At 42.8% G+C, this 144179-nt stretch overlaps 2 protein-coding genes across 2 annotated transcripts in view; one reads left to right on the top strand and one right to left on the bottom strand.

The window, feature by feature from the left end:
• Positions 1 to 27863: 27863 nt before the first annotated feature.
• Positions 27864 to 108842, top strand: LOC311104239 (transient receptor potential cation channel subfamily M member 4-like; the record flags this gene model as incomplete). Its single annotated transcript, XM_084145994.1, has 27 exons — positions 27864 to 27929; positions 51382 to 51443; positions 51601 to 51778; positions 53035 to 53215; positions 63455 to 63624; positions 64104 to 64281; positions 66318 to 66382; positions 66488 to 66727; positions 67492 to 67594; positions 67693 to 67811; positions 68124 to 68441; positions 68642 to 68743; positions 73029 to 73157; positions 78249 to 78378; positions 78842 to 78987; positions 79211 to 79323; positions 82742 to 82843; positions 82924 to 83203; positions 84686 to 84801; positions 98499 to 98631; positions 102827 to 103001; positions 104690 to 104858; positions 105548 to 105729; positions 105928 to 106060; positions 106331 to 106403; positions 106774 to 106867; positions 107052 to 108842. 27 exons carry the CDS (start codon positions 27864 to 27866, stop codon positions 107090 to 107092), a joined length of 3798 nt encoding a protein of 1265 aa, XP_084002120.1. The 3' UTR covers positions 107093 to 108842.
• A 13894-nt stretch (positions 108843 to 122736) lies between these two features.
• The window catches only part of LOC311104212 (acid-sensing ion channel 2-like), a gene marked incomplete at its 5' end in the record, with an annotated part of 392644 nt that continues 371201 nt past the window's right edge, over positions 122737 to 144179 (bottom strand). Inside the window, 5 exons of the mRNA XM_084145947.1 lie at positions 122737 to 125665; positions 126370 to 126438; positions 127421 to 127500; positions 128332 to 128423; positions 129015 to 129168. Of these exons, the coding sequence (XP_084002073.1) occupies positions 125564 to 125665; positions 126370 to 126438; positions 127421 to 127500; positions 128332 to 128423; positions 129015 to 129168 (497 nt within the window). The 3' untranslated portion in view covers positions 122737 to 125563. The remainder of the gene's footprint in view (positions 125666 to 126369; positions 126439 to 127420; positions 127501 to 128331; positions 128424 to 129014; positions 129169 to 144179) is intronic.

Below are 144179 nucleotides of genomic sequence, written 5' to 3'. Positions count from 1 at the left end.
CAATAGTAACACAACTTGTAACTTTGTTTATTTCAACTTAATAAAATAGAGAACAATTTCAACTCTATTGTATTTTTGGTGATTATTCAATCAGGTGCAATGCTGGCAATGTTAACAAGGTAATTCATGCTTCAGCGTTTACCGTGTATGTGATCTTTGTGTATGTCAAGAAAATTGCCTTTAAAAGGAGCATTGTCGACAACACACCTTTTATTGAATCCTGGCCTTGTTAAACTTAAGAACAATAATAAAGTTGTCCTCCGAAGAGGGGGAGGTGGTGGCAGGGCATAAAACAATAATAGTAATACAACATGTAATCATAAAGGTGTTTTTTAACTTGATCAAAAGAAGAACAAACGTTGTCCTCTGAATGAAAAGAGGTGATTGGCTAAAAGAGGGCTATTTGATTCACCAAGTTCTGCATGATGGACTCTGTCTCTGCCCTGTGGTTTTTTCAAGAAAGCTCAACCAGGTAGGAAATATAATGCAGTACACCTTTTATGTATTCCATGTGTACACACTGCACAGTAATAACAACAAGACAAATAATTACTACTATTGCTTGTTATTAATATAATTTGCATGTAAACAATTTGTTGCTTTTTCTTTGGGTAGCGGGTAGTTTGTGAGTGTTACGAACAAGCTACTTCAGGGAGCGATTTCCTGTCCTAAGCGAGTCCTAGGTTTAACTGGCCAGGCTGTCAGTAAGTAAGGACCCCTTCCATTACGCGGTCCACTCACTAACCTGTGACATCTTGGAGGTTATGGTTACCACACCATTGGAAAGTTTGAGCCTGTGATTTTTACCATTGTTGCAGTTAAGAGAGAGCGTGAGTATGATTTGAATGTTGTTGCCTCTACCAAGTCTCTAGAGGAGTTTTACAGATCTGTTGTGGATTGCAGCAAGAGCTGGGATGAGACTCATGACATCATGAGCATTACAACAAACTGGTTGAAAAGAAGAATGCACTGGTAGAAATGGACAACAATATGTAAGTAGAACCATTTTATTTCTATCAACAACAACAACAAAAAACGTCTTGGAGTCTTGTCGGACGGGTAAAGCTGTCAGCTCCGCAGCCATTTACTTCCCTCCGCGGCGCATCCCGGTTCAGTACCCACATTGGCACTGCGTGTTTCCGCTCCACATTTTTTATGCTCCTATCCTGTCATGAAATGTATTTAAAAAATACCAAAGGAGTTCGGAATTCTGTTGTTCTTTAACCCAGCTCCCTTTCCTCCTTTCCTTTCGTAGCCACTATTCTCCTATCCTTTTTGAGCTTTCTTTCCTAGTTCCATTTCCCTTTCTCCTTTCCTAGCTTCCTTTCCTTTTTTAGTGACAGGCCAGTTTTAGTGATGGGCCATGCAGCGGGATGCATCTCAGCTAGTTAACGTTACCCAGAAATACCCAAGGATAGATCCTGTCTTGTTCTGGTCCTAGAATCAAAGGGGCAGAACCCCTTTTGTTGTTTTTAGCTAGGTTTCTTGTTTTTCTTCTCCCTTTTGGTCAATCTCTCAACAACGATTGGTAAAGCATTGTATATTTTGGCAGGTTGGTAGCCAATCTGAATTCTTTATATATATTCAAGAGTTGGTCCTACTAACCCCTAGCAGGTTGGTAGGACCAAATTTGGCACATATTGGCCCTGAGGTCAGTTTATGAAAAGTTAATAAAAAAAACATGCAAACATACAAGAATTGGTTTAATGGAAGAATACAGCAGAGATCCTCCAAGCTCGAGTGGAAGACCTGCAGGCAGATTCTGGAGCAGCAACTGGGCGAGATGACTGCCGAAAAAGAAGGTTGGTGACATTATTCCAAATGAGGATGTCTGTTTAATTGCATATATTAAATTATGGTTTATGGAATCTCCAAAAATAATCGTTTGGAATAACACAATGTCGGATCTTAATTTGATAACCATTTTGTTGCGGAAAATGTCCTGTGCATCAGGAAATTCAAATGAGTCTTGTGATTTAGATACGTTCACTGAAAACCTGCAGTTCTCTTTCTCTCTATGTGGGGGCAGTCGAGTCATTCGGACCAGTGGGGCCATATTTTCCGTATTCTGTAGGCTACCTGTTAGTCTATCCATTATCACATAATGAAAGGTGTGAAAAACGATAATAGGATACTGTTTGTGTTTCCCTGGCTGAGTTCATGAGCTGAGTTGACATCTTAAGGTTTTCTAACAAACCTAAGGTTATGAATGAACTGTCAAAATTAACTTAAATTGTGACCTTGGGTGGTCTAGCGGTTAGGGCTGTTGTCTTCAGCGCACACATATAGGTGGGTTCGGCTCCAGCTCATGCCCTTCTGGCACAAATAATTAAATCCTACCGATTGACTAGATTTTTTGTACACATTTCAAATCTGGACAGTCCAGGTATATTTGACCCCTGATCTTGGTAAGAAATGACCATACCAGACCCTTTTATTTTAAAGCTGCAATCAGCAGTTGAAACAATAACAAAGCGGTAGCCCCACGTCTGATTCAGTAAAAAGCTGAGGGATGGGGCTGGAGAAATATAACCTCTCTCAAATTCATAGACAGAGCTATGGATGCAAGGACTGATCATCCATGATACAAAAATTATAGTTTTAACCATGCTTTAAGGATATATAGTGTTTGATTTCATTTTCTTTGTTTACAAACATTGGTGTAAAACAAGCTTATATTTTGGGTTCTGATGGGGTACAACAGTTGAACTAAGCTCAAGACATTTATAAGTTATATTCTTCAAGAATCAATGGGTACATATAATTAATTTATAAGTCCAAAAATGGATGTAGCAACTGCTGATTGCCATTTTAAAGACAGTATTTAATGGATAACATAAATAGGAAACAAATACAATAATCTCCTGAGTGGCGCAGTGGTCTCCTGAGTGGCGCAGTGGTCTAAGGCACTGCATCGCAGTGCTAACTGTGCCACTAGAGATCCTGGTTCGAATCCAGGCTCTGTCGCAGCCGGCCGCGACCGGGAGACTCATGGGCGGCGCACAATTGGCCCAGCGTCGTCCAGGGTAGGGGAGGGAATGGCCGGCAGGGATGTAGCTCAGTTGATAGAGCATGGCGTTTGCAACGCCAGGGTTGTGGGTTTGATTCCCACGGGGGGCCAGTATAAAAAAAAAAATATGTATTCACTAACTGTAAGTCGCTCTGGATAAGAGCGTCTGCTAAATGACCAAAATGTAAATGTAATAATAACAGTAGGCTACATCAACATTAGTTTCCATTCCTACCAAGTGTTGGGTAAATTGCCGCAGTTGATTTGCCATGGTAAAAGAGGAAATACTTTATTTCAATTGTACGGAATGCTTGTCAATTAGATAAATCACCCTTAGTCTGTACAAAAAGGACTAAGTTGTTCCGATAATAATAACAACCACAGGGAGAACATATCTTCAAAGACTTTGGTTGCAAGCAGGACTATGGTAATGTCGACATCATCTTTCAGGGAGCGGTAATGAGGTGACCAATAATAGTTGCAATTGAGATCAGCTGTGCGGGTGAATTAAGCGTGCATTGATGGTTTAACAAGACATCAGCTGGCGATAATGTTGTTGAATAATGTATGTACTCACTAAAAACTGTAAATCGCTCTGGATAAGAGCGTCTGCTAAATTACTAAAATGTAAATGTAAATATTGTTGTTCTTCTTCTTTGAGATTGGGTTGGCAGATCGAATCCAACTTTTAAGGTGCATACCCTGTCACCTACTGTCCTGGAGTGTGAAGCCAGTCACGACCTACCTACAGTCGTGGTCAAAAGTTTTGAGAATTGGTCTTCACAAAGTTCACTGCTTCAATGACATGAGATATTTTTGTCAGATGTTACTATGGTATACTGAAGTATAATTACAAGCATTCCATAAGTGTCAAAGGGTTTTATTGACATTAAGTTTATGCAAAGAGTCAATATTTGCATTGTTGACCCTTCTTTTTCAAGACCTCTTCAATCCGCCATGGCATGCTGTCAATTAATTTCTGGGCCACATCCTGACTGATGGCAGCCCATTCTTGCATAATCAATGCTTGGAGTTTGTCAGAATTTGTTGGTTTTTGTTTGTCCACCCGCCTCTTGAGGATCGACCACAAGTTCTCAATGCGATTAAGGTCTGGGGAGTTTCCTGGCCATGGACCCAAAATGTCGATGTTTTGTTCCCCGAGCCACTTAGTTATCACTTTTGCCTTATGGCAAGGTGCTCCATCATGCTGGAAAAGGCATTGGTCGTCACCAAACTGTTCTTGGATGGTTGGGAGAAGTTGCTCTCGGAGGATGTGTTGGTACCATTCTTTATTCATGGCTGTGTTCTTAGGCAAAATTGTGAGTGAGCCCACTCCCTTGGCTGAGAAGCAACCCCACACATGAATGGTCTCAGGATGCTTTACTGTTGGCATGACACAGGACTGATGGTAGCGCGCACCTTGTCTTCTCCGGACAAGGTGTTTTCCGGATGCCCCAAACAATCGGAAAGGGGATTCATCAGAGAAAAGGACTTTACCCCAGTCCTCAGCAGTCCAATCCCTGTACGTTTTGCAGAACATCAGTCTGTCCCTGATGTTTTTCCTGGAGAGAAGTGGCTTCTTTGCTGCCCTTCTTGACACCAGGCCATCCTCCAAAAGTCTTCGCCTCACTGTGCGTGCAGATGCACTCACACCTGCCTGCTGCCATTCCTGAGCAAGCTCTGCACTGGTGGTGCCCCGATCCCGCAGCTGAATCAACTTTAGGAGACGGTCCTGGCACTTGCTGGACTTTATTGGGCGCCCTGACGCCTTCTTCACAACAATCGAACCTCTCTCCTTGAAGTTCTAGATGATCCGATAAATGGTTGATTTAGGTACAATCTTACTAGCAGCAATATCTTTGCCTGTGAAGCCCTTTTTGTACAAAGCAATGATGGCGGCACGTGTTTCCTTGCAGGTAACCATGGTTAACAGAGGAAGAACAATGATTTCAAGCACCACCCTCCTTTTAAAGCTTCCAGTCTGTTATTCTAACTCAATCAGCATGACAGAGTGATCTCCAGCCTTGTCCTCGTCAACACTCTCACCTGTGTTAACTCGAGAATCACTGACATGATGGCAGCTTGTCCTTTTGTGGCTGGGCTGAAATGCAGTGGAAATGTTTTTTGGGGATTAAGTTCATTTTCATGGCAAAGAGGGACTTTGCAATTCATTGCAATTCATCTGATCACTCTTCATGACATTCTGGAGTATATGCAAATTGCCATCATCAAAACTGAGGCAGCAGACTTTGTGAAAATTAGTATTTGTGTCATTCTCAAAACTTTTGACCTCGACTGTACATTAAATTCTCTTCATTAGTCTTGTTCCTCTAAGAAAGTGAAATAGAGCCCTAGACACCACTTCCCTCCCCTTTCCTCATCTCACTACACCACCCAAACCCCATCCCCATCCAGCCTCTCTAACCTTTTCACACAATCTCTCCCTATCTACGTCATACAGTTCACAAAATATCAACACATGCTCCACTGTTTCCTCCACTAAACATTCATCACACAGACCTGTTTCATGTCTCCCTATCCTCCACAACGTGGCATTCAAACCTGTGTGCCCAAACCGTAGTCTACTCCACACAACTTCCTCTCTCCTACATCCCATACTCCCCACCTCTTCCTTAACTGACCGGTGCATGCAGTAAAATTGCCTCCCCTTACTACTAACATCCCACTCCCTTTGCCAAAGATCGAGCCCTTTTGCCCAGATCAAGGACTTGACTTCCCTATGGCCCAAAGGGACCTGAATATCTACCCCCTCTCTCCTCACAGCACTCTTAGCCACCACATCAGCCTTCTCATTACCCTCCACACCCACATGGGTGGGAACCCAGCAAGCTTATCATCCCTCTCATCCTCTCCAATCCCATTAACAGCACCATCATCTCCACAAACAAGTGTCCCCTATCCGACCTGCCCGTCTTCACACTACATTTACTACACACAACACTGCAGCCGTATCAGAACAGATCACCACTCTGAGTGGTTTCACCTCCTCCACCCATCTCAAACCTAGAATCATGGCCATCAACTCGGCCGCATACACTGACACAATCAGTTAACCGCTTACATACTCTAACATTGAAATCTGGGATATACACCCCTGCCCCCACCCTACCACTGACCGGATCCTTTGAACCATCAGTATACTGGAGATCCTTAAAAACAAATAAAATCGATTTATCTATATATCTCTCCACACACCGTCTCACGTCCTCACCCTATTCTCTCCCTCAATCATATCCACATCTACACATGGTTTCGGAAACAGCCACGGAGGAACGTTCCCCAATGCAATTGCCGGCCCTATCTCGCTCTCCCCCAGTCCATATTCTACCACTTTCTGCCCAATTATCCACCCGTATGCCCTCTGCTTACACACTCCTCGCTCCCAACATTCCCCAGTTGCCATAACCGCAGGATGTCCTTCTGAACTCCCTTTCAACCTCGCCCAGTACGCTAATGAAAGTTTGTCCCACCTTATCCTCAGTGGCAGTTCGCCACTATCCACCTGCAATGCCTCAACAGGCGTCGTCCTGAAGGCACCCACACACAATCTCAGGGCCCTTGACTGTGTCCTATCCAGGACCTGTAGTACCGTTCTGGCTGCCGATCCATATACAAAGCACCTATAATCCAAAGATGACCTGATCAATGCCTGATACATACACACAGTGTTTGTCTATCCGACCCCCAATCATATCCTGCCACTGCCCTCATGAGGTTCAGCACCTTCCTACATAATTTCAATATACTCAACATGTCTCTTCCACGTAAGCCTCTCATCAAACCACATACCTAAATACTTAAACTGAGACACCCTACCTACTGTATATCCTGACCGTATATTTGCAGCCTAACATTTTTAACCTTCCTCCTAGAAAACACCATAAAGCAGGACTTAGCCACAGACATCCTAAACCCCCATGTTAGAGACCAATCTTTCACAACTCCCACAACTTCTTCCTTCTTCCTCATCACATATTTCACATTTCCACCTCTCTTCCATACAGCCCCATCATCAGCATACAAGGCCACACCCACTCCCTGTCCCACCTTTTTAAATATATAATCTATCATCAGGGTGAACAACACCGGACTAACCACACTTCCCTGAGGAATACCATTGTCCACTTCAAACCACATTGACAATTCTGTCCCCACCCTCACCCATATGACCCGATCGAACAGGAAGTCCATGATCCAGTGCGCTCAACTTGATCTTATTATTCAACACTAACACGGCTTCCAACACACTGTTCGGTGCATGCTTAAACATCACGTAACACACCCTATCTTCTCCAGGAGCAGTCTGCCCGCATCCCTCCAACGCCCTTGTCATCTCATACATAGAAAACTCTGCATCCATAGCTTCTCCTGACTCCCCTTTTCTCTTTAAAACATCTCAATGCTCCTTTAACTACGTCTCCTCTTACTTTCATCACACAGGCGCTCACATCTATGAACCGCAGTAAATGCACCACCTAGGACATTTGCCTTTTCTTTACTTAATACAGCTGTGACATTTGTTTCTACCGATACTGGAATTCCAGCATTTTTACCCTTCCCCATCATTTTTTAAAACATTTTCCAAACTGCACCAATTTCGGTCCTTCTACCAATAGTGGAGCAGAATTCCCGCCATGCCTCCCTTCTTGCTATCTTAACTGTTCTTCTCGCCATCGCTCTCTTCCTTTGATACTCCATGAGATTCCTTTCTGTCAAGACATTCTTAAGTACCTGTAGAGCTATATCCCTTTCCTGTACCACCTTTGAGCACTCATCTGTCCACCATGGCACCACCCGCCTCAGCGCACTCATCCACAGACCCCTCCATTGATCACTTTTGTCTTGCCCGCTCACACAGGTACTTGAACATCTTCCAGTTAGCTTTCTCAAAGCACCACCTCATGTTATTGTCTCTACTCTACTCTACACCCCCCCCCCCCCCCCCCCCCCACACACACACACACACACACACACACATCCATATTGACCTTACATCAAACCGGAAAATGATCACTCCCTACAGTGGTTTCTCTCATCACTTCCCATTCCTCCCTGCCACCGCCGCAGATACCAATGTCAAGTCCAAGCATGACTCTGTACCCCTCACCACATTAATTCTCGCCCCCCTCTCATCATTAACACATACTAATCCCGTTATCCATAAATTATTCAACTATACTCCCATTGTTATCTTTATGTGTACTTCCCCAGATTTCATTATGGGCATTAAAATCACCACACCATATTACCTCCCTACCCCTACACGTCCTATCAATCCCTTCTAACTGTGCTAACATGAGAGGTTAGCAGGGGTTATAAAAATTAACTATTACAATGTTCCTCTATTCCTACATATTTCTATCCCCACACAATCCAATTCCTGTATCTCCAATACTCTGTACGCCATCCCCTCTTTAACGAACGTAGCACAACCCCCACCCGATCCCTCTGCTCTATCACTCCACTATCACACCGTACCGAACTGAATCTTGGAATCACAAACTCCAGTTGAGGTTTGAGCCATGTCTCTTGTACACACACTACATCTGGTACTACATCCATGTCATATCCAGTACCAGTCAAAAGTTTGGACACACCTACTGAGAGAATGCCAAGAGTGTGCAGAGCTGTCATCAAGGCAAAGGGTGGCTACTTTGAAGAATCTAAAATCTAAAATATATTTTGATTTGTTTAACACTTTTTTGGTTACTACATGATTCCATATGTGTTATTTCATAGTTTTGATGTCTTCACTATTATTCTACAATGTAGAAAATACTAAAAATAAAGAAAAACCCTAGAATGAGTAGGTGTGTCCAAACTTTTGACTGGTACTGTACAAACTTCTTAAACTCCTGCCCGTTAGCTATTAAGCTTCCAGCGTTCCATTGAAGGACCACAAAAACCATACTAAATAGGTTGTTCACCTCTTGGCTGATTCAACATCTCACGCATCATTGCTCCAGTTGCTTCTGTAATTCCCAGGAAATCTTTGGTGCACGTACCACCACTTCTATGCGTGCAGAATTTCATCACACTACACGTGAACGCCATTAAGCCAACCCTGTTCACCACCAACTATTATTTTATGACCGCACACTGATGGTCACATTTTGTAGAGACCCTAGTTTGTGCTACTCCCTCACCTCCCCCTTCCATCGGAGGCCGCTGCGCCAATTTCCTCACAGGTTCTGTACTTTGAACTCTCCGTGCTGCTTCAGCATACGTTACCTTGTTTGTAATCACTTGCCATATTCATGTGGTCCCCCACACTTCGCACAATGTCTCTGCCCCTTACAGACGCTAGCTACAAGTCCCATGCGCTGACACTTAAAGCACCGAAGTGGCACAAACTCCCTAGCATAAAAGCTGATGAATCCTAGATGTACTTGTCTCGGAAGACTCCCTTCAAACTCTAACAGCACTCTAGTGCTTTGTACTTCACCCTCCATTTTCTTACTGCTCATTCACCTCGCCTCAACCACTTTCTCCCCGGTCACCTCCCTCTTAAACTCCTCCATGGACACCTCCATCAGTACTCCCACAATCACCCCTCTCACTTTCGCCCTACTGCCAGGGACATGGCATTTCACCCTACATCCATTTAGCACCTCCATTTTCAATATCTTGTCCTTCTGAACTATATTAACCGCAAATATCAATACCTTTCCTTTCCCTATGCACCTTGCATCTTTTATATGTCCTATATCTGACTTGATGGCCTTTGACAACGTTATCAGATGTTACATTTTACTGGTTGGCTCAGAGAAAACCACTGTTACTTTATTCTTCTGTACCTCATCTCCCTGCCTGTTTGCTCTCCTAGATTCCCCACTTCCATCTCTGTCCCCATCTGTGGTAAATCCACCCTCATCCCCTTATCTGAACCTTTTCCTTTTTACCCCGTACAGTAACCGAATGTTATGATCGCAACCCCAGTTGTAACTAACCTGATTCAGTTTATCAACCAGCTAATAATTATAATCAGGTGCTCTCCAGGAACAGGTTTGGAGAGCCCTGATCTAGTGCCATCTACCCGTTAGCCTATCAATTGTCACATAACGAACATTATGCACAGAAAAGATGGTGGGTGATATTCAAGTAAAGGTCACAGAGATGAAGACATGTTTTTCTTGTTGCAGGACAAAAGTACCTTGTTACATTCGATAGTAGCAGTATAAAAAGTAATTGTATATTGAATATTTTGTCAAATTATGGTATTGTGATACTACTGAAGTTTCGGTATACCGTGCAACACTACTGTACACACACTTTCAGGGGCACATTTCCAGTAGTGTTGCACGGTACACTGAAACCTTTGTTAGGATTGTGATACCACAATTTGACAAAATGTTCAACATGATATTTTTGTAGCCCTACTTTATCAGGTTCAGCAAGGTTGCATCAGGTGTCAGTGACTGTACCCTGTGTTCTGTCTAAAATGTGTGTCCATGTGTTTGTGCATCTTTTGTGTTTTGTTTATTAAAATATTGATTTTAACATTATGCTTCTGATGCATTTCTTTATCACCAACAGGAAAGACAAGTTTAAGCATAGTGATTGTTTGTTTCCCTCTTGATTTATTTCCCCAGGTGCTCTAGTGTCAAAAGGTCAACAACAGCTGCACATTTGGATGTGTTGAGTGATTATAGCATATTAACTGAATTCAAGTCTTTCACTTTATTTAGATAGTCCTAATGCATATATTTGGATTGATTATTGCATATAACTTAATGAAGCAGTCTCACTTTATTTAGATAGTCTCAATGCATATCTACAGAGGGTTACCAGAATGTTAGTGAATGCACTGAACATGCTCAACAGTTGATACATATTTAGTATGTGAAGTAGATGGTCTACAGACTATCTACTTTATTTCACTTTATTTGGATAGTAAACCTTTTGAATTTCCATATGTACAAGGAAGTTAAGTGTTTGTTTCTTGGGCTTCAGGAATGTGGATGTGTCTCAGGCCTTGAAAAAGAAAAAGGTGGAACGTGGATACCAGTGAACAAATGCCGTGCTCAAGGCTACGATGGCGCCAGTGCAATGCGTGGAGCTTATTCAGGTGTTCAAAAGCGCATATCAGACCAAGAGCCTAATGCTTCTTAGGTAGTTCTTTATGAGTTTTAGTTTAGAAAACGATCCCTCCGCAGAAGCGTCAGTTACAGGGATGGTAAAAACAGCTTGACTGCTCTAGCAACATCAGGGAAACTGGGCAGAAAGTTGTGCTTCAAATACAGCAGTTCTGCAACATCTTTAATTGAGCCTCTCATTCTCCTTAATTCTCCTTAACTCAACACGTTACAGAAAAGGATTAACTGTATAGGAAGCTCTGGGGACAGGTTGTCTGGATACTGGACAGGCAATAAATTGGCAGTCCATTATCTCTGGTATATCTTGGCATGCATCATTCAAGACTAAGTTTAAATTGTGTGCAGTGCAATGGACATAGGCCTATAATGTACAATGTTTCAACAAAGTCAATACCGAGTATAGAAAACAGTCGGGACCGCAACCTGGACCTATAGGCCTTGGTGAAAACATTTGCACACAGAAAAAACGAGGCCTACAGGAGACCAGGGGAGTCTCTCAAGTTGGATTTTAATTTAACGCGCTGAGTTAAACAATAAATAGTGGCTGAATTTATCCTCAAGCCAACTACTTCTTTCCTCATTGTTAGGCTATTTGATGTGTAATCTTTTTAAATACGGTATAGGCCTATATCTATAGATATTACACTGCATAATGAAACAATCCCTTGTGTTTTGAGGGTGGATTGACTGTATTATTTGGCATTAATAGACTGGTTTTACGCACAACAACTTTTTATCCAAGCTGGGAGAGAGCGTGAGGACGGCTCATGTCATGCAGGTTCAGGTAGCCTATACAAGACAGTTGTATATTATTTAAAAAAACAATTGGTAGCTAATTAGTATGCTGTTCCATCTGAAATCTGCAACGTTTGAATTTCCAACTTTAATTACATTATTGCCACCAGCCAGCAGTCTAAAAATGACAGCATTGTGACCCTGTGTATAGCTTCGTGAAATGTTAGGCTTAACATGAAAAAATAGGCCTACCCAAAAAGATTTATCCATTAGCTAAAGCAAAGCAATACATGCCCTTGCACCACAGAAAGCCGGGTGCTGGGTCAGCGCCAGCAGCGATTTCATCTCATTAAAAACGATGGAGCAGCCAAAAACATTATTCCAGTCAAAGGGAAAACCAGAACAAATCTGAGCCAGATTGACAGAGCTCTGACCCAATGAGATGGGGGGGTTGCAGTTTTAAAGTACATTTTCTGCTATTCTACACATTTTGCCGTGAGGCTGAGATAAAATGTTGCAGTTTTAAATCTAATTTCCTGCAATTCTACACATTTTGCCATTGCTTATGATGTGTTCATATGCTATCTGGGAGCCCCGACCCCAACCCCCCAAAATTAAAATGATATAAATGTATTTATTATGGGGACAAATCTACCGGTTTTGAATATTGGGGGGGGGGGGCATGTCCCCTGTGACAATTTCGCCTATGCGTTGGTGACACACTGTGACACACTTTCCCAAAATAGGGGAGGGGTGTCATAAAATAGGGGAGGATAGTGTGTTTTTCCCTGGTTTACATTTGCTCTTTTGCAGGTTTTACTATATAATTTCTTCCATCCTCGCCACATTTACTCATCTGCTTGCATGCGCCTCCCCTATATTAAGGTGTTTTGGTACTTCCCTTACAGTGCATTCAGAAAGTATTCAGACCCCTTGACTTTTTCCACATTTTGTTACGTTACAGCCTTTTCTAAAATTCATTTTTTTCCTCATCAATCTACACACAATACCCCATAATGACAAAGTGAAAACAGGTTTTTAGAAATGTTTGCAAATGTATTAAAAATAATAAACAGATACCATATTTACATAAGTATTCAGACCCTTTGCTACGAGACTTGAAATTGAGCTCAGGTGCATCCTGTTTCCATTCATCATCCTTGAGATGTTTCTACAACTTGATTGGAGTCCACATGTGGTAAATTCAATTGATTGGACATGATTTGAAATATATATAAGGTCCCACAGTTGACAGTGCATGTCAGAGCATAAACCAAGCCATGAGGTCGAAGGAATTGTCCGTAGAGCTCAGAGACAGGATTGTGTCAAGGCACAGATCTGGGGAAGGGTACCAAAACATTTATGCAGCATTGAAGGTCCCCAAGAACACAGTGGCCTCCATCATTCTTAAATGGAAGAAGTTTGGAACCACCAAGACTCTTCCTAGAGCTGGCCGCCCAGCCAAACTGAGTAATAGGGGGAGAAGGGCCTTGGTCTGGGAGGTGACCTAGAACCCGATGGTCACTCTGACAGAGCTCCAGAGTTCCTCTGTGGAGATGGGAGAACCTTCCAGAAGGACAACCATCTCTGCAGCACTCCACCAATAAAGCATTTATGGTAGAGTGGCCAGACGGAAGCCACTCCTCAGTAAGGCACACGACAGCCCACTTGGAGTTTGCCAAAATGCACTTAAAGGACTCTCAGACCATGAGAAACAAGATTCTCTGGTCTGATGAAACCAAGATTGAACTCTTTGGCCTGAATGCCAAGCGTCACGTCTGGAGTTAACGTGGCACCATCCCTACGGTGAAGCATGGTGGTGGCAGCATCATGCTGTGGGGATGTTTTTCAGCGGCAGGGACTGGGGGACTAGTCAGGATCAAGGGAAAGATGAACGGAGCAAAGTACAGAAAGATCCTGCTCCAGAGTGCTCAGGATCTCAGACTGGGGCGAAGGTTCACCTTCCAACAGGACAACGACCCTAGGCACACAGCCAAGACAATGCAGGAGTGGCTTCGGGACAAGTCTCTGAATGTCCTTGAGTGGGCCAGCCAGAGCCCGAACTTGAACCCGATCGAACATCTCTGAAAATAGCTGAACAGCGACGCTCCCCATCCAACCTGACAGAGCTTGAGAGGATCTGCAGAGAAGAATGGGAGAAACTCCCCAAATACAGGGGTGCCAAGCTTGTAGCGTCATACCCAAGAAGACTCGAGGCTGTAATCGCAGCCAAAGGTGCTTCAACAAAGTACTGAGTAAAGTGTCTAAATACTTATGTATAAACAATTTCTAAAAGCCTGTTTTTGCTTTGTCATTATGGGATATTGTGTGTAGATTGATGAGGGAAAAAAACAATTTAATCCATTTTAGAATAAGGCTGTAACGTAACAAAATGTGGAAAAAGTGAAGGGGTCTGAATACTTTCCGAATGTGCTGTATATGCTATGCTTTTCCACGCGCCATCTTTTACTATATCACAGGTCAATATAGTCTACCAGTCTAACGGTCTACCTGCCCTCTATCCACCATTCATAGTGACAATAGTGGTAGGTGGATCATTTGTCCAGATCTGCAATAGACTAACTAGCAATCATACCACACATAAAAGCATTCAAAGCTGCATAAGAACAAATAGGAATAGCTGAGAGGCTAGGTGCATCATTGCGCATGAAAGAACAGTGAAGACATGAGACACTTAGCTCAAAAAGCTCCCCTATTCATCTTGTTTAGGGACAATACAACTATCCTACCTAGACTAGCCAACATGTATTTTAATTTTTTTATTTTATTGAATCTTTATTTTAACAGGGAATCAACACTGAGACCGAGGGCCTCATTTCCAGGTGTGCCCTGTGTACACAATGCACAGCGTGATACAATATACATATTTAAACTACACATCTATAAAAGTCAGATCCAATGATCAAATTAAGGGGTTAGAAATTAATGGATTAGAAACAAAGGTATCAATGTATGCCGATGATTCAAGTCCACAATCTTCAACCCTGAATGGTCTTATTGATGACCTGGATAATTTTCCCAGAGTATCTGGATTAAAACCCAACTATGATAAAAGTGTATTATATTATGGATTGGGTCCCGATTAAATAGGCAGATGGTGCAGTTGATATGCTTGGTGTAAATGTTCCTGAAAAGTTGAATGATCTTGCAACTATCAATTTTGATAGAAAAAATATAGGATCTTGAAACCATGGAACCTGTCCATCTATGGGGAAATTACACTGATTAATTCTCTAGTTTACAGTTTACCTATCTATTCATGGCTCTACCGACTCCAGGATAATGTTTTTTCAAGTTATGTGAGCAAAAGATATAACACATTATTTGGAATGGAAAACCATATAGTTAAACGGGTATATTTATATAATGAATATACGTTTGGAGGGCTAAAACTATTAAATATCAAGGCATTAAACCTCTCTCCTAAAGCTTATACCAAAACTATATCTAAATCCAAACTGGTTTTCCAGTAGGCTGTTAAGAAAGGCACATCCGATGTTTAAAAGGGGTCTCTTCGCTGTTTTACAGATTAAAACTATAAATTTCCGGTGAATTGACAATAGAACCCTGTTTAAAGTATCCTTATTTTTAAATGAAGCTATACAGAGTTGGCAACAATTCCAATTTTATCCTCCAGAAGAGGCAGAATCTATATTACAGCAAATAATGTGGCTAAACTCCAATGTACTGATAGAGGATAAACCAATTTTCTTGGAGAAAATGTATAAGAAATGTATCATGTTTATGAATGACATTGTAAACAACGACGGTATAATTATGTCATACAACCAATTATTCCCGGTGTATGGAGATGCATGTTCAATACCAAATTATAACCAACTCATTGCAGCTCTGCCACAAAAATGGAAAATGCAATTACTTAAAAGAGAAAGGAATTAATGAGTTTGTCTGTCACCAATTTAAAAATCATAAATGGCTTCAAATGACTAATATAAATCGTAAAATGTATCAGTTCCACTTACCATGGCATCAGGTTTATGAACTGTTATACAACGGATGGGTCTAATCCTGAATGCTGATTGGTTAAAACCGCATTCCAGCCGGCGTCTATTCCACAAGTTACCACCCGCTAAATCTATGACGTTAAAATGCCTATTTACTCTGTTCCATCTGACTGCGCATTCCACTGTCTCATCAGCCCAGCCATGTACTTCATAAACTATAAAAAGCATCTTGATATTATCTCACATTTCTTTTAGACTAACATTTCGTTTTCAACAGCGGAGATTTGTATAAACCTTGCTGTCTGTCTCTCCGACATTTGCAACATTGTTTCAATATTCAAATTTGATCTCCAGCTGTCCAATAGTAATGAACATGTTGGGAGTTGGAACGAGACAGACAGGCAGGGAGCGTTTCTCAGCCAGTCAAAATCATGAATCAGCTGGCATCATTTTTATGGATATATACACAGACATTTTAATTGGAAAAAAAAAATCAAAAGAAACTAAGCTAGTTTGCAGTCTTTCCAGCTTAAGTTTGAAGTGTTTGTGTTAGCTGTGTTGTTGGCTAGCTCCTCTGAACAATAGTGTTCTGACGATTGAGCACATTTTCTATGTCAGGCGAAATCGCGCCTCATTAGCTCATTGTTATGGATGTATCCAAATAAATGTAACTAGAAAACAGCTTAAACAAATGCAAATCGGCTACTTTGTTGTTCTCAGCTATTTTGACGTGACTGTAAGTTAGCGTAGTTGGCTAGCTAGCAAGCAAGGGATAAGAACGTTGCCAGCCAGTATGGCAATGGAACATTTAGAACGAACGACTGGGTCGCGTCCATAGATACAGAACAAAAAGACTGAACGACTGGGTCGCGTCTCAAGCAACCGAACCGATAGAACGAACGACCAGCTGGCTTGGGTAGCAATCCTAGATTTGTGTCGGGACTATATCTTGTGGAAGGATGAAATAGTATGAATAAATTCATCAAAATAACAAAAATATGAAAATATGTCAATCATTATTTGAATATGTTGGTAACCCGTTGTATAAAAGTGATTATGCCCTCGAAGCCGGTGTTTGGAGGATATATTGGCATGGTTTGCTGGCCCTCGACTTCGTCTCGGCCCTAACAACACCTGTGCCAATATATCCTCCAAACACCGGCTTCTCGAGCATTATCACTTAAATATACAAAACAACAATTGATGCATCAATTAATTCTTTTTAATTTAAGTTATTATATAAAATTCTCGCTACAAAAAGAATGCTCAGTAAATGGGGTATTCAACGGTCAGACCGGTGTAGACTCTGCCATGCGGAAACAGAGTCAATAGAGCATCTCTTTTGGTATTGTCCATCGGTGGCTTGTTTTTGGAGTCAGGTCCAGGAATGGTTGTTATGCCATAATATCAGGCTGGGGGATTTGAAGGACCACAGTCAGTCAATAGGAAATATAATTTTGCTCTTGGGTAAAATGTTTATTTTTGGGGCAATTTCGGCAGAAATGTTGCAGATGGGGTAGTTCAAGTCCCTAGTGAAACACCATGGGAGACTGGAGGGATGTATTGCGAGAGGAAATGGTAGAATGATGATTTATTGGGAAAGATGGGTTGATCTGTGGCTGTCTGAAGGGTGGAATTGATGAGTGTTGGAATAATGATATACACAAATGTACAGTGTAAATGTTTGAGGTCCTCCAATTAGGGGTGATGGTGGGGATGGGATTTTTGTATGTTTTGCTTTTAAAAAATAAAAAAGTTTGGTTTCATGCTGTGAGCGGTGTGTGTGCTAGTACTGGTAGTTATGGGTGCGCTCGCTTCCATGCCCGCCTGGGCGTTGGGAGAGACTTGGTTTTTTCCGCCCTTGGAAAATCCCTTTGGGCCGGGGGAGGGGCCTTGCCGGCGTCTCGGGGCGGGTGGGGATGAGCGTACCCTCTAACCAGAGCACCCACTGTGGGAGCGGCTATTTCTATTGTCTGTATAGTATTGTTTGTTTTAAATAAAAATAAAAATACAAAAATAAAATAAAATAAAGTTTCAGCAAAAAATGAATAGAAGCTCTTTTGCTCTGAGGGCAGCCACAATCTCTCACCTACAAAAGAAGGCGCAGTGGTTCGAATCCAGGCTCTGTCGTAGCCGGCCGCGACCGGGAGACCCATGGGGTCTCATTTGCAACGCCAGGGTTGTGGGTTCGATTTCCACGGGGGGCCAGTATGAAAAAATAAATAAATAAATAAATAATAATAATAATATAATAATAATAATGTATGCACTCACTAACTGTAAATCGCTCTGGATAAGAGCGTCTGCTAAAATGTAAAATGACCTCACCCGAGTAGAGGAGAGTGTTTGAGGGGCAACTAAATAGCACCCTAAAGGATCTTAACAACGAGGCTGCACAAACCTATAATAAGCTGTGAGAGCGCAAAAAGGATACGTTTCACCGGGACCAACGAGATTACTCTGAGGGTTTTATGTACTCTTGAATATCCAAGACAGCGGAACCTGCCCCTAGAGCACAATACATGTCATAATGAGGGCCGCCATCAACCTAGCCGGGGGAGATGAGATGTACGTGACAATTCCATGGACTCACTTCACTCTAACTCTAGTAACCACTGCTCCTACAACAAACAGAGACCAAACCACAGACGCCAATGGTACAACAAATCGGGTGAGAAGCCTTTTTTAGAGAACAGCACAATGCACAATTAACCAATGGACAGGGGGAGACAACAGAGAAAAACCAGGAGGGGAAACCTGCGGCAGAAATACACGCAGGTACAACACCAGACACAAACAACAAGTAAAATAGTCAACCTTTCCCAAAAGCATCTTGAACCAGCAGAAGTCTCCCTCCTAAATCGTGGTCTGTCTTTTCTTCCTACGTCACCTATTAATTATTTTAATATCTTTTTAGACCTTCAGAAATATCAGATTACGGGAGTTTGTTTTCCAGAAGTGATGCTCAAGCCACCCATTCCGAGGTGGTTAAATTTAAACCTAAGTGTACCTTCACCCCTCCCAAACATAGAAATCATTCTGTAGAAACATACTGTTGCCTTGTGGAAGATGAGGTAAAAGTTTGGTGTGAACAGAATAATAGAATGAAGAAACCTAACCTGAGCAAAGAGGAGCTATAGTCTCTGAAAATGCTACAGTCAGACCCTACTATTCCCATTCGACAGGCAGATAAAGGAGGGGCGATGGTGATTTTGAACACTGTTGACTATGTTTCTGAACGCAAAAGAAAATTCAGACTGAAACTTCTACATGTCACCTCCCTCTGATCCCACCTCCCCCTACAATGAACCGATCAAAGAGACATTGGTGGAAGCAGTGAAACACAACATCATAGATGAAAAATAATGAGCATTCTTGTATATCCAACATCCCAGATACCCCTTTTATACACAATGCCTAAGCTACACAAGAACATGGACAATCCTCCGGGGAGGGATTGGGAGCATAACTGAAAACATATCACTATGTCGACCATCACCTGAAACCCATTGTCTCAACTCTTGTCATCTCATCTCAAAGACACAGGTGACTTTCTAAAACTATTGACTGACATTGAGATACCAGAACAGTGTTTCTTTGTGTCTTTTGATGTTCAGTCCCTGTACACAGTCATTCCTCATGAATTAGGAATTGAACACTGTGTCCATTTCTTGACTTGATAACAGACTCCAACCCACCCTCTTCTTTCCTAGCTGAACTCATGAGGTTGGTGCTCACCAAAAACTAGTTCAAGTTCGACGATGCCTACTTCCTGCAGTGTAGCGGGACACCCATGGGCACAAGGATGGCACCGAACTACGCTAACCTACACCTCAAGTGTGTTGAAAAGCTCACATTCTAAGGTAGATGTCCAACCCTTTTTTCGAGAACCTGGTCGTTTGGAAACTACATTGTAAAGGTGACCTAAAGTCACTGATGTCCTTTCACCGATTTATGAATTCCCTTACAGGACACCTGAGCGTCACTATGGAACATGACGAGGGAGGACTAGACTTCTTGGACTTACGCAGCACCAAAACAAGTACCTTCCTCTCATCTGATCTATTCAGAAAGAGCACAGACAGAAACAATTTCCTCCATGCTCAAAGAAAAGTCTCCATATCAGTCAACTACATAGGGCAAGTGCATCTGCTCCAGTGAAAGTGCATTCAACAGAAGAAAGGATGAACTCCTAAAAAGATTCAGAGCAAAGGGCTACAATCAGACATGGTTAAATCAAACTGAACGAAAACTCATGGATGTTCCTTGAGCACAACTACTGAGCAAGCCCAGAAGCCCTAGAGCTATACCTTCCATCCAACTGGTCACTACCTACACCCCACAAAGTCCAGAACTACTAGGCATCATCAAAAGATATTGGCATATTCTACGCTCAGACTCAGTTCTAGGTGATACATTTCAGCAGCCTCCTGCGGCCGCTTACCGTCGAGCTAAAAACATTAAAGACATCAGCCAAAGCGCAAACAAGACCAGTCTCCTGCCTATTCCCCCCGGCAACTAGGAGCATGGCAATTGTACTCAATGCCAGTACATGAAACGTATGAAAACTTTCTCGCATCCCAGATCGGGTCGAGATATAAAAATCATCAATTGCAATTTTTGCAACGTGATCTACGTGATTCGCTGCCTGTGCTGCTTATTTTTTATAGGAGAGACCACAAGGGAGTTACTCACTAGAACAGGGTTCCCCAACTGGTGGCCCGCGGGCCGATTCTGGCGGTGGTTTTATTTGACCCCCCAACCTTTCTGAGAAGAGATTATATATATGTATTTTTTTTATTTTTGGGGGGGGGGGACATAAAAGACTGTAAAACACCAGGAAATCAGCTCCAAGTGATTTTAATTTAAGAAATCTGTTCCTAAGTATTCTCACACATAATATAGAGACACGTGATCATATACAAATGTAAACAAGGTATGTTTTAGTCAAACATTATATCTGTTTGGGCTTCTTGCGGGCAATTTGCAGTCTACAAATTATTTGTAATTATGTTCCGGCCATCTGCTCAAGAAAAAATCGTCCAGTGGCTGAATCTAGTTGATGAGCCGATGTTGACAATAACACCGAAGGTCCAGAGAGACGTTCTGGATCCATTCCTTAGATACTTTAGTCCCCAGAGGTCATAACCTAGTGGAGGGCCCCATCCCTTTGTTGGTCCAGTGAAAACCCCCCTTCCCCCCTCCCCATTTGTCCTTCTTGTTTACGCATGGAGGGAGCTTACTAGCTCACTAACTGTTGTCCAAACCAGTTGGTAGACCTCTTTTCCTAAGCTTTTGATGTTTTGTGTTGTTTGCTTAGCCTTGTTGTTAATTTTCCAATACCTAACATATTCAACATGTATTATATAGTAATGGGTGTATATCAATTACACCTCCTGTGGTTGAAAAAAGCTTGCCCAGTTTTCCAATATTTATTTACTGGTTTCACTTCTGTATTTCATCACTAGGTGGAGACATTGACCACAGTACCCCACACCCTGAGGACCAACCTGTATGTCACCATCTCTCATTAGCACCACCAGTTGAAGAAAGTTTTCTTCCTAATTGTCTGCCCCATGCCCTGTGTGAACTTGTCCATTCCCTTTGTGATTATTCTGAAGTAGGCCATTGAAGGCCGAAACGTCAATCTTTTACGTTTCGGCCTTTTACGTTACACCACATCAGTCACTGGCTTCATCAATAAGTGCATCGATGATGTCGTCCCCACAGTGACCGTACGTACATACCCCAACCAGAAGCCATGGATTACAGGAAACATCCGCACTGAGCTAAAGGGTAGAGCTGCCGCTTTCAAGGAGCGGGACTCTAACCCGGACGCTTATAAGAAATCCCGCTATGCCCTCCGACGAACCATCAAACAGGCAAAGAGTCAATACAGGACTAAGATTTAATCGTACTACACTGGCTCTGACGCTCGTCGGATGTGGCAGGGCTTGAAAACTATTACAGACTACAAAGGGAAACACAGCCGCGAGCTGCCCAGTGACACAAGACTTCCAGACGAGCTAAACCACTTCTATGCTCACTTCGAGGCAAGCAACACTGAAGCATGCATGAGAGCACCAGCTGTTCCGGATGACTATGTGATCACGCTCTCCGTAGCCGATGTGAGTAAGACTTTTAAGCAGGTCAACATTCACAAGGCTGCAGGGCCAGACGGATTACCAGGACGTGTACTCCGAGCATGTGCTGACCAACTGGCAAGTGTCTTCACTGACATTTTCAACATGTCCCTGACTGAGTCTGTAATACCAACATGTTTCAAGCAGACCACCATAGTCCCCGTGCCCAAGGACTCTAAGATAACCTGCCTAAATGACTACCGACCCGTAGCACTGACGTCTGTAGCCATGAAGTGCTTTGAAAGGCTGGTCATGGCTCACATCAACAGCATTATCCCAGAAACCCTAGACCCACTCCAATTTGCATACCGCCCCAACAGATCCACAGATGATGCAATCTCTATTGCACTCCACACTGCCCTTTCCCACCTGGACAAGAGGAACACCTACGTGAGAATGCTATTCATTGAATACAGCTCAGCATTCAACACCATAGTGCCCTCAAAGCTTATCACTAAGCTAAGGATGCTGGGACTAAACACCTCCCTCTGCAACTGGATCCTGGACTTCCTGACGGGCCGCCCACAGGTGGTAAGGGTAGGTAACGACACATCTGCCACACTGATCCTCAACACGGGGCCCCTCAGGGGTGCATGCTCAGTCCCCTCCTGTACTCCCTGTTCACCCATGACTGCATGGCCAGGCACGACTCCAACACCATCATTAAGTTTGCCGACGACACAACAGTGGTAGGCCTGATCACCGACAACGATGAGACAGCCTATAGGGAGGAGGTCAGAGACCTGGCCGTGTGGTGCCAGGATAACAACCTCTCCCTCAACGTGACCAAGACAAAGGAGATGATTGTGGACTACAGGAAAAAAAAGAGGACTGAGCACGCCCCCATTCTCATCGACGGGGCTGTAGTGGAACAGGTTGAGAGCTTCAAGTTCCTTGGTGTCCACATCACCAACGAACTATCATGGTCCAAACACACCAAGACAGTCGTGAAGAGAGAACGACAAAGCCTATTCCCCCTCAGGAGACTGAAAAGATTTGGCATGGGTCCTCAGATCCTCAAAAAATTCTACAGCTGCACCATCGAGAGCATCCTGACTGGTTGCATCACCGCCTGGTATGGCAACTGCTTGGCCTCCGACCGCAAGGCACTACAGAGGGTAGTGCGTATGGCCCAGTACATCACTGGGGCCAAGCTTCCTGCCATCCAGGACCTCTATACCAGGAAGGCCCTCAAAATTGTCAAAGACTCCAGCCACCCTAGTCATAGACTGTTCTCTCTGCTACCGCACGGCAAGCGGTACCGGAGTGCCAAGTCTAGGTCCAAAAGACTTCTCAACAGCTTCTACCCCCAAGCCATAAGACTCCTGAACAGCTAATCATGGCTACCCGGACTATTTGCACTGCCCCCCCACCCCATCCTTTTATGCTGCTGCTACTCTGTTAATTACTTATGCATAGTCACTTTAACTCTACCCACATGTACATATTACTTCAACTACCTCAACTAGCCGGTGCCCCCACACATTGACTCTGCACCGGTACCCCCCTGTATATATAGCCTCCCTACTGTTATTTTATTTTACTTCTGCTCTTTTTTTCTCAACACTTTTTTTGTTGTTGTTTTATTTTTACTTTTTTGTTAAAAGTAAATGCACTGTTGGTTAAGGGCTGTAAGTAAGCATTTCACTGTAATGTCTGCACCTGTTGTATTCGGCGCATGTGGCCAATAACATTTGATTTGATTTTGATTTGATTTGATTTAAACTTGCTTAATAAAACTAGGAATTTGTAATGGTGAGCGTTGCGCCTTTTCCATCACAATGATTTGTACACATTGTTAGGTTGCACCTGGACTCACGTTGGTTGAGCACCCTCTACTTCTTTCCAAATGGGTCTAGAGGCTGTCATAACCTGCTTGGGCAATGAGGGGGTGGAATGTTTTCTCAAAGATTTTATCACTTTCCAGAATTTACCTGGATTTCCACCACTCTCAGATACACAATTCAAAAAGTGTTGACTTTGCTTATCTAACCAGAGTAAGACATCTATTTCTCAAATGTCTGAAGGACTGCCAGTCACAGGAAGAATCAGTCAATCTAGCCTTAGATTGACTTTCATGAAATATTTCAGACAATTAATGCGTGAACCATGGGTTAAATCTGTCCTTTACCCTTAATATCTTATATGGGGGATGCTTATCTACAACAGAGTTAAACAGAGAGTTAAAATGTTTAAGGGCCTGATCCGAGTCAGAGATAGAGGACACACCCTCCCAAACATGCAACCCCAGGTCAAACAGGAAATGTTGTTCAATGAAAGTTCTAAAATGTGTCTTTGTAATAATGTGTGGACACGATTTAGGTAGCTTAGTATCTCTAATGCAGGCAATGGGACAATGGTCACTGGTTCTTTCTCAGAATGATATCCAAAAGAGTCGATTTTTCAGGGTGTTTTAAGTTGGGGGAAGTTGATTTAGTTATCAGTTGAGAGTTAAATTTAGCTCAGTACAAATATATGTCAGTCTATCTGATACTGGCATCAACCAATCCAGGTTAAAATCACCCAAAATTCAGAATTAGTATAGTTAGACAGCAAGTGAGAAAATTTGCTAAGAGCAATTGGGAGGGCCGAGGGAGGTCAATAAACTCCCACTAACATTAGTTGGGCATTATTGCCAAGGCCCACATTTAGGACAATACATTCAAATTGCTTGGGGACAGAGGTGGAAATACACACAGTAATATTCAAGTTGTTCTTTATGAATGTGGAGATACCCCCACCTCTGTCAGATCTTTAAACATTATATCTATTTAGAGATACATCAGAGTCTGGCACATACATTTTTAACCAAGTCTCAGTAATTATCCAAATGTCCAAGTTAGAAGCCAGAATTTCAATGAGATCCATTTTCGAAATCAAACTTCAGCTGTGGGACTTCAGATAGTCTCTAACACAAACATGCTATGATCAGTAGGTAACCCTCTATATGAAATATAGAAATTGTATAGATACAATATTGCCTAGAACTGTGCTATTTGGTATATGCCTTGAACGAGGACGTGGATTAATACAATACTCAATTAGGGTTACCTATTTCGGCCAGTTTCAGGTTACCTGTAATTGCATTATTATTTTCAAGTGAGTACAAAATTCTACTCTAGGCTGCAGTGAAAATGTCATTTGAATAACGGCGCAGAAGCCCTGTGATTTGAATGTTTCATTCCATTTGGATCAGTGTGGGTCTACTCTAGACAGTTTATAAGGTCTAGAAAGGCACAGTAGCAGGCCAGTCTGGATGTATTTCTACTTTTGATACTGAGATGCGCTGTCTGTTGCGGATCATCATTCTCCCTGGTAGGCCCAGTTATTCAGGAAAGTTTAACGACCGCTCTGCCTCCTCTCCAATCCAAGGTATATTCCTCGCGCACCTAGAACCTAACACTTTAATATAGCCAACATATTTATAATTTTACTTTTTAAATGTATTACATTTTGTGGTATGTGGCATAAACACAACCAGTCACAATGTTTTAATCTGATTAGGCTACTTCAAAACTTTCCTGTAGGCATGCACACATTGTCCAAAATATAATTCCAGCCTCCTCAAAATGGTTTGACATTAACCAGGTTTCCGTCCAACCTTTTTATGCAAGTAAAGTACATGTTGGATCAAAAATGTCACGACATCATGGGAAAGCATGCAGTTTATTAGGCTACAGATGAAATAATTTATGATTAACTTCACAGGGTGGTGTTGAAAGTGCATGGTGATGAGCTTGATGGTCCTTTCACTAAATATCGAGGGTCTTATTCTGGTGACATGATGATCGATGCTTGATAAATAAAAAGTAGTATTGCACTTTTGTCCATAATAATCTCATCATGTAGGCTATACCCACACTGTATCTGTGAGCTGCTGGCTAGAGCACAGGTGCCAATACCAGAGTAGCCACATTCGCTATACCTACTCAACACTTTTTGTGACAAAACCATCAGTATGGCTAGAGTTGAAAATGTGATGGAAACCTATTTAATTATTTATTTATTTTTATTCGGTACATGGGAATTTAACCGCAAAAGTTGTTTTTATGTGCACAACGTATTTACACACAGACTTTTATCCAAAACAAGTAAATTTGATGTAAACACAACTCCAATGGGAAAATGCGCATATTGTTTTTGTTCATTTTTTAGAATATTCGCATGAAGATCTTTCGCCAATTGGATGGAAGCTATATAGACATCCTAAAGACTCAGGCAAGTGCGCTTGTCCAGTGTCACTTTGATTATACCTGAAGATCATGCTTCACCAGCAACCCCAAATATCTAAACAATAAACTACAGACCAGCCTAAACAAGCTTGTAAGAATTGTACTTAAACTCCCACCTCATACTCATCTGGAGGTCGAGCATTTTTTTGTCTGTACCTCTGTAATGTGTCTGTATCTATGTAATTGTATATGTATCTAAATAAATAAACATTAAAATAAAAAAACTGGGACCACAATGGAAATAAGTCCCCGACTTTATTGTGCATTCCCCGTCACTTCTAACAATCATTGTACTTTGTGTATACTATATACGTATTTTTTTAAAACTGACAAATAATATTAATCAATCAATTCAAACTGTGCAGCCGCCATTTGATGAACGGAAAGAGACATCTGTTACAAAACACCAAAAAGTTTAATGACATTCAGAAATTGTCAAGGCAAGCCTTCGATACTGCGTAGTACAAGGTAGGGAAGGATGTATTTTCTGTTTGTCGAAATTGAAATCTATTTATTGTGGTGTTGAAAAAGCAAACCATGACATTGAAGTGGCCGAAGTCTGTATGCTTTGTTTATTGGTTGTGTGGTGCATTTGCACATAAAGCTGTTGGTGTAAAATGTGTTGCATATATTTTATATAATTATATGGCATCAAAATGTAAAACATCTGATTTCCCCCTAGCTGGTCATTGTCTACAATCGTAGTATAATGAAACAGGAAGGGAGAGTGAGCTCGTCCGTGGAGTTCGGCGAACCCTCTACCTTCTGGCCCGTAGCCCTGTGTGGCATCGACTGTGCCACAAAAGCATGCTGAAGTGGCAAAGTCGATATTGACGTGTATAAACACAGGGTCGCTACAGTTATTGTTATTTGTGGTCGTAAACATTATTTTGAGTTAATTCTATCAGGAGGGAGGGTGTGTAATTTATTTTACAGTACAAGGGGAGGGTCATGTGAAACGTATCAAAATATTTTGCGTTTGTTTCACAGAAGGTTGGTGGCACTGGCTCGTGTAAATGACTGGAGCGTAATTCGTGGAATGGTATCAGATACATCAAACACATGGTTTCCAGGTGTTTGATGCCATTCCATTTGCTCCATTCTGGCAATTATTATGAGCCGTTCTCCATCTGCAGCCTCCAGTGGTTTGTTTGTAGAGTGATTCAGTTGGTTTTAGAGTGGTGGCCTTCCTAAATATTAATTTACCCATTGGTCTCCTCCCATTCCCCTGCTCTATATCATACCACCCCTACACCGTGTCTGCAACATACCTGTCGTGGGCTTGGTTATATACACACAGCTACATTGAGCTCTGTAAACTTCTATTGGCAGCTCCAGCAGTTTTACATCGCTCTGTCTGCGGTGCATTTCCAGCAGTCAACTTTAAACTTAAAAATTGGTTTTTAACTGTTACTGTCTTGGCTTCGGACCTATTCGAGAATTGTTTTAGCCCCTTGCCAGAGAATAGGGTTTTGTCTAGAAGGGGTACAGCATTTGTCAAAATTGACTTTTCGTAGCAGGTTTAGGAGAAAGGTTAGGATTAGCTAAAATAAAAAATAAAATAAAAAAGACGTCAATTTGACAAAAACTGTACTCCACCAAGACATGACGGGAGAAGGAGGGAAGGGCGAGAGTGCGTAATGACGGATAAAGAGCATGAAGGAGGCGGAGGGAGAACGGGAAGAAGAAAATCCGACAAAGATCAGGTTTGGCTTACTATTATAAACACGTGTCACGCAATATCGTACATTAAATAGCCCTTGTCTTTTTAGTAGTATTTTATTAATTTCCCTTTTAGCTGCTCTCGAGGTAGCGGTACTCTTCCTGGGTCTTTCTGTAAGTCGCTCTGGATAAGAGCGTCTGCTAAATGACTAAAATGTAAATGTAAAATGTCCAAAAAGGGAACAACACAGCATATCAAATACAAAATATACATAAATATACACTATATATACAAAAGTATATGGACACCCCTTCAAATGAGTGGATTCGGCTATTTCAGCCACACCTGTTGCTGACAGGTGTATAAAATCGAGCACACAGCCATGCAATCTCCACAGACAAACATTGGCAAAATAATGAATGGCCTTATTGAAGAGCTCAGTGACGTGGCACCATCATCAAAAATAAAGAAAAACCCTTGAATGAGTAGGTGTGTCCAAACGTTTGACTGGTAGTGTAGTTAGAGTTAAAGTGACTATGCATAGATAATAAACAGAGAGTAGCAGCAGCGTGGGGGGGGGGGGGGGGGGGGGGGGGACAATGCAAATAGTCCGGGTAGCCATTTGATTAGCTGTTCAGGAGTCTTATTTTACATTTTAGTCATTTAGCAGACGCTCTTATCCAGAGCGACTTACAGTTAGTGAGTGCATACATTTTCCTACTGGCCCCCCATGGGAAACGAACCCACAACCCTGGCGTTGCAAGCGCCATGCTCTACCAACTGAGCTACAGGGGACTATGACTAATGGCTTGGGGGTAGAAGCTGTTAAGAAGCCTTTTGGACCTAGACTTGGTGCTCCGGTACCGCTTGCCATGCGGTAGCAGAGAGAACAGTCTTTGACTAGGGTGGCTGGAGTCTTTGACAATTTTTAGGATGCCACCTTTCCAACAAGTATGTTTAAAAATTCTGCCCTGCTAGAGCTGCCCAGCTTAACTGTAATTGCTGTTATTGTGAAGTGGAAATGTCTAGGAGCATCAACTGTTCAGCTACGAAGTGGTAGGCCACACAAGCTCACAGAACGGGACTGCCGAGTGCTGTAGCGCGTAAGAATTGTATGTCCTTGGTTGCAACACTCACTACCGCGTTCCAAACTGCCTCTAGAAGCAAAGTCAGCACAATAACTGTTTGTGGGGAGCTTCATGAAATGGGTTTCCATGGCCGAGCTGCCTCACACAAGCCTAAGATCAGCATGCGCAATGCCAAGTGTCTGCTGGAGTGGGGTAAAGCTTGCCACCATTGGACTCTGGAGCAGTGGAAACGCGTTCTCTGGAGTGATGAATCACACTTCACCATCTGGCAGTCCAACGGACAAATCTGGGTTTGGCGGATGCCAGGAGAACGCTACCTGCCCGACTGCGTAGTGCCAACTGTAAAGTTTGGTGGAGGAGGAATAATGGTCTGGGGCTGTTTTTCATGGTTCGGGCTAGGCCCCTTAGTTCCAGTGAAGGGAAATCTTAACGCTACAGCATACAATGACATTCTAGATGATTCTGTGCTTCTAACTTTGTGGCAACAGTCTGGGGAAGGCCCTTTCCTGTTTCAGCATGACAATGTGCCGTGCACAAAGCGAGGTCCATACAGAAATGGTTTGACGAGATCGATGTGAAAGAGCCCTGACCTTAACCCCATCGAGCCCTGACCTTAACCCCATCGAACACCTTTGGGATGAATCGGAACGCCGACTGCGAACCAGGCCTAATCGCCCAACATCAGTGCCTGACCTCACTAATGTTCTTGTGCCTGAATGAAAGCAAGTCCCCGCAGCAATGTTCCAACATCTAGTGGAAAGCCTTCCCAGAAGAGTGGAGGCTGTTATAGCAGCAAAGGGGGGGCCAACTCCATATTAATGCATGTGATTTTGGAATGAGATGTTCGATGAGCAGGTGTCCACATACTTTTGGTCATATAGTGTACATAATAATTTAGTCATTCAGCAGACGCTCCCATCCAGAGCTACCAACAGCTAGTGCATTCATCTTAAGATTGCCAGCCGGGACAACCACATATCACAGTTGTATCCCAACCACATATCACATAGGCTACATAATAGAATGCAAAATAAAATAGAAAATGCATAGATATGTCTGTCTCTTCAGTCCCCGTCATGCCGTAAGGTGTTCTTTTGTTTTTTTTTATCTTTGGGTATGGGCATGCCAAAATCGTGCCTGAAGGGTAGCCTACAGCATATGCACAGAGTGATTCTGTTTCTGTGTTAAATATTTCACTGAATGAAGTGAGTATAGCATTAACAAACTTTTATTATAGAATAAAGAACATGTTTATGGCAAAATAAAAATCTACTTTGATTGAGTTTTTTGAGGTAAAATTGCAGTAACTTAGCCTACTGCAAATGTCATTCCTGTCCATGTTGTGGTATTTCTTTATTTAAGCAATTGCTATTTTTTGTTGTTGCTGAAATTCAGTAGTCTAAAGTGCTTACAGCACCACTAAACTTGATATTGATCTTACAGTTCCACCTAACCTGTTGTACCACAATCTTCATATGTCCTACATTCATCTATGCCAGTAGCTTTACATTCATTTCCAAAAGTCTATTGCCTCAATGCTCTATAGTATAAAGCTATTGTGTTTGACAAGTATTTATTTATAAATCAGCACAACTGCAAATTGATTGTAAATGACATGGAGACAAGAATAGCTGAATTATCAATCCATGTGACAGTTACTTACAGACCATCAATGTAGGCTAGTCTTCTGCAGGACAAATGCCTATAGGCCTAGTTCTAGACATACTGTTTTGTTCTTTTAAACAAGATTCTGTATGACTTTATTGTATTTTTGTTGTCGATGTTTAACAGTTTAACAGTGGCAATGGAAGTAGAATGACTGTCTGCGTTGTTGTAAAAACATAACGCTGGTGACATGCGCGTCTCGAATCACCAGGGCAAGCTAGTCCATCTTTTTCACGCATGAACTCATACGACAAGAGAGGTTGGACATATGACTCATTTAAGCTCTACAGCAGCTGCCAACTGTCACACAAACAAAGTAGTTTATTTAAAAAACATGACTTTTAGGGCCCTCTGGTCTCTTGACATACAAAAGCTGAAAGGTTTTTCTAACCCTGTTTGAAAGGAGTGAAAAAACAAAACTCCATGAGTGACAATTGGCCCATAAATTCTATGTACTGCAGCCTCTCATAAACTAAACTTGAGAATTTAAATGACAATTTGTGTCAGTCACAATTAGTCAGTCACAAAAGATAAGTCATGATAGCCCACATGCTAGAATGGTAGTAGGCCTGCTATGCATTCAATTCATTGAAATAGAAACAAAGGAGAGAGAAGCAATTGAAGGCCGGACAAAACTCTGTTCAAGAGAGAGCAAATAGAGACACAGACCACGTTTCCATCCACAGTTTCTATGGGACAATTGTCATACCAAATAAAATAAAATCACTACAGCTGTGATGGAAACAGGAAGTGTCAGTACAATTATATATATATGTGACAGACAATGTTCGTTCCACATGGTGGGATCTTTTTGTGTCCGTAAAATTTATCCTCATGAAAAGGCGGTGGAAAATGCATTAATGTGCAAATATATCGAAGTAAACTTGGATTCACATGATTATACAGTGCCTTCGGAAAGTATTCAGACCCCTTGACTTTTTCCACATTTTGTTACATTACAGCTTTATTCTAAAATTAATTAAACACTTTTTTCCTCTCTTCAATCTACACACAATACCCCATAATGACAAAGCAAAAACAGGTTTTTAGAAATGTTTGCTAATTTATTAATAATAAAAACACGGAAATATGACATTTACATAAGTATTCAGACCCTTTACTCAGTACTTTGTTGAAGCACCTTTGGCAGCGATTACGGCATAGAGTCTTCTTGGGTATGACGAAGTTTGGCACACCTGTATTTGGGGAGTTTCTCCCATTCTTCTCTGCATATCCTCTTAAGCTCTGTCAGGTTGGATGGGGAGCGTCGCTGCACAGCTATTTACAGGTCTCTCCAGAGATGTTCGATCGGGTTAAAGTCCAGGCTCTGGCTGGGCCACTCAAGGACATTCAGAAACTTGTCCCGAAGCCACTCCTGCATTGTCTTGGCTGTGTGCTTATGGTTGTTGTCCTGTTGGAAGATTAACCTTCGCGCCAGTCTGAGGTCCTGAGCGTTCTGGAGCAGGTTTTCAAGGATCTCTCTATACTTTGCTCTGTTCATCTGTCCCTCGATCCTGACTAGTCTCCCAGTCCCTGCCGCTGAAAAACATCCCCACAGCATGATCCTGCCACCACCAATCTTCACCGTAGGGATGGTGCCAGGTTTCCTCCAGACGTGACGCTTGGCATTCAGGCCAAAGATTTCAATCTTGGTTTCATCAGACTAGAGAATCTTGTTTCTCATGGTCTGAGAGTCTTTAGGTGCCTTTTGGCAAACTCCAAGCGGGCTGTCATGTGCCTTTTTCTGAGGAGTCGCTTCCATCTGGCCACTCTACCATAAAGGCCTGATTGGTGGAGTGCTGCAGAGATGGTTGTCCTTCTGGAAGTTTCTCCCATCTCCACAGAGGAACTCTAGAGCTCGGTCAGAGTGACCATCGGGTTCTTGGTCACCTCCCTGACCAAGGCCGTTCTCCCCCAATTGCTCAGTTTGGCCGGGCGGCCAGCACTAGGAAGAGTCTTGGTGGTTCCAAACTTCTTCCATTTAAGAATGATGGAGGCCACTGTGTTCTTGGGGACCTTCAATGCTGCTGACATTTTTTGGTACCCTTCCCCTAGATCTGTGCCCCAACACAATCCTGTCTCAGAGCTCTACGGACAAGTCCTTCGACAACATGACTTGGTTTTTGCTCTGACATGCGCTGTCAACTGTGGGACCTTATCTAGATAGGTGTGTGCCTTTCCAAATCATGTCCAATCAATTGAATTTACAACAGGTGGACCAATCAAATTGTAGAAACATCTCAAGGATGATAAATGGGAACAGGATGCACCTGAGCTCAATTTCGAGTCTCATAGCAAAGGGTCTGAATACCTTTTTTATAAATTTGCAAAAATTGTATAACTTGTTTTCATTTTTGTCATTATGGGGTATTGTGTGTAGATTGCTGAGGATTTTTTTATAAATGTAATCCATTTTAGAATAAGGCTGTAACGTAACAAAATGTGGAAAAAGTCATGGTGTCTGAATACTTTCCGAAGGCACTGTATGTGTTGTCCTCCTACTACGACTTGGATGCAATTTATTAACCTACAGATGTAATAAGTTATGATGAACTTCACAGGGTGGCGAAAGTGCACGGTGATGAGCTTGGTGCTCTTCTCCAATAAATATCGAGGGTCTTATTTTGGTGACATGATGATCGATGCTTTGATTTGATTTATTAGGATCCCATTAGCCGATGCCAATGGCGACAACTAGTCTTACTGGGGTCCGATCTATAACGAAAAAGACATTACAGACAAAATACTTTACAATTTACATACATTTAAAAACATTAACGTGTGTGTGTGTGTGTGCATCTATCAGTTACACATACACACAACAAGTAGGTCATATGGGGGAGAGGTGTTGTGCAGTGAGGTGTTGCTTTATTTGTTTTTTGAAACCAGGTTTGCTGTTCACTTGCGCTATATAAGATGGAAGGGAGTTCCATGCACTCATGGCTCTGTATAATACTGTATGTTTCCTTGAATTTGTTCTGGACCTGAGGACTATGAATAGACCCCTGGAGGCATGTTGCTTGCCAGCCATTTGACAAATACAAATAATTTTGCTCTTGTCCATAATAATCTAATTTGCTATTTAACTCAACAGTTTTTTTATGACAAAACCATCAGTAGTCTACAATTGAAAATGCAATGGAAATACATTGAACACGCAGAATATAAATGCCTACAGCAGTAGAAATCCTATTTTTCGAGCTGAAAGACGATGGCCAGAGCTTACCCATGATTATGTTGCACAATGATTTAAGTCAAGAAGTCCTCTTCATCAGGGTTCACAGGATGATAGAAAGCACTCTATCAGTTGGTTAACAAAGCACTCTATCATCTAGGAACTCTCATGTGAAATCAGTGAAAGCATTACCATGTTTATCTCAATACCACAAGGATGACGCAAGTGACGTTTAGTCTAGTGCTGTAAGTTGGTTATCTTTGAATGCAACAGGTAATTATTCTTAGTAATTAATTAATGTAATGAATTTATATATCAATTCTGGGGTCAATTTGACTAATGGTTTATGTTAAGATTTGTGAAATATATTCAGCATTAGTGTATAGGTATACACTACCGGTCAAACGTTTTAGAACACCTACTCATTCAAGGGTTTTCTTTATTTTTACTATTTTCTACATTGTAGAATAATAGTGAAGACATCAAAACTATGAAATAACACATATGGAATCATGTAGTAACCAAAAAAGTGTTAAACAAATCAAAATATATTTTATATTTGAGATTCTTCAAATAGCCACCCTTTGCCTTGATGACAGCTTTGCACACTCTTGGCATTCTCTCAACCAGCTTCACCTGGAATTCTTATTCAACAGTCTTGAAGGATAGCCCTATTTAGTAAAATACCATATTATGGCAAGAACAGCTCAAATAAGCAAAGAGAAATGACAGTCCATCATTACTTGAAGACATTAAGGTCAGTCAATATGGAACATTTCAAGAATTTTGAAAGTTTCTTCAAATGCAGTCGCAAAACCCATCAAGCGCTATGATGAAACTGGCTCTCATGAGGACCGCCACAGGAATGGAAGACCCAGAGTTACCTCTGCTGCAGAGGATAAGTTACCAGCCTCAAAAATTGCAGCCCAAATAAATGCTTCACAGAGTTCATGTAACAGACACATCTCAACATCCACTGTTCAGAGGAGACTGTGTGAATCAGGCCTTCATGGTCGAATTGCTGCAAAGAAACCACTACTAAAGTAGAGACTTGCTTGGGCCAAGAAACACGAGCAATGGACATTAGACCGGTGGAAATGTGTCCTTTGGTCGTGAGTCCAAATTGGAGATTTTTGGTTCCAACCGCTGTGTATTTGTAAGACGCGGTGTGGGTGAACGGATGAAAGACGGCTGCACAGTACTGTCTATTATCGATCGCGGTTATAATATCGTTTAGGACCTTGAGCGTGGCTGAGGTGCACCCATGAACAGCTCGGAAACCGGATTGCATAGCGGAGAAGGTACGGTGTGATTCGAAATGGTCGGTGATCTGTTTGTTAACTTAGCTTTCAAAAACTTTCGAAAGGCAGGGCAGGATGGATATAGGTCTGTAAAAGTTTGGATCTAGAGTGTCACCCCCTTTGAAGAGGGAGATGACCGCGGCAGCTTTCCAATCTCTGGGGATCTCAGACGTTACGAAAGAGAGGTTGAACAGGCTAGTAATAGTGGTTGCGACAATTTCGGCGGCTATTTTTAGAAAGAAAGGGTCCAGATTGTCTAGCCCAGATGATTTGTAGGGGTCCAGATTTTGCAGCTCTTTCAGAACATCAGCTGTCTGAATTTGTGTGAAGGAGAAGCGGGGGGGCGCATGGGCAAGTTGCAGCGGAGGGTGCAGAGCTGGTGGCCGGGGTACTGGTAGCCAGGTGGAAAGCATGGCCAGCCGTAGCAAAATGCTTGTTGATTATTGTAGATTTATCGGTGGTGATAGTGTTTCCTAGCCTCAGTGCAGTGGGCAGCTGGGAGGAGGTGCTCTTATTCTCCATGGACTTTACAGTGTCCCAAAACTTTTTGAAGTTAGTGCTACAGGATGCAAATTTCTGTTTGAAAAAGCTAGCCTTTGCTTTCCTAACTGCTTGTGTATATTGGTTCCTAACTTCCCTGAAAAGTTGCATATCGCGGGGGAATTTCGATGCTAATGCAGTACGTCACAGTATGTTTTTGTGCTGGTCAAGGGCAGTCAAGTCTGAGGAGAGCCATGGGCTATACAGTGAGGGGGAAAAAGTATTTGATCCCCTACTGATTTTGTACGTTTGCCCACTGACAAAGAAATGATCAGTCTATAATTTTAATGGTAGGTTTCTTCGAACAGTGAGGGACAGAATAACAACAACAAAATCCAGAAAAACGCATGTCAAAAATTTTATAAATTGATTTGCATTTTAATGAGGGAAATAATTATTTGACCCCTCTGCAAAACATGACTTAGTACTTGGTGGCAAAACCCTTGTTGGCAATCACAGAGGTCAGACGTTTCTTGTAGTTGGCCACCAGGTTTGCACACATCTCAGGAGGGATTTTGTCCCACTCCTCTTTGCAGATCTTCTCCAAGTCATTAAGGTTTCGAGGTTGACGTTTGGCAACTCGAACCTTCAGCTCCCTGCACATATTTACTATGGGATTAAGGTCTGGAAACTGGCTAGGCCACTCCAGGACCTTAATGTGCTTCTTCTTGAGCCACTCCTTTGTTGCCTTGGCCGTGTGTTTTGGGTCATTGTCATGCTGGAATACCCATCCACGACCCATTTTCAATGCCCTGGCTGAGGGAAGGAGGTTCTCACCCAAGATTTGACGGTACATGGCCCCGTCCATCGTCCCTTTGATGCGGTGAAGTTGTCCTGTCCCCTTAGCAGAAAAACACCCCCAAACCATTATGTTTCCACCTCCATGTTTGACGGTGGGGATGGTGTTCTTGGGGTCATAGGCAGCATTCCTCCTCCTCCAAACACGGCGAGTTGAGTTGATGCCGAAGAGCTCGATTTTGGTCTCATCTGACCACAACACTTTCACCCAGTTCTCCTCTGAATCATTCAGATATTCATTGGCACACTTCAGACGGCCCTGTATATGTGCTTTCTTGAGCAGGGGGACCTTGCGGGCGCTGCAGGATTTCAATCCTTCACGGCGTAGTGTGTTACCAATTGTTGTCTTGGTGACTATGGTCCCAGCTGCCTTGAGATCATTGACAAGATCCTCCCGTGTAGTTCTGGGCTGATTCCTCACCGTTCTCATGATCATTGCAACTCCACGAGGTGAGATCTTGCATGGAGCCCCAGGCCGAGGGAGATTGACAGTTATTTTGTGTTTCTTCCATTTGCGAATAATTGCACCAACTGTTGTCACCTTCTCACCAAGCTGCTTGGCGATGGTCTTGTAGCCCATTCCAGCCTTGTGTAGGTCTACAATCTTGTCCCTGACAATCTTGGAGAGCTCTTTGGTCTTGGCCATGGTGGAGAGTTTGGAATCTGATTGATTGATTGCTTCTGTGGACAGGTGTCTTTTATACAGGTAACAAGCTGAGATTAGGAGCACTCGCTTTAAGAGTATGCTCCTAATCTCAGCTCGTTACCTGTATAAAAGACACCTGGGAGCCAGAAATCTTTCTGATTGAGAGGGGGTCAAATAATTATTTCCCTCATTAAAATACAAATCAATTTCTAACATTTTGGACATGCGTTTTTCTGGATTTTTTTGTTGTTATTCTGTCTCTCACTGTTCAAATAAACCTGCCATTAAAATTATAGCCTATCATTTCTTTGTCTGTGGGCAAATTTACTAAATCAGCAGGGGATCAAATACTTTTTTCCCTCACTGTATCTGTTCTTAGTTCTGAATTTTTTGAATGGGGCATGCTTATTTAAGATTGAGAGGAAAGCACTTTTAAAGAACAACCAGGCATCCTCTACTGACGGAATGAGATCGATATCCATCCAGGATACCTGGGCCAGGTCAATTAGGAAGGCCTGCTCGCTAAAGTGTTTTAGGGAGCGTTTGACAGTGATGAGGGGTGGTCGTTTGACCGCGGACCCATTACAGACGCAGGCAATAAGGCAGTGATCGCTGAGATCCTGGTTGAAGACAGCGGAGGTGTATTTAGAGGGTAAGTTAGTCAGGACGATATCTATGAGGGTGCCCATGTTTACGGATTTAGGGTTGTACCTGGTAGGTTCCTTGATAATTTGTGTGAGATTGAGGGCATCTAGTTTCGATTGTAGGATGGCCGGAGTGATACTGGGGGCTGCAGGGCCTGGGTTAGCCTCTACATCACCAGAGGAACAGAGGTATGGGCTAATAAGCATCTACTGGTATAGTGTGGCCATGATTTAGGACTTCTGACCCCTTTTAAACATTGTGTGTTTTGAGCTACAGACTTCTGGGTTGTACCATTGGATTTGTACCATTATGGGCTGAGCTAGAGCAGTTTTTGTGAGACAAGGGCGGACCTAGAAGGGGCCTTGGGCCGGGTCTTTCTTACAAAAATCAGAGTGGTTTGAGCTACAAACTATTAAAAGCTATCTATGAAAAGCTGAGACTCTCATGAAAATGTGTAACATGTTTTGCTCTATGACACTCACAAGCTACACAAGTAGAAGGTAAGGGTTTCTTCTACATAGAATATCATAGGAAATCTAGGGACATAGTGTGTATAATACTGCAATAAGCTCACGTAGTTGCTCTTACAAACTCCAAACTCCACACAGTTGTCACTGACTAGTTGGAAAGTCATTTCTCACTGAATAAACAATTGATGTACTTACAGCATTCACATAATCATTTTTATCAGGTTTTTGCTTTGACAGACATAATTTTTTTGTAGATGAGCTGGGAGTAGTAGTCTGACATGCCTCCCAGCGAAGCGCTATTAGTCAACTAAGAATAATGACATTTTTTTCCATTTAATATTCGGTATATGCCTTCCACTAAATGTCGAGTGATTCTTTAAAAATCCACGGACCATTCAATTCCACATTAAGATGACAGTGATTTATGAGGTGTGCTAACAGAAAACAGCTAAATAACACCCACATTTGTACCTAAGTAACTGCAGAGAAAGATAGATACACTTTCATCTACAAAATCAGCAGCCTGAGTGCTAATTTGCACATAGCGGCACCACACACGTGCTTTAGTTAATATGCCCTGTCCACTACAGTGGCTTTCGAAAGTATTCACCCGCCTTGGCATTTTTCCTATTTTGTTGCCTTACAACCTGGAATTAAAATAAAACATGTAGGGGTTTGTATAATTTGATTTACACAACATGCCTACCACTTTGAAGATGCAATTTTTTTAAAATTGTGAAACAAACAAGAAATAAGACAAAAAAAAGGAAAACTTGAGCGTGCATAACTATTCACCCCCCCCCCCCCCCCCCCCCAAGTCAATACTTTGTAGAGCCACCTTTTGCAGCAATTACAGCTGCAAGTCTCTTGGGGTATGGCTCTACAGTTGTGGGCAAAAGTTTTGAGAATGACACAAGTATTGGTCTTCACAAAGTTCGCTGCTTCAGTGTTATGAGATATTTTTGTCAGATGTTACTATGGTATACTGAAGTATAATTACAAGCATTCCATAAGTGTCAAAGGCTTTTATTGACAATTACATTAAGTTTATGCAAAGGGTCAATATTTGCAGTGTTGCCCCTACTTTTTCAAGACCTCTGCAATCCGCCCTGGCATGCTGTCAATTCACTTCTGGGCCACATCCTGACTGATGGTAGCCCATTCTTGCACAATCAATGCTTGGAGTTTGTCAGAATTTGTGGGGTTTTGTTTGTCCACCCGCCTCTTGACGATCGACCACAAGTTCTCAATGGGATTAAGGTCTGGGGAGTTTCCTGGCCATGGACCCAAAATGTCGATGTTTTGTTCCCCGAGCCACGTAGTTATCACTTTTGCCTTATGGCAAGGTGCTCCATTGTGCTGGAAAAGGCATTGGTCGTCACCAAACTATTCTTGAATGATTGGGAGAAGTTGCTCTCTGAGGATGTGTTGGTACCATTCTTTATTCATGGCTGTGTTCTTAGCCAAAATTGTGAGTGAGCCCACTCCCTTGGCTGAGAAGCAACCCCACACATGAATGGTCTCAGGATGCTTTACTGTTGGCATGACACAGGACTGATGGTAGCGCTCACCTTGTCTTCTCCGGACAAGGTGTTTTCCGGATGCCCCAAACAATCGGAAAGGGGATTCATCAGAGAAAATGATTTTACCCCAGTCCTCAGCAGTCCAATCCCTGTACCTTTTGCAGAATATCAGTCTGTCCCTGATGTTTTTCCTGGAGAGAAGTGGCTTCCTCGCTGCCCTTCTTGACACCAGGCCATCCTCCAAAAGTCTTCGCCTCACTGTGCATGCAGATGCACTCACACCTGCCTGCTGCCATTCCTGAGCAAGCTCTGCATTGGTGGTGCCCCGATCCCGCAGCTGAATCAACTTTAGGAGACGGTCCTGGCGCTTGCTGGACTTTCTTGGGCACCCTGACGCCTTCTTCACAACAATTTAACCTCTCTCCTTGAAGTTCTTGATGATCCGATAAATGGTTGATTTAGGTGCAATCTTACTAGCAGCAATATCCTAGCCTGTGAAGCCCTTTTTGTGCAAAGCAATGATGACGGCACATGTTTCCGTGCAGGTAACCATGGTTAACAGAGGAAGAACAATTTGATTTCAAGCACCACCCTCCTTTTAAAGCTTCTAGTCTGTTATTGTAACTCAATCAGCATAACAGAGTGATCTCCAGCCTTGTCCTCGTCAACACTCTCACCTGTGTTAACAAGAGAATCACTGACATGATGGCAGCTGGTCCTTTTGTGGCAGGGCTGAAATGCAGTGGAAATGTTTTGTGGCAGAGAGGGACTTTGCAATTAATTGCAATTCATCTGATCACTCTTCTTGACATTCTGGAGTATATGCAAATTGACATAATCAAAACTGAGGCAGCAGTATTTGTGTCATTCTCAAAACATTTGACCACGACTGTAAAAGCTTGGCACATCTAGCCACTGGGACTTTTGCCCATTCTTCAAGGCAAAACTGCTCCAGCTCCTTCAAGTTGGATGGGTTCCGCTGGTGTACAGCAATCTTTAAGTCTAACCACAGATTCTCAATTGGATTGAGGTCTGGGCTTTGACTAGGCCATTCCAAGACATTTAAATGTTTCCTCTTAAACCACTTGAGTGTTGCTTTAGCAGTATGCTTAGGGTCATTGTCCTGCTGCAATGTGAACCTCCGTCCCAGTCTCAAATTTCTGGAAGACTGAAACAGGTTTCCCTCAAGAATTTCCCTGTATTTAGCGCCATCCATCATTCCTTCAATTCTGACCAGTTTCCCCGTCCCTACCGATGAAAAACATCCCCACAGCAAGATGCTGCCACCACCATGCTTCACTGTGGGGATGGTGTTCTCGGGGTGATGAGAGGTGTTGGGTTTGTGCCAGACAGAGCGTTTTCCTTGATAGCCAAAAAGCTCAATTTTAGTCTCATCTGACCAGAGTACCTTCTTCCATGTGTTTGGGGAGTCTCCCACATGCCTTTTGGCAAACACCAAACGTGTTTGCTTATTTTTTTCTTTAAGCAATGGCTTTTTTCTGGGCACTCTTCCTATGGACAGATACTCCAATCTCTGCTGTGGAGCTTTGCAGCTCCTTCAGGGTTATCTTTGGTCTCTTTGTTGCCTCTCTGATTAATGTCCTCCTTGCCTGGTCCGTGAGTTTTGGTGGGCGGCCATCTCTAGGCAGGTTTGTTGTGGTGCCATATTCTTTCCATTTTTTAATAATGGATTTAATGGTGCTCCGTGGGATGTTCAAAGTTTCTGATATTTGTTTTAACCCAACCCTGATCTGTACTTCTCCACAACTTTGTCCCTGACCTGTTTGGAGAGCTCCTTGGTCTTCATGGTGCCACTTGCTTGGTGGTGCCGCTTGCTTAGTGGTGTTGCAGACTCTGGGGCCTTTCAGAATAGGTGTATATATACTGAGATCATGTGACACTTAGATTGCACACAGGTGGACTTTATTTAACTAATTATGTGACTTCTGAAGGTAATTGGTTGCACTAGATCTTATTTAGGGGCTTCATAGCAAAGGGGATGAATACATATGCACACACCAGTTTTCCGTTATACATTTTTTTGAATTTTTTGAAACAAGTTATTTTTTTCATTTCACTTGACCAATTTGGAATATTTTGTGTATGTCCATTACATGAAATCCAAATAAAAATCAATTTAAATTACAGGTTGTAATGCAACTAAATAGGAAAAACGCCAAGGGGGATGAATAGTTTTGCAAGGCACTGTAGCTAGCATCTGCAACAAAATACAGTGTTGCGAATTGGGCAGTCACAGAGCCATGCAAATTTGTCTTACCTGGTCCGTGAGAAGATTGTAGCTAGTTTATCCCTCTGACATGTTTAAAAAAATGTTTTTATACTTTTGTTGGATGTGGCTGTCCGGTTTATCAAGTCCCAGATCCCATCCAGCAGGCTCCCAATTACTTTTTATGATTTGTTTATTCAAATTCAAGTACAATTCGCAGTCTGTTGACTATCTGATTGAGCAGATCCAGAAGAACTGAGCGCACATTTCAGCACCCCAGGATGTCCATTTACTTTGCAGTCCCCCCTCATAGCAAATAGCTGGCAAAACAATCCAAGCACTGGGCACGGCCCAGTCCGCCCTGAGCTTTTGCTGGCAGAGTAGTAACTGAACAGCTTGTTTTGTGTACACAAATTTACCACACTTTTATGAGCATTTTTTTTCTCTCAAATCAAATCAATTTTTATTTGTCACATGCGCCGAATACAACAATTAACCTTATGTGAAATGCTTACTTACAAGCCCTTAACCAACAATGCAGTTCAAGAAAGAGTTAAGAAAATATTTTACTAAATATATATATATTTTTTAAACAACACAGTAAAAAAACAATAACGAGGCTATATACAGGGGGTACCAGTACCGCGTCAATGAGCAGGGGTACAGGTTAGTTGAGGTAATTTGTACATGTGGGTATATTTTTTATTTTATTTACATAATCCATGAACTATAACATACATATATATTTTTTGCCCCCCAAAAATATATTTTTTGAACAAGTCACAAGTGTATTTATATAGTATGTTATTTAATTCATTATTTATTCGAGAAACACTTTTCCATCATTTGTCGCTATAAAGAAAGTTAGGCAAAATAAAAATACATCCCTGTCAAACAGATAAACATTTAGTCAATCTTTTAGAACATTTCTTTTTAGCTTCCCTTTCCATTACACGTGTCACAATAGTATTTTTTTTGTGACATTGCTTTTGTTGAATAAACCTGGGTCATTGGAAATCTGCCTAGTGAGAGAGAAGGTATTGATCTTGTCTAGTGATACCTTTATCTTGTCCACTCATTTGCCATCTCCTGTCTCTCTCTAATGTGTTCTGTTGAATAGTGGTGCTTGAGTGGACAGTCAATATTTGTATAAAGAGAGACTGTGTGTGTGTGTGTGTGTGTTTTATTTTATTTAACCTTTTTTTGAGACCACACTCTCTTTCTCAGATGAGCCCTGCATGAACACATCAATAAACAACAATTACACTGTACTGTGCATATCTACAGCATATACACATCAATTACACATGGAAAAGCAAACACAAAACACGAATACCTAAATACAATCATATGAAACAAACACATTCTTCAGTAAAAAGACCCTCTAACATCTGTCTGAATTGCCCTAGAGGCACCAACTCCACCAACTTGAAGTATGTTTGGAGATCATTCCACATGAGAGGTGCAAAAAAACTAAAAGCAGATTTATCTAAATCGGTGGAGATTTAAGGGATCTCGAGGTTTAGCCATCCCTGAATCCAGGTCTGGTAACTTATAAGTCTCTACGAGACTTCAAGTAGGGCCAGCCTACTTTCTCTTACAAAATGCAATGATGTGTACTGAACCTATCGCCCTTAATAAAGCACAATGCACTTTGATAAGCTGCGTCCAATTGCTTCAATACAGTGGAAGCTGCCTTCATATAGACGATATCGCCATAGTCAATACCCGGAATGAATGTTGACTGAATGATTTGTTTTCTGCTATTTAATGAAGGACAGGACCTGTTCCTATAGAAGAAGCCTATTTTAATTAACTAATCAACATGCTTTTTGAAAGATACCTGTTCGTCAATCCAAATGCCCAGACATTTATAAGCGGGGACACAATCAATGAGGGCTCCATCCAAAAACAAATGCATGAATCATCAGAAATGTCTACGTGATTTGGAAAATAACATATACATGGTTTTACCTGCATTAGGAACTCATTTCAGTTCAACAAAGGCTTTATTAAGGGCAATAAAGGCAGATTGAAGCTCTGACAGAGCCTGGTCAGCTGTGGTTGCAATAGAATACACCACAGTGTCATCTGCATACAGGTGAAAGTTGTTTATTGTATTTTTTCAGATGAACAAATAGTGAAAAGAACCGGACCAAGGATCCTGTGGAACACCCTTTGTTATGTCTAGGCAACCTGATTTAACACCATCAGTAAATACACACTGTATTCTGTCCATTTAAATTATTTTCAAACCAGCTACCGGTCAAGGCCAATTGATGGAAGCCTCTGAATAAGTAATGGGTGATCCACAGTGTTGAAGTCGGCATTAGACAGGTCAATAAAAAGGGCCACACAGTGTTTCTTCTTAGCCAAACAATTAAGAACATAATTTAAAATCAAAGAGGCAGCAGAGATGGTGCTATGACCTGGTTTGAAACCTGACTGGTATACATTTAGAATATATTTACTAGTTAAAAAGGATCTAAGTTGATTATTTACAGAGGATTCTAGTATTTTTGCTGCTAGGCAAGATCATTTGGAAATGGGGTGATAATCCAGACCCTGGGGATGATACCAGAAATAATTGTAAGGTTAAAGATTCTGCAATCAGAGGAGCAGAAAGCTGCAGCAAGAAAGGATCAAGCAAATAAGCTGCTGTGGATATTTTTTACATCAATCTTGCGCAAGGCGTCTAGCACATCACAAGTACAAAGCTGATGAAATGAAAGCAAAGATTGACTAGAACTTGACGGAACTGATTAAAAGCATCACTTATGTCTCTGTAATGATGCCAGAGTGACACAACTTGCTTAAGCAGGGAAGGAGAGGAATTTCCACGCTTCAGTGCATTTACTGTTTTCCCAAATTCTGCCAGATCACCAGCAGAGTCTGAGATAGAATTTAGAAAGTAGCTAGATTTAGCTTTCTTGATTTGAGGAAGTGCAGCTCTTTCTCAATTGCATAAAAAGCTGCCAATCAGCTACAGAGTCCGTTTTTCTAGCCCAAGCCTGATTTCTCATCATAACAAGATCTGAAAGTTCGAGAGAGAGACTAGCAATCTTAATGCACTTCCAGTACAGTATAACTTTTACAGTATATGCACTGAGCATGCTATGACAGGTACTGGGGTGTGGGTCAATGGTATATGAGTTCTGAATTGAATGCCAATCCCCTTTCAGCAGCTATTGCTAGTCAGGTTATACCAGTTAGATTAGCCTACAGTTTGTTTACTTAACGCTTACAGTATCCCACAGTGTCAGAAAAAAAAGTTGCACATTGTACTTAAAGGGGTACAAATGCTTGTCACTGTAGTGGTGCCCTGTAAGGTATGCCCACTACCATTAGTTATAGGTAGGGGAGAGTGGGGTAAGTTGACCCAAATAGTTTGTTGAGCCACCCCTTGTTTCTGGGAAACGATCCTAAACCTATCATGAAAGTGCATCCTTGTAGCTGTATGGGCTAATATGGTCAAAATGTTTGCCTTGGGGTAAGTTGAGCCAATGTCCATTGGGTAAGTTGAGCCAATGGCCACCATAGACCATACAAATGATGATGACATTTTGTCCGTTTTATGCAATGTGTCATGCATCTAAACTATTGTTACATAGCAGACATCATCATGCCCAAATGCAAAATAAGCACATTTATCCCCCCTTGAGGTCCTTGAGAGAGCAGCCAAGGAAGTGAGAGAAGGGAAGAAGTCCAATCGAGCAGCAGCATGAGATGGAAAAAATAGACTGAATGATACATTGACAAAAAAGAAAATGATCATGTAGCTGTGCGAAAGAGAGCTATGATAGAGTAGCAGAGGCACACAAGGTCTTATCTGATGACATGGAGTCTGATCTTGCTAAACATGTCAAGAATCTCGCAGACCAGTTTTTTTGGCTTAGTAGCCTCAAATGCAGAGAACTTGCCTACGAATTGGCACATCAAAACAACATCCCTGTCCCAGACAACTGGTCAAGAAATTGACAATTTCCCTTGACGTAGATGCTGAATGTAAAAATGCTCAACTTACCTCACTCTCCCCTACATTGTACCCTTGCAGTGTGACCTCAAAAGCGCCCATAGTGCACCTTAGGGGACAAGATAGTACCTTTATTACTAGCCCCTACCAGGCTTTCACCTCCCCTTCGGTAATAAAGCCTGTGGAAGTTCTTGTCAGTAAGAGGCTAAAAGAAGGTGGAGTGTATCCAAGCTGTTTGCCACTCCCAACAAATAAAAATATATTTGACACATGCTTCATAAACAACATTGAAATGCTTAATTATGGGTCATTTTCCAACAATGCAGAGTTAAAGATAAAAAATTAAATAGAAATAGTGACACGAGGAATAAATCATGAGGAATAAATACACAGTGAATAAAGAATAACAATAATGAGTAAAAATAACTTGGCTTTATACAGGAAGTACCGAGTTGATGTGCTGTGGTACAAGGTAATTGAGGTATCTACAGTATGTACATATAAATCAAATCAAATCAAATTGTATTTGTCACATGCGCCAAATACAACAGGTAGACCTTACAGTGAAATGCTTACTTACAAGCCCTTAACCAACAATGAGTACAAAAATAAAAATCATTAAAGAGCAGCAGTAAAATAACAGTAGCGAGGCTATATACAGGGGGTACCGGTACAGAGTCAATGTGCGGGTTCACAGGTTAGTCGAGGTAATTGAGCTAATATGTACATGTAGGTAGAGTTAAAGTGACTATGCATAGATAATAAACAGAGAGTAGCAGCAGTGTAAAAGAGGGGGGGGGGGGGGGCAATGCAAATAGTCTGGGTAGCCAATTGATTAGCTGTTCAGGAGTCTTATGGCTTGGGGGTAGAAGCTGTTAAGAAGCCTTTTGGACCTAGACTTGGTGCTCCGGTACCGCTTGCCGTGCGGTAGCAGAGAGAACAGTCTATGACTAGGGTGGCTGGAGTCTTTGACCATTTTTAGGGCCTTCCTCTGAGACCGCCTGGGTATAGAGGTCCTGGATGGCAGGAAGCTTGGCCCCAGTGATGTACTGGGCTGTACGCACTACCCTCTGTAGTGCCTTGCGGTCGGAGGCCGAGCAGTTACCATACTAGGTGGTGATGCAACCAGTCAGGATGCTCTTGATGGTGCAGCTGTATAACTTTTTGAGGATCTGAGGACCCACGGACAAATATCTTTGCCCGTGCTGGCGCTGTGGACTGATATATTCGTCTGCTAATATAGGACCATTAAAGGCCCAGTGCACTACTTTAGTAATTTTTGTTGTTGTTGCAGCACCCTCAGAACCCCGACTTCCCGTGGCTATGAACAAAGGCGGCGAGTCGAAACCGAAAGCCAATCATTTTCACTGGTGCCCACTTGGGGTAGTGTCATTTCAACCAAATTATATAAAAAATTAATTAAAAACTATTTCAGAAATATCCAGTTTCAAAAATATAGTATGCTAACAATGCTAGCACCGTAAATTATCTTACTCTGGATAATTGCCGCTGGCAATCAGCGCTCCACTCATACCTACCTTTCCAATATGAACTTCCCCAGGCTCTCGAGAACAATGTGACCGAGGCCTGGAAGCAGAGGCTACTTTATTACATGTAGTCCACAGGTGTTAATTTGGAGCAACGGCAACACGGAGGGTGCCGGTCGAGGAGGAAGCCCGAGAAGCAGCCCCAATAACATTTTTTTTTGGGGGGGGGCACACTGGGTGGTTGGCGGAGCCTAGTTTCAGAGCAGAGCCAACTCCCCATACTCACGCTAGGAAGCGTATGACTGGGCAGGCTCCGTGTTATGCGGAGCTACGTACTGTGTCGCCAGTGCGCGTGCACAGCCCAGTGCGTCCTGTGCTAATGCCACACACGTACTGTGCGGAAGTAGGCATCCAGCCAGGATGGGTTGTGCCAGCTCTCCGCTCCAGACCTCCAGTCCGCCTCCACAGGCCGGCCCGGCCCATTCCTGTTCGGTGCATGTTCCCAGACCAGCCCGACCCGTGCCTGCTCCCCGCACCAAGCCAGTGGTGCGTGTTCCCAGTCCGGTACGGCCCGTGCCTGCTCCTCGCACCAAGCCAGTGGTGCGTGTTCCCAGTCCGGCCCGGCCCGTGCCTGCTCCCCGCACCAAGCCAGTGGTGCGTGTTGCCAGTCCGGCCCGGCCCGTTCCTGCTCCTCGCACCAAGCCAGTGGTGCGTGTTCCTAGTCCGGCCCGGCCCGTTCCTGCTCCTCGCACCAGACCAGTGGTGCGTGTGTCCAGTCCGGCACGGCCCGTGCCCGTTCCACCGGTGCCTGGTCCGGCACCGGTCAGCTGCTCCACTCCGGAGCTAGAGCAGTCCGCTTCACCGGTGCCAAGTCCAGCTCCGGTCAGCGGCTCCACTTCGGAGCCAGAGCAGTCCGCTCCACCGGTGCCCAGTCCAGCTCCGGTCAGCGGATCCACTCCGGAATCAGAGCAGTCCGCTCCACAGGTGCCTAGTCCAGCTCCGGTCAGCGGCGCCAGTCCGGAGCCAGAGCAGTCCGCTCCACCGGTGCCCAGTCCAGCTCCGGTAGGCGGCTCCAGTCCAGGCCCAGACGTCAGCCCCTCTCCAGGTTCGGGGTCTCCCACACCAGGGTCCAGACAGGGCTTGGTACTTCATGGGAGGAAGGAGAGGGGAAGCAGCATGCCGAGGTTCAGACCAGATCAGGGGCGCAACAGGGAGGCGCAGAGTATGTGGTCGTCACGCCCGGAGCCGGATCCGCCTCCGAGGCGGAATGCCCACCCGGCCCCTACCCTGTTATGTAAAGTTTGTGCGGTCGGAGTCCGCACCTTTGGGGGGGGAGGGGGTACTGTCATGCCCTGACTTATGGGACTCTGGTATGTTGAGTCAGGGTGTGGTGTTCTATGTTGTGTTTTCTATGTTGTCATTCTAGGATTGTACAGTGAGGGAAAAAAGTATTTGATCCTCTGCTGATTTTGTACGTTTTCCCACTGACAAAGAAATGATCAGTCTATAATTTTAATGGTAGGTTTATTTGAACAGTGAGAGACAGAATAACAACAAAAAAATCCTGAAAAAACGGATGTCAAAAATTTTATACATTGATTTGCATTTTAATGAGGGACTACCATTCCTTTTTTTCAACTGGTTCCGGGGGACCTTCAGATGAGTCTTGTGAGGCCGGTGGGTGTCCTAGAGCAAAACAACCGACATGTACAGTGTGGAGAACAAGTATTTGATACACTGCCGATTTTGCAGGTTTTCCTACTTACAAAGCATGTAGAGGTCTGTAATTTTTATCATAGGTACAATTCAACTGTGAGAGACGGAATCTAAAACAAAAATCCAGAAAACATAAGTATTTGATCACCTACCAACCAGTAAGAATTCCGGCTCTCACAGACCTGTTAGTTTTTCTTTAAGAAGCCCTCCTGTTCTCCACTCATTACCTGTATTAACTGCACCTGTTTGAACTCGTTACCTATATAAAAGACACCTGTCCACACACTCAATCAAACAGACTCCAACCTCTCCACAATGGCCAAGACCAGAGAGCTGTGTAAGGACATCAGGGATAAAATTGTAAACCTGCAAAAGGCTGGGATGGGCTACAGGACAATAGGCAAGCAGCTTGGTGAGAAGGCAACAACTGTTGGCGCAATTATTAGAAAATGGAAGAAGTTCAAGATGACGGTCAATCACCCTCGGTCTGGGGCTCCATGCAAGATCTCACCTCGTGGGGCATCAATGATCATGAGGAAGGTGAGGGATCAGCCCAGAACTACACGGCAGGACCTGGTCAATGACCTGAAGAGAGCTGGGACCACAGTCTCAAAGAAAACCATTAGTAACACACTACGCAGTCATAGATTAAAATCCTGCAGCGCACGCAAGGTCCCCCTGCTCAAGCCAGCGCATGTCCAGGCCCATCTGAAGTTTGCCAATGACCATCTGGATGATCCAGAGGAGGAATGGGAGAAGGTAATGTGGTCTGATGAGACAAAAATAGAGCTTTTTGGTCTAAACTCCACTCGCCGTGTTTGGAGGAAGAAGAAGGATGAGTACAACCCCAAGAACACCATCCCAACCGTGAAGCATGGAGGTGGAAACATCATTCTTTGGGGATGCTTTTCTGCAAAGGGGACAGGACGACTGCACCGTATTGAGGGGAGGATGGATGGGGCCATGTATCGCGAGATCTTGGCCAACAACCTCCTTCCCTCAGTAAGAGCATTGAATATGGGTCGTGGCTGGGTCTTCCAGCATGACAACGACCCGAAACACACAGCCAGGGCAACTAAGGAGTGGCTCCGTAAGAAGCATCTCAAGGTCCTGGAGTGGCCTAGCCAGTCTCCAGACCTGAACCCAATAGAAAATCTTTGGAGGGAGCTGAAAGTCCGTATTGCCCAGTGACAGCCCCGAAACCTGAAGGATCTGGAGAAGGTCTGTATGGAGGAGTGGGCCAAAATCCCTGCTGCAGTGTGTGCAAACCTGGTCAAGACCTACAGGAAACGTATGATCTCTGTAATTGCAAACAAAGGTTTCTGTACCAAATGTTAAGTTCTGCTTTTCTGATGTATCAAATACTTATGTCATGCAATAAAATGCAAATTAATTACTTAAAAATCATACAATGTGATTTTCTGGATTTTTGTTTTAGATTCCGTCTCTCACAGTTGAAGTGTACCTATGATAAAAATTACAGACCTCTACATGCTTTGTAAGTAGGAAAACCTGCAAAATCGGCAGTGTATCAAATACTTGTTCTCCCCACTGTATGTGTTCGTGAGAGTCTCACCTTTCCACATATTAATGTGTAGCTCAAACCGTTCAGACGCTACAGACTGAAGTTGGCAGATCGGCTGTACCGACTTCAGATAAGTCCCAAGACGCTTGTGGGTCGTAGAACAAAACGGACCATCGTGTTCGTGAGAGTCTCATCTTTCCATAGAGGGGTCACTACAGACCATTTTGTGAGATGACCGAGTTTCAGGATGTCTCATGGTCTGACAAACACCGCTCTAGCTCTGTCACTTTTCACTGCACATGCGGAAGTGCGACATAGCTTAAACTGACAGATTGTTATGGGGATTTTTGTATTATTCTAATTAGATTTCCGCGGGGGCGCGGACATCAACCTTATGGGGTTAAAGCCCTCAGACGGCCCCTAAATCCCTAGCAGCCCTTGCACAATATCATGTCCATGCAGTCCACACACACACACACACTCACACATACTTTCGTGCAATGTGTATGATGACTTGGCTATTTGCTAATTGCTACTATACATCCAGTTTCACATAAAATTCAACATCTGTAGCCGAGATGTATGAAGAAAAAAAAATTATGCACTCACTAACTGTAAGTCGCTCTGGATAAGAGCGTCTGCTAAATGACTAAAATGTAAATGTAAAATTAGATAGAGTCCCTGTTAGTTGCTCGTAATCAACTTTTCTCTCCTAGAGCTGGATCCCCAACATCATCAGGAAGAGAGTATGCACCACATTCGTAGAGGACTCTTTAAGGTACAGCCTCTCTCTGGGTCGCTGTGTTGACCCAATATCTGACACAATACAGTTACATTACAGTGACAATGCAAAATGTGTCTGGTCCATGCAAAGCAAATGTTGTTTGTGTGTGTGTATACATGTATGTGTGTCTTTCTCTCTCTCTCCCTGTCAGCAATGGTTTGTTGTGTCAGTGCGGGGGCATGCGGGAGACACACGGCTCCAATACTACAGGAGACTATTTCGGAGCCGCCATCGTCAGCCAGTGGGACAGCTCCCAGCACTCCTCGGAGTACCCCACCGACGCCTTCGGAGAGCTGGAATTCGCAGGGGCTGGCAGGAGACACAGCCATGTGAGTAACACACACACACACACGTAAGCGCATGCACATACCAACATATGCACACACGGGCATGCATACACTTACAAACACGCGCCCATACACACACTCATGCAAGGGCAAAATAACACAAACATTGGTGTCCTGGGTTTGGCCTCTGGCCCTTGTTGATGACCTCATAGAGGACGGTGTGTGTTTATTCAGCTGTGTCCAGCACTCAATCCCCCCCCCCCCCCCCCCCCCAGGGTATTACTAAGGTATAAATAACACTAGGACACACACACACACACACACACATCTCTGTCTGTATGGTGGCTGGCTGATTCGTGAATTAGGTAGCTGGCTTAGTGCCCGTCTACTCATAACCATCAAGTGACTCAGCTATGTTACCACATTACCCTATTGAGAGATTGAGTTCATGCTAATCTCATGATGTTATACAATGCTATATGTTATGAAGTGAATACGTCACGCAGCCATTCATTAACACTAAATGACAAAAATGTGAATGTACACTACCGGTCAAAAGTTTTAGAACACCTACTCATTCAAGGGTTTTTCTTTATTTTTTACTATTTTCTACATTGTAGAATAATAGTGAAGACTTCAAAACTATGAAATAACACATATGGAATCATGTAGTAACCAAAATAGCCACCCTTTGCCTTGATGACAGCTTTGCACACTCTTGGCATTCTCTCAACCAGCTTCATGAGGTAGTAACCTGGAATGCATTTCAATTAACAGGTGTGCCTTCTTAAAAGTTAATTTGTGGAATTTCTTTCCTTCTTAATGCGTTTGAGACAATCAGTTGTGTTGTGACAAGGTAGGGGGGGTATACTGAAGATAGTAGGTGTTCTAAAACTTTTGACCGGTAGTGTAGTTCATTTCAATCTTTTGCTCATCTACATCGGGTCTGGTTGAGCTGTACGTTGCTGGTGAAGTGTTGTTCATAAATACAGAGAGATTTAGCAGTGGTGAGATATGAGGCTGTCACAGCAGAACGTCTATCAGGCATTCTATGGAACCATGGCAGAAGAGTCAGTGTATTAGCAGTGCTGCCAGGCCTCACAACATTGGCTCAGTCAGACGGAATGTTCTCACCTGTACCGATATCTCTTCACTTTCGATTAGCTACACCATATAGGCAAAACAAGCAACTAGCAAGCAGCACTTTATGTAGCCTCTTGATCATCATAACTTTATTGTGTGGCGATACTCATTGTCCCTTCCCCACCCTCTTCTCCTCTTCTCTTCCTATTGGTCAGTTCCTGCGTCTGTCATGTGACACCCCACCTCAGATCGTGTACAGCCTGATGACAGCCCACTGGGGGGTGTCCTCCCCCAACCTGGTGGTTTCTGTTGTGGGGGGTGGGGGGTGTGAGAAGGTCAAGACCTGGGTCAGGGAGGTGCTGAGACAGGGGCTAGTCAAGGCGGCACACAGAACAGGTGAGACCAACACAAACAGACACACACTGGTGTCCTGGGATTGAGGCTGGTCAGAGCACAGCTGAGGACAACGCCCACTCTGTTTCATCTATTTGTTTAAAATATAATTCATTCATACACTCTTAGAAGTAAAGGAGCCTAGAATAACCTTTTGGGATTCTAAAAATTGGGAACCTTTCCAGTTCAAAAAGGTTTCTCGAGGAACCTGTGTAAAGGCTCAAACTGGAACCTTTTTGTGATGGGAGGGGTACAATTTTGATTTTTAAAAATAATATATTGTAGAGGTGACAGCCTATCAGAAGATTGGAGGCGTGGCTTATTGGGGCCGTGGCTTTCAGATAGTAATTTTTGGCCACGTTTGAGGAAATGTCATTCCTGTTCATCATGTTAAGTTTGTACACAAAAAATTTACATTTGCCTTGAATATTTATGCATATTTTATATTCTAATATAATATTATTGACATTGTTGATTACATGTATTAATAAAGTGGTAACTATTCCAACTTTGGGATTTGCATATGCTCTAAGGAACTCATACACCTCTGTAAGCCTCATTGTTCAACCTTAAAGATGCACTCTCAAACTTGTATATAATTTGTATAATTTCAGCTAGTAGTTTTGAAAGTGGTGCTCACGAGGCAAAAGTGGTCCCTGTTTTTTGTGTACTACGTCATCAAATTGTGTACTACGTCATCTATTTCATATGTTTTTTTTGTATGATATGTTGTGAATCCAATTCGTACTATATGTTACGAATTTGTTGTGCTTAAGATCATGGAGTGCATCTTTAACATTGTGATAACAATACAGCAGAATAGATAAACAGGAATGACATTGACTCCCGTGGCTGGCCTAAAAATGTCATTTTTAACATTGCAGTTAAAAATGTGATTTCCCAGTTTTAAAAAAATGATATTTCAACACTATGAGGTTGAAATAACACTCTGAAATTGTGAAAAATAATGCCCTTTTTGTGTAAGAGCTGTTGAAAAACAATGCCGGGAATTTCAGGTAGGTTGGTGTTTTTGGCCCACCGCATAACGTCACCCGGCGGTCTGATCATAATAGACCAATGACAATTCATCTTTGATTTGCATATATCCTCCAAGAACTTAAGCTAGCTACATTTTCACCATGTTCTCGGATTAGCTATCTCTTCGGTGCCATGGAGGAAGCTAACCCTGCCTCAGGGAACCGAAAAGGGCCCCAGGGCGCACCGTGCACATGCGGGGCATCGATAGCGGACGACAGATATTCGCTGCTCGACGTCTGCAAATGGGCAGCGGCCAGACTCAACATTGAGGGGGACTGAGTTGCAGAGAGGAACTTTTACAATGGGAGGTGTCTCCCCTCTCATGCTGTCCCAGGCAAGCAGCTCCGGTAACACTTTATTTGGATAGTCCATCTGTAGAGGCTCTACAGACTATCAGTAACATTTCAATTAACTCTCTACTAACCCTAACCCTTATCCTAACCTTAAACTTAACCCTTACCCTAACCTTAACCCCTTACCCTAACCCTTATTCTAAACCTAACCCTAACCGTAACCTTAGCAAGCAGTTGCTTATCAACAGTTTGTTGATAGTATGACCATCTGTAGGAAATCCGGACTATCCAAATAAAGTGTGACCGCAGCTCCTTCCGGCTGTCCCAGCCTACTTGCCGGAACCCAAGCACAACTGGGTCAATCCCCTTACCTCCAGGGTCCAAACCAGGCATTTTGCCAACATGGAGGTCAAGGACATGGAGGACCTGGGCCCTAGCAGTCCGCCGGTAATTGAGCTTTCACTGGCCAGCCACCTCAACCCCAGTGCCTTGTCATTACAGAGCTCAACCTCCGTGCCTCTAGAGGCGCCATGGCTATGGCCGCGCCATGAGCCCTGCAGTGGTAGGAAAGAGAGCCTTGAGGCTCAACCGGTCCAGTCTATCCGACAAGGAGAAAGAAGACTTCCTTGACACTCTAGTGGTGCCTAAGGTACTGTTTGGGCCTTCTGTTGCCACCATACAGCAGAAATGCAAACTCTGCAAGAATGAAAGTCAAGCCTTCAACTTCTGTCTGTTCCATAGACCCGGGAACCGTGGCAACCTGTGCTAGCCCTCCACCAACCAAGGCAGGGAATGGGGTAGCCCCCAGAGACACAGCAGTTGACACTGGGGCAAACAGCCATCCCCTACAGCCACGTCCAAGTCCCGCCCCTCGGGTTCTCTTGCCAGGAATAAGGGGCGTCAGACTTAGTTGTACACCCCCTGCGAAAGAGCGGGGCAGTCAACGAGGCACTCGGTTCCCTGCACTGTCCCTTCTTGGGTGGAGCACAGACTCTGTGCTCCACCTGAGGGAGTTCCCTCTAACCCCAGGTGCCCTCTGTGCCACAGCTCTCCCCTCTGCTCGTTCGTTTTCAGCCGAGGCAGGAAGTCAAATTGCCAGTTGCCACAAAGCACAGTCACCAGTTCCCAGTGTCGCTACACTGTTTCTTTCAATAAAACACCTGTCACAACCAGGCATCTTGCCAAGGGCACAGAGCAAACATACTATGCACCACTGGTGAGCGAGAGTCAGCCTCCCCGTGGGCTACTCGCCGAGAGAGTAGACAACTGGCGCGAATGCGCAGTCAAGCCTTGGATCCTATCCACAGTTACCAAGGGCTACAGACTGCAGTTCGCTATGAGACCTTCTACAGCATTCTGGAAAGCTATACTCGAACATTAAAAACGGTTTGGTACTTCTGTCAAATGTCTCATGTCATCTACTGATTGAGAGAGGATTAAGGATGTCTATCAGCGCAGCCGATGTCCCCTTATAGCGTGAGTGCACTGTGCCTGCTCCACTTAGTCATTGCTAGCTCTAGCCTGTCCCGAGGAACCACTGCACTCACTGGGAATCTGGGCTGCATCATGTTAGCTCCCCACTCATGCTGCACAGACGTTTACACACTTGAATAATGCAACACGGCATGTAGAAATGTTTCAACGGTTAATTACTGTTCGCAAAACAATGTCCATTACAGGCTAGAACACTTTACAATGCAAGAATATACCGGTAGCTTCCAACTTTGTAGGCTAACTTTCCTTGTTAACTTACATCTGAAGGTAACATTAATTCACTACTCTAGAACTTTGTTTGTGATAACAAAGTACCATAACGCAAAATATGCTGATTTCAAAGCTGATTGTCACCAAAAACCATACAGTCATTGATAAAATACCTATTCATTCACTTTCGGCTACTGCGTAGCAACCTAGCAGTGCCAAAAGCCCTGGTCTGCCCTAGAAAGCCTATGTAAATTATGATAAACAATAAAATAATAATTTGACGCCCGTTTTGGCATCTAAAATTAATTTATTATGATCAAGTTCGATCCCCACAGTTCATTATTTTAAAGTTCGCTACATATCGGGATATTTAATTAAATAGTGATCAGTTCTGACTACTACATTTTTCGTCACACAGGACCACGTGCTGACACAGCTACGAGGAGGCTCGCGCCGGGTTGGGTTGACTCTCTAAGGCAGGATGAAAACGACTACATCGATCATGATCCATTGCTAGTTACGGCCACTTTCACTATGATCCTTTGCAAGTTACGGCCACTTTCACCATGAGCCTTTGCTAGTTACGGCCACTTTCACCATGATCCTTAGTGTTTTTTTTAGTTTTTGTGCCATTCAGCCCCATTCAGCAAATATGGCGCGCTTCAAATTCAAATACTTTGGGTTTAATGCGCCATCGGGAGTTATCCATAGAAATGGATGACGTCAGCGCTATCACTATCTACTGGTTTGAATGTCAATGCCGTCGCCTCCCGTCTCTCACACTGTGTGGTGTGAAGATGTCATTAGGTCTTAAAGAGACAGCGCACACTTTTATAAAATAAGAGATTGCTTCTATGCAGATGTTGTTGATCAGTACAATAAAATAAATCCCAAATGGAAAGGAAATTGATTGTTTTTCATCTGTAACCCCATGAAATCAGCCAAAACAAGCTGAATAACTCAATACATGAACACACTCCTATTGAAAATGCATTCACCTGTATTGTGAATAGGCCTAGGCTTCATCTTGATTTACCCAGTATATCAATATAATTTACCATTCAATTAGCATTATGTTGTTATGTAGTTAGATTGATAAAAACAAAGTCAAATTGATTGTATGATGGTATAATTGATTAATTAATGTCACGATCGCCGGGAACAGAGGACCAATGCGCAGCGTTGAATGCAAACATATTTATTAACACTGAAGGAAACACGAACAAAAACGATATGTGACAGTCAACGGTCTAACACAAACCAACTAGAACAAGAACCCACAAACACAACGGGAAAAACAGACAGTTTAAATATGGCTCCCAATCAGAGACAACCAGCCACAGCTGACACTCGTTGCCTCTGATTGGGAGTCACTCAGGCCGACATAGAAATAAACAACCTAGAACTCCCAACATAGAAATAGAATACATAGATCTACACACCCTGGCTCAACATAACAGTGTCCCCAGAGCCAGGGCGTGACAGTACCCCCCCCTAAAGGCGCGGACTCCGACCGCGCCAACTAAATACCACAGGGGAGGGACCGGGTGGGCACTCCGCCTTGGCGGCGGATCCGGCTCCGGGCCTGATCCCCACTCCCTCTCCAACCCCCCAAAGTACCCCTGGTCCGGTCTGGCCCCGCTGGCCGGAGCTGGACTGCACACTGATGGAGCGGATTGCTCTAGCTCTGGCGTAACGCATCTGACCGGTGCCGGACCAGGCACCAGTGGAACAGGCACGGGCCGTGCCGGACTGACGACGCCCACCACTGGCTTGGTGTGGAGAACAGGCACGGGCCGTGCTGGACTGACGACGCACACCACTGGCTTGGTGTGAGGAGCAGGAGCGGGCCGAACCGGGCTGGCGACGCGCACCATTGGCTTGGTGCGGGAAGCAGGAGCGGACCGGACCGGGCTGACGATGCGCACCCCTGGCTTGGTGCGTGGAGCAGCAACGGGCCGGACCGGGCTGACGATACGCACCCCTGGCTTGGTGCGTGGAGCAGGAACGGGCTGGACCGGGCTGACGACTCGCACCCCTGGCTTGGTGCGAGTGGCAGGAACAGGCCGGACCGGGCTGGCGACGCGCACCATAGGCTTGGTGCGGGGAGCAGGAACAGGCCGGGCCGGGCTGGCAAATCGCACCATAGGCTTGGTGCGAGGAGCAGGAACAGGCCGGGCCGAGCTGGCGACGCGCACCGTAGGCTTGGTGCGAGGGGCAGGAGCAGGCCGGGCCGGGCTGGCGACGCGCACCGTAGGCTTGGTGCGAGGGGCAGGAGCAGGCCGGGCCGGGCTGGCGACGCGCACCGTAGGCTTGGTGCGAGGGGCAGGAACAGGCCGGGCTGGGCTGGCGACGCGCACCGTACACTTGGTGCGGGGAGCAGGAACAGACCGGACCGTACTGGGGACACACACCACTGGCCCTACACCGGGATCTGGAACGGGCCGGACCGGACTGGTAACACACCCCAGTACCTCTCGCCGTGCCTCTACACCTTCCATCCCCTCTTCGACCAGTGGCCCCCGTAACCTGGCGGCCTCCTCTGCCAACCCGCTGGACCGCTCTATCGCGGCCTCCTGCTGCCCCGACGTCGTGAGCCCCCCCCTAAAAAATTTCTGGGGTTCTCTCCTCCCCGTGGGCCAGGCCTCTATAATTCTCGCCCAACTCTCGCTCTTCTGCTTCCAACTCCCGCCATTCAGCTCCTCATTGGGCTTGACCCAGTCGAAGCTCTTCCTCCACTGTTCCCAAGTCCACCCTCTCTGCTCCTCACTAGGCTTGACCCAGTCGAGGTTGCCACGGAGATCTGCTAGCGATGGCTCCTGGACACACTGCTTGGTCCAGTTTTGGTGGGTTCTTCTGTCACGATCGTCGGGAACAGAGGACCAATGCGCAGCGTTGAATGCAAACATATTTATTAACACTGAAGGAAACACGAACAAAAACGATATGTGACAGTCAACGGTCTAACACAAACCAACTAGAACAAGAACCCACAAACACAACGGGAAAAACAGACAGTTTAAATATGGCTCCCAATCAGAGACAACCAGCCACAGCTGACACTCGTTGCCTCTGATTGGGAGTCACTCAGGCCAACATAGAAATAAACAACCTAGAACTCCCAACATAGAAATAGAATACATAGATCTACACACCCTGGCTCAACATAACAGTGTCCCCAGAGCCAGGGCGTGACAATTAATGCATACATGGCTGACTTTTGACATATTTAATATGTAATAATATTGACCTCAAAAGATCAGTCTGGATCAAGTGCCATTCTGTGACTTTGTTTGCCTAATTTGCCTTCCTTTTTTGCCGTGGTATAAAGGGAATCCCCTTTACGGATATTGGAAACTCCATTCCCGAGTAGTGGAGAAATGCGGACAAGCATCCATAGATCACTTCGCATCGCATGAAAAGGCACAATGCCCGTAGTTCTTTGCGATATCAGGTTATGCACCTCTAGGGCTGGACGCTCTCATATACTGCTCTACGCTTTACCCCGTATAGGCCTCATACTCCCCACTCCAGCCAGAGTGAGGGAAGGAGGCTTGTCGTGCGTCCTGGTAGCCCTTCGATGGCCAGGCAAGCTCTGGCTAGCGGAGATCATTTTCATGCTTTGCGACGAGCCCTGGAAACCCTTACCCAGAGACCATGGCCCTCTGGGCCTGGCCCATGAGAGGTTAAATCTGGACACGACAGGCCTGCCTCTCAGAGTAATTGAGACTAGCCAGAGTGCCAGAGCCCATTCTACAGGCTCAATGTATGAAAATTAGTGGTGTGTTTTTGAGAAGTGATGTGACCAAAAACAGATAATTCCTTACAAACCCACATAAAAAAATATTCCAGTTTAATATAGAATACTACAGTACTTACTATAGAATTCCGTAGTATACTGTAGAATACTGTACTACACACTGTAGTATCCCTCGATCATGTGTATTACTTAGTATAGAATGTTGTAGTATACTGTAGAATACTATAGTTAATACTACAGTATTATCCACACAAAAAACACTAGTAATGCTACAGAAAAGTCAGCAAAAACACTCACTTTTTTATACTACTAAATACTACTGTATTTAAATTGCATATACCCTGCCCATTCCCTTCCACCAACATCCCAATTTGTGCCACCTGTAAGTGAGAAACCTACAGAAGTTTCCTCTGGAAAAATAAAGTAATTAAATGCATGCCAAGTATAGACCACATATTGTGTTTCCTATGGTTATAGAAATGAGCAGAAGCTCTGAACTCTCCGTTCAGAAACCAGTCCTACCTACCTACCTACCTACCCACAGGTTATGGAACATTTGCTCTTTCATACTGAACAAAAATATAAATGCAACATGTAAAGTGTTGGTCCCATGTTTCATGAGCTGAAATAAAAGATCCCAGACACACAAAAAGCTTATTTCTCTAAAATGTTGTGCACAAATTTGTTTATCCCTGTTAGTGAGCATTTCTCATTTGCCAAGATAATCCATCCACCTGACAGGTGTGGCATATCAATAAGCTGATTAAACAGCATGATCATTACACAGGTGCACCTTGTGTTGGGAACAATAAACGACCACTCTAAAATGTGCAGTTGTGTCGAACACAATGCCACAGATGTCTCGAGTTTTGAGGGAGCGTGCAATTGGCATGCTGACTGCAGGAATGTCCACCAGAGCTGTTGACAGATAATTTAATGTTCATTTCTCTACGATAAGCCACCAGTAACGTCGTTTGAGAGAATTTGGCAGTATGTCCAACCGGCCTCCCAACCGCAGACCACGTGTAAACACGCCAGCCCAAGACCTCCACATCCGGCTTCTGCGGGATCGTCAGAGACCAGCCACCCGGACAGCTGATGAAACTGTGGGTTTGCACGACCAAATAATTTCTGCACAAACTGTCAGAAAATATCTCAGGGAAGCTCATCGCCATGCTGGTCGTCCTCACCAAGGTCTTGACCTGACTGCAGTTAGGCGTCGTAACCGACTTCAGTGGGCAAATACCCACCTTCGATGGCCACTGGCACGCTGGAGAAGTGTGCTCTTCACGGATGAATCCCGGTTTTAACTGTACTGGGCAGATGGCAGACAGCATATATAGCATTGTGTGGGCGAGTGGTTTGCTGCTGTCAACGTTGTGAACAGAGTGCCCCATGGTGGCGGTGAGGTTATGGTATGGGCAGGCATAAGCTACGGACAATGAACATGATTGCATTTTATCAAAGTCAATTGTAATGCACAGAGATACCGTGACGAGATCCTGAGGCCCATTGTCGTGCCATTCATCCGCCGCCATCCCCTCATGTTTCAGCAAGATAATGCACAGATAATTTCCTGGAAGCTGAAAATGTCCCAGTTCTTCCACGTTTGGGATGCTCTGGATAGACGTGTACGACAGCGTGTTCCAGTTCCCGCCAATATCCAGCAACTTTTCACAGCCAATGAAGAGGAGTGGGAAAACATTCCACAGGCCACAATCAACAGCTTGATCAACTGTATATGAAGGAGATGTATCGCTCTGCATGAGGCAAATGGTGGTCACAACAGATACTGACTGGTTTTCTGATCCACGCCCCTACATTAAAAAAAAGATATATTTGACCAAGACATATCTGTATTCCCAGTCATGTGAAGTCCATAGATTAAGGCCTAATGAATTCATTTCAATTGACAGTTTTCCTTTATATGAACTGTAACTCAGTCAAATCTTTGAAATTGTTGCATGTTGCATTTATATTTTTGTTCAGAGTAGTATTTGTCCAGTAGATTTCCAGAAGGAGAAAGCCCCCTACTTCTATGTCAAAGATAATAAAACAAAACTCTACAGTAAATACTATAGTACACCGTACTACAATCTGTAAAAACAGTACAGTAAATACTATAGTACAGGGGTTCCCAAACTATTTTGGCCCACAACCCTATTTTTATATCTCAAACTGATCGCGAGCCCAACCATGTGAAAAAAAAAAAGTAATTAACAGCCAATGTTTACTTTTTTAATTGGGGGTCTATGGCAGTCAATTGAAAAAAACATTCTAACAGCATTTCTGATTGTCTTCTCAACTCACCATAGTATACTTTTAAAGACGTACTCCAGCTATTTTTGAACTTTTAAAAACAATATCCCATTTATAAATACAGTAATGGACTTAAAGGTAAAAAAAAAAAATGTTTTGAGCAAAATAGTTTTTTAGACAAAAGTACAAACTTCATGGAGTAAGCCATTCAAGGAGTTGGCCTGATGGTGCCCTCTGATGCCTTTGAAGTAAATCAGGTAATACATTAGCTGAGAATGAGACTGGAGTAGGAACTGGAGAGACTAGTTTCTGGAGGACAATGCCATGCTGACTCACATGCATGGTTGGGGCTAGGTGGGGTGTGAACAATGCTGAATGGACGTAAACAAAGAAGAGGCTTTCAAAGGCTTTTTCTCCTACATGTCTCCTAAGTGGGTTTACAGGTTTATTAACTTTCAAAGCAGCATAATTTCCCAGTGTTTCCTCCAACTACAGTGTAAGATATACTGTACCATTTTGAAGCTCTGCGTCTCCTCCTCTTCCTCCTCTTCCTCTGGCTGTACTGGTTAGATGTTCACAGGACACATGACCACCTAGGCCAGGTTCATTAAATCAAGGCAGGGAAATAAGCAAGTTCAGCCATAAAGCATAATAAAGCTTGCAGACACGGCAATGGTAAGAGGCAAACCAGTAGTTCAGATGACAGCTGATCCAGAGAAGGAACAGGATATACTGAACAGTAGTTTCATATAAGTGCATAAGTGAGCATTCAAATTGAGTATTTGAAAGAAAACCCTTTCTGGGCCTTATTCCAATACATAATCATTGATTTGACGTCATCTTTCACTGCCATTAAATGGACAAATTGACTTTTGAAGGAAAGGATGGATGCATCTCACATATTTTCACAGTGCCCTTGACTAATAACCAACAGGCTCTTGTTCCTTATCTGTATATTGTTTATTGTCTATGATCCTTTGTTGCTTAGTTGGTAAGAATGTGGTGCTTGCTATTCCAAGGTTGTGGGTTCAATTCCTACAGGGATTACATACTTATTCAAAAAATGTATGCACTTACTGTGTCATAAACATTTCTCTCTCACTCCCTCACTTCCCTCTCTTCCCCTCCCCCTTCTCTCCCCACATTTCCCCCTCCTCTTCTCTTTGTCACTTCCTCTCTCTATCCCAGGGGCGTGGATAGTGACGGGGGGGCTGAGGGAGGGGGTGGGTCGTTGTGTTGGGGAGGCAGTGAGAGATCATGCTGCGGCAGCGTCCTTCCTCTCCCAGAAGAAAGTAATTGCTGTGGGCGTGGCCCCCTGGGGGATGGTGCATAACAGAGAGCAGCTAGTCAACGCACAGGTACACACACACACATATGCACGCTCAGAGACACAAACACACTTACACACACGCACAAATGCACACACACACATGTCATGACCACACACACACAATGTTCAACGTATACAGAATGAAACATGCACAGACACACGCACGTAAGAAGGCACAGGAACACACTACTGTACACTGACACTGTATACAAATAAAGAATGTCCTTCACTTTCCTTCATCTCTCCCCTCTTTGCTTCTCACCCTCTCTCACTCAGCAAAGCAAAACCACAGGAAATATAATTAGTAACAACAAGGACATTGTAATACACAATGGATGGTAATCACAATGACCTCTCTCTCGCTTTTTCTCTCTCCCCTCCTTTCTTTTCTCTACATTGACTGAGCCCCTTCTCTACCCTTGCTCTCTCTGTCTCTCCCCCTCCCCCCCTCTCTCTATACCCCCTCTCTTTCTCTGTTTCTCCTCCCCCCTCCTCCTCCTCTCTCAGGGTAGTTTCCCAGCGAGGTATTATGTCCAGAACACGTCCCGTGACTCGTGCTGCCTGGATAATAACTACCAGGCCTTCCTGCTGGTGGATGATGGTAGTGTAGGCCGGCGGGGAGGGGAAACAGCCTTCAGGTCCAAGATGGAAGACTACATCTCCCACCAGCGCGCCGGCATATGGGGTGAGACACAGTACACACATACGCAAAGACACACACATACTGGTAAGACTAGCGCCCATCTCCTAAAAGTTTATAAAATGCATTATAGGTGTACAGGTGAAGTGCAGTATGTTCAAGCCGCTCATTGAAGGTGTACTAAGTTCAGATCGACAGTGTGACTTTTCTTATCACCACTTACTACGGTAAGCCAAATTTATGCTGTCTGTGGAGTGGTCATTATCTGCCATCTAAAGACCCTAGGCCCAGTTACACCCTAACGCAGTGGTCTGAAACTCCTGGTTTACATGCCACATCAAGCCTGCAAGTCACATTATGCTGGCTTGCAAAGTGATGTTTACTTCCTTTTTGGGGGTATGGGGGATTATGTTTTTATTGAGATCAGACAGTGAAGAGGAGACAGGAAAGGTAGGAGAGATTAGTGATGGGTCGTTCGCGAACGAAAGGCTATTTTTGAACAGCTCTTTTTGGTGAACGTTGGGAACTGAATCGCATTGGTTAAAGAGACGTTCAATTGGCTCTCTGATTTGCGTACTGCTACACTGCTACTACTGCTTTTTGATCTTCAAACAACGATTATCTGCAAATAAGTTACACAATCATTGTCTGAAGATGGTGAATCATCACTGCAGAAACAATAAATAGTAGGGGAGCACATCGTTCTGGTCCATGCTCATTATTGCAGTGAGCATCATTATTATTATTATTATTATTATTATTATTATTATTATTATTATTATTATTGTTTTCTTCAGGCGGTCTAATAATTTGGCCAGGTAAAAATGTAGCTATTTGAACATGCATATCATGATCTGACATAATGGTAGCCTACTTTTTTGGCTTTACATTTGAGATGTGTGCATTTTTTCAGATTTTCAAGCATTTTGAATGAAGATCCATTTGGAGCCAAATGATGCGGCTCTTTTACATAAACAGAGCCAAATAATGCGGCTCACATAAAATACTCGGAATGCCCCATGACAATGGACTCGAACCCATGCCGACTCTGGTAGCCTAGGCTGTGCATGTGTGCCGGGTCCGGGGCTTTAACCATTGGACCAGACAGGCCACATGATGTGCAATTCTGGCCAGAGTGAGACTATCCAACAATTGGTACTTTGAATCACCCGCACTGAGAATGACAGCCAGGGCAAGGAAAATGTATTGAGACTACCTAAATCATATAAACTGGAACAGCCATCTCGGTAACAGGTGCAAAAAGTCCAATTACTAACAGATTGGGTTAGTTTAGATATTTTTTTTATGTTTGTGTAATCAACCAATCAATGTACATGCAAAAACACAGGTATTGAAAGAAAAAACATCTGAAAATCAACCTGCGATATAGCATGCTGGGAGACACTGTATGATAATGATGGGCGTGGTTTTGAGCAAACATACATTTGTAATTTTACTCAACAAGCTTGTTCAAATTCGGCTCACTGTGAGTGTTGATTCAACGTACAATTTGTAAGGCAAACAGCTGCAATAGGATTTTGAGTTTGCCCAACATTTGGGCATATAGCTGAACCAACATACAGTATAGGCAAACATGATTTTGAAATTTTACTCAAACTTTTTCAAATTCAGCTCACTTCGAACAGAGTTTGTTGAGTAAACAATCTTTATTAGCTCAAATTCTTGTCCATTTGAAGTCCACTCAACTCACATAATAACGCTTTTGGTTAAGTTGGCTTTTTTACTATGTATAAATGCAAGGAAATCTCCTCTTCTCTTTTGTGACCGATCTGTCGGGGCACATATTTAAATTGGATTGATACAGAGAAGATTAGCATGGTCTCCGTGCGCAAGGATGACACGCACTATCGTGAAGCGTTCCAATTTTTTACATATATTTTTTAATAAGGAATACGAATACCTAACCGTTCTAAACCCACAATGCTTGTGGACATTCTTATGAAACATTTACATTAATATGATGGACATTCACAATGACATCTGATCAATGACTCATGACTAAAATCTTAATTTGATGGATTTCTCCCATCCTCCCCTTCCCTGTACCTGTTATCTTCCAGGTAGTGGCAGTATAGAGATCCCTGTGCTGTGTATGCTCATCTCAGGGGAAGCTGCCATGCTGAAGGTAAGCTATTACAACATCACTATCATCACTTTTAACTTTACTGTCCATGTCCAGAACATTCCCTTCTCCCACCAAACACTCTCTCCCTCCCTCCCTCCCCCCCAGAGGGTGGATCTCTCTCTGAAGAAGGCTACTCCCTGGCTGGTGTTGAATGGTTCTGGTCCAGCGGCAGACCTTATCTGTGAGCTGCTGGATGCCCTGTCAGATGTGCCCATGAGCTGCACCTCTCCCCCGCCAGAGGGTGAGGGGAGCAAGAGCCCCAGCGTGGAGCTGCGCGAAAGGACCCGTGAGAGGGTCAGGAGGCACTTCCCTGCCGAGGCAGACCGGGAGAAGCTTGTGGACAGGGTGCGTGTGGAAGGGGTGGGGTGTGTGTGAGTGAGTGAGCACTTCATCATACTGCTTATTCCTCTTTCTCTCCCTCTCTCTCTCCTTTGTTTTTCTATCTCTCTCTCTGTCTCTCTCTCCCCTCTCTCTGTCTCTCTCTCCCCTCTCTCTGTCTGTCTCTCTCCCCTCTCTCTGTCTGTCTTTCTCCCCTCTCTCTGTCTGTCTCTCTCCCCTCTCTCTGTCTGTCTCTCTCTTCCCTCTCTCTGTCTCTCTCTCCACTCTCTCTCTGTCTCTCCCCCCTCTGTCTGTCTCTCCCCCCTCTCTCTGTCTGTCTCTCTCCCCTCTCTCTGTCTCTCTCTCCCCTCTCTCTGTCTCTCTCTCTCCCCTCTCTCTGTCTCGCTCTCCCCTCTCTGTCTCTCTCTCCGCTCTCTGTCTCTCTCTCCCCTCTCTGTCTCTCTCTCTCACCGTCTCTCTCTCACCGTCTCTCTCTGTCTCTCTCTCCCCTCTCTGTCTCTCTCTCTCACCGTCTCTCTCTCCCCTCTCTGTCTCTCTCTCCCCTCTCTGTCTCTCTCTCTCTCTCTCACCGTCTCTCTCTCTCTGTCTCTCTCTCCCCTCTCTCTGTCTCTCTCTCCCCTCTCTCTGTCTCGCTCTCCCCTCTCTCTGTCTCTCTCTCTCTCCCCTCTCTCTGTCTCGCTCTCCCCTCTCTCTGTCTCTCTCTCTCTCCCCTCTCTCTGTTTCGCTCTCCCCTCTTTCTCACTCCTTTGTTTTCTCTCTTTCTTTCCCAGGCTCTGAGTATCTATCAGAACAGAGATCTGATCACAGTGTTCCACGGGGAGCAGGACAGTCCTGATGATTTTGACACAGTGCTACTGAAGGCTCTGGTCAGAGGTAGGTGTGCGTGAGTTGTGTGTTTGCTATCTGTTGACAGATATGTTGAACATGATCCTGGTCAAGCTATTCATTCGTTCTATGTAATTTTCTGTCAGCCAGTAAACGTGTGTCCAGCGATGCCAGTGAGTACACAGAGGAGCTGAAGCTTGCAGTAGCCTGGAACAGGGTGGACATCGCTAAGAGTGAACTCTTCAATGGAGACATCCAATGGAGGGTGAGCTGCTCCTCACTTCTGACGCCACTCTTTAACGCCATTTATTTTCTTTTTTAATGTTATTTAGTTGACAGTGCATTTATTCTATTCAAAACGACAGACACAACTTCTCTGTATCTGATAACATGAGGAAAATAAGGAACTTCTTCACGAATTGGAAATTGGAACAATACAGAGAAGGGAAGTTGGAAATCACAACAACTTCCAATTTATGAAGTGTTCCTTTATTTTCTCACTCGGTAGGATGGTATTATTTCACTTTTGACAGACAGACAGATAGATAGATATGTTTATAAAAACATCCTCCCGCAGTACGAGGACCTGGAGGACTCCATGACGGATGCCCTGATCAACAACAAGCCCCAGTTTGTACGTCTTTTCAACGAGAACGGCCTCAACATCCTGGACTACCTGAACTACCAGCGACTGGAGGGCCTGTACCGCTCGCTGTCCAACAGCTCTCTGGCCTACACGCTTCTCCAGCGACACCTCACAGAGAGGCAGAGCCTGGCCAGATCCCTGCCCACTGTCCCCTGCTCTCCGGATGAGCCCACGCCCCTCAAGAGCCCCCAGAGCCCTATGAGCCCCATATCAGGACCCTCCTCTGCCAAAGAGCTCAGCTTGTATGAGGTGAGGAGGGGTTGCACTTTATTTTATGGTATAGAAACGAATAGGTATTTATTGAGAAATGGCATGGTAAATTGGTAAAATAGGAGGTGTGAAAGGGGAGGTATGGGGTCATTCGCTGTGTGTGGAGTTGAGGCGCATTTAGTCTAATTTAGGTATTCTGTTCTCAGTTAAAAATGACTTCCTCTTGCCTCTCCCTCCAGGTGTCACGGTTACTATGGGACATCCTGGGAGATGTGTGTCAGCCCTTCTACTACAGTCCTCTGGGTTTGGACAAGAGCACCAGCACCTGGAGAACACTGAAGGTAGTGGCTGCCATAGCTGCGTTCCAAATAGCACTCTCTCCCCTATACACTCTTAGAAAAAAAGGTTGCTAAGTAGAACCAAATAGGGTTCTTCGGCTTGTCTCCATATGGGAACACTTCTACCAAGAACCCTTTTATCGTCTAAACCCACTGGGCACAGACATCAGTTCAACGTCTATTTTTTATTTACATTTGGTTGAGTTGTCAACTAACTTGAATTCAACGTGAAATCAAGAACAAATGTCACCATGACATGGGATTTAGGTTAGAAAAATACGAAATTCCCTTACGTTGATGACTTTTTGCAAATACAATCAGTTTTTCCCATTGATTCAATGTCATCACAAATAATAGTTTTGTTGAAATGACGTGGAAACAATGTTGATTCAACCACTTTTTGCCCAGTGGGAAGGTTCTTCCTATAACCCTCTATCAAGGGTTCTACCGAGAAACCTGTGGTCCTCTGTAGCTCAATTGGTAGAGCATGGCGCTTGTAACGCCAGGGTAGTGGGTTCGATCCCCGGGACCACCCATACGTAAAAATGTATGCACACATAATAATAATAATAATATGCCATTTAGCAGACGCTTTTATCCAAAGCGACTTACAGTCATGCGTGCATACATTTTTTGTGTATGGGTGGTCCCGGGGATCGAACCCACTACCTTGGCGTTACAAGCGCCGTGCTCTACCAGCTGAGCTACAGAGGACTGTAAGTCGCTTTGGATAAAAGCGTCTGCTAAATGGCATATTATTATTATATTATAAACCTATTATCTTTGAACAGTTCATCGTATAACCTGCTATGAAAAGGTTCTAACAGCCTTATTAGCCTTTAAATTAACCTCTTTTATCACAATACATGACATACTGTATATCATAATGCCTTACTTTGAGGGCCTAGTTATACCCTAACACAGTGGTCTGAAGCTCCTGGTTTACAGGCCACATTAGCCCTGCAAATCACATTATGCTGGCTTGCAAAGTGATCTCGCTCTCCGTGGCCGATGTGAGTAAAACTATCGTTCCGTAGCACTCACATCTGTAATTATGAAGTGCTTTGAAAGGCTGGTCATGACACACGTCAACACCATCGTCCCAGAAACCCTGGACCCACTCTAATTTGCATACCGCCCCAACAGATCCACAGATGACCCAATCTCAATTGCACTTCACACTGCTCTCTCTCACCTGGACAAGAGGGTAAATAACTATGTGAGAATGCTGTTCCTAGACTACAGTTCGGCGTTCAACAACATAGTCCCCTCCAAGCTCATCACCAAGCTCCGGACCCTGGGACTGAACGCCTCCCTCTGCAACTGGACTTCCTGACAGGTCGGCCCAAGGTGGTGAGGTTAGGCAACAACCACACCTCCGTCACACTGACCCTCAACACGGGGGCCCCTCAGGGGTTTGTGCTTAGCCCCTTCCTGTACTTCATGTTCCCCCATGACTGTGTGGCCACGCACGATCATCAGAGAATTGGCAGTGTGGTGCCAGGACAACAGACTCTCCCTCAACGTCCCAAGAACAAGGAGCTGATCGTGGACTACAGGAAAAAGACGTCTGGCAGGGCTGTAGTGGAGTGGGTTGAGAGCTTAAAGTTCCTTGGCGTCCACATCACTAAGGACTTAACGTGGTCCACACACACCCGCACAGTCGTGAAGAGGGCACGACAGAGCCTCTTCCCCCTCAGGAGGCTGAAAATATTTGGCATGGGCCAAAAAGTTCTACAGCTGAAGCATCTAGAGCATCTTGACTGGCTGCAACATTGCTTGGTATGGCAAATGCTCGCCCTCAACCCCAAAGCATTATATAGAGGGTGGTGCGGACAGCCCAGTACATCTTTGGGGCCGAACTCCCTGCCATCCAGGACCTCTAATATCAGGCGCTGTCAGAGAAAGGCACGAAAAATTGCCAAAGACTTCAGCCACTCAAGCCATAGACTGTTCACTCTACTAATGTCAGGCAAACAGTACCGAAGAATTGGCTCTCAGACCAACAGGCTCCGAGACAGCTTCTACCCCCAAGCCATAAGACTGCTAAATAGTCTGGGTAACCATTTCATTAGCTATCTGTACAGACCCTATCTTGCACTCACGCTATGCACACTCACAATACTATTTAGCAGGGGTTGGAACCAAAATTATGTTTCAATCATTCCATTCCACTGTTCCGACCAGCAAAAGAACGTTCTGAACTGGTTTGAACTAAAAAAAAGTTTATATCATTCCTTTCTGTTCCTTTTTTAACCTGTAAAATCAACCTTTTTTTACATTTAGCTCATTAAATTACCAATCAGTGCGGATAAAGCAGGCAAGCTATTTGTTTACATGTGTGATGGACAGACAAGTGTAGCCTATGGCGCAAGATGAGACTGACATTTTGTGGGTGGGGAGAAAGCAAGAGAGGGTTGAGGAGTAGGCTTGAAGTGCTGGGCATCTTGTTATGACATGCATTATCTGAATTAGGTTCACAGAATTATACCTAGTATGAGCGGCTCCTATGGAGGAACTTTTATTGTCCTTTGAGCTAGCTAGCTAACAGGCTGGAGCTAGCTAGCTAACAAGCCTGTGTGTGCAGAGTGGCACCAGAATTAAAAATTAAAAACACATCTTACCTTTTTTAGTTAGTAAATTCAACGTGAAACGTGATAACTAGGCCTATAATATCCTTAACTAGCATTGAAGACGTTAATCCATTCTTGTCTAGCGAATTTAAAATCTCTTTCCCTATCTTCTGAATCACGATTGAAATGTTTGTACAGTAGCCTATGCTTCGGATGGGAGAGGGGCAGGTAGCCTAAACGCGCGCACACGCACTGACAAAGATTTTCAGCTTGCATGCAGACACTGGAATAAGTTTCTGAGTGACAGAGTGGGGGTTTTGCATAGGCGCTTTGTAGCGTTTTTTTGTTGAACTAGAAAAAAATGCCTGGAACGTAAAATAGATATTAACCGGTTCCCATGCTTTTAAAATAACCGTTCTGTTCTGGAACAGTATGGATCACTGTTGTTCCAGGCTCTGTTTCTGTTGCTTGAAAAATGTTGTTCTGTTCCCTGAACCGGTTCCAACCCCTGCTGTGTTCCATGACATAGACTGACCAGGTGAATCCAGGTGAAAGCTATGATCCCTTATTCATGTCACCTGTTAAATCCACTTTAATCAGTGTAGATGAAGGGCAGGAGACAGGTTAAAGAAGGATTTTTAAGCCTTAAGACAATTGAGACATGGATTTTGTATGTGTGCTATTCAGAGGGTGAATGTGCAAGACAAAATATTTAAGTGCCTTTGAACGGGGTATGGTAGTAGGTGCCAGGTGCACCGGTTTGAGTGTGTCAAGAACTGCAATGCTGATGCTTTTATCACGCTCAACAGTTTCCTGTGTGTGTCAAGAATGGTCCAGCATCCCTGTGGATCGCTTTCGACACCTTGTAGTCCATGCCCAAACGAATTGAGGCTGTTCTGAGGGCAAAAGGGGGTGCAACTGAAAATTAGGAAGGTGTTCCTAATGTTTTGTACACTGTGTATATACACCATACTGTATATACACTCACACACACTACACTGACACTCTCACACAAACACACACACATCCCCCTCACACACATGCGCATAGTGACGCCACACACACTTTCACACTCATTATATGCTACTGCTACTCTGTTCTTTATTTTACTCTTATTATTATCTATCCTGATACCAAGTCACTTTCTCCTGGCTTCATGTACATATCTACCACACATACCTGGTACCCCTGCACAGTGAAATGGTACTTGTACTGCCCGTATATAGCTTCATATTTGTGAATTTTATTCCTGGTCTTATAAAAAAAAATTCTGTATAAATTTTTTAGAACACTGCGTCATTGGGAAGGGAAAGGAAAGGGAAAGTGGGATACCTAGTCAGTTGTACAGAAGGGCTCATAAGTAAGCATTTCACGGTAAAGTCTATACCCGTTATATTCGGTGCATGTGACACATTTTTATTGGATTTTTGGAATCCTTTTTTCTAAGTGTATAGTGCACTACCAGGGCACATTAATTACAAATACATCTGTTCTCAATGACAAGGTCCAGTGATGTGTACTAACTAGGCCTACTTACTACTTACTAGGCCTGTAGACTCCACCAATATAGTTGAATTATCAACGCTGCTAAGGTGATACCACTTTATTACTGGTCATGGGAAACTGTGACTGCTGTGCTAACCAAGCTGTATTTACTCTCTCCCTATCTCTCTCTATGTGCTGTATCTCTCTTCCCCATCTCTCCCCTCTCTCAGCAAGTGAATAAGTTGTTGCTGGGGGATTGTCCGTACAGGGAGCAGCTCTGTGTGTATCCCTGGGCCTCTCTGTTTATCTGGGCTGTGCTGCAGAACCGCAGCGAGATGGCCATCTACTTCTGGGAGATGGTAATTGATTAAATAATGATTTTATTTCACTTTTATCTGACCAGGTAAGTCAGTTAAGAATGTATGGGACCAGGCAGCAGTAATGACAACAATGAACAATGACTCTTAAATGGTTGGGTACTTGACTCTCAGAACTGTATCAATGCAGACACATTTTAGCATCTCTCTCCCCTTTTTATTTTTTTGTGACTCATTTTTCATTTCGTTTTGTTATCTTTTTTAGAGGGGGTGGGGGTTACAGGAACAATCAAATGAATACATACAAAGATAACCCCAACCCATTCCCCCCCTGTCCCCATCCACCTGCCTGCATCCTCCCTCCGCACCTGAAAACCAAGTTTCCCACCCCGCCTAGCCCCTCACCCCCCACCCAACCCGACCTGAAGAAAGCATGCCTCCCACCCCTTCCCATCCCACCCAGCAACCGAGGTTGCTTATCAGTCCCCCTCCCACCCATTCATCCCCTGAGTCTCCCCTTACATTCCCCCCAATCGCCACGCCCTCCCCCCACAATGACCCGAGACCCCCCCCCCCCCCCACCCTATACCACCCCTTCCCTGAAAAGCCTGAAAGCAAAGAACGTAACAGATATAGATGGGGGGCTTTAGCCTGTAATCAGAGAGTACAGTGGGGAGAACAAGTATTTGATACACTGCCGATTTTGCAGGTTTTCCTACTTACAAAGCATGTAGAGGTCTGTAATTTTTTTTTTTCAAAAATCCCGAAAATCACATTGTATGATTTTTAAGTAATTAATTTGCATTTTATTGCATGACATAAGTATTTGATACCTCAGAAAAGCAGAACTTAATATTTGGTACAGAAACCTTTGTTTGCAATTACAGAGATCATAGGTTTCCTGTAGGTCTTGACCAGGTTTGCACACACTGCAGCAGGGATTTTGGCCCACTCCTCCATACAGACCTTCTCCAGATCCTTCAGGTTTCGGGGCTGTCGCTGGGCAATACGGACTTTCAGCTCCCTCCAAAGATGTTCTATTGGGTTCAGGTCTGGAGACTGGCTAGGCCACTCCAGGACCTTGAGATGCTTCTTACGGAGCCACTCCTTAGTTGCCCTGGCTGTGTGTTTCGGGTCATTGTCATGCTGGAAGACCCAGCCACGACCCCTCTTCAATGCTCTTACTGAGGGAAGGAGGTTGTTGGCCAAGATCTCGCGATACATGGCCCCATCCATCCTCCCCTCAATGTTCTTGGGGTTGTACTCATCCTTCTTCTTCCTCCAAACACGGCGAGTGGAGTTTAGACCAAAAAGCTCTATTTTTGTCTCATCAGACCACATGACCTTCTCCCATTCCTCCTTTGGATCATCCAGATGGTCATTGGCAAACTTCAGATGGGCCTGGACATGCGCTGGCTTGAGCAGGGGGACCTTGCGTGCGCTACAGGATTTAAATCCATGACGGCGTAGTGTGTTACTAATGGTTTTCTTTGAGACTGTGGTCCCAGCTCTCTTCAGGTCATTGACCAGGTCCTGCCGTGTAATTCTGGGCTGATCCCTCACCTTCCTCATGATCATTGATGCCCCACGAGGTGAGATCTTGCATGGAGCCCCAGACCGAGGGTGATTGACCGTCATCTTGAACTTCTTCCATTTTCTAATAATTGCGCCAACAGTTGTTGCCTTCTCACCAAGCTGCTTGCCTATTGTCCTGTAGCCCATCCCAGCCTTGTGCAGGTCTACAATTTTATCCCTGATGTCCTTACACAGCTCTCTGGTCTTGGCCATTGTGGAGAGGTTGGAGTCTGTTTGATTGAGTGTGTGGACAGGTGTCTTTTATACAGGTAACGAGTTCAAACAGGTGCAGTTAATACAGGTAATGAGTGGAAAACAGAAGGGCTTCTTAAAGAAAAACTAACAGGTCTGTGAGAGTCGGAATTCTTACTGGTTTTGTAGGTGATCAAATACTTATGTCATGCAATAAAATGCAAATTAATTACTTAAAAATCATACAGTGTGATCTTCTGGATTTCTGTTTTTGATTCCGTCTCTCACAGTTGAAGTGTACCTATGATAAAAATTACAGACCTCTACATGCTTTGTAAGTAGGAAAACCTGCAAAATCAGCAGTGTATCAAATACTTGTTCTCCCCACTGTATATGCTGGAGTGCCTTGGTTGCATGTGAATTGTAGTTAGTCTTATTAGCTTTTTCCCACACGTCCAAAATTGCATTCATGTCTGTCCCAATAACCAGATGGAATTCAGTTAATTCTAACAGACCGCATATACCATTTTCTTTCCATTATGGATACATTTAAGGAAAGTGATTCTACCTTCTTGGTCTTCGCCTTTACCCAAGATGGTAATTTTTAGTTTCTTATGTACCATTATGATTACACCTTTAGTTTTGTTTGGGGCTGATGAAAAAGCAGCCAGTTTGTACAATTGGTTCTCTGTTCTATGTGAGTCCTTTTGGAACTTTGTTACTAGGATATCAAGACAGCTGGAACGTTTAATAGGACAGTTTAGGCCTTCCAGATTCCAAGAGAGAAGAGCTAGTGTTGCCATTGTTTTAAAAATAAAATATTATTAATGATGTAATTGTTATCTTTAGTGTTAATAAGCCCATGAATGTGAAACAAAAAGCAGGACTCACAGGGAAACCCACCCATTGGTCGTTCCCCACCCAGAACCCCCCCCCCCCCGTGAAGTTAGGGTTAGGTTTATAGATTTTATGACTTTGTGGCTGTACCAGCTAGTGACCACTGCAGAGCTTCCTCCAGAACAAGATTCATGACGAAAAATGCCAACTTGCTAATAATTACCAACTTCTTGTAGCAGGCATTATAGAAAATTAACATAGGTCTCATAAACAATCTTTCAAGCACAATCCCATGTGCTAGTGAGTATCCAGCTAATCTATTTGCTTGCTAACAAGGTAGAAAAGTGCAGTCGCAAAAACCATCAAGCGCTATGATGAAACTGGCTCTCATGAGGACCACACAGGAATGGAAGACCCAGAGTTATCTCTGCTGCAGAGGATAAATACATTAGAGTTACCACTAAAAAAAATACATTAGAGTTACCACACAAAAAAATGTATGCACGCACGACTGTAAGTCGCTTTGGATAAAAGCGTCTGCTAAATGGCATATTATTATTATTATTATTATTATTACCAGCCTCAGAAATTGCAGCCCAAATAAATGCTTCACAGAGTTTAAGTCACAGACACATCTCAACTGTTCAGAGTGGACTGTGTGAATCAGGCCTTCATGGTCGAACTGCTGCAAAGAAACCACTACTAAAGGATACCAATAATAAGAAGAGACCTGCTTGGGCCAAGAAACACGAGCAATGGACATTAGACCGGTGGAAATTTGTCCTTTGGTCTGGAGTCCAAATTGGAGATTTTTGGTTCCAACCGCCGTGTCTTTGTGAGACGCGGTGTGGGTGAACGGATGATCTCCGCATGTGTAGTTCCCACCGTAAAGCATGGAGGAGGAGGTGTTATGATGTGGGGGTGCTTTGCTTGTGACAATGTCTGTGATTTATTTAGAATTCAAGGCACACTTAACCAGCATGGCATTCTGCAGCTATACGCCATCCCATCTGGTTTGCGCTTAGTGGGACTATCATTTGTTTTTCAACAGGACAATGACCCAACACACCTCCAGGCTTTGTAAGGGCTAATTTACCAAGAAAGAGAGTGATGGAGAGCTGCATCAGATGATCTGACCTCCACAATTGAGATGGTTTGGGATGAGTTGGAGGGCAGAGTGAAGGAAAAGCAGCCAACAAGTGCTCAGCATATGTGGGAACTCCTTCAAGACTGTTGGAAAAGCATTCTAGGTGAAGCTGGTTGAGAGAATGCCAAGAGTGTGCAAAGCTGTCATTATGACAAAGGGTGGCTATTTGAAGAATCTCAAATATATTTTTGATATGTTTAACACTTTGTTGATTACTACATGATTCCATATGTGTTATTTCATAGTTTTGATGTCTTCACTATTATTCTACAATGTAGAAAATAGTCAAAATAAAGAAAAACCCTTGAATGAGTAGGTGTGTCCAAACTTTTAACTGGTACTGTACATTTTAATTAATTAGATGTATCGCTCAACCCTAGGTCAGAGCCCCCGATTTATCTGCGAGGCAAACAATTTGCTGTTTGACTTCAAAACGGTGGATTCATACAATCATACACCGAGAACCGAGAGGACCCGTGCGGTGTGCAATGTTTGTCAGCGTCATGGGACCCAGCTTCTCCTCCCCAAACAGTTCATAGAAAAGATTGCTCATGAAGGAAGTTGGGTTGTCCGCTTCCACACCAGTTTCAAGTTCTGTGACCCGCACATCAAATTTACGGGAATGATTTTTGAGTTATTCTGTTGTCTTTTTTTAGGAGATTGGTTTCCCCTTCTAGCTTAGTTTGCACTGTTTCCAGGTTATGGAGTCGCCCCTCTGTCACATTGGCCGCTGTCTCCAAACGTTCCACTTTAGTTGAGTAGGTATCCACTTTAGAAGTGAGCAGTGCAATAGATTAATGTATTGGTTTTAATTGCAAGTCGAGCGCAGAGGTTACTTCCTCACAATCAATCTCTCGGATAGTAGTGGCCAACTCTTTTTGTTGTCGGGTGTTGAAAGCCGCCATGTTCCCACAGGTGAATTGTGAACGGACAGAATATGCCAGCTGCTGGAGAGAAATAAACCTGCTATTGTTCCTTGTAATACAGTGAACGTCCCACACCTTAATGTGATGTTACTGTATGTGTTGACAATTCTTTGAAAATAAGTCAGTTAATTCATAGTTATTTTTGCAAAAGAAAACCACGAGAACGCCAAGCGTTTCAATGCCACCGGAACCGTAACTCTGACATGTTACTGATGTTAAAACAATCCCCTTTTTCTATCTCTCACTCGCTCTCTCGCTCATTCTCTCTCTCTCGCTCATTCTCTCTCTCTCTCTCTCTCTCTCTCTCTCTCTCTCTCTCTCTCTCTCTCTCTCTCTCTCTCTGTCTCTCTCTCTCTCTCTGTCTCTCTCTCTCTCTCTCTCTCTCTCTCTCTCTCTCTCTCTCTCTCTCTCTCTCTCTCTTTCTTTCTCTCTCTCTCTCTCTCTCTCTCTGTCTAGGCAGGGGAGTCTGTCCTCAGTGCTCTGGCAGGCTGTACGATTCTGAGGGAGCTGTCTAAGCTGGAGAGTGAGACGGCGGCCAAGCTCTCTATGAAGGAGCTAGCACAGAAGTTTGAGAACTTGGCCCATGGTGGGTTAGCCTTATTCTGGCTTTTTGTTTGTGCTGTGAGGGTGTCAATTTTAGTTGGTTCCAAATGTTTTGCTAGTCTGATTCTTAATGTGTTGGGCTGCTCCCTGACATTCTGATTCCCCAATTAAAGCCTAGACAGTCAATGTATCCAAGTAATGCCTTGGGGCATTTATCTGTTTTGCATACAAGTGAACAGCTTGTATTTTGTGAGTGAAGCAATACCCCATAATGCCTAGTAGCGGGTCCGGATCAGAATGCAAGGGACCACCTGTTCGAAAAGTCTGCTGGAGGGCATCCCAGTCTGGGACCATTTGCAATATTTTCAGACTCAAGGCCTGTAGGATGAGGATGGAAGCAAACCAATTTGCACCCCTTATTCCTAATGTGAAAACCTGTGACCCGTTTCCTCTCTCTAGACGTGTTCAGTGAGTGTGGAGTGTTAACCCTTTAATCGTCTCTCTAGATGTGTTCAGTGAGTGCTACCAGAGCAGTGAGAGTCGCTCTTTCACCCTCCTTATAAGGCAGTCTCCGGTGTGGGGCGATGCTACCTGTCTGGAGATGGCCACCGCAGCCGATGCCCGCCTTTTCTTCAGTCACGATGGCTTGCAGGTCTGTATTAAACCAAGGGATCAGGGGTCAGAGGTCAAGGTGTGTGTGTGTGCGTGCGTACGTGTGTGAATCTCTGTGTGAATCTGTGTGTACGTGTGATCTGTATGTTCACATTCATCTTTATAAAACTAACCAGAATTCCAAAGTGTGTGTGTTAGAACATGGAGGGTGGTTAATTGAAGTTTCTCAGGACTAACTCTGCTTCTACCTCTTCCTCTGGCAGTCTCTGCTGTCTCAGATCTGGTGGGGAGACATGGAGAGGAGCACGGAGGTCTGGAAACTGATCCTCACCTTCTTCTTACCCCCCCTCATCTACACCAACCTCATCAGCTTCAGGTTAGTGGCTACCTGTCTGTCTGAGAATTTCCAAACCATTAAGCATAATAAGCATTAAGATACAGAGAAGATTGGCTACCCACTTGGAACAAATACTACAGTTTACTATAGAATACTACAGTACTTACAATAGAATGCTATAGTAAAATTTAGTATACTGTAGAATACTATACTAACAGAGGATGTGAGCGGAGTTGAGCGGTCGCAAATCCCGCTCAATCGCTCAACGTCCACATTCACCCGCTTCGCAAAAAACCCCTCACAGGAAAAAATAACTGCCACTCCAAATTCACTCCATTCATTTTAGTTTAAAAACATAATTTAACTAACCCCATCTACTGTACTTTTGTGACTATGTACCATTTGGTTTTGAAGTCGCTCTCAACCAAGGGCGTAGGAGCCAGGGTACAGGGGGGACATGTCCCCCCTAATTAGGGCTGGGCGATATGGCCAAAATATCACATAACGGTATTATTCAAACATTTTCATGCTTTGCCTATTCCTTTTTGATTTAGAAGATACTGTTGCACAAACAACATGCTGATTTTAGGCCTACACCTTCACTGGTATCAGGCTGTATAGCTAGTTACGTTTGCTTGGAATCAGTACATTTATTAGCTAGCTAGCCATTAGATAAATAAATGTGCCCTCCCGCAACACAGTGGTCCGAGTGGTCTGAGGCAGGTGTTAGATTAGATTAGGAGCTTTTCAAGTGCAACGTTAATAACGATGGTTTTGGGAAACAGTTTGGAGATTTAATGATGCTCCTACAAAGGTTATAACGATGAACTTAGCCTTAAGATGCTTTTGGTGCGGCCTACAATAACCATTGGCGCCTATCATTGTAGGAAAAAAAGCCAAAATTAAATGAAAATTCATTTTGTAGTAATTGTTAATTTTGTGGTTTTTAACACTTTAAACCCTTTATTTTATTATAATGTACATATATTTAATGATTACTGAAGGGAAACAGTTCATTTCCAAGTTTTTTAAAACATTTTAGTTAGCATGCCCAATGCAATGTGAATACGCAAGCTCAAACTTCCCCTTGTTGCAGCTGACTCGGGCAACTCAAATCAAGTTTGTCACGTTTCATAAAGAACAGCTGTAGACTGACAGTGAAATGCTTCCCTATGGGCCTTTCCCAACAATGCAGGGAGAAAAAAATGACATTGGAGAAAAATTCAAAAATAATATTATTATTATTATTTTAACACTAGGAATAAATATAAAAATAATAACACAAGGAATAAATACCCAATGAGTAACAATAACTTGGCTACATACACAGGGTACCAGTACCAAGCTGTTGTGCAAGGGTATGAGCTGATTGAGGTAGATATCAAGATAACATGCTACAGATCAATGAAATCAGGCTGGTTTAGAACAAAATAATTAGCAAGCTAGCTATCTAGTAATGCAGCACTATAAAGCTGTCATTTACAATCAATGATGTAGTTATGAACACAAGTGGTCCGATTTGCTGCTAACATTTTGTCCATTCATATAATGAGGTTCACACTTCTATTGCCAATGTAATTTGCTTGCCTTGATCTTTGGTTATTTGCTGTCCAAAATAACATGAAAAGTGATAAAAAAATATGTAAAAGCATTGGGTAGGTGTAGATGAAATGTCTACCAATACAGTTACACCAATCCACTGCTTTTAAATCTTTGAGGGGGTGTGAACGAGTGCAGAGGCGAGAAGGGTTGAGGGATTTGTAGCCCTGTGTAGCTCAGTTGGTAGACCATGGCGTTTGCAACGCCAGGGTTGTGGGTTTGATTCCCACGGGGAGCCAGTATGAAAAAAGTATGAAATTGTATGCACTCACTAACTGTAAGTCGCTCTGGATAAGAGCATCTGCTAAATGACTAAAATGTAAATGTCTAAAAATGGGATTGGGCTCCTGTCATCCTATAGTAGCCTAGCGCACCCAGTTACCTCTTTCTTAGTCATCAATCATCGTTGAAGCTGATAGAGGACTATCAGAATAAAAGCTTGTTGTTTCATTTAGCTAATTCGTTGTTATTACTATGAGCAAAGTTGCCAGTACAGTATTTAATTTGCATATACCCTGCCTATTCCCTTCCCCCGTATCCCAATGTGTGCCACCCATAAGTGAGAAACCTACATGCCAAGTATAGACCATATTGTGTTCCCTACAGGTTATAGAAAAGAGCAGAAGCTCTGAACTATCTGTTCAGACCACAGTCCTATTTAGAGGTTTTGGAAAATGTGCTCTTTTAGTATTTTGTCCAGTAGGTTTCCTCAAGGAGAAAGCCCCCACTTCAATGTGAAAGATAATGAAACAAAAACACTATAGTAAATGCTACAGTTAATTGGAAGAGGAAATGTAAACCCTAACATAGTCTATTAGCTAGAAAGGTATCTTGGCAGCGTATAGAATATTTAGCTGAAAATGTTCTGCAAATCAACAAAATTCATTAAGGTGAGAGAAAATGTTGCACTTTTGAAACAAATGTCCTGCAATTCTACACATGGAGCTAATGCAGTATTCCTCTGCTCAAACATTATAGCAAAGTCAATGGGTATGTGTCCTGAATGCCCGGTTTTGGGAATTTTCTGTTCTCCCTGACTGTCTAGCTTTAATTTGATTGTTAAGTATACAGTATAGTTCAATAGACACAAACTGTTTTTCCATCCCGTAAATTACCACTTAGACAGCCTGCCTAAGAATTTTCTATACAGAAAAAACCCTGTAATTAGTTGCAATGACAGTAATTTCCTCCATTTAAAAAAATATATTTGTCTACTTCCCCAGAGTCGGTTGAACAGGACCAGCTAGCATGCTAACTGTTCCTGTAGACTTCCAGTCACACACTAGTTAGCATTGGCTCATGAAACTACGTCTAACTTGGAAGATGACAGTCCATTTTTTATCCACGATGGTATTCTGTTATAGCTAGTGATATTCATAAAAAAAATTTTCTTCACATAAACCCCCCCCCCCCCAAAAAATAAACATGTCCAAATGTGCATATTTTTTTTGGGTGGACCCCTGCAGTATCTCCACTGACCCCAGTTTGAAAACTCCTGCAGTATACAGTCCGCAAGGACAATAACTATAGTAATACTAAAGTATTTACACTATAGTAAACTATATATTTTTTTTATGTGGTTGGTGGTGAAGGGAAAAAAGTTTCCAATATGTGGCAAATGTCCAATATGTGAAGCATTCCTTATTGTCCTCATAAGGTGTGAATAACAGAAATTAGGCTGGTGGTGAAGGAAAGTTTCCTCTGCGCAATGTTTGTCAGTTCTCTCTCTCTCACTCTCTCTCTCTCTCTCTCTCTCTCTCACTCTCTCTCACTCTCTCACTCACTCTCTCTCTCTCTCTCTCTCTCTCTCTCTCACTCTCTCTCTCTCTCTCTCTCTCTCTCTCTCTCTCTCTCTCAGGGAACCTGAGGAAGAGGGGAAGACTGAACAGGTGTCTCATGGTGAAGACACAGACAGTCTGGACGGAGGAGATGCCACCATGTTCTCCCTCACCGACATCATGTAAATGCACACGCTCACGTAAGCACGCACACACACACACACGCACACACAAATAATTATTATAATTATTGTCCTCTCAGGGATGAGGATGCTGAGGAATATGCTGCTATAAGGGTCAATCTGAAAGGTGCCCCCTCCTCCAATCCTGAGAGGCCCTTCGTACTGCTGCGCTGGAGGGAGTTCTGGTTCGCGCCTGTCACCGCATTCCTAGGCAACGTGCTGATGTACTTCCTGTTCCTCTGCCTATTTGCTTACGTCCTATTGTTAGACTTCAAGCCCCCGCCCCCTCATGGCCCATCCACCTTAGAGTTTATTCTCTACTTCTGGGTCTTCACCCTGGTCTGTGAGGAGTTTCGACAGGTAGAACGCATTGCATGCAAACACACACATACACACAATATTTACAGGCAAAAACATATACAGTCAGCTCTAAAATTATTGGTACCATTGATAAAGATGAGCAAAATAAATAATGCAAATACCAAACTCTAAACCTAAAATTAGATAAAGGGAACCTGAGTTTACAAATAACAACAAAATGGATGCTTATTTTATTTATTTAATTAACAAAGTTATGCAACACCCAATTCCCCTACGTGAAAAAGTAATTGCCCCCTTACTCTCAATAACTGGTTGTGCCTTCCTGTGGTTGTTGATCATCGCTGTAGAGAATTTTTGGCCCACTGTTGCATGTAGAATTGCTTTAACTCAGCGACATTTGTGGGTTTTCAAGCATGAACTGCTCGTTTCAAGTCCTGCCACAACATCTCAGTTGGGATTAGATCTGAACTTTGACTACGCCATTCCAAAACTTCAAATGTGTTGCTTTTTAACCATTTTCATGTAGACTTGATTGTGTGTTTTGGGTCTTGCTGCATGACCCAGCTGCGCTTCAGCTCACAGACGGATGGCCTGACATTCTCCTGTAGAATTCTCTGATACAGAGTAGAATTCATGGTTCCTTCTATTAAGGCAAGTCGTCCAGGTCCTGAGCAGCAAAGCATCCCCAAACCATCACACTACCACCACCATGCTTGACCATTGGTATGAGGTTCTTACTGTGGAATGCAGTGTTTTGTTTTCACCAGACATAATGGGACCCATCTCGTCCAAAAAGTTGATTCAAGTTTGCTAAAAAGTTTGCCATCTGGAAGCACCTGGATGATCATCAAGACTCTTGGAAGAATGTTCTATGGACAGATGATTCAAAAGTATAACGTTTTGGACGACAATGATCCAAAACACACAATCAAGTCTACATGAAAATGGCTAAAAAGCAACAAATTTGAAGTTTTGGAATGGCCAGACCTAATCCCAATTGTGGCAGGACTTGAAAAGAGCAGTTCATGCTTGAAAACCCACAAATGTTGCTGTTGAAGAAGTTCTGCATGGAAGAGTGGGCCAAAATTCCCCCAGAGCGATGTGAGAGATCGATCAACAACTACATGAAGTGTTTGGTTGGAGTCATTGCAGCTAAATGTGGCACAACCAGTTATCGAGTGTAAGGGGGCAATTACTTTTTCAACACAGGGGCATTGGTTGTTGCGTAACTTTGTTGATGAAATAAATTAAATTAAGTATGTAATTGTGTTATTTGTTCACTCAGGTTCCCTTTATCTAATATTAGGTTTTGGTTGAAGAATGTTCAGCATCAAAAATATGCAAAAGTAGAGAATTAGAAAGGGGGCAAATACTTTTTCACAGCACTGTGTATTTTTTGGTCATCTTTATCAAGGCTGCCATTAATTTTGGAGGTGACTATAGATACATATTAATGACAATTTTTTCTTTCTCTCTCTCTCTCTCTCTCTCTGTCCTTCTCTCTCACTCACTATCTATCAGACGTTCTTCAGGGGCAGCACTACTTTATATCAGAGGATGAAGCTCTACATCCAGGACATGTGGAATAAGTGTGACATCACGGCCATCTCACTCTTTGCACTGGGCATGTGCTGCAGGTGTGTGTATTTATATGTACAGTTGAAGTCGGAAGTTTACATACACTTAGGTTGGAGTCATTAAAACCCGTTTTTCAACCACTCCACAAATGTATTGTTAACAAACTATAGTTTTGGCAAGTCGGTTAGGACATCTACTTTGTGCATGACACAAGTTATTTTTCCAACAATTGTTTACAAATGTATTTCAAGGCCTACCTTCAAACTCAGTGACTCTTTGCTTGACATCATGGGAAAATCAAATGAAATTAGCCAATTGTAGACCTCCACAAGTCTGGTTCATCCTTGGGAGCAATTTCCAAACGCCTGAAGGTACCACGTTCATCTGTACAAACAATAGTACGCAAGTATAAACATCATGGGACCACGCAGCCGTCATACCACTCAGGAAGGAGATGCGTTCTGTCTCCTAGAGATGAACGTACTTTGGTGCGAAAAGTGCAAATCAATCCCAGAACAACAGCAAAGGACCTTGTGAAGATGCTGGAGGAAACAGGTACGAAAGTATCTATATCCACAGTAAAACGAGTCCTATATCGACATAACCTGAAAGGGGACAAAGATTGTACTTTTTGGAGAAATGTCCTCTGGTCTGATGAAACAAAAATAGAACTGTTTGGCCATAATGACCATCGTTATGTTTGGAGGAAAAAGGGGGTTGCTTGCAAGCCGAAGAACACCATCCCAATCTTGAAGCACGGGGGTGACAGCATCATGCTGTGGAGGTGCTTTGTTGCAGGAGGGACTGGTGCACTTCACAAAACAGATGGCATCATGAGGAAGGAAAATGATGTGGATATATTGAAGCAACATCTCAAGACATCAGTCAGGAAGTTAAAGCTTGGTCGCAAATGGGTCTTCCAATTGGACAATGACCCCAAGCATACTTCCAAAGTTGTGGCAAAATGGCTTAAGGACAACAAAGTCAAGGTATTGGAGTGGCCATCACAAAGCCCTGACCTCAATCCAATAGAAAATTTGTGGGCAGAACTGAAAAAGCGTGTGCGAGCAAGGAGGCCTACAAACCTGACTCAGTTCATAAGGAATGGGCCAAAATTCACCCAACTTATTGTGGGAAGCTTGTGGAAGGCTACCCAAAACGTTTGACCCAAGTTAAACAATTTAAAGGCAATGCTACCAAATACTAATTGAGTGTATGTAAACTTCTGACCCACTGGGAATGTGATGAAAGAAATAAAAGCTGAAATTAATAATTCTCTCTACTATTATTCTGACATTTCACATTCTTAAAATAAAGTGGTGATCCTAACTGACCTAAAACAGGGAATTTTTACTAGGATTAAATGTCAGGAATTGTGAAAAACTTAGTTTAAATGTATTTGGCTAAGGTGTATGTAAACTTCTGACTTCAACTGTATGTGTTTATATGTGTCTGTGTGTCGATGTAAACACAGCTTTTTGATTCGTTGTTGTCAATCACTTTGGCACATTTTCCAGATGTAATTGGTATATTTTTAAAACTCTGGTAAGTACAAAACTCTAAACTGATGACACTTGTAAGTGTTCCTGTCTTATGTTCAGAACCTTTGATTGTGAATTCATTGGGGTTTCACACATCTTTCACGCCTGAGTCATTCATGCAAAATCAACGTTTTTTGTGAAATACCATGGAAACATTTTGTTTAGTCACCAGTATATCAGGTAATGATAGGCTCACCATTTAGTCAAATGTAACTACCATTTAATCCAATAGCAAAAAATACAAGATAAACATTTCAAACTGTTATTTTTGAAGTACTGAAAAGAAAAAATAATACATGGTAAATATAATTTTCCATACAGTATATGACTATAACTTGACATTGCACTGTTTTTTTTACAATCATTTGTATCCAATGGCAGGTTTTGAGCATGTTGAGAAATATGTCAGTCTTTTACAGTTTCATTATTCTTATACAGTACATAGGTAGGACAAATCATCAGAGATAGGGGTATTGTAACGCAGTTGGCTACTGTAAAAACATAGCACAGTGTTGTATGCAATTTCTGCCACATGAAACATTGTACAAGATCACCTTTTCTCTGTGACCTGTCAACTGATACAGTATCGCCTGTCTCTCTGCTTGAAATTCAGATAATGAGTGGAATATATTGTTATATACAACCCAGGTATTTCAGCAGTGTATTCTAGACTACACTATAATTCCAAATAGTAGCACATATAGTGACTCTTTCCACTTAATCCTATTGAAAAACACTGGATGATGGAGAATGATTATGTAGTATTTACAGCCACATCCATATATGATTTGGTTTTACCTTCCAACTTAAAGGGTAGGTAGCATATGTAACATATGGATTTGCATTAGTATAAGCATCAAAAGTCCCAATGTGAAGTTACACCTCGCTTTTCTATTTTTCAAGGTATTACATAAAACCGATCAGAGTGCCGAAGTCAATACCGGAAAATGTTTTTGTGGGGTGTGACGTTATATGAAGGTCCCGGCAAGCCATGCTATTCCCAATAATGTAAATTCCAACAGAAATAATTTCAAATGTATAACTTCAAATTAAACAATTGTTTGCACTCACTGGTTTCAATGACATTTTCAGTCAACTTACAAGCAAATAATTTATGAATTTATTGTTACAAATCAGCTTGCAAGGTTGCTAGCCAACTATTCTGCTAATGTTAGCCCTACTAGCCAGCTAACGTTAGCCCTACTAGCCTGCTAACGTTAGCCCTACTGACCTGCTAACGTTAGCCCTACTGACCTGCTAACGTTAGCCCTACTGACCTGTTAACGTTAGCCCTACTGACCTGCTAACGTTAGCCCTACTGACCTGCTAACGTTAGCCCTACTAGCCTGCTAACGTTAGCCCTACTAGCCTGCTAACGTTAGCCCTACTAGCCTGCTAACGTTAGCCCTACTGACCTACTAACGTTACGTTTTGATATGTACTGTGTTCAAAAGTTATCAAGCTGTATACGTTAACTAAGCACTACATCATTTTGGTTCAGTGGTTATCAGTTTTGAGCAGTTTGATTAAGTCATAGTTCATTTTATTGTTAACAAATGACAAGAAAATGTAAAAAGTAAAGTGAATATTGCATTTTGTAAAGCAGATACTTAGATTGAATATGTATCCAAATCCTGATAAAGTTGGGTAGCTGATATTCAGAGCTTAAATAGCCAAATTGATTAGTGTAGCGTCCCTGGGTGGGCACCCTCGTCGCCATTAATGTAGTGTCGAGAACTATGCTGAGATGCTGTGAGAACAAGGAATCCGTTGACACTGTACTTTGATCATAAAGGTTTATTATATCAAAGGATTTCAGCGTCAATTTACAGATATCTGCAGATATCTGGAGAATAACCTGACCCAATCTCTAATATGTTATTCTGCCCTCCTTTGTCCCAAACCATAGTATATATATCCTATGTAACCTGATATGGGTGTTTTCCCCTACAGACCAATCCCAGGACTCCACCTAGAAGACTTCCTCTGTTTTAGGGTGCCCCTATAGAACTACTCTCCAGATGCTCCCTTAAGCTGAGTCAACATCCTCTAAGACCATTTGCAACCGTCAGCAAAGTCATAAATTGTTCAGATACTACATATTTCCCCCCTTCGAGACTAACTAAGTCTCGAAAACAAAAAGAATAGGATTATGACAAATAACAATTTTTCTCTTATTGAGTAACTTTTAGCAATAAACCAAATTTTATGGAGAGTAAACACATTTTTCTATGGAGTGTAAATACATTTCTATGAAATATGAACAAATCTTTATGGAGTGTAAATACATTTCTATGAAATATGAACAAATCTTTATGGAGTGTAAGAGCGAAAAACCTGTCTGGCAGCTTTTTTCCAAAAATCCATCAATCAATCAAGACAGTAAAATTCTCTCACGGCCCCTCTGCCCCAGGCAACCACTTAAGTACTCCAAATCAATTCATAAATCTTTATCAATGCATTTTAAACTATGATGCAATTAAATACACATGAAAGCCTCAGCAAACAAAATACAATCAAATTTGTCCACATTCAGGCTGGTCGACCCATCGGACCCTCCTGTGGATTCTCTCTGTCCCTGCCTAGACCCAATATCCCTAAGCATCAACGAAATAAACAAAAACATCTGAGATCCCCACATGTACCCAACTACAGCAAATATCATTCTTCAAAAATTAATACAGAAAGAATATGACACAAATTATGTATTACACATGCAAATATGTCTATATATCATTGCAGACACTGGAATGTAGTCCACTACACTTCATCTCCTCAGCAGTGTCGACTTTCAATGCAACGTCGATGATGGAATCTGAACATTTCCACACCTTCCTTGTTCCACTTCCTCCAGTCCATTCATATTGTCCATGTTTGAGTATTTGAATCCCCTCTACACATTCCCCCATATGCTTCTGGAAGAAAATAAAATACAAAACAGTATCTTTTGCAAAACAACACATTCAAATTAAAGCATCAATATCAACTAAAAATGATATATAAAATGATATATAAAATGAATCACATTCCGTTTCCCCCTTTGATTCATCACAAAATACTAACTATCACTATAATACTTAAATACACGTGAAAAATGATCGGATATTCAAAATTGATATCTATCCATCAATACTCATTTGAGTCTTTGACAAAAGGTTAAACCCTCTTATCGTTTCATTTGCAAAACCCTTCAAAGTATAGGTAATATTATCAATGTGATCTGCCAAAAATTTTACACCATACCATGGAAAAAGTCCAAGTCCCCACTTCTCTCCTAGACTTATCCTCCAATGGTAGGCTTCCAGACTATAAAATTTCTCTCTTTCAGAATCAGATTTATCTATTTCCCGTGCTTCCCCTCTTTTAATTGTAAAAAAACTCATATGGAAGCTTCAACATCAACATGTAACAACATCCTTTCCATCCATAGGGTAAGAATATATTATTTCTCACCACAAACCCCAGATGTTTCTAAAATTCCCAATAGTCACATTACCATGCAAAAACATATCTAGTCATTCTCTTCTTACTAAATGAAACATAAAAAGTTACATTATATTTCTCATTACTAACCTTACGTTCATGCTTACCCCAAGTCATCATATAATCATCACCATCTGATATTCCCCTAAACATCCCCTTTCCATCATTTGTTTTATTTCAACAAAAACAGCTTTTAGCCCTCACTGGTTTCACCTCCAAAGCTTCATGAAGCGCTGTTAACTGATTTTCCTTCCTATCTAACAAATTCACATAGGGTAATTCATTTAACCAATAACACTTAAACCTAGGCCTAAACAAATGCTTCCACAACGACATTATTATATCTGTTAATGATTGTTGCTGATACAACAACCATGATAAAGCATAAGATTTACACATACTTGATAGAGGTTGAGCTACCTTCTCTAAGATTCAACCCCATGTTCCTGGTGCTGGAATTCTCAACAGACATGGACCCTCAAGATTCCTCACTTATCTTACAGAATGAGTTAACTGCTGTAACCAAAGATTCCTACCTGCTCATCCATCTTTAATTTGCAAAACAGAAGAATCAACTTCCATTTAGTTTCTCTCTTCCCTAACGAGCAGTATTGATCAGATATATCTTCTTGTCTTCCATTAAAATCAAAGAACTCATCCTGTACCTCCATGATAGTATTCTCCCTGATCTTCCCCTCTAACATTACTCAAAATAAGTTAGCAATCACTCATAACCCTCTTCAACTTCATATCGTTGTACAAAATATACTTCCTTTCACTAGGTGAAACAGCTTCTACTTCTTCTCCATAATTATCTCTCCACTGAACTCTAAATTTCCCTTCACCACTGTTCTCTCTCTCATACTAACATTGAAGCTGAGCTGACTGTCCTAGAGTTCCTTCAACCCTAGTTTTCATAACTTTTTAGTCTGACTTTTTCTTCCTAATTTTTTCAAAAACCATTTCACTGATTTATCCACAAATTCCTTTCCCACAAATGTGTTCAAAAACCATTTCACTGATTTATCCACAAATTCCTTTCCCACTAATTTTAGGATATTTGATCGGGAAGTCCCCACCTGCTTATGACTTCTTTACACAAAAACTTGGCAAACGATTGAGCATCTTTTAGCTTAGTTTGACATCTTATGCACCTCTTGGTGTAGGAATGTAACCAAGAATAACAGTCACACCCCTGCAAACATTATTTTCCAGACAGATTGTGCACCTGCCTATGACATAGTCAATCTGTTCAAGCAAATATGATTCCCAAAAACCCTACTCCTTTGTGATCTTTCTCCTAACTTCCCCCCTTGCAACATTAGCTAACCCATAGCTTCCTAAATCATCAGACCTAATAGGTCTAGAGGCGCTACTATCAACCCCTCATGGTTTCTCCAAAGACAACAATGGATTGTTACTCTAAGGATTTTTTCTATTGTCTACAAAACACCTGCTTTTGAAAGTCCTTCAATTCCTGGTTCAATCCCTTTGATTACTTCATCTTTCAATGGATACTGATTCTTCCAAGGAGGTCTGGCTCCTGGTTGTCCAATATTGGTACTACTTTGATACCTCAAACATTCTTGAACTTTTTTCAACATCTTCTCTTTCATAGGGTATTAACTAATCTTCACACTGCAAATAGATTAATGTGTCATCCGTACAGCTTATGCCTCTCCTTGTCCTTGAGCCAAAATCATTATTTTGAGAAATCGCTGATCTTCTCTCCTCCAAATCCCCCAATTCTCTTTCATCAGTACAAAAACAGCTTTCTCTGCTTGTGTCATCATTTCTCCTATTTGCTTCTGCTCATAGCCTTCAGAAACCAATTAGGTCACATGTGGCACACTCTTCTCAATCTCAAATTATTTATCCAGATAATCATCTGTGTTTATCTTCATATCTGCTCCTTGTGGTCCTAAAATTATGCAACATAAGCTGAGTTGAACTTTCTTTGGTTGATGACTCAACCATTCCCCTGAGTTCAATCGGACAGCATTCTTGAAATACTTGAGCTGACAATGAAATTGATATTCCAGAAGCCTCTCATCTGGCATTTTTCCCCTTACATTTCTTCCATATCTTAGCCTGCTTCAAAAAATCTTCACTGAGATTTCCAACCCAGAATACTAAAGACAACTCCATCTCTGTCATCATCAACAATTGGTGAACATTTTCCTTTGGCACTTCTACCAGACAGCCGTCTGGTGTACATCTTATTGTACAGTTCAACTTACACAATGCATCTCTTCCCAATAATGCAATAGGTGTATGTTCTGATACCAGTATGGGTATTGTACTTTTCTAATTTTCATAGCAGAGCTCAATTGGTTCTTTAAGAGTAATCAACTGTTTCACTCCCTCAAATCCCTGTCCTAATTAGTTGATTGAACATAGTGAGATGTGTAACCTCTTCAGGCTGAACAAAGATAAAAGCAGTTCCGCTATCCACCATCACTTCCAATGGTCGGTTGTTTATTTCTACCTCAATTGTTGGATATTTTTCCCCTAACTGGTGCTACCAGCTGACACCCCCCTTTCGGATCTTCTAGGCACCCCTAGAATCCTTGCTCCTGGCCCCAATAGGGGTTCACCTATCCTCCAGATGATATTCACTTGCCCCTGTATCTTCCTCTGAAATTCCCTCTTATGTTTCCTTCTGGCCCATTACACTCACAGGCAAAGGCACCAACCTGTCCACAATCATAACACACTTCTGAAGATTGTTGGAAGTATGGCTTAAATCTTCCTCCTCTTCCTAAGCCTTCTCTTCCTCTCCAATTCTGTGTCAGTCCAGAGACTGGCTATGGATATGAAACAACTTGTACCACTAGTTGTGGCTGGTACAATTGCAGTTGGAACTGGTCCAGTTGAAGCTGTGGCAGTGATTGTTGATTTGGTGCACACTGATTCTTCATAACCAAAGCTTATTTCTTCTCCTTCTTATTCTCCCCCAGTTGTATTTCATTGAGTTTTCTGAGAGTTTCTTGGTCCTGTTCTTTCTGGTTGTGTTCCTTTTTCCTGTACAGATCCACTTGATGGGCTATATGATCTGTATAGACACCTTTTGTCATGCTTCCAAGTCCAACCACCTCTGCCAGTTTGCTCCTTACTTGTGAGGGCAGTCCCATCTGCAGTTTAGCTCTCAAAATTGACTGCTCAATTTGACTCACATCTGGATCATTTCCGGTAATATTTCTCCACACTTGATGAACTCTTGACACATAGGCTCTCTGATTTTCTTGTTGTCCTAGTGGATCAATCAGAATGTTGTCAGGATGCACATTTGTTGGAAACGTATCTTTCAGTGCTCTCCACAGCCGATTTCTACTTGCAGCCAACAATTCAGGGTCATTCACTGCAGTCCCCACATACAGTGGGGAGAACAAGTATTTGATACACTGCCAATTTTGCAGGTTTTCCTACTTACAAAGCATGTAGAGGTCTGTAATTTTTATCATAGGTACACTTCAACTGTGAGAGACGGAATCTAAAACAAAAATCCAGAAGATCACATTGTATGATTTTATAGTAATTAATTTGCATTTTATTGCATGACATAAGTATTTGATCACCTACCAACCAGTAAGAATTCCGGCTCTCACAGACATGTTAGTTTTTCTTTAAGCAGCCCTCCTGTTCTCCACTCATTACCTGTATTAACTGCACCTGTTTGAACTCGTTACCTGTATAAAAGACACCTGTCCACACACTCAATCAAACAGACTCCAACCTCTCCACAATGGCCAAGACCAGAGCGCTGTGTAAGGACATCAGGGTTAAAATTGTAGACCTGCACAAGGCTGGGATGGGCTACAGGACAATAGGCAAGCAGCTTGGTGAGAAGGCAACAACTGTTGGCGCAATTATTAGAAAATGGAAGAAGTTCAAGATGACGGTCAATCACCCTCGGTCTGGGGCTCCATGCAAGATCTCACCTCGTGGGGCATCAATGATCATGAGGAAGGTGAGGGATCAGCCCAGAACTACACGGCAGGACCTGGTCAATGACCTGAAGAGAGCTGGGACCATAGTCTCAAAGAAAACCATTAGTTACACACTACTCCGTCATGGATTAAAATCCTGCAGCGCGCGCAAGGTCCCCCTGCTCAAGCCAGCGCATGTCCAGGCCCGTCTGAAGTTTGCCAATGACCATCTGGATGATCCAGAGGAGGAATGGGAGAAGGTCATGTGGTCTGATGAGACAAAAATAGAGCTTTTTGGTCTAAACTCCACTCGCCGTGTTTGGAGGAAGAGGAAGGATGAGTACAACCCCAAGAACACCATCCCAACCATGAAGTATGGAGGTGGAAAAATCATTCTTTGGGGATGCTTATCTGAAAAGGGGACAGGACGACTGCACCGTATTGAGGGGAGAATGGATGGGGCCATGTATCGCGAGATCTTGGCCAACAACCTCCTTCCCTCAGTAAGAGCATTGAAGATGGGTCGTGGCTGGGTCTTCCAGGATGACAATGACCCGAAACACACAGCCAGGGCAACTAAGGAGTGGCTCCGTAAGAAACATATCAAGGTCCTGGAGTGGCCTTGCCAGTCTCCAGACCTGAACCCAATATAAAATCTTTGGAGGGAGCTGAAAGTCTGTATTGCCCAGCGACAGCCCCGAAACCTGAAGGATCTGGAGAAGGTCTGTATGGAGGAGTGGGCCAAAATCCCTGCTGCAGTGTGTGCAAACCTGGTCAAGACCTACAGGAAACGTATGATCTCTGTAATTGCAAACAAAGGTTTCTGCACCAAATATTAAGTTCTGCTTTTCTGATGTATCAAATACTTATGTCATGCAATAAAATGCAAATTAATTACTTAAAAATCATACAATGTGATTTTCTGGATTTTTGATTCCGTCTCTCACAGTTGAAGTGTACCTATGATAAAGATTACAGACTTCTACATGCTTTGTAAGTAGGAAAACCTGCAAAATCGTCAGTGTATCAAATACTTGTTCTCCCCACTGTATCTATCAAGTCCAGCTCTCTGAAAAATGTCTTCCATATCTGGAATCCCAAGGAGATTAGCCAAAAGTCTCTTAATGTCTCCTATGGCAGACTGTGTTCCCACCGTAATTTCTTCCAATTTTGAAATCCAAGGATATGCTCCATCTTGAAGAGTAGGCAGCTTCTCAAGTATATCTGACATATCGGTATTCTTCAAAGGCCTATATTCTAGGTTCTGTCCTCGAAATATCATCTGGCATCATCTTCTTACTTGTGCCCTCTTTCCTTTGCCTCAATGTATACTTCTTCTCCAATTCTTGGGATCCTTTTCTCAGCAGTTTTTTCTTCTGTATCTTCAGCTTCTTGAGTTGTTCTTCCAGTTCTCTTACTTTTTCTAAATTATTATCCTTTTCCAGGCATGATACGCATCGGTCTATATCTCTTTCTTTTTATTTTGTGCTAATCATTGTAGGATCAAATCCTCTTGAATATGAAGCACCTTTCATCTCCAAATCTTTATCGCTTTCTCCTTACTTTTGGAGTTTGGATTCATCTTTATGGTCGTTTCTGCTTTTCCTCTCTCTATTATTCAAGCACTTTCATTATGTTGATGACGTCAGGGTTTTAGAGTCCCTTCCACTGGCCATGGTTGTTCAATGTCAGGCCAACGTTTATTCCCTTTTCCAGATAACCTTGCAATACCATTAACTAGAGGATTACTATTTTCTACTACATCAACAGGAGTAATTACTTTCATAGTTTTGATGTCCTTTTTCCCCCTTGTAACAACTCTTTCATATTCCTTTATTGTGAATTATTTTATTATTTTAGACTATATAGCTTATTGTTCCCTCTTTTTTCCTCTCTTTCCCCCCCAAATTAATTAATTAATTAATCAATTAATGTATTCATCAATTCCTCAATTTACTTATTTGTATCAATTTATTTTATTTTATTTTACCAAATTATTGATTAGTGGCAATCTTACCACATCCGATCAGGAAAGTAAATGAAAGTAGTCAACTTCAGAGCAATCCAAAAAAAGAAAGACCTCTAATCCAGCAACACTACAGCACTCACAAACAAATTGCCTAATAAGCACCCAATTACCTTAATTTTACAGAATAATGTCAGTGCTGGATTTCCCCACTCAACTCTAATCAAACCAACTCATGCACAAAAACTCCAAAATGCAATTCTTAATTACATCAATTGATCAGTCTGTTGCCAAGTCCTTGTCAAATTGTCACAACATTAAATATGCTAGGCACCCAAAATATCCTCTATGGGAAGGTACGTTTTGTGAATAGAACAGTACTAGCCTTGATTTGACTTTTTCCGTTGCAGCACACCCTGTCGCGTGATGCACTCGTCAGCACCTCCTCTCTCTCTGTCTCCTCCTTATCGTCTCTCATATCACAGAAGAACAAAGAACAGACAAGAATTTAGTATTTTATGCACTCACTGGGTTATTTCAACCATGCAATACTCCTCTGTTCACATTCGCTCTAAAAAATAAGCAAACAGCTTAACTCAGGAATAGTATAAATAGCTCAATAACATTTTATTTATTTATTTATTTAATTATTTTTATTTTTAATCTGTCAACATATCTCTCATTTATCAATTCAATAGATCTCAATCAAATAGTTTCATCGTTAAGCAACAGCCGATTTAACAAACAGAACACTCCATTCGTGTTTAAGTCACCCCCTCCCTCTCTGTCTGCTCTGAGTCTGCATCTCCCAGCAGCTCAGTGCAGGCAGGAGAGTGGCATATTTGCTCTACGTAACTCTAAACTCATAAAATCACACGCATGCGTAGTTCATTCACCAATGCGATTTCAGAGTGAGAAGAGCTCCCAAGCAGCTCTCTCCAAGCTAAACAACAGAAAGTAGACAGACCAGCTGTACCTCCATTATTTCCCCCCAACAGTCAAACAGTAACACTTAACAGAGCTCACAAACCAACACAAAACATAGAACACAAATCCTACTCTCTTCCACACACACACACACACACATACAGTTTAAGAGGCTTATATCCGTTCCTACGGACCCCTAAGCATGCTACTACCATCGCGCCATTTTTTCCTTTGTTCCTAAATTTCTGCTACCTTGAGTTCGCGGATGCGTGGTTACATCGAACATATACCTCGTCAGCTATAAGTCGAGCGGTAACTTGTAACCGAATGTATGTACCACAATCTCCAGTTCCCAGAACTGACCTCAAAAACCAACCTAGTGACTTTTCAGGATTTTCAGCCCATCCTAATGATCGCCTCGTTTGAGGGCTTGCCATAGATTCGCGATGTCCTAATTTGTATAAATTTTCCTTGGCCTTATTCCTTCATTCTATTCTTTTTCAATTTTCCTCAAGCAAAATATCCCTGTGTCCAGTATTTATCAATATCTATAGACACTCCCCCCTGTTTGCGTTGCTTTCAACGCAAACACATTTAGAAATTTAGAACGGACTCTTATCCCACAGCAAATAACAGCAAAGCACACAAGCAAGTTCTTAACGGTGCATTCATTCAACGCACACACACAGACACACGAACTGACCAGTGCCCAAAGTGGTGAGAAAACTCACCCTTATCTGCCGGACTCTGGAGCGAGAGTCAGCTCGGCGCCCATGAATGGAACGCTGAGAAAAGACGCAACACGACCCAAATACCTCGTCGCCATTAATGTAGCGTCCCTGGGTGGGCACCCTCGTCGCCATTAATGTAGTGTCGAGAAAACAATGCTAATTATGCTGTGAGAACAAGGAATCCGTTGACACTGTACTTTGATTATAAAGGTTTATTATATCAAAAGATTTCAGCGTCAATTTACAGACATCTGCAGACATCTGGAGAATAACCGGCCACAATCTCTAATATGTTATTCTCCCCTCCTTTGTCCCAAACCATAGTATAGATATCCTATGTAACCTGATATGGGTGTTTTCCCCTACAGACCAATCCCAGGACTCCACCCAGCAGACTTCCTCTGTTTTAGGGTGCCCCTGTAGAACTACTCTCCAGATGCTCCCTTAAGCTGAGTATCCTCTAAGACCATTTGCAACCGTCAGCAAAGTCATAAATTGTTCAGATACTACATTAGTCACAGGAATCGGGACTAATAAATCCAATGCAATGGCCTGTTCTACAAATGGTAGGCTTACCACATAGATGGGCATTCATAAAATTCTATTTCAGGCAACACTGTAGGCTACACCTCAGTAAGCACGGGCTGATGCCTTTTGGACGTCTTTTTTTGGTGCAGTCCGGACCGGCCTTGATTTCCACATCCATGGACAATGTTTTTTGTTCCGGTCCCGGCAAAATCTGAACCAATCATAGATGTCTATGTTTACTTCAGACCGGCCATGATTTCAATGTCCACGGACATAGATTTGGACCAGCCTTGATTTGGCCCAAACATAGACTTCTATAAATTACATATTTTCAACTTTCATTAAGAACCAGAAATTAGCCTGATTTTAACATTGGGAAAATACATATTTTTGACGTCTAGAAAATACGTATTTTCAACATCCAGAAAATATGCCTTTTCAACATCATGGAAAATATGTATTTTAAGCGTACGGAAAATACCTCTCTTCACCTTTCATTCAGAACCTAAATTGAACCTAACTTCAACGTCTGGAAAATACGTATTTGACCCGTCTTTTCAACGTAAGGGCATTTTTTGCTCTTGCCTAGGGCGGCAGAACGGCCCTGTGTTTATGACCCTGTGACTATAACCAGGCGTTTGTGTGTTCTAGAATGTTCCCATGGTCCTATGAGTTTGGCCGGGCTGTGATGGCTGTGGACTACATGGTGTTTACCCTCCGTCTCATCCACATATTCGCCATCCACAAACAGCTGGGACCCAAGATCATCATCGTTGAAAAAATGGTGAGTGCTTTTTAAAAAGAGGGATAAAACCCTTTTTACTACAGTGTGTCTAGATCAGGGATGGGCAACTTTGATGGTTGTGGGGGCCACAAAAAATTGGTCATGAGGGGCTCTACATACTGACATCCATACACATAAACTCAGCAAAAAAAAGAAATGTCCTCTCACTGTCAACTGCGTTTATTTTCAGCAAACTTAACATGTGTAAATATCTGTATGAACATAACAAGATTCAACAACTGAGACATTAACTGAACAAGTTCCACAGACACGTGACTAACAGAAATTGAATAATGTTTCCCTGAACAAAGGGGGGGTCAAAATCAAAAGTAACAGTCAGTATCTGGTGTGGCCACCAGCTGCATTAAGTTCTGCAGTGCATCTCCTTCTCATGGACTGCACCAGATTTGCCAGTTCTTGCTGTGAGATGTTACCCTACTCTTCCACCAAGGCACCTGCAAGTTCCCAGACATTTCTGGGGGGAATGGCCCTAGCCCTCACCCTCCGATCCAACAGGTCCCAGACGTGCTCAATGGGATTGAGATCCGGGCTCTTCACTGGCCATGGCAGAACACTGACATTCCTGTCTTGCAGGAAATCACGCACAGAACGAGCAGCATGGCTGCTGGCATTGTCATGCTGGAGGGTCATGTACCACATGAGGGAGGAGGATGTCTTCCCTGTAACGCACAGCGTTGAGATTGCCTGCAATGACAACAAGCTCAGTCCGATGATGCTGTGACACACCGCCCCAGACCATGATGGACCCTCCACCTCCAAATCGATCCCGCTCCAGAGTACAGGCCTCAGTGTAACGCTCATTCCTTCGACGATAAACGCGAATCCGACCATCACCCCTGGTGAGACAAAACTGTGACTCGTCAGTGAAGAGCACTTTTTGCCAGTCCTGTCTGGTCCAGCATTGGTGGGTTTGTGCCCATAGGCGACGTTGTTGCCGGTGATTTCTGGTGAGGACCTGCCTTACAACAGGACTACAAGCCCTCAGTCCAGCCTCTCTCAGCCTATTGCGGACAGTCTGAGCACTGATGGAGGGATTGTGCGTTCCTGGTGTAACTCATGCAGTTGTTGTTGCCACCCTGTATCTGTCCCGCAGGTGTGATGTTCGGATGTACCGATCCTGTGCAGGTGTTGTTACACGTGGTCTGCCACTGTGAGGACGATCAGCTGTCCGTCCTGTCTCCCTGTAGTGCTGTCTTAGGCATCTCAAAGTACGGACATTGCAATTTATTGCCCTGGCCACATCTTCAGTCTGCAGTGCCTCCTTGCAGCATGCCTAAGGCACGTTCACACAGATGAGCAGGGACCGTGGGCATCTTTCTTTTGGTGTTTTTCAGAGTCAGTAGAAAGGCCTCTTTAGTGTCCTAAGTTTTCATAACTGTGACCTTAATTGCCAACCATCTGTAAGCTGTTAGTGTCTTAACGACCGTTCCACAGGTTCATGTTTATTAATTGTTTATGGTTCATTGAACAAGCATAGGAAACAGTGTTTAAACCCTTTACATTTACATTTACATTTAGTCATTTAGCAGACAATGAAGATCTGTGAAGTTGTTTGGATTTTTACGAATTATCTTTGAAAGACAGGGTCCTTGAAAAAAGGGACGTTTCTTTTTTTGCTGAGTTTACATGCAGTCAAAGTCCTATCCTTAAAGCCTTTTGGGGGCCATAGCAACATTTTGTTTTAGAGTTAATTTCCTGCAATTCTATACATTTTGCCATGGGCGTAGAGAAAATGTTGTAATTTTAAAGCAAGTTTGCTAAAAAAAAAAAAAAATGAGATGGGGCGGAGAGAAGATGTTGCAATTTTATAACAAATTTCCAATTCTACTCATTTTGACATGGGGCTGAGAGAAAAATTTGGAGTTTTCCAGCTAATTCCCTGCAAGTCCACACATTTTGCCATAGGATGGAGACAAATGTTTGCAGTTTTTAATATGATATCTGATGATCAACGGGGGCCACCCGGTCAGTAGTTCGACAATGATTACTACAAGTTTAGATAGCTGGACGCTAGACTAACTTACCAATCAAAAAATGGTAGCTGACATGGCTAATTGAGTGACTGTTAGTGACTGACATAAGAGAAAAACTGCTGATGCACAACAACATTAAAAAATTGCACCTTGTAAAGAAAAAGACGTGTGTGTGTGTGTGTGTGTGTGTGTGTGTGTGTGTCTAATTATTGATTGTGAGAGCATAGACAGCACCATTGAGGCCATCTCCATTTTGAAGTAGTCAATTTCCTTTTACTATTCCTATGAATTGGCAAACAAACTGAAAGGGTGCAAACAAACCACACTGAGTGTGTTGTTTGAACAGGTAATAAAGCCAAGGTTTTGCGATTTACTGCCACCTGCAGTTATGGAATGTTTGCTCACAAGTATAATTAATTGTCTGATCCCTCCTAATGACCCAGATGTGATCCTTCCTTAACCCATAGGAAGTCCCACCCATTTGACTACTTCAGTCCATAATGGCACTGCCCATGCTAAAACTGGCTTTTGGGAAGGAGAGTTCCCAACCTGCCTTGCAAAAGTATTCAGACCCCATAGATTTCTTCACATTTTATTAACATTGATTTGATTGTAATTTTTTTGGTCAACAATCTACTCCAAATACTACTTTATTTTACTAAATAAGTTCAGGAGTACAATTTGTCTTAACAAATCACAATAAGTTACAATAATAGGAGTTGACATGATTTTTGAATGACTAACCCTTCCTCTGTCTCCCATACATACATCTGTAAGGTCCCTCAGTCAAGTATTGAATTTAAAGCACATATTCGACTAAGACCAGGGAGCTTTTCAAATCAGACATGGAATATCTCTTTCAGCATGGTCAAGATAATAATTATGCTGTGGATTATGTATTAAACCACCCAGATACATCAAAAATACAGTCGTCCTTCTGAACTGAGCTGTAGGACAGGAATTAAACTGCTCAGGGATGTTACCATGAGGACATTTGGTGATTTTAAAACCATTACAGAGTTCAATGGCTGTGATGGGAGAACTGAGGATGGATAAATAACATTATAGTGACTCCACAATAATGACTTAAATGACAGAGTGAAAAGAATACAAATATACAGAATGGGAATATTCCAAAACATTCACCTTGTGTGCAACCATTTACATTTTAGTCATTTAGCAGACGCTCTTATCGACTTACAGTTAGTGAGTGCATACATTTTCATACTGCCCCCCCGTGGGAAACGAACCCACAACCCTGGCATTGCAAACGCCATGCTCTACCAACTGAGCTACATCGGACTCAACCAGGCACTAAAGTAACTGCAAAAAAGGTAAAGGAATACACTTTTTGGCCTAATTGCAAAGCCTTATGTTTGGGGCAAATCCAACAGAACACATCACTGAGTAACTGCCTCCTTATTTTCAAGCATGGTGGTGGCTGCATCATGGTATGGGTATGATTGACATCTGGAAATACTAGTTTTTCAGGATACAAATAAATGGGATGGAGCTAAGCTGAGGCAAAATCCTAGAGGAAACCTGGTTCAGTCTGCTTTCCAACAGACACTGGGATAGGAATTAATCTTTCAGCAGGACAATAACCTACAACACAAGGCTAAATCTACACTGGAGTTGCTTACCAAGAAGACAGTGAATGTTTGAGTGGCCAAGTTACAGTTTTGACTTAAATCTGCTTCACAATCTATGGCAAGACTTGAAAATTGCTGTCTAGCCATGATCCCCAACATCTTGACAGAGGTTGAAGAATTATGAAAAAAAATGATGGCTAATATTGCACAATCCAGGTGTGCAAAGCTCTTAGACTTACCCAAGACTCACGGCTGTAATCACTGCCAAAGGTGTTTCTAACAAGTATTGACTCAGGGAGCTGAATACTTATGCAACAACTATATTTTAGTTATTTAATTTCTCTTAATCTTTAAGAAAAATATAAATAAAATGTACTACTTTGACATCAAGTATTTTGTGTAGATTGTTGGCAAGAAATGACAAATCTCTTTTAATCCCACTTTGTAAATCCAAGGGGTCTGAATACTTTTGCAAGGCACTGGTCTAGATCCAGGTGCTGGTTTTGGCAGGAACAACTAGTATCCAAAAACAAGTGTAAAAACTGCACTAGAAAAAACAGCCGATGTCATTTTCTCCCCTTAATATTCTGCTCCCCTCCTGATTGGCAGATGAAGGATGTCTTCTTCTTCCTCTTCTTCCTGGCGGTGTGGCTCATGGCCTACGGCGTAGCCAATCAGGCGCTGCTCTACTCCTACGATCCTCGTCCCGGTTGGATCTTTCGCCGAGTGTTCTACAGGCCGTACCTGCACATATTTGGACATATCCCCATTCACGAAATGGATGGTGTGTTGATGTTTGTGTACAAATGTGGTTTGCATGTGTGGCAGGTAGCTTAGTGGTTAAGAGCATTGTGCCAGTAACCGAAAGGTCGCTGGTTCTAATCCCTGAGCCGACTAGGTGAAAAATCTGTCGATGTGCCCTTGAGCAAGGCACTTAACCCTAATTGCTCCTGTAAGTCGCTCTGGATAAGAGCGTCTGCTAAATGACTAAAATGTAAATGTAAAATGTATGTAACATAGTACAGGTAACTGCCAAAATAAAGGAAACACTTGAGTAAATGAGGGATACAAATTACTGTATATTGAAAGCAAGTGGTTCCTGAGTTAATTAAGCAATTAACATCGCATCATACTTAGTCATGATGCAATGTTAATTGCTTAATTAACTCAGGAACCACTTGCTTTCAATATACAGTACTTTGGATAAACATGCCCAGTTGGCCATTATTTTGGCTACCATGGCTAGAAGAAGAGATCTCAGTGACTTTGAAAGAGGGGTCTAAAAGGAGTTTAGGAGATTTGATCTGTGTGTGTGTGTGTGTGTGTGTGTGTCCACAAAACACCAAATTATGGAATTTCTCATGGAATAAAAGGTGTTACATCCCTCCAGTAGAGTTCCAGACACTTGTAGAATCTATGCCAAGGTGCATTTAAGCTGTTCTGGTGGCTCGTGGTGGCCCAACGCCTTATTGAGATGCCCTGTTGGTGTTTCCTTTATTTTGTCAGTTACCTGTGTGTGTATATATATATATATATATATATATATATACACCTGTATACACACTGAATGTACAAAACATTAAGGACACCTTCCTAATATTGAGTTGCAGTCCCCCTTTTGCCCTCAGAACAGCCTGAATTCGTCGAGGCAAGGACTCTACAAGGTGTCGAAAGTGTTCCACAGGGATGCTGGCCCATGTTGACTCCAATGCTTCCCACAGTTGTGTCAAGTTGGCTGGTTGTCCTTTGGGTGGTGGACCATTCTTGATACACACCGGAAACTGTTGAGCGTGAAAAACCCAGCAGCATTGCAGTTCTTGACACAAACCGGTGTGCCTGGCACCTACTACCATACCCTGTTCAAAGGCACTTTAATATTTTGTCTTGCCCATTCACCCTCTGGCACACATACACGATCCATGTCTCAAGGCTTAAAAATCATTCTTTAACCGGTCTCCTCCCCTTCATCTACACTGATTGAAGTGGATTTAGCAGGTGACATCAATAAGGGATCATAGCTTTCACCTGGATTCACCTGGTCAGTGTATGTCATGGAAAGAGCACGTGTTCCTAATGTTTTGTACACTCAGTGTGTATGTGTATATATAACTTGCTTCTCTCTTTCTTGGTTCCTCTATCTCTGTATCCCATCTCAATTCCTTACTCCAACCCCTGCCCAATCTACCCTCTTTGTCATACCATTTTAAATATTTATTCTTTACACCCCTCCCCATTTCTTCCCATCTCTTTTGATGGGGCGGCGCACAATTGGCCCAGCGTCGTCCAGGGTAGCGGAGGGAATGGCCGGCAGGGATGTAGCTCAGTTGGTAGAGAATGGCGTTTGGAACGCCAGGGTTGTTGGTTCGATTCCCACGGGGGGCCAGTATAAAAAAAAAAAGAGCGTCTGCTAAATGACTAAAATGTAAATGTAAACTCTCACCGTCTCCCTCCCTCCCTCGTGTCTGTCTGTAGCTGATAAACTGGAGGAGGGGATAGAGTGCACCAATAACGTCACCCTGATGGAGGCAGGGGCAGAGCCCTGCACAAGTACCTATGCCAACTGGCTGGTGGTCATTTTATTGGTCATCTTCCTGCTGGTCACCAACATCCTCCTGGTCAACCTGCTCATTGCCATGTTCAGGTAACGGACCCTCTCAGTCTGTCCCTCTTTCTCTCTCTGTCCCTCTTTCTCTCTATGTCCCTCTTTCTCTCTCTGTCCCTCTTTCTCTCTCTGTCCCTCTTTCTCACGCTGTCCCTTTTTCACTCTCACCATCTTTCACTCTCTGTCCCTCTTTCACTCTCTCACCATCTTTCTTTCTCTCTCTGTCCTTCTTTCTCTCTGTTCCTCTTTCTCACACTGTCCCTCTTTCACTCTCTAACCATCTTTCTCTCTCTTTCCCTCTTTCTCTCTCTTTCCCTCTTTCACTCTCTGTCCCTCTTTCCCATCTAGCACCCCCCCCCCCCATATCCCTGTTTCACTCTCTTTGTGTTCCCCTTGAGAGATCATCACTCATTCAATAGGCCTCTTTAATCCGTGGGCTGAATTCCTCTTATTTTATCTAGTTCCTCACTGTCTCTTCAATAGTGTTGTTGGATTAAATTAATCAACTTGATTTAATTTGTGAGTGTCTTATTTGATACTAGCCCTGCATGTTTGAGTGCCATATATTTTTCTGGCTCTGCTTTCATGTGTGTCATTGGGGCCCAAAACGCCATTAACCAAAAAGTATAATAAAACCAATAATTTGTTATATGAGCAAGAGTCACCTATTCCGATATTCTGCCTAGTAACCATTTCTCTGTCTCGCTCTCCTTTCTCCCTTCCTGCAGTTACACATTCTCCAAAGTGCAGGAGCACAGTGACACCTACTGGAAGTTCCAGCGCTACAACTTGATCGCGGAATACCACTCTAGACCCTGTCTGGCACCACCCTTCATCATCCTCTCCCACCTTCACCTCTTCATCAAGAGACACATCCGCAGGATCCCCTCCGTCAAGATCAAACACTTTGGTGAGAGAGGGAGGGAGGGAGAGAGGGAGACTGGGGGAGGGAGGGAGACAGAGGAAGGGAGACCAATGATCAGATAAGTCACTTCAAGTATTGAACTTGAAGTATTTTAGAGTCCTCTTCCATTGTCCTTCAAGAGTGTTTTTCTCATTTTCTCTTCTTCCCATTTTCTTTGTTCTTCCCTCTTTTCCCCTCCTCCAGTTCTGGATATCCGTGGTAGGCAGGCCAGTAGACTGAACACATGGGAGGCCATCCAGAAGGAGAATATACTGTCTGCCCAGAACAAACGAGAGCGAGAGAAAGACTCAGAGAGACTCAAACGCACCTCTGTCAAGTGAGACATCTCTCCATCTCTCACCCTCGGCCACTTATTTATGTCATAGACTAAATGCCAGATTCATTTAACAGCTTCAGTTAACAGCTCGGCTTGATCTGGCCTATAAATAGAATAGTTGAGATGCTGTAGATTGATTGTCTTCCTGTGTTAGGGATCGAGTCAATTACATTTTAAATTCATGAATCAAAATAATGAATACACTTCCTAAATTGACTGAGAAGTGATAAGTGAATTGACCACTAACCTGTGTTGCGGTTGTGTCTGAAGGGTGGACAGTGTCCTAAAGCAGATGGCAGAGATCCGGGACCACGGCCGTAGGCTCAAAATGCTGGAGACAGAGGTCAGTGTCAGCCTGGGCTGCTGCCCGCAGCTCTCACACACAACCTGCTTTATCTGCCCAGTGGCAAAGAGACACGTACCTGAAGTTTCAGTAGTCCTTAAGTGTGTGTGTGTCTGTGCACGCACGTGTGTTCCTTAGTGTGTATTCGTAAGTGTGTGTACATGACGGGGGCTCAATGCGCCTCCCCAGGGTTTCTCCCTCAACATTTGGACTGCAGCTGTTGTATCTGCCTGCTCAGCACTGTATAGAGTCCATCCGTCATGGTCACCCCTCTCACCCTCCCTCTCTCCCCCCTCTCTCTTTTCCCCCTCTTTCACTCGCTCTCTTTCTCTCTCTCTCTCTTTTTCTCTCTCTTCTCTTTCGTTCCCAGTTGGAGTACTGTTCTAGTGCCCTCTCCTGGATGGTGCAGGCTCTCTCTCAGAGTAACTTGATAAAGCCCACATGTCCTCCGCCCGCTCTCCGAGGTAAGGTTGCATACAGATATATGTAATACACATGATATAGGTTACATACAGATATATGTAATAGATATATGATATAGGTTACATATTATGTAATGTTGCCTCCTACCTCCAAGAGACATTTCCAGTCAATTGTATTACTTGGTTTTTGTACTAATTCCAGTTTCTGTTGTGTTTTCTCTTTCAGATCAGACTCTCCAACTAGCTGACCCAAGTGATGGAGAATAGTGAAATCTAGACACATGTGTACAGTAAGGGAAAAAAGTATTTGATCACCTGCTGATTTTGTACGTTTGCCCACTGACAAAGAAATGATCAGTCTATAATTTTAATGGTAGGTTTATTTGAACAGTGAGAGACAGAATAACAACAACAAAATCCAGAAAAACACGTGTCAAAAATGTTATAAATTGATTTGCATTTTAATGAGGGAAGTAAGTATTTGACCCCCTCTCAATCAGAAAGATTTCTGGCTCCCAGGTGTCTTTTATACAGGTAACGAGCTGAGATTAGGAGCACACTCTTAAAGGGAGTGCTCCTAATCTCAGCTTGTTACCTGTATAAAAGACACCTGTCCACAGAAGCAATCAATCAATCAGATTCCAAACTCTCCACCATGGCCAAGACCAAAGAGCTCTCCAAGGATGTCAGGGACAAGATTGTAGACCTACACAAGGCTGGAATGGGCTACAAGACCATCGCCAAGCAGCTTGGTGAGAAGGTGACAACAGTTGGTGCGATTATTCGCAAATGGAAGAAACACAAAAGTCCTGTCATTCTCCCTCAGCCTGGGGCTCCATGCAAGTTCTAACCTCGTGGAGTTGCAATGATCAAGAGAACAGTGAGGAATCAGCCCAGAACTACACGGGAGGATCTTGTCAATGATCTCAAGGCAGCTGGGACCATAGTCACCAAGAAAACAATTGGTAACACACTACGCTGTGAAGGACTGAAATCCTGCAGCGCCCGCAAGGTCACCCTGCTCAAGAAAGCACATATACAGGGCCGTCTGAAGTTTGCCAATGAACATCTGAATGATTCAGAGGAGAACTGGGTGAAAGTGTTGTGGTCAGATGAGACCAAAATCGAGCTCTTTGGCATCAACTCAAATCGCAGTTTTTGGAGGAGGAGGATTGCTGCCTATGACCCCAAGAACACCATCCCCACCGTCAAACATGGAGGTGGAAACATTATGCTTTGGGGGTGTTTTTCTGCTATGGGGACAGGACAACTTCACCGCATCAAAGGGACGATGGACGGGGCCATGTACCGTCAAATCTTGGGTTAGAACCTCCTTCCCTCAGCCAGGGCATTGAAAATGGGTTGTGGATGGGTATTCCAGCATGACAATGACCCAAAACACACAGCCAAGGCAATGAAGGAGTGGCTCAAGAAGAACCACATTAAGGTCCTGGAGTGGCCTAGCCAGTCTCCAGACCTTAATCCCATAGAAAATCTGTGGAGGGAGTTGAAGGTTCGAGTTGCCAAACGTCAGCCTCGAAACCTTAATGACTTGGAGAAGATCTGCAAAGAGGAGTGGGACAAAATCCCTCCTGGTGGCCAACTACAAGAAAAGTCTGACCTCTGTGATTGCCAACAAGGGTTTTGCCACCAAGTACTAAGTAATGTTTTGCAGAGGGGTCAAATACTTATTTACCTCATTAAAATGCAAATCAATTTATAACATTTTTTACATGCTTTTTTCTGGATTTTTGTTTTGTTATTCTGTCTCTCACTGTTCAAATAAACCTACCACTAAAATTATAGATTGATAATGTCTTTGTCAGTGGGCAAACGTACAAAATCAGCAGGGGATCAAATACTTTTTTCCCTCACTGTACACACACACACACACACACACACAAAATCACTGTCACTCAGGGCCAAAGATTGTCAAGAAATGCCAAAGCCGGACTCGATGTTCATTCATCCATCATTTCAATGTCCTTTTATAAACTTTGATCATTTGAACTGCTGCCATTTTGTATGTGGACCATTGTTGCTCTTCTATGTTACACCTGTTGTTCTAGAAATCTTGTTCCTGTGGGTTCTAGAATGGATGGGCGTCTGTTCTTAATGTAAGATGTACAGACATTTGTAAAAGTGCAATTCAAATTTCTCTACCCCCATAATGACATGACCAAGTACAAAAGCATTCAACCTGACACGATCACAAAAACATACATTGTTTGTATGTTGCTTTTTGGTTTTGCACTCGAAGACTCTCCACTAAGGGCTATATTCAATCAGTTCTGCCTTAATCCGCGATAACCGACAACTGCATAGCAGTTTCATTGTTTTTATTTAGGCGATATCAGAGCTGTAACTGTGTTGGAGCTGTCAAATCAGAAAACTGCTCCCTGCTTTACATCACTACACCGACCACGCACGTGCGTCTGTTTGCACCATCGTGAGCATGTTGATTTTGTCTATCCCCGCCAGACGCAATCAGGACAAAATAGCAATAGGGGGAGCAGAATGGGGGAGAACACAAGACTGGTAGTAGACATGAGGAAGGTCGTTACATTTATGACAGCAGCAATCACTTGCACAGAAAAACTGCTTAAACCTACTTTAGATTTTGTAATACAAGGTTATGTTGCAGTCCGTAGAGATAGGGTGGGAGGGGGAGGATTGGACTGAGGAGATGGATATTTGGGGAAGTGGAGTGGGTTTCAGGAGTTGATTGAACAGTAGCTGTCTCAGGTTGATCTAAATTCAGATATAGAAACAGTGAATGATGGAGTAAGAGGAGAAATAGTAGGGGCTGTAAGGCAGGTGATTCCTATGGGGACAGGGGGAGAAAGAATAACGCTGTTCCCTGGTGGAGTGAAGAGTGTAGAGAAGCAGTGAAGAGTAGAAACAGGCCTATCAGAATGTTGAAAAGGTCCCATAATTACCAGCACCTGATTCAGTATAAACAAGCACAAGCAGTAGTAAGGAGGGTCATTAGGACAGCTAAAACAGAGTGTTGGCACAGGTTCTGTGGAAACATAGGCAGGATCACTCTTGTGGGAGAGGTATGGGGGATGATTAAGGGGATGAGTGGGGTCAGACGAGATTGTTGCAGTGAGAGATATGGAAAAGGCAGATATGTTAGCCTAGGCATTTGTGAAGGTGCACAGCTCAAATAATCTGAGAAGAGGGGCAATGTGGGAGAGAGAGGGTCAGAGGAGAACATTTGGGGGTCGTGGATCAGAGAGAGATGGTGGGAGATGCGTTGAATGGCCCTTTCACGTTGGCTGAGATGACGAGAGCATTAGCTAAAGCTGGGGTAGCATCTCCTGGGAAGGATGAGATATGTTACATCATGCAATGGGAAAAGTATTGGGCCTTTACAATAATATGTGGCAGGAAGGGAAACTGCCTGGAAGTTGGAAGCAGGCTGTAGTGGTGCCAATACGGAAACCAGGGAAAGATCCTACTAGTCCTTCAAGTTATAGGCCGATTAGCGTTGACATCTCATGTATCCAAACGTATTATAACGGAAAGGCTGACTTACTTTCTGGAGAGTAGAGGACTAATGTCACCAGATCAAAGTGGGTTCAGGAAAGGCAGGGGAACGATGGATCCTGTACTGTGCCTTGAGTCAGTCATACAGAAGGCACAGGCAAATAAGGAGGTGGTGGTAGCCGTTTTCTTCGATGTAGAGAAGGCCTACTTATCAAGCTGGATATCATGGGGGTTGGAGGAAGGGTTTTTAACTGGATAAATGATTAAATTTTTGGCCGATCAATACAAGTGAGGGTGGGGAGCTCTATGTCAGAAAGCTATGAGATAGATAATGGTACCCCCCAGGGAAGTATCATTTGTCCTTTGTTGTTCTCCAATATGATTGACATTCTCCCAGGTGAGATCTTATATTGGGAGGTCATTGTTTGCGGATGATGGGGCACTGTGGAATAGAGGGAGAAACATTACCCACACAGCCAGGAGAGTTCAAGAAGCAATCAGTGAAGTTGAGCAGTGGTCCCTCATGTGGGGCGTCAAGTTGTCAGTTGAGAAAATGCAGACAGTTTTTTCTAGAAGGAAGGTTGCGGAGGAAATATACTTGAAATTGTATGGAAGGAATCTGGAGAGGGTGGGAGTGTTTAGGTTCCCGGGGGTCTGGTTTGGCACTTGAATGACATGGGCAGAGTATATTAAAACCTCTTAATGATCGGACCCTTTTTTTCAATTTTCGCCTAAAATGACATACCCAAATCTAACTGCCTGGAATTGCATTGAAAATGCTATATATAGTGCTGTTAAGGTCATCAATGGATTGTGGAAGTGTAGCATATGGATCAGCAGCTCAGACATCTTTAAAAAAGCTAGATGTAATCCAGGCCCAAGCCCTAAGAATATTTTGTGGAGCACTCAGGACCTCCCTGGTGGCAGCGATGCAGGTAGAGTTGGGAGAGATGCCGGTAAAGTTAAGAAGAAAACAGCTAACCATGACATACTGTGTAAATCTACATGGACATAAGGTTACACATCCTACAAAAACGGTGCTCCTAGTGTTCTGGAACATAAACGAAATCTGAATACAAGATTTGGGTGGATAGGCAATGGTATGGCGAGAGAGATGGGGTTGTTTGGGAGGAAATTTTGTCCCTCTGGTTCTTCCTGCTATCCCATCTTGGTTGCTCCCTCAGCCAGTGATAGATCTAGGGTTGCTTGAGAGGGTAAACGCTGTTGAGGAAGGAGTAGATTCAGTTCTAAGTGAATATCTGAGAACACTGTTGTGTTGAGTAAAAGTTGCTAGTCATTGCTGATAAACAAAGGAGTCCGCTCATACTGAACCTTGATCATAAGTTTATTCATATCACAAGCTTTCAGCATGAGTTACAGGTGTCAAGATCACCCGGAGAGCAACGTCCCAGATTGCAATGGCTGCTCTAACCTCTTCTTCGTCCTGCATATACTTATAAACAATGCAAAAATATGGGTTGCTCCCTCTGCTGTCCAATCACCTGTCTCCCCTGGGGCGTCACCCTACAAATGGCTACTTTTGAACTAGAATAAACATTCTTTCAGTTCCACTTAAAAACCATTAACAAAGACATAATCCTAATACACTACAACACTATGATGCTTTTTTGATTATATTCACAGATGGATCTAAGGACCCAAAACCAGGGAAGACGGGTACACTTTTTAAAATATTTGTTTTAAAAAAATGTAGGAGGGTAGATCAGCTTTAATATTGCAGATAGATTGTAACTTCCATCAATGTAATTGTCTGCATCACTTCCAATCCCCCATATGTTTTTTTTCTCGCAAATATATATATACATACATATATATATACATATATATACATACATACATACAGTTGAAGTCGGAAGTTTACATACACCTTAGCCAAATACATTTAAACTTAGTTTTTCACAATTGCTGACATTTAATCCTAGTAAAGATTCCCTGTCTTAGGTTAGTTAGGATCACCACTTTATTTTAAGAATGTGAGATGTCAGAATAATAGTAGAGAGAATGATTTATTTAAGCTTTTATTTCTTTCATGACATTCCCAGTGGGTCAGAAGTTTACATACACTCAATTAGTATTTTTTAGCATTGCCTTTAAATTGTTTAACTTGGGTAAAACATTTTTGGTAGCCTTCCACAAGCTTCCCACAATAAGTTGGATGAATTTTGGCCCATTCCTCCTGACAGAGCTGGTTTAACTGAGTCAGGTTGGTAGGCCTCCTTGCTCGCACACGCTTTTTCAGTTCTGCCCACACATTTTCTATAGGATTGAGGTCAGGGCTTTGTGATGGCCACTCCAATACCTTGACTTTGTTGTCCTTAAGCCATTTTGCCACAACTTTGGAAGTATGCTTGGGGTCGTTGTCCATTTGGAAGACCCATTTGCGACCAAGCTTTAACTTCCTGACTGATGTCTTGAGATGTTGCTTCAATATATCCACATAATTTTCCTTCCTCATGATGCCATCTATTTTGTGAAGTGCACCAGTCCCTCCTGCAGCAAAGCACCCCCACAGCATGATGCTGCCACCCCCGTGCTTCACGGTTGGGATGGTGTTCTTCGGCTTGCAAGCAACCCCCCTTTTCCTCCAAACATAATGAGGGTCATTATGGCCAAACAGTTCTATTTTTGTTTCATCAGACCAGAGGACATTTCTCCAAAAAGTACGATATTTGTCCCCATGTGCAGTTACAAACCGTAGTCTGGCTTTTTTAAGGCGGTTTTGGAGCAGTGGCTTCTTCCTTGCTGAGCAGCCTTTCAGGTTATGTCAATATAGGACTCGTTTTACTGTGGATATAGATACTTTTGTACCTGTTTCCTCCAGCATTTTCACAAGGTCCTTTGCTGTTGTTCTGGGATTGATTTGCACTTTTCGCACCAAAGTATGTTCATCTCTAGGAGACAGAACACGTCTCCTTCCTGAGCGGTATGATGGCTGCGTGGTCCCATGGTGTTTATACTTGCGTACTATTGTTTGTACAGATGAACGTGGTACCTTCAGGCATTTGAAAATTGCTCCCAAGGATGAACCAGACTTGTGGAGGTCTACTATTTTTTTTCTGAGGTCTTGGCTGATTTCTTTTGATTTTCCCATGATGTCAAGCAAAGAGGCAATACGTTTGAAAGTAGGCCTTGAAATACATCCACAGGTACACCTTCAATTGACTAAAATTATGTCAATTAGCCTACCAGAAGCTTCTAAAGCCATTACATAATTTTTTTGAATTTTCCAAGCTGTTTAAAGGCACAGTCAACTTAGTGTATGTAAACTTCTGACCCACTGGAATTGTGATACAGTGAATTATAAGTGAAATAATCTGTCTGTAAACAATTGTTGGAAAAATTACTTGTGTCATGCACAAAGAAGATGTCCTAACCGACTTGCCAAAACTATAGTTTGGTAACAAGAAATGTGTGGAGTGGTTGAAAAACGAGTTTTAACTTCAACTGTATATGTCGTTACAAAAACATTATATAGAGAGTTACAAAAAATATATATGGGGGATTGGAAATGATGCAATGTATCTGCAATATTAAAGCTGATCTACCCCCTAAAACAATAAAACTATAAAATAATAATACATTAATATATATATATATACAGTGCCCTCCACTATTATTGGCACCCCTGTTTAAGATGTGGTCGAGGACTTCCAAAAATTCTCCTTTTTTTTAAACAACATAGAACCCAAATGCAAAAAAAGAGAAAAATCCAACCTTTTATTTAAGTACATTACTTTGGTGGTAAAAAAAAAAATCACACATTTAGAAAAAAAAAACTTGAAATCATGTGTCCCACAATTATTGGCACCCCTAATAATTCAGCTGAACATTTTTATTGATTTTTTTAAAAATATATTTTTCTGTAGTTGCTAAAGTTGGTCAGGGTATCTAGGAACTTTTAATTAGTAATTCATGACTTCCTGTTTCCCTGGGGTATAAATATGATGTGACACAGAGGCCTAATTCTCTTACCCATTTGTCAACATGGCAAAGACAAGAGAACACACCATTCAAGTAAGGCAGATTTGTGTCGACCTTCATAAGTCAGGCAATGGCTACAAGAAAATAGCCACTCGCCTTAACTTGCCCGTATCTACAGTCAGAGGAATCATTAAGAAGTTTAAAACAACTGGAACAGTGACAAACAAGGCTGGAAGAGGTCCCATGTTTATCTTGCCACAACGCACAGTGAGGAGGATGGTAAGAGAAGTAAAAAAAAGTCCTAAGCTCACTGTAACATAATTGCATCAAAGAGTGGCATCTTGGGGTCACAAAGTCTCCAAAACAACCATCAGACGCTCTCTACATGCCAACAAGCTGTTTGGGAGGCATGCAAGGAAAAAGCCTTTTCTCACTAACACTCACAAACGTAAACGTCTGGAGTTTGCTAAGCGGCACTGGGACTTCAACTGGGATCGTGTGCTTTGGTCAGATGAGACTAAGATTGAGCTTTTTGGCAACAAACACTCTAAGTGGGTCTGGCGTAAAACAAAAGATGAGTATGCCGAAAAGCACCTCATGCCCACCGTGAAGTATGGTGGAGGATCTGTGATGCTGTGGGCCTGTTTCTCTTCCAAAGGCCCTGGGAACCTTGTTAGGGTGCATGGCATTATGAACGCTTTGAACTACCAGGACATTTTAAATAAAAACCTGATGGCCTCTGCCAGAAAGCTGAAGATGGGTCGTCATTGGGTCTTTCAGCAGGATAATGATCCAAAACATGTGGCAAAATCTACAAAATCTACGAATGGTTCAGCAGTCACAAACTCAAGGTCCTCCCATGGCCATCTCAGTCCCCAGACCTCAACCCAATCGAAAACCTGTGGGGCGAGCTAAAGAGGAGAGTGCATAAGAGAGGACCCAGGACACTGGATGATCTAGAAAGATTGTGCAAAGAAGAATGGTCAAAGATCCCTCTCTCTGTGTTCTCCAATCTTGTGAAATGTTATAGGAGGAGATTAAGTGCTGTCTTGTTGGCAAAAGGGGGTTGTACAAAGTATTAACATCAGGCGTGCCAATAATTGTGGGACACATGATTTCAAGTTTTCTTTTTTTCTAAATGTGTGATTTTTTTTTTTTACACCAAAGTAATGGACTTAAATAAAAGGTTGGATTTTTCTCTTTTTTTGCATTTGGGTTCTATGTTGTTTTAAAAAAAAAGAGCATTTTTGGAAGTCCTCGACCAAATCTTAAACAGGGGTGCCAATAATTGTGGAGGGCACTGTATATCTTTTTTTTAAATATCTGTTCCTTTATTATTTTCCCCTAACCCTACCACGCCTCTCCTAATTGGAGTAAACTAATGGACAACAACACTTAGGCTTTTACTTCCAGTTTATACATACTATATACATTTTACGGACACTATATTTTACAATAGTTAATAATAATAATAATCTTTTGTTTGTTTTTAATCTCATCCTTCAGCTACCCTCAACCCCTACCATCTATCTCTGAAGACCATCCAGTTTTGATTTCTATTTGCCAACTGTGCTGTTTCACAAAAGTTCTGAACGTATATACATTTTACGGACACAGTATATTTTACATTAGTTATCTTGTTTTTTTGTTATTTTTAGTCCCACCCTTCAGCTCCTCTCAACCGCTCCCATCTCTAGCTCTGAACACCATGCAGTTTTGATTTATATTTGCCATATTTGTTTCAACTGTGCTGTGATGTTTCACAAAAGTTATGAACCTTTCTATTCTCATAGTTTCTACAGATAGTAAATTAAAGAAACATTTTTGCTAAGTTTATTATTATACTATTGATCGATTGACTATTACTTTTCAAATCACCCAGCAGTGCTATTTGCAGAGTTAGCTCCAGGTAAATGTTGCAATTCTTCAGCCATTCCTGAACCTGTGAACAAAAACAAGCCACATATGGACTGTACCAAAACAAATGATCTAATGATTCTGTCTCTCTCCCTCTCTGTCATGGATGCCATGGTTATCCTTAGTTTGACGATGTAATCCACTGACAGGTGTTTTTATACAACAGCCTTCTGTGTTCTCTTTTCGACTCTCCGCATTTGGCAATCATTTACCTGCTTCCACCGGGCTTTCCACAGATTTCAAAACTTGGTCAACTTCTTCCGTGACAACAACACTGTTTATCGCCATTTCTTCCCCATCACTGTCATCAGAAGACTCTATAACGTCTGCTTCAATTAAAATGTTTTTACTTAAATCAGGGATTTCCTCATCGTCTGATTCATTTTCAGGGTCAGAAAGAGTCAGCATGGCACGATCGTCCTCCAGAAAGTAGTCCATCACAACTTTTTCTCACTGATCTTTGTCGATAGCACCTGTTAACTTCAGGGCAGCAATGTTGAGAGCAGTAGCAACACTTTTTCTGTTCTTCATGATATAAAAAAAAGCAGCAGTAGAAAGGATTATCTACACATACTGAGCAGCTCATGTTATAGACAGAAGCATGCTACACGGCAGACAAATCTCTTGGCATGTCCAGCCCATCCATTATCTCAGCCAATCATGGCTAGCGGGAAGGTTCCTGTATTTTTCCATGGCTAAACCAACTAGGCTCGTAATTTAACAATTATATTTGTATTTACAGATGGCATACAAGTTTGTTATTAAGGCACATGAAAGTTCACATGTTCCAGAAGGCATTTCTGCCAAAAAAGATAAATCAATTAATTGTGACTTTTTTTGCAGAGGTCTTAGTCGCGCAATTTTACATCTAACTAAGATGTTTGGTGCAGACAGCAGTATTTCTCAAGTGAAAACATGTGCATGAAAACTAGTCCTCTCTCGTTGAATGACAACAAACACTTAATTGAAGAATCCCGTCCATAGTTTCCACTCATGGTACTGTTGACCATTTACAGATAAAGGGGCATAGACTTAGGCTATTGAACTTCGACTTGCCTCAAGAAAAAATGTCATGAGCGCTAACAGCCTCCCCCCAAAAAATGCCGAACACCAAAACGAACAAAAACATCACAACATTTTGTCAGAATATATGTGCTAACTATTTTGACTGGGAAGCATGCGACACGCTTGATGACAGGCTTTACGCAGCTACACCTCCGACAACACCAAAACACCAGCTATGCGAGTATTGGCTATCACCGGTTAATGATTGATGTGATTGAATCTAGGCCTTGGTCCTCTAAAAAGTGTCCAGAGTGACACTTAAAAATTGTGCCTTTGAAGGAGTAAGATTGTTAAAGATGCAAATAAGATAAAGAGTTGCTACTATTGAGGATTTTGCTCCAAGATGTGTGTATGCATGTTGAATGGAATTTTAAAACTATGCAAACAAAATGTAACACCTTCTGTTATTATGTGTGTATTTTTTAAATGGGTAATGCTTTATTTGGATAGGTCGTGTAGAGCATCTACAGATGGACTATCTATCAGTAATATGTCAACTGCATGTCTGTTGACTTTCAACCCTCACCTGGACACAATGGCCCTCTGGGCCTGGCCTGTGAGAGGTTAAATCTGGATGTGACAGGCCTGCCTCTCTGAGTCATTGAGACTATCCAGAGTGCTAGGGCTCCTTGTACATGCTCACTGTATGGAAACAAGTGGTGCGTTTTTGAGAAGTGGTGTGACCAAAAACAGATAATTCCTTACCAATGCTGTTTATCCAAGGTTTTATGCTTTTTGCAGAACCGTATGGACAGAGGGAATGCTTTCTCCACTGTTAAGATCTAGCCGCTATCTGGCCTGTCACGTGGGCTTCGACAATAACACGGTGGAAAAACACCCCTTGTTATGTTGTTTCATGAAAGGGGTGCGTCGCTTACTTCCAGTTTCCAAGCCTTTAGCCCCGTTTTGGGATCTGTCTATTGTGCTTGAGGCTATTTCACAGACGCCTTTTGAGCTGCTGGAAAGTGTGATGAAATATCTCTCCTCTAAGACCACTTTACTGGTCGCCCTTATGTCCGCAAAGCCAGTGAGTGAGCTGCATGCACAGTCAGTTCACCATTCGTGCCTACAGTTTGCCCTGGGTTTCCTTGTCGCCCAACCCCGCCTTTATGCTTAAGGTCAGCGGCAATTACATTTGTTTTGTCTTGGAGCTTGTGGCTTTCCACCCGCCGCCCTTCCAGTACACGTATTGCGCATATACTTGGATTGAACGAGAGCTTTGCGCAAGAGCGACAGCTCTTTGTGTCCTGGGCACCTCCCTGCTAGGGGAGGCCCTTCTCTCATCAACAGTTATCACATTGGATTGTGGAAGTTATTATATTGGCCTATAATAGCAAGGGGTTACAGCCTCTGGAGGGCCTGAGGGCTCACTCCACCAGAGGTATGGATACAGTACCTCTTGGGCACTATTCATGGGCATCTCCTTACAGGATATTTGCGATGCAGCTTGTCGGGCATCCCCCACAGGAGGCTGCTGAAGGGAGGATGGCTCATAAGTGGCTGGAATGGAGTGAATGGAACACCATGTGTTTGATTAGTTTGATTACCATTCCATTCCAGCCATTACTGTGAGCCTGTCCTCCCCAAGGTTCCACTAACCTCCTGTGGCATCCCCTCATACTTTTATGAGGTTCTACTGGCTTGACATCACTGCACCTTCTTTGGCGCATACTGTCCTCAGTGTCGGGCCTCTGAGGATTGATTGTTGAGACTACCTGGCTTCGGAGAGCATGTTTGCGGTAAGGGAGTTGGCTCTATCCCACGTGAGATATCGAAAACAAATCATTGAAAGAGAACTCAAGGTTACTTACGTAACCTAGGTTATCTGATATGAGTGAGATAGCTCACTGCATACCCCTACTCGCAAGAGGTGTGAGGAAGTTCAGCATGGTTGAGAATGATCAGAGGCGGGCAATTGGTCCTTATAATGAAGGGAGGGGCTCACCTCCGACAGACATGTGTAATTGGTTCTTTGAGCTTCTGAGATTGGGGTGAATCCCACGTGAGATATCTCACTCATAATATCAGAGAACCTGGGTTACGCAAGTAACCGTACGTTTTAATTTTTGTTATTAATATAATTGCATATAAACCATTGTTGCTAAGACTTTCTTTGTTGCTTTTTCTTTGGGTAGCGGGTAGTTTGTGAGTGTTACGAACAAACTACTTCAGGGAGCGACGTCCCTGCCCTACGCCAGTCACAGGCTCAGCTGGCCCTACTGTTAGTACCTGTTAAGGGCCCATCCCAAGGTTATGCTGTCCACTAACTACCTTGGAGCGCCTTGGAGCTTATGGTTACCACACCATTGGAAAGTTTGAGCCTGTAATCTTCACTATTGGTGGCGATGAGAGTGAATTTGACGTTGTTGCCCCTACTCTGTCTCTGGAGGAGTTTTACAGATCTGTTGTGGATTTCACCAAGAGCTGGGATGAGACTAATGAGGGAGTATTACAGCAAACTGGTTGGAATGAGGGATGCACAATAAATGTGAATATTGGTGAAAAGGACAGCAACATGTAAGTAGAACCAGTACATTTCTCGTTCTCTCCCATTGTCAGGGCTGCAAATGTAGTGAGGCTTTCAGTTAGCAGGTTTATAAATGTAAGTATTACATTATGACTGATGGCCACTAGCTGGCAGAAGTACCCAACAACTAAAACGGTTGTGTTTTATGTCTCATTATCTTAATGTTGAATATCAAAGAGTTCTGCTAACCAGGTCATCAGGCCCTGAACCTTTCACTGCTGCTTGTAGGGTTCTCAACGTGCATCGGGTAAAAACTGAGCTAGTCTCCCTCCTACCTAAAAATCCAGTATTGGTGAATTTTTGTTGAAGTTGGTTTGTATATTGCCCTCCTAATGTTGGCATTAGCAGAAATGGTTCCTGAGGCAAAGTGACTGTGACAATCATTCTGTGCTAGGGGGTCGGTCAAGTGGGTGCCCCTGTCCTTCATTAGCAGAGTGCTTCATTAGCCCAGCTAGCTGCCTGTACCAAATGCCATTGATTTCCCTGGGCCTCATTAAGATTAGTTATAAAGATGCCCATTAAGTCTATGGTTGTGATTAAATTTGCGATCAGCTCTCCAAAGCAATAAACAGGAGTGACAAGTGATTAAATATGACTTAGCCTATGGTCAGAGACAACAAGCTGCTAGGTGGAATAAGGGATAGGCTGATTACCACTGGGTGGCTGTAAGCACTGGCTGGTTAGTCACGCCGTCATGGCTGAGAGCAAGTCCCCCTATTCAACAGCAGTCTCCCAGGCACCTGCTATCTAACTAGTCCTCATTGTCTCAGAGGTTTGTAAAGGCACAGACAATACATTGTGCAGTATGTGGCTGCCCACTGGGCAAAAACTGGTTGAATCAACGTTGTTTCCTCGTTCATTTCAACAACAAAAAAAGTAATGCAATGATGTTGAATCCACGTGGGAAACTAATTGGATTTGCAAAAAGTCGTCAAAGTAAGGGAATTTCAATTTTTGCATCCAACTTTTAACCTAAATACAATGACATGGTGAAATGTTTTGTTGATTTCAAGTTTAATTCACATTAGTTGACAACTCAACCAAATGTAAATCAAAACTAGATGTTGAAATAATGTCTGTGCCCAGTGGCAGGTAAGTTCCTATCTATAGTAGATGTTATTTGTCATGGCCTGATGAGATGAACAAATCCTTCATTAATTCTGACAAACTACAGGTGAGTTCTATTGAATAGTGGAATTATTTTGGTTTCAGACATGAAGGACGAACTGCTGCCAAGGTGAGTCACAAACAGGGAGAAATTGAAATAGTGTAGATGTGAATAACGGATGATTTCCAGGAGTATGACCCAAGTTTGAACTTTTTCTTCGATCCCAAGCTGGCAACAAATGGCAGACATTCTGATAAACAGGAAATAAACAGAGCTTTGATACCTTAAGCTGTCTTCGGATAGGAAATTCTATTGTGGTACCAATATCGGTATGTGGACACCCCTTCAAATGAGTGGATTTGGCTATTTCAGCCACACCCGTTGCTGACAGGTGTATAAAATTGAGCACACAACCATGCAATCTCTATAGACAAACATTGGCAGTAGAATGTCCTTACTGAAGAGCTCATTGACTTTCAACATGGCATCTTCATAGGATGCCACCTTTCCAACAAGTCAGTTAATCAATTTTCTGTCCTGCTAGAGCTGCCCCGGTCAAGTGCTGTTATTGTCTAGGAGCAACGGCTCAGCCGCAAAGTGGTAGGCCACACAAGCTCACAGAATGGGACCACCGAGTGCTGAAATGCGTGGCGTGTAAAAATCGTCTGTCCTCGGTTGCAACACTTACTACCGAGTTCCAAACTGCCTCTGGAAGCAGCATCAGCACAAGAACTGTTCGTCGGGAGCTTCATGAAATGGGCTTCCATGGCCGAGCAGCTGCACACAAGCCTAAGATCTCCATATGCAATGCCAAGCGTCGTCCGGAGTGGTATAAAGCTCGCCACCATTGGACTGAAGCAGTGGAAACACGTTCTCTGGAGTGATGAATCACGCTTAACCATCTGGCAGTCCGACGGACTAATCTAGGTTTGGCGGATGACAGGAGAACGCATTAATCTAAATTGTATGCTCAATTGACATCTTTGCCCATGTATCTTGGTGCGTTCTCACCAAGATCTTTTGCTAACACATTTTAAACCTGCCTACCCACTAACCTAAGTGAGAAGAATCTATACAGGTAACAAAGTTCCTTAATTACACATCCATCAACCTAATCAATGTGCAAATATTCTCAGGTCACCGTCTGCTGTCAGATTGCTTTTTCTGGCAATACTCTACAAGTAAATCAAGTGCACACAAAATTCACTCTATCAGCAGCGGGAGTTAAATTAACTGCATAACATTTCTGTTTTGTAGGACGTTGTCATCCATAAATAATATGATTTGTAGATCCTGGGGATGAACACTAATATTATAAGACACTTGTATTAACGGAACAACAGTGCACCCAGAGGGAAGACGCAGACACAGCTCTTGATACATACAGAGCAAATAGCTGGCAGGAGTTCCTGGAGTGTGCTTATGCAAAATAGAACCTGACCAGCAGCACAAAATGGCTTTCAAGTGAATTATCTCCCTCAGCTGTGTGAGTCTGTCTACTAGTACCGCTCTGCTTGGAGGACTCCTCTGGTGTTCTGACTGTTGTTATCACTGGGAGCTGAGAGGGAGAACAATTCAGTGCACATTAAGTCTGTGTAGGAGAGATGTCAGAGTGAAATAGGATATCCCCTTTACATTTATAACACCACAACATACTGTAGGCCTCCTGCAGGAGTTGTCAGAGTCTAAGGCACTCTGCCAACTGATGTATTTTCCCAAGCTCCCACAACTCTCCACAAACCACAAGTACTGTATGACAGAGTATTATGCTAGTGGTCTGCACGATGGATCCTCTTTCAAACCTATGAAGAAATGAGTGATAAGTCTACACAAAAAGGCACACCCGACAGGACACCGCAGCAAAAACCTTTTTTTATCGTTTCACATTAAAAACATGTACTGTATGCTACATCACAAAATGAAAAAGCAGTCCTGCAATAACAATAGAAACCAAAAGAGAAGAAACAACCAGTGGCATTTTCACTGAGACCCAGTATGTGTCCTATAGTAGTGTACCTATCTCCATGGACAGATCAATACAGTAGGTGAGATGCAGGGGCGGACTGGGACCAGAAATCTGCTCTCGCATTTGTAATATACCAGCCCATTTTTTTCCTTGAGGTCCCCACACCGGTCCATATTTTTCCTCAAGGTCAGATAATCATTTTGCGAGAAAAAAAATTGAGTTAGACAGGCCCACTACGCTAAAAATTAACCGCCCCTGGAGATGGCGGAGATCACTGCTAAAGGAGACATGCTAAGCCATACATGAGAGATTAGATTACACACAGCAGGTCAACAACAGACAGGAAATCATAGTTCAAACAGTCTCACAAAGCACTTGGAGTTCATTCCCACTTGTACTGTACATTATAATGATGACACAGTACAAATATATTTTTTTTTTGTCACATACACCGGATAGGTGCAGTGAAATGTGTTGTTTTACAGGGTCAGCCATAGTAGTACGGCACCCCTGGAGCAAATTAGGTTTAGCTGCCTGACTCAAGGGCACATCGACAGAGTTTTCACCTTGTCGGCTCGGGTATTCAAATCAGCAACCTTTCGGTTAGCGGCCCAACACTCTAACCGCTAGGCTACCTGCCGCCTGTCTGAATAATCATGGCTAATTGATATGCTACTCTGGATGGATGTACTCGTTAAATCATAGTGATGCAATATGGGCCCTTTTAGTGTGATGGCACTAGATTGGAGGGGCATTAAAGAAACAAAGTACAAACCAAATTATTTTTTAGATGAACAAGTCAGCGTTTCATGTCAGGGCTTTGGTTAGTCTTTTGTCACTTTTGAGAACAGAACAACACCTCCTGGGCTCTCACACCAACCATGGTTTGGTGATTTTAATTTTAACTGGTTATTAAATGTGTTTAGTTGGGGGCTATGAGCATCATCAGTGGATCATCTATTTACAAAATATTTGGCTTAAAATCACCTACAATTTGACAAAGCTTGTGTCTTTCAGTCAGAGATGGACAATAGTCCCGGCAAACTGCAGAGTGTGCAGGGTACCGTTTCTGCAGACGACAGTTCTTACATGTTGGTCTTGATTAGTTGAATCAGTTGTGTTAGTGTTATCCTGCTCTGTTACCAGATCTTTATTTGCTTCAAATCAAAATGTCAACCAGTCATAAGTCGGTTCATGTAAGTCCATCTTCAATAATAATGTCCACTGTAGAAAGGACAGGACACTTGTACCCGCTTTGGTTTTTCGTACCACAACACCAATATTAACACCACAATACAACACACCTTGTATCCTCAAATTAATCAGAAGATAATTTCCCCTCGTCTGAATCTACATCAGTGCAATTATTATCATCCTAATCATTATTTCCATTATTAAAACCGTGATTATCATGGAAATTCAGTTTAAATAGTCTCTATCTGGGCTATCTCCAGGTAATGGCCAGGTCCATTATCTAAAATCTGATGAGGTGGGAGTCCGTCAGGTCTCTCCAGACAACACACCCACATCATGCAGCTGAAATGAAACCAAACCTCCTCAGCATGTTAATTTATGAGCGACATTTGTACTCTGCTTGTATTCTGCCAGGCAAACAATGTCACACTCCACCTCTCTGGTTTTGGCTCAGCCTCAGTCATCAACGAGTACTTTTACCTCACTGAGGCGCTGCCGCCAAGAGGCAAGTGTTTAATAATTTACAAGAGTTTACACGTAGGAATATGGCACCTGTTTAATATGTTGTTAAGAAGCAGCTCAGTACCTTGCCTTCCCTCTGCATACTAACCTTGTGGTAAATGATAGGAGTGGAATCAATAGAACGGATGCATTAAACAACAAATTAAATAACTGAATGCAAAACAGTCATTTTGGAATTGATTCTTTAGAATGCTCATGTTTTTCCAATATGAATGCAAATACAGTCCCAACACCCCTTCCCCAAGATATACAACTCACCACCTAAGAAAACAGTGCATCAACAAAATGGAACTGCCTTCGATGGATGTGTCATATTAAATATGTTATAGAGAACCATGTTCAATCTATACATTCTATTTCTATAGCTGGCCTCGTCTCATTGGAGAGAGAGAGAGAGAGAGAGAATGAGAGAGACAGGGTAAATGTACAGTAAAGCAACACTGCAGTCCAGCGTCAGCCAATCAGCATCACCAAAGAGAGAAACCGTCTCCGAGAGGAAGCGGCGCATGCAACTTGGACAGTTCACAGTAACTGTTATGGTATAATGTCTGGCAGTACTGACCGATGGATGACTAGTGAATACACATGTCCTGTACAAAGATGAGTCCCTTCCCGTTAGGTTTACAGTATAGTCTGTCTGTTTGTGAACTGGAGAAGACCTATGAGTTGTCAGGTAGATGAGCACATGAGGAGGAGGGAGGGGAGGCGGCTGTCCTCCTCCAGCAGGACGGTAACAGTAACAGTTCCAGTAACAGAGAGCACCAGTAAGTCCAGGTGACAGCTCCTTAATCCCCATTAGTGCTGCAGTGACTGTGTGGAGGGGAGGCCCAGTCTAGCCCAGCCACCCTCTCCTCTGACCAGCCACCCAGCCACACATCCTCCCCACCAAAGTCACTCTCATTCTGTCCTGCTAGCCTGTGGAAGAGGCTGCTGCTTGCTTGCTCCCCGTGAGGTGGTGGCTCACAGTGGCCTGGCCTGGTGTGTGTGTGGAGCTGGGCTGGGGGCTCAGCAGGCGATCTCCTCCAGTGTGCCCAGGGTGGTCTGCAGGGGGATGCTCACCGTGTGGCTGATGGCCTCTGAGTGGTTCGCCACCGGGTCACAGGAACTCTGAGGTAGGGTGACACACACATATGCATGTAATACACTTATACACATGCACAGAGGTCTACCCTGCATCCCACTGCTGGCTTGCCACTGAAGCTAAGCAAGGTTGGTCCTGGTCGGTCCCTGGACGGGAGAGCAGATGCTGCTGGAAGTGGTGTTGGAGGGCCAGTAGGAGGTACTCTTTCCTCTGGTCTAAAAAAAGATCCCAATGCCTCAGGGCAGTGATTGGGGACATTGCCCTGTGTAGAGTGCCGTCTTTCGGATGCGAAGTTAAACGGGTGTCATGACTCTCTGTGGTCACTAAAGATCCTATAGCACTTATCGTAAGAGTAGGGGTGTTAACCCTGGTGTCCTGGCTAAATACCCAATCTGGCCCTCATACCATCATGGCCATCCAATTGGCTCATTCATCTCCCCTGTAACTATTCCCCAGGTCGTTGCTGTATATGAGAATGTGTTCTCATTCAACTTACCTGGTAAAATAAAGGTAAAATAAAAATACACTTAGTGACGTTTTGGCACGATTCAGTAGGAGAGATCTCATCTCCTTTCTTGTCAATCACTGTAGAATTACATTGGGATAGCTGTCTGGCACAGAACAACATAAATCATCTTGAGGTTTGGCTGGATGCTAAGCCACAAATACAATATAAAACATTTTCCAAACAGTGTGACAGTTTGTCATGTGATTAAACTGATGACCTCACCACGTCCTCTCCGTGGCTCTCCTCCTCGTCGTCTCGGCTCAGTAGGTCCAGCAACTTGTCCTTCACCACCTGACAACACACATATGTAACACACATTATCAGGGTCAAAAAGACATACACTGTATCTCCACAAAATGGTTCATGAAGTGTGGTTTTTACACGCTGTGGTAACTTATGACCAATTAAGTTTAAGGTGCATTTTAACTGTTATAATTGGCACCATAAATAATACAGTGGGTGTAGACTTTACCGTGAAATGCTTGCTTATGAGCCCTTCCCAATGATGCAGAGTTAAAATATAATAATAAAAAGAAAACTAGTAACACAAGAGGAATAAAATACACAAGAATGGAGCTACGTACAGGGAGTACCAGAACCAGATCACTGTGCAGGGGTACCAGGTATTTGAGGTAGATATGTACATGAAGGCAGGGTAAAGTGACTAGGCATCAGGATATGTAATAATATCCTGACTCAAGGCCAAACGTCACCTTGGCTGTTATTTTAGTGGCGGTCATTAAAACCACAACCAGAGCAGCAGCTCTCTCTTTCTGCGACAAAACCCCCCACCCAGGCTCCCCATTAAAACATGAGAAAGGTTAGAAAATAAGTACTTTTCATGTGTATTTCTAAAGCCCTGAGGGCACAGAATGACTGGTTTGTACTTGGCAGAGCTCCAAGCAGACCAAAGCAGTAGGAGCGAGAGACCGACGGCTGAGCTGACTTAATGAAAAGGACTGATCACGCACCTCAATCACTCAGCCCAGCCAGTCTGATATATGGCAAGGCTTTTGTCTCAACAATTTAAATGTGAATGTGAATATGTGTGTGTATGATTGGCCTTGAGTCTGTGGAGAAATGTGTGTGTAACCTATTAGACAGTGCTGTCTCTGATATTCATTGTTATTCATTTTGTTGTTATTATTACTTTCGCCAAACATAACTGTCTGTGAGAGTGTTTGATAATGTGTTTGTGAGAATGTGTGTTTCTCAGTAAGGTGTGTGTGTCTTTGGAAGTTTCTACGTGGTGTGTGTGTGCTCTATGTCTGACCTCATAGGCGTAGTCAAATAGCTCCAGGATGGTGAGGATGCTGGCCCCGATGAAAAGACCCATCTGACCACCTATATCACCTGGAAGACCAACAACACACTGAGAGAGTGAGTGAGTGAGTGAGTGAGTGAGTGAGTGAGTGAGTGAGTGAGTGAGTGAGTGAGTGAGTGAGCGAGAGAGATAGAGAAAGCACTGGAAACCCAAGAGCTGAACCCTGAAAAGAGTCCACTGTGTCAGCTGTTAAAAACACTAAACAACCCTATTATTCAAACACACAGGGAAATCAATCAAATTGTTACAGAAATTAAAATCTTATATTTGACAAATTGGGAAAGGATGCTGAGGATGCTGGCCCTGATGAAAATACCCATTTGACCACCTATATCACCTGGAAGACCAACGAGAGAGAGAGAGAGAGAGAGAGAGAGATAGAGAGAGACCCCCATATTAGAGACACATATTTCCCTCAGATTACAGCGATCCACAAAGAATTCGAAAACAAACCCAATTTTGATAAACTCCCTTATCTACTGGGTGAAAAACCACAGTGTGCCATCACAGCTGCAAGATTTGTGACCTGTTGCCACAAGAAAAGGGCAACCAGTGAAGAACAAACACCATTGTAAATACAACCCATATTTATGTTTATTTATTTTCCCATTTGTACTTTAACTATTTGCACATTGTTACAACACTGTATATATACATAATATGACATTTGAAATGTCTTTATTATTTTGAAACTTCTGAGTGTAATGTTTACTGTTAATATTTATTGTTTATTTCACTTTTGTTTACTATCTACTTCACTTGCTTTGGCAATGTTAACACACGTTTCCCATGCCAATAAAGCCCTTAAATTGAAATTGAATTGAAATTGAGAGAGAGAGAAAGAAGATAGGTAGGTATACCCAGTAAGCCTGCCACCTCGTAGGCTTTCTTCTGCTCGATGGTCTCATAGTTCAAGGCCTCAAAGAACACGTCCAGGACCAGGATGTTATCCCTGAAAGAGAGAGACATCGATAAGATCAGATAACACTTCAATCATGTTAAAGAGACGACAACACATTTTTCTTGATATTTTCCTCAGTCATCAGTCATTCTTCAGGCCATCAGTCTTTTCTTCTTTTTTTAATGAAAGTTAAATTAACCATCAGTCTTTTCAAAGTTTGTTTATCTTTCTGTCAATGGGGAAATAGACATACAGGCCATATACATAATCAATACCTACTGTATCAATAGTCTTATTATCAATTGCCATAAGTAAGGGTACTTATTCTTGTACACTGAACCATATGTCCCATACAACATCATTAGTAGAGTAGCATCTCAACTGATGACTGCATCCACTTGAGAATGCCTATTGTTATTATCATCAAAATCCCATTACATGATAACAATACCAGGCTTCCAGTTCCCTTTCCCATTAGTCTGAGCGTCAAAGACATCTCACTGTAATTCTTCACTTTCCACCCACACACTCCTTGCTATTACTACATACTATATATGTGATACTGTAGGCTGATGTATATTAGATTTGTCCTTCTACTGCATTCATCTGTTCGTCTGGAGCCTCCTATAGGCAGGTACTTACGTGATGTATTTCTCAGAGCGGTTGAACTTCTTTTCCAGGTAGCGTGCTGAGGTCTTACTGGGGATCTTGACCATGGACAGCTCCTTGTTGTAGCGCGTCATGTTGCATGGTGTCCTACAGATGCAGTTACTACTCTCCAGCATCGACAACTTGGCTACAGTAGAGAAAACAGTAAGACATGAAGGAGAGGATGAAGGGATAGATGGAAGAGGGGTAATGGGTGAGGATGGAGTGAGAGGGGAGAGGGAGATTTGACCTTATTCTGAGGGCAACTGAGGGTACACACACACAAACAAACACGCATGCACACACACTCTCTCTCGCTCACACACACACACACACACGCACACGCACACGCACACACACACACACAAGCCCCACAACTCCGTCTTGAGCTCTGTATCGCATGACACTCAGTCCTGAAAAGCCCTACTGACTATTCTAGTCAACATCTCTGGTCCTATCCAAATCAATTTCCACTGACAATAACCAGTCTCAATCACATTCTCAACACATGCTAGTCTGCTGCTAGGTTCCCTTAATACATAGAAATATAAAATCTGATCTCCCAACCCTAATCTCTCACTGTGACAATAGTATGGCAGTCTCCCCAGCTCGCCCTGGGCAGGCCGGAGTCTCCCTTGGATTACTAATAGCCTTCAGGGCCAAGTGGTCACGTAATTGCAACAGGAAATTCAATATGGCACCTCAGTCGCTTTTCATTCTCATTCAAATAAGGGGTTATTGGATCCGGGTAGCAGTGCGCATTCATAACCCTGATTTACACGCTCTCTCTCCCTCTCTCTATTTCTCTCTCTCCCTACATCACACTCTTACTCTCTTTCCTCTTCTTCCCTACCTCTCTCTCTATTTCCTTCGCTCTCTCTCCCTCTATCGTTCTGTATTTCTCTCTCTATTTCTCTCTCTCTATTTCCACCATCTAATCTCTGTCAAAGACAATTATTGTAACCAAATCATCTGCTTTATTTCATATTTCCAAGCTTATTAAGGAACAGTGTTTTAATGCCTTAACACTCTCCATTACGCTGTCTTTGGCTGTGAACAGAAGTTTATATTTCAGCTTGCAGTTGTTCAACCCAGAGACAAGCTAATCCTTTTTATTGTACGTTTTGGTTTAAAACCATTATGTGAGATGAGAGGATCTTCTGTCATTCATCCTGCAATGAAACCGCATTTCTAAACCGATTACGCTGGTAATGTGATTGTATGTTCACATATTTCTGTTGGCAATGCTATTCAAGTAGACATTTCACAGGACACCAAATGTCTGTGTTTTCCTCTGTGTGTACAATTAGGCTCAGTGAAGATTTCTGTGTTCCTCTGTAATCTAGTCACAGGTTCCTTCAGTGAGAACAGATGCAGCTGTCTTCCATTAAAACAGCAGCCAGTTCCACACTGTTTATGTTTCCCAAACTTCCTGACTGACACATTGGTTTAAAAAAAGAACAACAACTTCAAACTTTACTAAGTGAAAATGTTACTGGTGCGGTGGGTATATCAAATTGTCTCACAGTCCAACTAGGAACTGATTTGCATAGAATTATTGGGTCTGTGTGTTTGGATGGAGGACGCACAGCCATTTCAAATTAAACCAATTTAGGAGTAGTGAGAGGGAGCGAGAGGGAGCTAGAGGGAGGTAGAGGGAGCGAGAGGGAGCGAGAGGGAGCTAGAGGGAGCGAGAGGGAGCTAGAGGGAGCTAGAGGGAGCGAGAGGGAGCTAGAGGGAGCGAGAGGGAGCTAGAGGGAGCTAGAGGGAGCGAGAGGGAGCTAGAGGGAGCGAGAGGGAGCGAGAGGGAGCTAGAGGGAGCTAGAGGGAGCGAGAGGGAGCGAGAGGGAGCGAGAGGGAGCGAGAGGGAGCTAGAGGGAGCGAGAGGGAGCGAGAGGGAGCTAGAGGGAGCGAGAGGGAGCTAGAGGGAGCTAGAGGGAGCGAGAGGGAGCTAGAGGGAGCGAGAGGGAGCTAGAGGGAGCTAGAGGGAGCGAGAGGGAGCTAGAGGGAGCGAGAGGGAGCTAGAGGGAGCTAGAGGGAGCGAGAGGGAGCTAGAGGGAGCGAGAGGGAGCTAGAGGGAGCTAGAGGGAGCTAGAGGGAGCGAGAGGGAGCTAGAGGGAGCGAGAGGGAGCTAGAGGGAGCTAGAGGGAGCGAGAGGGAGCTAGAGGGAGCTAGAGGGAGCTAGAGGGAGCGAGAGGGAGCTAGAGGGAGCTAGAGGGAGCGAGAGGGAGCGAGAGGGAGCGAGAGGGAGCTAGAGGGAGCTAGAGGGAGCTAGAGGGAGCGAGAGGGAGCTAGAGGGAGCTAGAGGGAGCGAGAGGGAGCGAGAGGGAGCGAGAGGGAGCGAGAGGGAGCTAGAGGGAGCTAGAGGGAGCAAGAGGGAGCGAGAGGGAGCTAGAGGGAGCTAGAGGGAGCTAGAGGGAGCGAGAGGGAGCGAGAGGGAGCTAAAGGGAGCTAGAGGGAGCGAGAGGGAGCGAGAGGGAGCTAGAGGGAGCTAGAGGGAGCTAGAGGGAGCGAGAGGGAGCGAGAGGGAGCGAGAGGGAGCTAGAGGGAGCGAGAGGGAGCTAGAGGGAGCTAGAGGGAGCTAGCCAGGCTGGACCAAGAGGAGACCTTAGATTACTTAGCCTTTATATAACACTCTTTTGTTATTAGTTATCAGGCAGTATTGGTTATGTTTCCTTGTCAGATGTTTTGCTTGTTTTGTATCGTTCTATGTTCGTTAATATTCAACTCACTAACTGCACCTGCTTCCTGACTCCCTGCATCAACATTAAATCTCCACAGTCCCAGTGTAACATGCCTTGGGTTCATATCATCCTTATTAGAGCCACATTGCCTAATTACAGTGGAGGAGCCAGAGCCAAAGCCTAATAATTGCCAGTGTTTGTGTGTGTTGCCCGGTAGGTAACAGAGCTCCAGTGTGTGCGAGTGAGAGAACGCCTCCCCTCAATGCAATCAGCAGGGGAGTTAGACACACAAACACTTTTCAATAAAGTTAATTTAGTGGAATAAACAAGGTCATGTCTCATCTGATTTTCATTTATCCCTTCAGTAAAGTATGAGTCTGTGGTTAAGGTAAACGTATAAATTAATGTATAAAAACAGACTAATAAAAAATTATACGAAGGAGAAAGTGAGAATAGAAAGTAATATCCCAGTTTTATGGAAAATAACAGTTCAATATAGATGGGCTGAGGTACAAAATGAGATCCTACTGTATGTGAATGCAAGGGGAAAGACAGAGCTCCCCGTCTTCTCAACACACACAGATAAACACAGATTCCTTATCTGTAATATATACAGTAGAGTATGAAAGTAAAATTAACCGAGGGAGGCTTCTAAACCTGGCTTTTCTAGCGGAAAAACACAGCGGAATAAATACTAATCCTAAATACCAGGGCCAACCAGCACAACGAGAGAACCTCTGTATTCTCCATGAATGATCAATAATACATGTGTAGCTAACTAATACAGTATATGTAAAGTCATTTGGGAATTGATAAGACACTTGTGTTGACACAATGTACATATGTCTTTCCTTCATGCTATCTTTATGTCCCCTAACCCATGGAGAAACAGGAATGCTATAATGTCAAATCATATCTGCCCAATCAGACCAAACAGCAACAACAAGAAGATGAGTGAGAGAGAGGAGGAGGGAGGTGTTGCACTCCCAGTAAGTATTCTATTCATCCGAAGCACTACAGCAACGCATTATATTTTACCCAACACTACTTTCTCCACTTGAGGCTACAATAGGTTGAGTTTCCTGGGGAACCTGTGACGCACCGGGGAAGTATGCAGCGCGCTGTACAGCCTGCGCTCTAGCCTATTGCGCGAGTGTGTTTATGAGTCTGCTATTAAAGAATGTGAAACAATGTTGTGTAGGTTAATATGCAAATAACGGCGCAGTACTACAGTGGTGTGCAGAACAGCATCTCGGAACGCACAACTCGTCAGTCCTCGTCACGGATGGGCTATTGTAGCAGACGACCACACTGGGTTCCACTCCTATTAGCTAAAAACAAAAAGAAGCGGCTCCAGTGGGCACGCGATCACCAACACTGGACAATTGAGGAGTGGAAAAACATCGCCTGGTCCGACAAATCCCAGTTCCTGTTGCATCATGCTGATGGCAGAGTCAGGGTTTGGTGTAAGCAATGGGGGGTCGACCCAGTACTAGTTGGGTGTACCTAATAAACTGACCACTGAGTGTATATCAATTCATTCATATGGTTATATAAAGGCTGAAGGCTAAAAACAGCCTATACTATATCAAGGCCTACAGTGCCTTGCAAAAGTATTCATCCCCCTATTTTGTTGCATTACAACCTATAATTTAAATGGATTTTTATTTGGATTTCATGTAATGGACATACACAAAATAGTCCAAATTGGTGAAGTGAAATGAAAAAAATAACTTGTTCCAAAAAATTAGAACAAATAAATAACGGAAAAGTGGTGCGTGCATATGTATTCGCCCCCTTTGCTATGAAGCCCCTAAATAAGATCTGCTCTGCAGCGGAGATTGGAGTATCTGTCCGTAGGAAGAGTGGCCAGAAAAAAGCCATTGCTTAAAGAAAAAAATAAGCAAACACGTTTGGTGTTTGCCAAAAGGCATGTGGGAGACTCCCCAAACACATGGAAGAAGGTACTCTGGTCAGATGAGACTAAAATTGAGCTTTTTGGCCATCAAGGAAAACGCTATGTCTGGCGCAAACCCAACACCTCTCATCACCCCGAGAACACCATCCCCACAGTGAAGCATGGTGGTGGCAGCATCTTGCTGTGGGGATGTTTTTCATCGGTAGGGACGGGGAAACTGGCCAGAATTGAAAGAATGATGGATGGCGCTAAATACAGGGAAATTCTTGAGGGAAACCTGTTTCAGTCTTCCAGAATTTGAGACTGGGACTGAGGTTCACCTTCCAGCAGGACAATGACCCTAAGCATACTGCTAAAGCAACACTTGAGTGGTTTAAGGGGAAACATTTAAATGTCTTGGAATGGCCAAAGCCCAGACCTCAATCCAATTGAGAATCTGTGGTATGACTTAAAGATTGCTGTACACCAGCGGAACCCATCCAACTTGAAGGAACTGGAGCAGTTTTGCCTTGAAGAACGGGCAAAAATCCCAGTGGCTAGATGTGCAAAGCTTATAGAGACATACCCCAAGAGACATGCTGCTGTAATTGCTGCAAAAAGTGGCTCTACAAAGTATTGAATTTGGTGGGGTTAATAGATATGCACGCTCAAGTTTTCTGTTTTTTTGTAAATATTTTGCATCTTCAAAGTGGTAGGCATGTTGTGTAAATCAAATGATACAAACCCCCCAAAATCAATTTTAATTATAGGTTGTAAGGCAACAAAATAGTAAAAATGCCACTGTATATCTAGTTTCTACATGTATTTTCGTTTTAAATAATGTATTTTCGTTTTATCTCGTTTTTACACCATCTATTAACACCAACCATTCACTATAAAACCTTTATTTATTAACAAAAATGCTTGGCAAAATACAAAACATTATGGGGCGAAAATAAGTCGGCCTAAAACATTTATTTCAAATAACCCAAAAATACAAGAGTATGCTACATGACAATGCAGTGCCATAAAAACAAGTTCGCGAACAAATCGTTCAAGAAAGTGCTTAGTGTTCTGGCCTCATAAGGATTTTGGAGTCATTGAAAGGGTTGAAATTGATAAGTGTCCAAGTAGGCTAGGTAGTAGGCATTTTTCTCAGATGGATTTTGGAGTATTCACAACTGCAACTTGAAAGTGTAGGCAACACTCTTCAGGTAAGACTCCAGCCGTTGAGTCGTGGTGTAGGCTACTTCTCAACCAGAGACTTCAGATCCTTTTCTTGCTTGCGGTAGCGGCGTCTTGCCATGGCGGTGGAACGCCAGCAAGTTGCTGCTCCATTGTCATTTCACCTCTTTGCTGCTGTCGTTACAATGCCTCAATGAACTTCCAAATGGTGGGGTGGGTAGCGACAAGATTCGCCCAAAATGTTCAATGCCAGCTCTCCACTCCGTTGTTGGTCTTTGCCAACTCTTGCAGGACAGCATCGTAACAGCTCCATAATTCAGAAAAAAAGAGATAGAAGCAGATTAGCAACCATGTTATTGGCCTTGGGCATGCTGTCATCAATAATAAGAATAATAAAGCCCTTAATATGTTAAACAAGACATACCTATGGGAAACATTGTCTTTCTTCCAATGAGTCCGACCGTCTCCCCAACCGATGTTGCCTGAAAGTATGTCAGGGGGTCCTCCAGTTGATGTTCTGGGCGCTGAAAGAACCGGGTATCCAGATAATCTCATCATTCATGGTTATGCGACTTCGGCATTTCGAAAATATGATATTCGGTGCACTTCCAGAAGGACTTATTTGCTGTCTGTCGTTCCCGTCTGTAGGTGTAGCCTTCATGCGGCAGGATATTATTTCCACACACAGAGAGGATACATTCGGGTTCCACTGAAGCATTCTCTGACCTCCTCTAAGAATAATCATGCAGAGGGTAGCGGTGCACAATCTTTTTAAGAATAATTTTTGGATTATTATCATATGAATGACATGCAATTAGATTGCTGGACTATCGAAGCCGTCCATCCAACACATTTATTCATATCCGGCAGTTCAAAGAGGATAGTTTCAAAAGCAATCAATTGGGCCTAGTTATTGTTCATTAGCAGCATACATTTGCATGCATTCTCCTACATCTCTTAAAATAGCTTATACTCTTCTTGTGCAATCCGAGTGCCTTTGGAAAGTATTCAGACCCCTTGACTTTTTCCACATTTTGTTAGTTTACAGTCTTATTCTAAAATTGATTAAATAGTTTCCCCCCCCTCATAACTCTACACACAATACCTCATAATGACAAAGCAAAAACAGGTTTTTAGACATTTTTTCTAATTATAAAAAAAAAAAAAACTGAAATATGACATTTACGTAATTATTCAGACCCTTTAATCAGTACTTTGTTGAAAAACCTTTGGAAGCGATTACAGCCTCGAGTCTTCTTGGGTATGACGCTACAAGCTTGGCACACCTGTATTTGGGGAGTTTCTCCCATTCTTCTCTGCAGATCCTCTCAAGCTCTGTCAGGTTGGATGGGGAGCATTGCTAAACAGCTATTTTCAGGTCTCCCCCGAGATGTTTGATCGGGTTCAAGTCCGGCTCTGGCTGGGCCACTCAAGGATTTTCAGAGACTTTTACAGAAGCCACTCCTGCGTTGTCTTGGCTGTGTGCTTAGGGTCGTTGTCCTTTGGAAGGTGAACCTTTACCCCAGTCTGAGGTCCTGAGCAGGTTTTCTCTCTGTACTTTGCTCCGTTCATCTTTGCCTCGATCCTGATTAGTCTCCCAGTCCCTGCCACCACAATGTTTCACCATAGTGATGGTGCCAGGTTTCCTCCAGACGTGACGCTTGGCATTCAGGCAAAATAGTTCAATCTTGGTTTCATCAGACCAGAGAATATTGTTTCTCATGGTTTGAGAGTTTTAGGTGCCTTTTGGCAAACTCCAAGCAGGCTGTCATGTGCCTTTTACTGAGGAGTGGTTTCCGTCTGGCCACTCTACCATTACATTTACATTTTAGTCATTTAGCAGACGCTCTTATCCACAGCATCTTACAGTTAGTGAGTGCATACATTTTCATACTGGCCCCCCGTGGGAAACGAACCCACAACCCTGGCGTTGTAAGCGCCATGCTTTACCAACTGAGCTACACAGGGCTGATACCATAAAGGCCTGATTGGTGGAGTGCTGCAGAGATGGTTATCCTTCTGGAAGTTTCTCACATCTCCACAGAGGAACTCTAGAGCTCTGTCAGAGTGACCATCGGATTCATGGTCACCTCCCTGACCAAGGCCCTTCTCCCCCGATTGCTCAGTTTGGCCGGGCGGCCAGCTCTAGGAAGAGTCTTCGTGGTTCCAAACTTCTTCCATTTAAGAATCATGGAGGCCACTGTGTTCTTGGGGACCTTCAATGCTGCAGAAATGTTTTGGTACCCTTCCCCAGATCTGTGCCTCAACACAATCCTGTCTCAGAGCTCTACGGACAATTCCTTCGACCTCATGGCTTGGTTTTTGCTCTGACATGCACTGTCAACTGTGGGACCTTAGACAGGTGTACCACAGGTGGACTCCAATCAAGTTGGAGGGTTAGGCTATACTGATCTCAACCCCATAGAAAATCTTTGGAGGGAGTTGAAAGTCCATGTTGCCCAGCAACAGCCCCAAAACATCACTGCTCTAGAGGAGATCTGCATGGAGGAATGGGCCAAAATACCAGCAACAGTGTGTGAAAACCTTGTGAAGACTTACAGAAAACGTTTGACCTGTGTCATTGCCAACAAAGGGTATATAACAAAGTATTGAGAAACTTTTGTTATTGACCAAATACTTATTTTCCACCATAATAGTGCAAATAAATTCATTAAAAATCCTACAATGTGATTTTCTGGATTTGTTTTCCTCAATTTGTCTGTCATAGTTGATGTGTACCTATGATGAAAATTACAGGCCTCTCTCATCTTTTTAAGTGGGAGAACTTGCACAATTGGTGGCTGACTAAATACTTTTTTTCCCCACTGTATATTATTAGCAAAAATGTCTAAGAACCTGTTTTTGCTTTGTCATTATGGGGAATTGTGAATAGATTGCTAAGGAAATGTTTTTATTTTATCCATTTTAGAATAAGGATGTAACGTAACAAAATGTGGAAAAGGTCAAGGGGTCTGAATACTTTCTGAAGGCACTGTATAGCCTACTGCACTGTTTGTCTGTCTGAACTGGCTGCCTGTCTTGGTGAGAATCTTAATTTAATAAAATACTAAAATAGTCTTCTTTAGTTTGTGTGCCTATTATTATTTTACATTTAAGTATGTATTTTGGGTGTCATGGGAATGTAACATTTTAATACATTCTAATAACATTTTACTTGCCCAAAATCGTGTGACATAAACACTTTTCGTTCCTTGTCTTAATGGCAGTGCTGTTTGCCTATTAATATAATAAGCATTTATCTGTGAAATTAGACATTGAACCGTGTTTCAGCAATCATGAACTGATTCAGAAAATAATTTTCTGAATGACAGTAAAGTGAACAGCTGTTGTGCTAGCATGCCAGGTTTTTCTAGAATGTTTTGATGTCTCATACATTACGAAAAGGATAGTCCAAACTATACAGGCTAATAATTTAGACTTATAGCATTTTTTAAACAGGCTCAAAAGCTAAAAAGCTTTATTCATTTTATTTGATGGCTTCACCTGAGTGTCCTCACCAGCCAGGGTAGGGCAGTACTTTACAACATTGTGAATATTCAGCATTCAGCATTTAACATTGTGTCAGTTCAGTCTCTCTTTGTGTGCTTCAAAGACAGCAAAACCTTGTTACACATTTTGTAATTGTGTAAAACACTAAATGATGGAGAGTAAGCACATTGCACATTGTTATTTGTACATTGAAGTTATATAGCTATTTATAAATCGAGCTCTGAATGTTGATTGGCTGAAAGCTCAGTTGGTAGAGCATGGCGCTTGCAACGCCAAGGTTGTGGGTTTGATTCCCACGGGGGGCCAGTATGAAAAATGTATGCACTCACTATCTGTAAGTCGCTCTGGATAAGAGTGTCTGCTAAATGACTAAAAATGTAAAAATGTAAATGAATATCTCGAGCATATTTCTTGATTGGAAATGGGAACAATGGGAGAGACGGACAAATGCTGATTTAAAAACAAAATGGACTACATTCTCATTTATATTACCAAGACATGAGGTAAGTATAAAAATAGTTTTAAAAGATGCCCTTGCCTAACGTTGAACCTCTGATATATTTTTAGTATAATAACCTATACAGTCATCTCAAAATATGGTATTTTATTTTGAAATAGCCAACATTTTCCCTATCATAATTAGACTAAATGAAAGGACACAGGCCAAATGGATTTTGTGATGTTGTCCTATATTAATATGGACTTATTAGACTGTTAAAATGTAGGAGGAAAGGCAGACATTTTATATAAACATTAGATTTCTGTGGTCCGAATTTCATAATAATTTAGTTGGAATGATGAGAATAATGATAATAATGATGATGATGGTGAGAGCCCAGTATAGCCTAACCCTTCAATCATAGGCTATTCTTACTTTGCGTCTCTAAAATCACCTTTCCATTTCTATAGTCATGTGACAAAGAGTATTTTTTTATTGAAACGTCCAAATGTCGGCCTTTTACCAGATAAAGATGTTTTCGTATGATAAAAAAAAACATGACTTATAAAATGTAAGTCTATGCAACATTAACTAATTAAAAACAGTTCTGTAGCAATGAGGTTTGTGCAGTAGGCTATAGGCCCAATACATTATCACTGCATATTGGCTATGCTTGAATTGCCCTGCCAATGTTGTTCTTCTCAGACCATTTTGATATTATATATACACTACTGTTCAAAAGTTTGGGGTCACTTAGAAATGTCCTTGTTTTCGAAAGAAAAGCAATTGTTTTGTCCATTAAAATAACATCAAATTGACCACAAATACAGTGTAGACATTGTTAATGTTGTAAATGGCTATTGTAGCTGGAAACGGCAGATTTTTAATGGAATACCTACATAGGCGTACAGAGGCCCATTATCAGCAACCATCAGTCCTGTGTTCCAATGGCACCTTGTGTTTGCTAATCCAAGTTTATCATTTGAAAAGGCTAATTGATCATTAGAAAACCATTTTGCAATTATGTTGGGCAGAGCTGAAAACTGTTGTGCTGATTAAAGAAGTAATAAAACTGGCCTTCTTGAGACTAGTTGAGTATCTGGAGCATCAGCAACTGTGGGTTCAATTACAGGCTCACAATGGCCAGAAACAAATAACTTTCTTCTGAAACTCGCCAGTCTATTCTTGTTCTGAGAAATTAAGACTATTCCATGCGAGAAATTGCCAAGAAACTGAAGATCTCGTACAACACTGTGTACTACTCCCTTCACAGAACAGCGCAAACTGGCTCTAACCAGAATAGAAAGAGGAGTGGGAGGCCCCGGTGCACAACTGAGCAAGAGGACAAATACATTAGAGTGTCTAGTTTGAGAAACAGACGCCTCACAGGTCCTCAACCGGCAGCTTCATTAAATAGTACCCGCAAAACACCAGTCTCAACATCAACAGTGAAGAGGCGACTCCGGGATGCTGACCTTCTAGGCAGAGTTGCAAAGAAAAAGCCATATCTCAGACTGGCCAATATAAAAAAAAGATTAAAATGGGCAGTCTGAGATATGGCTTTTTCTTTAATGAAGCTGCCAGTTGAGGACCTGTGAGGCGCCTGTTTATTTTAATGGACGAAAAAAAATAATATCTTCGAAAACAAGGACATTTCTAAGTGACTCCAAACATTTGAATGGTAGTGTATATTTTTAAATGGTACAGTGAGGGAAAAAAGTATTTGATCCCCTGCTGATTTTGTACGTTTGCCCACTGACAAAGAAATGATCAGTCTATAATTTTAATGGTAGGTTTATTTGAACAGTGAGAGACAGAATAACAAAAAAATCCAGAAAAACGCATGTCAAAATTTTTAGAAATTGATTTGCATTTTAATGGAGGGAAATAAGTATTTGACCCCTCTGCAAAACATGACTTAATACTTGGTGGCAAAACCCTTGTTGGCAATCACAGAGGTCAGATGTTTCTTGTAGTTGGCCACCAGGTTGGGACACATCTCAGGAGGGATTTTGTCCCACTCCTCTTTGCAGATCTTCTCCAAGTCATTAAGGTTTCGATGCTGACATTTGGCGACTCGAACCTTCAGCTCCCTCCACAGATTTTCTATGGGATTAAGGTCTGGAGACTGGCTAGGCCACTCCAGGACCTTAATGTGCATCTTCTTGAGCCACTCCTTTGTTGCCTTGGCCGTGTGTTTTGGGTCATTGTCATGCTGGAATACCCATCCACGACCCATTTTCAATGCCCTGGCTGAGGGAAGGAGGTTCTCACCCAAGATTTGACGGTACATGGCCCTGTCCATCGTACCTTTGATGCGGTGAAGTTGTCCTGTCCCCTTAGCAGAAAAACACCCCCAAAGCATAATGTTTCCACCCCCATGTTTGACGGTGGGGATGGTGTTCTTGCGGTCATAGGCAGCATTCCTCCTCCTCCAAACACGGTGAGTTGAGTTGATGCCAAAGAGCTCGATTTTGGTCTCATCTGACCACAACACTTTCACCCAGTTCTCCTCTGAATCATTCAGATGTTCATTGGCAAACTTCAGACGGCCCTGTATATGTGCTTTCTTGAGCAGGGGGACCTTGCGGGCGCTGCAGGATTTCAGTCCTTCACGGCGTAGTGTGTTACCAATTGTTTTCTTGGTGACTATGGTCCCAACTGCCTTGAGATCATTGACAATATCCTCCCGTGTAGTTCTGGGCTGATTCCTTACCGTTCTCATGATCATTGCAACTCCACGAGGTGAGATCTTGCATGGAGCCCCAGGCCGAGGGAGATTGACAGTTATTTTGTGTTTCTTCCATTTGCGAATAATCGCACCAACTGTTGTCACCTTCTCACCAAGCTGCTTGGCGATGGTCTTGTAGCCCATTCCAGCCTTGTGTAGGTCTATAGTCTTGTCCCTGACATCCTTGGGAGAGCTCTTTGGTCTTGGCCATGGTGGAGAGTTTGGAATCTGATTGATTGATTGTTTCTGTGGACAGGTGTCTTTTATACAGGTAACAAGCTGAGATTAGGAGCACTCCCTTTAAGAGTGTGCTCCTAATCTCAGCTCGTTTCCTGTATAAAAGACACCTGGTAGCCAGAAATCTTTCTGATTGAGAGGGGGTCAAATACTTATTTCCCTAATTAAAATGCAAATCAATTTATAACATTTTTGACATGCGTTTTTCTGGATTTTTTTATTTTTTATTCTGTCTCTCACTGTTCAAATAAACCTACCATTAAAATTATAGACTGATCATTTCTTTGTCAGTGGGCAAACGTACAAAATCAGCAGGGGATCAAATACTTTTTTCCCTCACTGTATATGATCACACTGGTAATAGATCATTTGTTGTATTACTTGTGAGGCACAGCTGAGTGAGCATAATATACAGTATAGTGCCTTTAGAAAGTATTCACACCACTTGACTTTTTCCACACTTTGTTGTGTTATAGCCTGATTTTAAAATGGATTAAATTGAGTTTTTTTGTCAATGGCCTACGTACAATACCCCATAATGTAAAAGTGGATTTTTAAAAATTAATTACAAATGAAAAGCTGAAATGTATTGAGTCAATAAGTATTCAACCCCTTTGTTATGGCAAGCCTAAATAAGTTCAGGAGTAAAACAAAATCTTAACAAGTCACATAATAAGTTGCATGGACTCTGTGTGCAATAATAGTGTTTAACATGATTTTTGTAAGACTATCTCATCTCTGTACCCCACACGTACAATTGTCTGTAAGGTCCTTCAGTCGAGCAGTGAATTTCAAACACAGATTCAACCACAAAGACCAGGGAGATTTTGCAATGCCTCGCAAAGAAGGGCACCTATTGGTAGATAAAAAAAGAATAATTTAAAAAAGCAGACATTGAATATCCCTTTGAGAATCGTGAAGTTATTAATTACACTTTGGATGGTGTATCAGTACACTCAGTCATTACCAAGATACAGGCGTCCTTCCTAATTCAGTTGCTGGAGAGGAAGGAAACCGCTCAGGGATTTCACCATGAGGCCAATGGTGACTTTAAAACAGTTACAGAGTTTAATGGCTGTGATAGGAGAAAACTGAGGATGGATCAAAAACATTATAGTTACTCCACAATACTAACCTAAATGACAGAGTGAAAAGAAGGAAGCCTGTACATAATTTAAATATTCCAAAACATGCATCATGTTTGCAACAAGGCATGTGGCAAAGCAATTCACTTTTGTCCTGAATACAAAGTGTTATGTTTGGGGCAAATCCAATACAACACATTACTGAGTACCACCATCCATATTTCCAAGCATAGTGGTGGCTGCATCATGTTATGGGTATGCTTGTCATCGGCAAGGACTAGGGAGTTTTTTAAGATACAAATAAATGGAATAGAGCTAAGCACAGGCAAAATCCTAGAGGAAAATCTGGTTCAGTCAGACACTGGGAGATTAATTAACCTTTCAGCAGGACAATAACCTAAAACACAAGGCCAAATCTACACTGGAGTTGCTTACCAAGAAGACAGTGAATGTTCCTGAGTGACCGAGTTACAGTTTTGACTTAAATCTACTCGAAAATCTATGGCAAAACTTGAAAATGGCTGTCAAGCAATGATCAACAACCAACTTGACAGAGCGGGTGTGAATATTGAGGTAAATTAGATATTTCTGTATTTCATTTTCAATAAATTGGCCAAAATGTAACATTGTCATTATGGGGTATTGTGTGTAGATGGGTGAGAGAAAAAAAAATATTTAATTCATTTTGAATTCAGGCTGTAACACAACAAAATGTGGAATAAGTCAAGGGGTATGAATACTTTCTGAAGGCACTGTATATATATTTGTTTTTACTTGACTGTTGGCCTCTGGTCAGTCTGAGGGGAGGGAAGGAGCAGCGGTGAGACTGCCTCTCATCCGACTCACCAACACTGTCCCTCCCTCCGCTGAGAAAATGGAGTGGAGTGGAGTTCTACCTTCAGACACATGAAATGGTTCAAAATGGGAACACTTTGCCTTCCCGGCGCTAGGGCTGCTGAATCAAGTGCACCTACCGCCAACAGCGCGAAATGAATAAAACAAATAGGAACGCAAGGCTTTATTGTTGGGTTTTTAACAGAAATGCTTGGTGATCGACTAGGAATGCCTTGGAGGTCGACCAGTTGATGGCGATTGACCGGTTGGTGACCACTGCTATAGCCTATACTGTAGATAATATTCTGCCCATATGAACACATTTATTTTAGGCCATATAATGAAAGCTATACATGATTTAATGAAAAGCAGCAAACAGACACAACATGTTTCACATTCTTTAATAAAAGACTCAGAAACAGAAACAGGCAATAGGCTTAACAGTTGGCTTCACAGTTTCCCTGCCAAACAAGGAAACGCGACAACGTTGATTACGCGAGGGGGTCTGTGTGCTGCGCAGTACCTTCCACAAAAAGTTTTGTTCGACAAAAAGACGT

Source organism: Coregonus lavaretus (genome assembly GCF_964263955.1).
Source record: "Coregonus lavaretus genome assembly, chromosome: 28".
Lineage (NCBI taxonomy): Eukaryota > Metazoa > Chordata > Actinopteri > Salmoniformes > Salmonidae > Coregonus > Coregonus lavaretus.
Note: the sequence above shows the minus strand (reverse complement) of the source record. Positions and strands in the feature narration are given on the sequence as shown.